The sequence below is a fragment of the Pristiophorus japonicus genome, chromosome 11 (assembly GCF_044704955.1).
Source record: "Pristiophorus japonicus isolate sPriJap1 chromosome 11, sPriJap1.hap1, whole genome shotgun sequence".
NCBI lineage: Eukaryota > Metazoa > Chordata > Chondrichthyes > Pristiophoridae > Pristiophorus > Pristiophorus japonicus.
The window spans coordinates 58446126-58568021 of NC_091987.1; the positions used below are offsets into that span (position 1 = coordinate 58446126).

Consider the following 121896-nt stretch of genomic DNA (forward strand, 5'->3'; position numbering starts at 1 on the left):
AAAATAATGAAAGGGATAGACAAGATAGAGGCAGAGAGGTTGTTTCCACTGGTCGGGGGGACTAGAACTAGGGGCACAGCCTCAAAATACGGGGGAGCCAATTTAAAACCGAGTTGAGAAGGAATTTCTTCTCCCAGAGGGTTGTGAATCTGTGGAATTCTCTGCCCAAGGAAGCAGTTGAGGCTAGCTCATTGAATGTATTCAAATCACAGATAGATATAGATTTTTAACCAATAAGGGAATTAAGGGTTATGGGGAGCAGGCGGGTAAGTGGAGCTGAGTCCACAGCCAGATCAGCCATGATCTTGTTGAATGGTGGAGCAGGCTCGAGGGGCTAGATGGCCTACTCCTGTTCCTAATTCTTATGTTCTTATGTTCTTATTATGAGGGGGCTTTACAAAGTGGATGCAGAGAGGATGTTTCCACTGATGGGGGAGACTAGAACTAGAGGGCATGATCTTAGAATAAGGGGCCACCCATTTAAAACAGAGAGGAGGAGAAATTTCTTCTCAGAGGGTTGGAATTCGCTGCCTCAGAGAGCTGTGGAAGCTGGGACATTGAATAAATTTAAGACAGGAATGGACAGTTTCTTAAACGATAAGGGAATAAGGGCGGGGAAGTGGAGCTGAGTCCATGATCAGATCAGTCATGATCTTATTGAATGGCGGAGCAGGCTCGAGGGGCCATATGGCCTGCTCCTGTTCCTATTTCTTATGTTCTTGTGTTCTTATGTAAACCTGAATACAACCTCAGTTATATTCTGTGCAGTATTGAGCTACACATTATAGAAAGGATATTGCGGGTTGAGAGAGAGTACAACACAAATTCCCTGGATACTGCCTGATATGAGAAAGTAAAAATACAAAGAAAAACATCAGAAATTGGATCTCTTTTAATTAAGACAACACAGATTACGGGGCAATGTGATAAAAGTGTTTAAAATTATGAAAGGGTGGGACAGGGTAGATAGAAGCAGACTGTTTCCAGTAGCTGAGATGTCAAGAACAAGGGGCCATAGATAAAAGATTAAATGTAAGATGATTTAGAACAGAGGGTAGGAGAATATCTTTAGACAGTGAGTTGTAAGGCTATGGAATTCACTTCCAGGATTAGTGTTGAGTCAGAAAGTATGTCGACATTCAAGATTAGATTGGAAAGGTCGATGAATTAGCAATGGGTTGAAGGGACATAGTAACAGAGTGGGCATAAGTCATCAGAACTATTTGCTTACATAGAGGGTAAACCCCAACATGGACTGGTTGGGCCAAATGGTCTGTTTCCATGTTGCAACATATGTATTTCTATGTATTTCATATGATTTAGTTCAAAACGTGCTGAATACAAACAAATCTTAATTGCTTTCATCCATATCTGTCCATATCAAAATTGGGAGTCACATATTTTGTTTTTAGAGGGTGTGTGGCCTTCTAATTTTTCCCACATCATCCTTCGCTCTCAGATCATGGATCATCAGCAGCAAAAAGACAAATGGGCTCTCCACCTTAGCTTCTGCCATTGTCACTACCAAATCGGCCACAAGGAGACTCCTTGGATCTGCTCAGTGTCACCTCCCACTGCACAAAATCACATTGAGATCAGTTTTGAAAGGGAAGGGGTCAGTGGTTGAAGAGAACTATTTACAATACAGGGACTGTAATACAGCTCACCCCAGTCTCCTACATTATTATAATATGCTGTGCACTTCACAATATAACAAGACATCACAATGGAGCACCCAGCGAAAGGAAGCAACAAACAACAGGCCAGAGATGACATAAAGGAGACAGACTGCAATTGCAGCTGTTGAATGTCCTTTGCTAGCTGCTGAAGCCATTTAACAGTATTTCATTGTCAACCCATTTTCCTGATTACCTCTTCTATCCATTGAATTAATAATCTTCCTTACATTTGTGTTTCCCAGACAAATCATTACAAAAGTAGGGTTACATAAGGGTGACCTCATTTGGAGCACTGTGTCCAGTTTTGGTGCATCCTTCTCAAGAAATGACTGTAGAAATCATCCAGAGAAGGACAAGAGGGATGATACCCGTTCTGATATCATTGAGCTGCAAAGGTACTTGATGCCTCACTGGATAGATACAGAATTAGAGAAGCTCTGATCCAGATATTTAAGATTATTAACGGTATGGACATTGTGGGAGGAGATAATGGCCCTAGAAAGCCGATGGCCCCCCAGAATCATGTGCAGGGGACGGGACATGCACTACATGCGCCTGTTGAAAGTAATGTGATATTCATGCTTACTGCCTGATCATTTGAATGATGTAGGCATGCAGGCAGCTCTACCCACACTAATCATTGGCTGCATGCCTGTAGGGTGGGCCAGATATTGGGCAGCTATGACACCACTTAAAGGCAGCCAGCACATCTTAAAGGGGTGGTGCATTCTTGCTGCAGAAAACAAGGAAACATTTCTGATTGAAGAAATGGCGGCAGGATCCCATCTGAGCTGACCCCCATTCGGACGGAATTTCTCATCGGCACCTCTGCCTTGCAACTTGAGCCGTCTTTTGGAAATCCTTCCGTGCCTTTTCACTCTGCTCGCAGGGGTTCCTCCAACAACTGCTCCTGCACAATCTTCACTTCTTCGCCCTCATCTCCCATCTGGACATGCTCTTGTTATGTATGTAACTATTGTAACTGTGTAAGACTTGCCACCAGAGGGTGCAACTGTTGGAGGCCCAAGGGTCACCTGCACACCTCATGCAAGGGAGTATAAAAGGTTGTCTGCCATGCTGCTTAGGCACACTGGAGTTGTTTTAAAGAGACTAAGGTCACATCAGTTTTAGCTCACAGTACTCAGTCTTGTGGAGTTCTTCCATACTTAACAATTGGCGACGAGTAACAGATAATGAACTTTCACGCGGTCATGGCTGCCTTTTGGTATTTTAGAGAGATTTGTAGAAGGTGATGATTGGGAAGCCTTCGTTGAGCATCTCGACCAGTACTTCGTGGCCAACGAGCTGGATGGGGACGATAAAGTGATCAAGCGCAGGGCGATTCTCCTCACCATGTGTGGGTCCACAATATACGGCCTCATCAAGAATCTGTTAGCACTGGAGAAACCAGCGGAGAAAACATATACAGAGTTGCGTACGCTGGTTCCGAACCATCTCAAGCCGAAGGAGAGCGTCTTAATGGCCAGGTATCGCTTCTACACACACCACCGCTCTGAGGGCCAGGATGTGGCGAGTTATGTCGCCGACCTGAGACGCCCTGCAGGAACTTGCAAATTTGCTGGATTTTTGGGGGAAATACTGCGTGACTTTTTTGAGCTTGGCATCGGCCACAAGGTCATTCTTCGCAAGCTGCTGTCCGCCGAATCCCTAGATCTGAGCAAGGCCATCACGATAGCCCCGGCATTCACATCCACGAGCGATAACACCAGACAGATATCTTCCCAGCATCGAAGCTCACCGGCAAGTACTATGCATAAAATAACATCGCTAGCAGGCAGAACTGCATATGGCAGGGCCTACACATCTGCAGCTACAAGATCTTGGATGACTCAGAGTCCGCCATCGGGCGTGAATGCAAATCCATTAGCACTGTTGGCGCTGCGGGGTAATCATCAAGCCCATCAATGTCGATTCAAGCACCACATGTGCAAAGGCTGCGAAACAATGGGGCACCTCCAATGAATGTGCAGACATGCTGTGACTCACCACTTGGCAGAGTCGGCAGAGAATGCTCGATCCGGCGCGGATCAAGCAGAACAAACAAGACAGGCAAACTCAACCCGAGGAAGAAGTGTATGGGGTACACACCTTCACCACCAAGAGCCCTCCTATCATGCTGAAAGTCAAATTGAACGGAATTCCGGTATCAATGGAGTTGGACACGGGGGCAAGTCAGTCAATTATGAGCCAGAAGGCTTTTGAGAAACTGTGGGGCAACAAGGCACAAAGGCCCAAATTGAGCCCGTTTCAGACAAAGCTGCGCACTTACACCAAAGAGCTCATACCAGTCATTGGCAGCGCGGCAGTTAAGGTATCGTATGATGGAGCTGTGCATGATTTATCACTGTGGATTGTATCAGGTGATGGCCCAACGCTATTCGGCAGAAACTGGCTGGGAAAGATTTGATGGAACTGGGATGACATCAAAGCACTATCTTCAGTGGATGATGCCTTGTGCCCCCAAGTGCTGAGCAAGTTTCCAGTGCTATTTGAACCAGGCATCAGCAACTTCACAGACGCCAAGGTGCAGATCCATCTAGTCCCCGATGCAAGGCCCGTTCATCACAAGGCTTGAGCGGTTCCATATATGATGATGGAGAAAGTCGAGATTGAATTGGACAGACTTCAACGAGAGGGAATCATATCGTCAGTCGAGTTCAACGAGTGGGCCAGTCCGATTGTTCCGGTGTTGAAAAGCGATGGCATGGTCAGAATCTGCGGAGACTACAATGTAACGATCAACTGAGTCTCGTTACAAGACCAGTACCCGCTACCCAAGGCAGATGACCTGTTCACAACGTTAGTTGGGTGAAGTCGTTCACCAAGTTGGACCTAACTTCTGCCTACATGACACAGGAGCTGGCTGAATCTTCGAAAAGATTGAAGTGCATCAACACGCACAAAGGACTGTTTATATACCACAGGTGCCCTTTTGGGATTCGCTCAGCTGCTGCCTTCTTCAAGAGGAACATGGAGAGTCTGCTGAAATTGGTTCCACGCACCGTTGTGTTTCAAGACAACATCCTGATCACCGGTCGTGACACCACCGAACACCTGCAGAACCTGGAAGAGGTTCTAAGTCGACTAGACAGAGTGGGACTCAGGCTGAAATGCTCCAAATATGTTTTCCTGGTGCCAGAGGTTGAACTGTTGGGGAGAAAGATTGGGGCAGACGGTATCAGACCCACGGACTCAAAGACAGAAGCCATCAAGAATGCACCCAGACCACAGAACGTGATGGAGCTGCGTTCGTTCCTAGGACTCCTCAACTATTTTGGTAACTTACTAGCCGGGTTAAGCACTTTGCTGGAACCGTTGCACATGTTGCTACGTAAGGGTGATGACTGGGTTTGGGTTAAATCTCAAGAGACAGCCTATGAGAAGGCCAGAAACCTACTTTGTTCTAATAAGTTATTTGTACTGTAAGGCCCGTGTAAACGATTAGTGCTAGCTTGTGATGCATCTTCGTATGGGGTCGGCTGTGCGTTACAGCAAACCAATGTATCGGGCAAATTTCAACCAGTTGCATTCACATCTAGAAGTCTGTCTAAGGCTGAAAGAGCCTACAGTATGGTCGACAAAGAGCGTTAGCATGTGTATATGGGGTTAAGAAAATACACCAATACCCAGTTGGACTTCGGTTTGTTATGTATGTAACCCTTGGCAACCTGTATCATACCACCACCAGAGGGCCTACCTGTTGGAGTCCCAAGGGATCCCAGCATCCCTTGGGAGCACTGCATATAAGCAGGCCTCCCATGCTGTACCAACACTCTGGAGTTTAAATAAAGGAGCAGGACATTGCGAATTTGATGGATTCCTTGAGCAAATGCTAAGAGACATTTTTGTGCTTGGCATTGGCCATGAGGTTATCCTTCCCAAACTATTGACTGTTGAAACACCGAATCTGAGCAAAGCCATAACAATAGCCAAGGCATTTATGTCCACCAGCGATAACACCAAACAAATTTTGCAGCATAAAGAGGTTTCGGCCAGTACTGTGCACAAAGTAACATTGTTTTCAAGCAGGAATGCATATGGCAGAACGTACACACCGGCAGCTGCACGACCTCAGATGACCCAGAGTCCGCCATCAATCGTTAATACGTGGCAGTATAAAAGGCCAGCTAGTTCAGCTGCAGCACGGGCAGAAGGTAAACAAAGAAGTAGAAAGAAATCGAAAGGTGACATCACAGCCAAGGGGGTAAGTGATTGGCTGGTGATTGGTGAGTAGTTTTTCTTTTCTTTCCTTTATCAGTAGATAACCTTTAGCATTGTTGTTGCCAAATTAAGTTAATCTAGGAGTTAAGTCATGGCAGGAGAGCTCTGACATGTGTTATGCTCCTCCTGTGCTATGTGGGAACTCAGGGACGCTTCCAGTGTCCCTGACGACTACATGTGCAGGAAGTGCATCCGCCTGCAGCACCTGACAGACCGCATTGCGGCACTGAAGCTGCGGGTGGATTTACTCTGGAGCATCCGCGATGCTGAGGATATCGTGAATAGCACGTTTAGTGAGTTGGCCACGCCGCAGGTAAAGGGTACACAGCCAGATAAGGGATGGGTGACCAACAGGAAGAGCAGTGGAAGGAAGGTAGTGCAGAGGTCCCCTGCGGTCATCCCCCTGCAAAACAGATACACCACTTTGGGTACTGTTGAGGGGGATGACTCATCAGGGGAGAGCAGCAGCAGCCAAGTTAATGGCACCGTGGGTGGCTCTGCTGCACAGGAGGGCAGGAAAAAGAGTGGGAGAGCAATAGTGGTAGGGGATTCTATTGTAAGGGGAATAGATAGACGTTCCTGCGGCCGCAATTGAGACTCCAGAATGGTATGTTGCCTCACTGGTGCAAGGGTCAAGGATGTCTCAGAGCGGGTGCAGGACATTTTGAAGGGGGAGGGTGAACAGCCAGTTGTCGTGGTGCATATAGGTACCAACGATATTATGGGTACAAAAACGGGATGAGTTCCTACAAGCTGAATTTAGGGAGCTAGGAGTTAAATTAAAAAGTAGGACCTCAAAGGTAGTAATCTCAGGATTGCTACCAGTGCCATGTGCTAGTCGGAGTAGGAATCGCAGGATAGCTCAGATGAATATGTGGTTTGAGGAGTGGTGCAGAAGGGAGGGATTCAAATTCCTGGGGCATTGGAACCGGTTCTGGGGGAGGTGGGACCAGTACAAACCAGACGGTCTGCACCTGGGAAGGACCGGAACCAATATCCTAGGGGGAGTGTTTGCTAGTGCTGTTGGGGAGGGGTTAAACTAATATGGCAGGGGGATGGGAACCTTTGCAGAGGGAAGTAAAATAGTGGCAGAAGCGAAAGATAGAAAGAAGAAAAGTAAAAGTGGACAGCAGAGAAACCCAAGGCAAAAATCAAAAAGGACCACATTGCAGCAAAATTCTAAAAGGGCAAAGTGTGTTAAAAAGACAAGCCTGAAGGCTCTGTGCCTCAATGCGAGGAGTATTCGTAATAAGGTGGACAAATTAACTGCACAGGCAGCAATTAATGAATATGATATAATTGGCATCACTGAGACATGGCTCCAGGGTGAACAAGGCTGGGAACTCAACATCCAGGGGTATTCAACATTCAGGAAGGATAGACAGAAAGGAAAAGGAGGTGGGGTAGCGTTGCTGATTAAAAAGGAAATTAACGCAATAGTAAGGAAGGACATTAGCTTGGTTGATGTGGAATCTGTATAAAAGGTTGTCTGCCATGCTGCTTAGGCACTCTGGAGTTGTATTAAAGAGACTAAGGTTACATCAGTTTTAGCTCACAATACTCAGTCTTGTGGAGTTCTTCCATACTTAGCAGCTCTGGTATTTCGTCTTGCCGTACAGCTGGGGCTTGGGGAGTCCCTGTTCGAGAGCTAGCCACACATCATGGATCTGGTGTGGAGAGCATTGCTTGGAGTGGTCGTGTGCAACGGGCTTTTAACTAAATTAACGGACCCCCTGGCCGCCTGCAACTATTTTGTTGAAAACTATAAATCAAGTGCCCCCTTATTAAAGGGGCACTAAAACTGACAAATTAAACAAATTAAACTTTTAACATTAAAGGATCAAATTAAAATTTAGTTGCCAGTGATGATGCACTCCAGTCCCTCCGGCGCCCACCTCTCGCGGAAGGCTGCGAACGTACTGGTGGACACCGTGTGCTTCATCTCCAGGGATACCCTGGCTCGAACGTAACCGTGGAAAAGAGGCAGGCAGTCAGGCTGAATGACTCCCTCGACTGCCCACTGCCTGGACCAGTTAATGGCCACCTTGGCCATGCCCAGGAGCAGGCCCACGAATTCCCCACCAGGCCAAGTCCCCAACAAATAAAGGGAGGACTCCCACATAGTGAGCACTCCATTAGGGACCCCCGCCTCCTCTGGATGTCAAGATGGTGCGCCATGGCGTGTTCGGACGGCAGACGATGATGGCAATGTGGAGAGTGTGCAGGAGCAGCCCGTACAGCAATCCCCTCCATGCAGAACTGAAAGGCACGGAGGGGATTTCCCGGAGGAGGCTCAAATTGTGAGGCGCCGGCACCCAAGGGAGGTTTCAGGGCTTGGCGCCGATGAGGAATTCAGTCCGGAGGAGGGTCAGTTCGAACGGCATCGTCTCACGCGCTTGAGCCTCCTCGACGCACCTAGTGGAGTCAGGGCCCAGTGCTGTTTTTAGCGACTCGATGGCATTGGCCGCGCGCCGGATGGCCCAAGATAGGCACCGTGCCAGCTCTTCTGGCGCCATGCAGTAGGTCCCTGACCCTGGTCACTTCGCCAAACACAGCCCTCTCGTCTGCCTGCCACCAGAACCGCACTCGTGGAGGTACGGATTCCTGAGCAACGACTCCCGAAGGACAGCCGCCACTCCAGATGGAGGAGAACTGTGCTTGGTGGTGACTTTGTTCCAAACCCTGATGAATTCCTGGTAAAGGACAGGCAGCCCCCGCATAGTGGTCAGGACACCTCCCTGGTTTACAAACAGGAGCTGCTTGTCTTAATTGAGGCTGTACTGCTGGCGGAAGAAATACGTCGCCAGCGCACACCATTTGGGAGGATGCTCGACATACAGTTATCTCTGCAGGGTCTGAAGACAGAAAGTTGCAGCCTGGGTGCTCACGAACACCAACGCCTGACCGCCCTCCCTAAACGGGAGACTCAGAACCGCAGCAGAGACCCAATGTTTCCTGTTGCTCCAGTAGAAGTCGATGAGTTTCTTCTGTATCTTGGTGACAAACACAGAGGGAGGAGTCAAAATGACCAACCGGTATCGCAGCATTGCGGCCACCAGCTGGTTTATGACTAGCGCTCGACCCCTGTAGGACAGTACTCGGAGCAGTCCTGTCCAGCACCCTAGATGATCGGTGACTTTGGCCTCCAGCTCTTGCCAGTTCACCGGCCTGGCTTCATTGGTAGGGCTAAGACAGACACCCAGATAGAGGAGATGGGTCGTGCTCCAGGCAAAAGGTCTGAACTCCTCTGGCAGGGAGTCCAACCGCCACTGACCCACCAGGTGTCTGCAACATTTCTCCCAGTTGATCCTGGCAGAGGATGCGGCCGAGTAAATCTTCTGACACTCACGAATCCTCCGCAGGTCAAGAGGATCCGTGACCATGAGGAGCACATCATCGTCGTAAGCTGAGAGGACGACCTCCATGCCCGGCCCTTGCAGAGCCAGTCCCATCAACCTCTTTCACAAGAGATGCAGGTAAAACTCCACGCATATGGCATATAACTGGCCGGACATGGGGCATCCCTGGCGCACCCCTCTCCCAAAGTGAAGGGACGCTGTCAAAGATCCGTTAACCTTAATCAGACACTCAGCGGCGGCATACAGAAGTCGGATCCGGACGACTAAAGCGCACAGAGCCCCAAAAAGATACTCATGATCCACCCTGTCGAACGCCTTCTCCTCATCGAGGGAAAGGAAGGCGACCGACAGACCAGCCTTCTGGGAATGGTGTACCAGGTCCCGGACCAGATGGATGTTATCGTGGATTATCCGGTCCGGGACCGTGTAGGATTGGTCAGGGTGAATCATGTGGTACAGCACAGCACCAAGGCAAGCAGACATGGCCCTGGCAAAACTTTTGTAATCCATGCTGAGGAGGGAGACCGGGCGCCAGTTCTTAAGTCGGCGGAGATCGCCCTTCTTAGGCAGCAGGACGATGACTGCCCTGCGCCAAGAGAGGGGCATCTCCCCGGTCGCCAGACTTTCCCACAGAACCCACACGTAGTCATCCCCCAGGATGTCCCAGGATGTCCTGTGAAACTCCACAGTCAGCCCATCCAGCCCCGGGGACTTTCCCCTCGGGAGTTGGTTGAGGGTATCAGTCAGCTCCGTCAAGACTGGCGGAGTGTCCAGATTTTTGGCGCCCTCTGGGCCAACTTTCAGAAAATCCTCTCACAAAATTCTGCGTGCTTCCTCGCTGGACAGATCTGGAGAGAACAGAGCCCCGTAGTATGATCGGGCTCTGTTACTGCTGCCCTCCGGATCTGAGACCAGAGCTCCATCGTCGGCCAGCAGAGTCAACAGCTGCTGACGGACTTTCCGTCTTTTTTCCAGCTAGAAGGGGGAACCACGGTCCAGGTCCCGGAGGTACCGGATGCGCGAGCTCACGAACACACCTAAGGACCTGACCAGCTGCAGGTCCTTCAGCGCGGCCTTCTTCGCTTCGTACACCATCCGCAGGGCCAGGTCCTTGACGACTTGACAGAGACGGAACTCCAGGTCGAGCACCTCCTTCTCCGGGTGACCCACCCTGGTCCCCCGCCTCTTGGTCAACTCCTTCGCATACTCTTGACGGAAGAGATAGACGTCAGCCTTGCCCACGCCCCACTGTAACCTCAAGGAGGGGAAGCCCCCCCACCTCCTTCTCCAGTCGGCGCAGAACCGACGATACGAATCCCAGAACTGCTCGTCCTCCAGCAACAGGTTGTTAAAGTGCCAGTACGTGGACCCCACCCGCGGTGGAGTGAAGCAAGCTCCGCCCACATCAGGAAATGGTCCGAGCACAGCACTGGCCGCATGGAGGCCATCAGAATTCAGGAGACGTACGCCCATGAAACATACAGGCGGTCGATTTTGGACCATCCGCTTCCAGGCCTCACCCAAGTGAAGGCGCTGGAGTCGGATGGAGATTTCGCCAGACATCCACCAAGTCGAAGAACCCGAACAGGTCCCTCAACTTCTCCATCGCCACCATGCTCTGCAAGGCACCGGAGCAGTCCCTCGTCTCGAGTGTGCAGTTAAAATCCCCCCCGAGGACAATGCAGTCGCCTAAAAGAGTGGACACTTCTTCGAAGAAGTGCACTTGCTGCGCACCCGGATGAGGGGCGTACACATTTACTAAATGGAGCGGTATGCTCCCCAGGCGAACAGTGACATGGAGCAAGTGGCCTGGCAAAGGCACCTTGACCCCCAAGATCCCATAATCCCTTGGGAGCACAGGTATTTAAGGAGGCTTCACAGGTTGGAGAGACACTCTGGAGACCTGCAATAAAAGACTACGGTCACACTTTACTTTAAGCTCACAATGTTCAGTCTGACTCCTTCTCCATAAACTACAACTGGCGATGAGATACAGATAGCGAACCCAAAGATGCAGAGAACAGTGGAAACTTTACTTTGAGCTCACAGTGTTCAGTCTGACTCTTTCTCCATAAACTACAACTGGTGACGAGATACAGATAGCGAACCCAAAGATGCAGAGAACAGTGGGCATCCTGGAGAAATTTTTGGAGGGAGATGATTGGAAAACTTTTGTGGAGCGACTCGACCAATACTTCACGGCCAACGAGTTAGATGGGGAAGAGAGTGCTGCCAAACGAAGGGCGATCCTCCTCACCGTCTGTGGGGCACCGACATATGGCCTCATGAAGAATCTGCTCACTCCAGCGAAACCCACGGAGAAATCGTACGACGATTTGTGCACATTGGTCCGAGAGCATTTGAACCCGAAGGAAAGTGTTCTGATGGCGCAGTACCGGTTCTACACCTACAAAAAGTCTGAAGGCCAGGAAGTGGCGAGTTATGTCGCCGAGCTGAGACGCCTTGCAGAACATTGCGAATTTGAAGGACATTTGGAGCAGATGCTCAGAGACTTTTTCGTACTTGGCATTGGCCACGAAACCATACTTCGCAAACTTTTGACTGTAGAGACCCCAACTTTGAGTAAGGCCATAGCGATAACCCAGGCATTCATTGCCACCAGTGGCAATACTAAGCAAATCTCTCAGCACACAAGTGCTGCTATAAGTACTGTGAACAAAGTGATATTGTTTTCGAATCGTAACCTACAGGGCAGGTCACACATACCTGCAGCTACATGTCCGCAGATGTCTCAGAGTCCACCATCAAGGGTGATGAATGCAAGGCCATTAACACCTTGCTGGCGCTGCAGGGGTGATCATCGTTTCCATTCATGCCGATTCAAAGGATTTGTTTGCAAGGGCTGTGGAACAATGGGACACCTCCAACGAGTGTGCAGGCAAGCTGCTAAGCCTGTTAAACCTGCAAACCACTACGTTGCAGAGGAGAACAGATCCACGGAGGATCACTACGAACCAGAGCCTCAGATACAGAGGTACATGGGGTGCACACATTCACCACGAATTGTCCCCCAATAATGCTGAATGTTGAACTAAATGAACTCCCGGTGTCAATGGAGCTGGACACAGGCGCGAGCCAGTCCATCATGGGCAAAAAGACTTTCGAAAGGTTCTGGTGCAACAAGGCCTCAAGGCCAGTCTTAACTCCAGTTCGCACGAGACTAAGAACTTACACTAAGGAACTGATTCCTGTAATCGGCAGTGCTACCGTAAAGGTCTCCTACGATGGAGCAGTGCACAAACTACTACTCTGGGTGATACTGGGCGATGGTCCCACGCTGCTCGGCAGGAGCTGGCTGGGAAAGATACGCTGGAACTGGGACGACGTCCAAGCGCTATCGCCCGCTGACGACACTTTGTGTGCCCAGGTCTTAAACAAATTTCCTTCGCTGTTTGAACCAGGCATCGGGAAATTCCAAGGAGCAAAAGTGCAGATCCACCTAATTCCGGGGGCCCGATCCATCTATCACAAGGCGAGAGCAGTACCTTACATGATGAGAGAAAGGGTAGAGATTGAGCTAGACTGGCTGCAACGAGAGGGCATCATTTCACCGATTGAGTTCAGCGAGTGGGCCAGTCCTATTGTCCTAGTACTCAAGGGAGATGGCACTGTCAGAATCTGTGGCGATTACAAAGTAACTATCAATCGTTTCTCCCTGCAGGACCAATAGCCGCTACCAAAAGCTGACAACCTCTTTGCAACGCTGGCAGGAGGAAAGACGTTCACAAAGCTGGATCTGACTTCAGCCTACATGACGCAGGAACTGGAGGAATCATCGAAGGCCCTCACCTGCATTAGGATGGAGAATGAAACAGTTAATTCAGAGACCATGGTCCAGAACTTAAAGAAGGGTAACTTTGAAGGTATGAGGCATGAATTGGCTAAGATAGATTGGCTAATGATACTTAAGGGGTTGACTGTGGATGGGCAATGGCAGACATTTAGAGACCGCATGGATGAATTACAACAATTGTACATTCCTGTCTGGCGTAAAAATAAAAAAGGGAAGGTGGCTCAACCGTGGCTATCTAGAGAAATCAGGGATAGTATTAAAGCCAAGGAAATGGCATACAAATTGGCCAGAAATAGCAGCGAACCTGGGGACTGGGAGAAATTTAGAACTCAGCAGAGGAGGACAAAGGGTTTGATTAGGGCAGGGAAAATGGAGTACGAGAAGAAGCTTGCAGGGAACATTAAGGCGGATTGCAAAAGTTTCTATAGGTATGTAAAGAGAAAAAGGTTAGTAAAGACAAACGTAGGTCCCCTGCAGTCAGAATCAGGGAAGTCATAACGGGGAACAAAGAAATGGCAGATCAATTGAACAAGTACTTTGGTTCAGTATTCACTAAGGAGGACACAAACAACCTTCCGGATATAAGATTGGTCAGAGGGTCTATTAAGGAGGAAGAACTGAGGGAAATCTTTATTAGTCGGGAAATTGTGTTGGGGAAATTGATGGGATTGAAGACCGATAAATCCCCAGGGCCTGATGGACTGCATCCCAGAGTACTTAAGGAGGTGGCCTTGGAAATAGCGGATGCATTGACAGTCATTTTCCAACATTCCATTAACTCTGGATCAGTTCCTATCGAGTGGAGGGTAGCCAATGTAACCCCACTTTTTAAAAAAGGAGGGAGAGAGAAAGCAGGGAATTATAGACCGGTCAGCCTGACCTCAGTAGTGGGTAAAATGATGGAATCAATTATTAAGGATGTCATAGCAGCGCATTTGGAAAATGGTGACATGATAGGTCCAAGTCAGCATGGATTTGTGAAAGGGAGATCATGCTTGACAAATCTTCTGGAATTTTTTGAGGATGTTTCCAATAAAGTGGACAAAGGAGTACCAGTTGATGTGGTATATTTGGACTTTCAGAAGGCTTTCGACAAGGTCCCACACAGGAGATTAATGTGCAAAGTTAAAGCACATGGGATTGGGGGTAGTGTGCTGACGTGGATTGAGAACTGGTTGTCAGACAGGAAGCAAAGAGTAGGAGTAAATGGGTACTTTTCGGAATGGCAGGCAGTGACTAGTGGGGTACCGCAGGGTTCTGTGCTGGGGCCCCAGCTGTTTACATTGTACATTAATGATTTAGACGAGGGGATTAAATGTAGTATCTCCAAATTTGCGGATGACACTAAGTTGGGTGGCAGTGTGAGCTGCGAGGAGGATGCTATGAGGCTACAGAGTGACTTGGATAGGTTAGGTGAGTGGGCAAGTGCGTGGCAGATGAAGTATAATGTGGATAAATGTGAGGTTATCCATTTTGGTGGTAAAAACAGAGAGACAGACTATTATCTGAATGGTGACAGATTAGGAAAAGGGAAGGTGCAACGAGACCTGGGTGTCATGGTACATCAGTCATTGAAGGTTAGCATGCAGGTACAGCAGGCGGTTAAGAAAGCAAATGGCATGTTGGCCTTCATAGCGAGGGGATTTGAGTACAGGGGCAGGGAGGTGTTGCTACAGTTGTACAGGGCCTTGGTGAGGCCACACCTGGAGTATTGTGTACAGTTTTGGTCTCCTAACTTGAGGAAGGACATACTTGCTATTGAGGGAGTGCAGCGAAGATTCACCAGACTGATTCCCGGGATGGTGGGAGTGACCTATCAAGAAAGACTGGATCAACTGGGCTTGTATTCACTGGAGTTCAGAAGAGTGAGAGGGGACCTCATAGAAACGTTTAAAATTCTGACGGGTTTGGACAGGTTGGATGCAGGAAGAATGTTCCCAATGTTGGGGAAGTCCAGAACCAGGGGTCACAGTCTAAGAATAAGGGGTAAGCCATTTAGGACCGAGATAAGGAGAAACTTCTTCACCCAGAGAGTGGTGAACCTGTGGAATTCTCTACCACAGGAAGTAGTTGAGGCCAATTCACTAAATATATTCAAAAGGGAGTTAGATGAAGTCCTTACTACTCGGGGGATCAAGGGTTATAGCGAGAAAGCAGGAAGGGGGTACTGAAGTTTCATGTTCAGCCATGAACTCATTGCAGGCTAGAAGGGCTGAATGGCCTGCTCCTGCACCTATTTTCTATGTTTCTATGTTTCTCACACGAACAGAGGTCTTTTTGTTTATAACAGGTGCCCGTTTGGAATCCAATCAGCGGCGGCGATATTCCAAAGAAACATGGAAAGTTTACTGAAGTCGGTCCCGTACACCATGGTCTTCCAGGACGACATCTTGGTCACAGGTCGGAACACAGCCGAGCATCTGCTAAACCTGGAGGAGGTTCTTAGTCGACTCAACTGCGTGGGGCTCAGGTTAAAATGCTTGAACTGCGTTTTCCTGGCGCCTGAAGTAGAGTTCCTGGGAAGGAGGATTGCGGCGGACGGCCTCAGGCCCACCAATGCGAAGACAGAGGCAATCGAGAACGCACCAAAGCCACAGAACGTAACGGAGCTGCGGTCATTTCTGGGACTCTTGAACTACTTTGGTAATTTCTTACCGGGTCTCAGCACACTGTTAGAACCACTACATGTCTTACTACGAAAAGGGGGCGAATGAGTTTGGGGCAAAAGCCAAGAAAATGTCTTTGTAAAAGCGAGAAAATTGTTATGCTCAAACAATTTGCTTGTGTTGTACGATCCATGTAAGCGTTTGGTACTAGCATGTGATGCGTAGTCATATGGCGTCGGGTGTGTAATGATTTCGGGATACTCCAACCGGTTGCTTATGCATCCAGGAGTCTGTCTAAGGCCGAGAGGGCCTACAGCATGATTGAAAAAGAAGTGTTAGCGTATGTCTGTGGGGTAAAGAAAATGCATCAATACCTGTTTGGGCTAAAATTCGAATTGGAAACTGTCCATAAGCCACAGATATCCCTGTTTCCCGAGAGTAAAGGTGAAGCAATGCAAAATTCACAAGACTGCCCCCCCCCCACGCCCCCCCGCCCCGTGTTTGGGCTCATTTGAAAGGAAATTTAATTTGGGACTATCTACCGAAAAGTTTGGAACTCTAAAGTGCTTGTGGAAGAAACTACGAACTTTAATAGAATTATGAACTTTTAAAAGACAAATTCAAGCCTGTGGGCGGACTTAGGGAACAAAAGAAGCCCATTTGATTATTGGAACTGTCTGGGTATGAGGACTGAGTTAACCTGTCTGGAAGAATGAGTATTTGAAAATACTTCTCCACAATAGACAGTACCATCACAAAATCACCCAGAGGTAGCTCTCCATCAACATGGGTCTGGACAAACCATTTCAGCATATACATCACAAAGAGGCCCAATCCAGCCTGTATGCGAAAAACAGTTTTCGAACATCAACCCACCCAAGACATATCAACTTTAACGAGCCCGACAAAACATTACAAAGAAGAACCAAGCCCGCCAAAATTATACAAAAGATTTTGAAGAGATTTGGTGGCAAGATTAGAACACTGAAATCATATAACTGCCCCTGTTTTCAACAGAGGTTAGAGGGGAGAGAGGTGGTGGCTATTACCTGATCAAGACAAGGAGAGAAACCAACGCGACAGTTGTAAACTAACTTCTCCAGCCTCGAAGTCTTGAAGTCCTGAAGGAAGGAAGAACATCACCATCTACCATTAACTATCAAAAGGATTGGTAAGCATAAATCCCTGCCGCCCTGGAGTTTAACCTAGCTAGAATTAGGTATTTGGAGGTGGGAGGTATAATTTTACTGCAACCCCCTTTGAAAGTGTAGTGTATGGTACTTTATTAGAGTGATTATAAGTTTGACCTTGTACCTTTCCTTGTACTGTCCTTTATTAGAGTGATTGTAAGTTTGGCCGTGTATCTTCTGACTCGAGAATAAGCATGTATTGCCTTGACTGTAATAAAACCAAAGTTCTTTGCATGATAACCAGTGTCCTCTGCACTTTTGTTACACCCCCCCAAATAAATCCAGAGTACAGAACCTAAGGGAGTGGGAGTGATTCGAAACTGCTCAAGCTGGTCAGAAGGGAACCTGACCCCCCCCCCATAGAGACACCCCACCCCCCCCCGGCTTACAAAGTGATAAATACCAACGCATCGGCTCGCATCCAGAGATGGGCGCTCACATTGTCCACATACAACTACACCATCTGCCACAGGCCAGGCACAGAAAAGTACGCCGATGCTCACAGCAGGCTGCCATTGCCCACCATGGGGGTGGAAATGGCGCAGCCCGCAGATCTAGCCATGGTTATGGAAGCATTTGAGAGTGCGCAATCACCTGTCACTGCCCGGCAGCTCAAAACCTGGACAAGCCAGCATCCCTTATTATAAGAACATAAGAACATAAGAATTAAGAACAGGAGTAGGCCATCTAGCCCCTCGAGCCTGCTCCACCATTCAACAAGATCATGGCTGATCTGGCCGTGGACTCAGCTCCACTTACCCGCCCACTCCCCGTAACCCTTAATTCCCTTATTGGTTAAAAATCTATCCATCTGTGATTTGAATACATTCAATGAGCTAGCCTCAACTGCTTCCTTAGGCAGAGAATTCCACAGATTCACAACCCTCTGGGAGAAGAAATTCCTTCTCAACTCGGTTTTAAATTGGCTCCCCCGTATTTTGAGGCTGTGCCCCCTAGTTCTAGTCTCCCCGACCAGTGGAAACAACCTCTCTGCCTCTATCTTGTCTATCTCTTTCATTATTTTAAATGTTTTTATAAGATCACCCCTCATCCTTCTGAACTCCAACGAGTAAAGACCCAGTCTACTCAATCTATCATCATAAGGTAACCCTCTCATCTCCGGAATCAGCCTCGTGAATCGTCTCTGTACCCCCTCCAAAGCTAGTATATCCATCCTTAAGTAAGGTGACCAAAACTGCACACAGTACTCCAGGTGCGGCCTCACCAATGCCCTATACAGTTGCAGCAGGACCTCTCAAGTCAAAAGCTGCGTGCTTCACGGGAGCTGGTCCAGTGTCCCAGTGGAAATGCAGGAAGCGATAAAGCCGTTCCAGCGGCGTAAAGATGAAATGTCTATACAGGCAGACTGCCTTCTGTGGGGCAATTGAGTCGTGGTCCCCAAGAAGGGCAGAGAAACCTTCATCAATGACCTCCACAGTACCCACCCAGGCATCGTAATGATGAAAGCAATAGCCAGATCCCACGTGTGGTGGGCAGGTATCGATGCGAACTTAGAGTCCTGCGTTCACAGATGTAATACATGCTCGCAGTTAAGCAATGTACCCAGGGAGACACCGCTACGTTTATGGTCTTGTCCCTCCAAACCGTGGTCTAGGGTACACGTCCACTATGCAGGCCCGTTCTTGGGTAAAATGTTCCTTTGTGGTTGTAGACGCGTACACCAAGTGGATTGAATGTGAGATAATGTCGGCTAGCACGTCCGCTGCCACCACTGAAAGTCTGCGGACATGTTTGCCACACACTGCTTACCTGATGTCCTGGTGAGTGACAACGGGCCATGTTTTACCAGTGCTGAGTTCAAAGAATTCATGACCTGCAACGGGATCAAACATGTCACATCTGCCCCGTTTAAACCAGCGTCCAATGGTCAGGCAGAGAGAGCAGTGCAAACAATTAAGCAAGGCTTGAAGAGGGTAACTGAAGGCTCACTGCAGACTCGTCTATCCCGAGTCCTGCTTAGCTACCGCATGAGACCCCACTATCTCACTGGGATCCCACCTGCTGAACTGCTCATGAAAAGAGCACTTAAGACAAGGCCCTCGTTAGTTCACCCTGATCTACATGAATAGGTAGAGAGCAGGCAGCTTCAACAAAGTGCATACCATGATAGCGCAAATGTGTCACGCGAGATTGAAATCAATGATCCCGTATTTGTTTTAAATTATGGACAAGGTCCCAAGTGGCTTCCCGGCACTGTCGTGGCCAAAGAGGGGAGCAAGGTGTTTCGGGTCAAACTTTCAAATGGACTCATTCACCGGAAGCACTGGGACCAAATCAAACTCAGATTCACAGACTATCCTGAGCAACCCACCTTGGACCCTACCTTTTTTGATCCCCCAATATACATACCAGTGGCAACCGGCACCACGGTTGACCACGAAGCAGAACCCATCATCCACAGCAGCCCTGCAGGGCCCAACACACCAGGCAGCCCAGCAAAGCCAACTGCACAGTAGCCCAGTAAGGGCCCAACAAATGATTCAACAACACCAGTTTTCACACCGAGACGATCAACCAGGGCAAGAAGGGCCCCAGATCAACTCACATTGTAAATAGTTACACTATTGACTTTGGGGGGTGGAGTGTTGTTATATATGTATACTTGCATTTACTCTGTACAGACACCAGAGGGCTCATCCCCTGGAGTCCCAAGGGATCCCATAATCCCTTGGGAGCACAGGTATATAAAGAGGCTTCACAGGTTGGAGACCTGCAATAAAAGACTACGATCACACTTTACTTTGAGCTCACAGTGTTCAGTCTGACTCCTTCTCCAAACACTACAACCCCAACCTCTGTCGTTGAACTGCAGTACGCAGATGATGCCTGCATCTGCGCACATTCTGAGGCTGAACTCTAGGATATAGTCGATGTATTCACTGAGGCATATGAATGCATGGGCCTTACGCTAAACATCCGTAAGACAAAGGTGTTCCACCAGCCTGTCCTCGCCGCACGGCACTGCCCCCCTGTCATCAAGATTCACGGTGTTACGTTTAGAATAACTCCACTAGACTGTGTACTGTAAGCTCAAACTGTTGTGACCTTGGTCTCTTTATTGTAACTCCAGAGTGAGGAGGCAGCATGGTAGTCTGCCTTTTATACCTGCTTACCCAGGGTGTGCAGATGACCCTTGGGTTTCCCACAGGTGCGCCCCTGGTGGCAAGTCTAAAACATTGGTAATGTTTACATATATAACATCATTCCCCCCCCCACCCCCCAAAGTCTTATGTACAGGTTATTTACAAGTTGAGGCAATCCGGGGCTCTGCGTTGCCGGGTTGATCGCTTGAGTTGAAGTCCTGGCATGGGTGAGTTGGTCGGATCATTGCTGCACTGCAGCGCGGCTGGTCTGGTCGGACTGTCGGGCATGGTGGATTCAACCTCGTGGTTGACCGCGAGATCGATTGCTGGTTGGGTGTGTGTGGGTGGATCATTGATGGTAATGTCCTCTTCAAACTGTTCTTGGTTGTCAGTGAACCACAGTTTTGTCTGATCCAAGTGCTTTCTACACGTTTGTCCATTCAAATGTTTGACAACAAACACTCTATTCCCCTCCTTGGCTAACACAGTGCCAGCAACCCATTTGGGACCATGACCATAATTAAGAATAAACAGAAGGTCATTAACTGCAAAGTCACGTGATACAGCCGCACGATCGTGATACATATTATGCCGGGTTTCAACATGATCATTGAGATCCGGGTGGACTAAGGAGAGCCCGGTTTTGAGTGCTCTCTTCATTAGAAATTCTGCAAGGGGAATCCCAGTAAGCGAGTGGGGTCACATGCGGTAGCTGAGCAGAATCCGAGATAACTGGGTCTGCAAGGAACCTTCCGTCACGCGTTTCAAGCTCTGCTTGGTGGTTTGGACTGCCCGTTCCGCTTGACCATTGGATGCGGACTTAAATGGCGCAGACCTGACATGCTTGCTTGCATTGCGGGTCATGAACTCATTGAATTCCGAACTGGTGAAGCAAGGTCCATTGTCACTAACAAGAACGTCGTGCAAACCATGGGTGGCGAACATGGCCCGGAGGCTTTCAATGATGGCAGTAGACATACATGATGACATTGCTATACATTCAATCCATTTGGAGTAAGCGTCCACTGCTACTAGGAACATCTTTCCTCGAAAGGGGCCAGCGAAATCTACATGAACCCTTGACCACGGTTTTGAGGGCCATGACTACAGAATCAGTGGGGCCTCCCTTGGTGCATTGCTCAACTGTGAGCAAGTGTTACATCGGTGTACGCATGACTCGAATTCCGAGTCAATGCCGGGCCACCAAACGTGTGACCTGGCGATAGCCTTCATCATGACTATGCCTGGGTAGGTACTGTGAAGGTCGCGCATAAAAGTTTCCCTGCCTTTTTTTGGCAAAATTACATGATTCCCCCATAGGAGGCAGTCCGAATGGATGGACATTTCATCCTTGCGTCGGTGGAACGGCTTAATTTCGTCTTGCATTTCCCCTGGAACCGCCGGCCAGCTCCCATTGAGGACGCAGCTATTTACTAGTGATAGCACCGGGTCCTGGCTAGTCCAGGTCCTGATCTGGCGAGCCGTGACGGGTGACCCCTCACTCTCAAAAGCATCCATTACAAGGAGCAAGTCTGCGGGTTGCGCCATTTCCACCCTGGTGGTGGGCAATGGTAGCCGACTGAGGGCATCCGCCCAGTTCTCAGTGCCTGGTCTGTGGCGGATTACATAATCATACGCAGATAACATTAGTGCCCATTTTTGGATGCAGGACGAAGCGTTGGTGTTAATAGCTTTGCTTTCTGAGAACAATGAAATGAGTGGGCTTGTGGTCGGTTTCGAGCTCGAACCGGAGCCCAAAGGTATTGGTGCATTTTCTTAACCCTGTATACGTATGCTAATGCTTCTTCTCAACTATACTGTTGGCTCTTTCAGCCTTAGATAAGCTTCTGGACACACATGCAACCGGTTGCACTTTGCCTGACCCATTGACTTGCTGTAACACACAACCGACCCCATACGAAGACGCATCACAAGCTAGTACTAAACGTTTACATGGGTCATACAATACAAGTAACTTGTTCGAACATAGCAGGTTTCTGGCCTTGTTAAAGGCTGTCTCTTGAGATTTACCACAAACCCAGTCATCACCCTTGCATAGCAATAAAAGCACTGGTTCCAGCAAAGTGCTCAATCCTGGTAGAAAGTTATCAAAGTAGTTGAGGAGTCCCAGGAATGAATGCAGCTCCGTCACATTCTGTGGTCTGGGTACATTCTTGATGGCCTCCATCTTGGAGTCCATGGGTCTGATGCCATCCGCCGCAATCTTTCTCCCCAGAAATTCGACCTCTGGCGCCAGGAAAACACACTTGGAGCGTTTCAGCCTGAGCCCCATTCTGTCCAGTCGCTTGAGAGCCTCTTCCAGGTTGTGCAAGTGTTCGGTGGTGTTGCGGCCAGTGATCAGGATTTTGTCTTGGAACACCACGGTGCACGGAACCAATTTCAGCAGACTCTCCATGTTCCTCTGGAAGATGGCTGCAGCCGAGCGAATCCCAAAGGGGTATCTGTGGTTATATGTGTGCAGATGCACGTCAATTTTTTCAAAGATTCAGCCAGCTCCTGTCTCACATAAGCAGAGGATAGATCCAGTTTGGTGAATGACTTCCCCCCTGCTAGTGTTGCAAGCAGGTCATCTGCTTTGGGTAGTGGGTACTGGTCCTGTAACGAGACTCGGTTGATCGTTACCTTGTAGTCCCCGCAGATTGTTCTTCAACACCGGCACAATTGGCCTGGCCCACTTGTTGAATTCGACTGGCGATATGATCCCTTCTCATTGAAGTCTGTCGAGCTCAATCTCGACTTTCTCTCGCATCATGTATGGAACCGCTCGGGCCTTGTGATGACCGGGTCATGCATCAGGGACTAGATGGATCTGCACTTTGGCACCTGTGAAGTTGCCGATGCCTGGCTCGAATAATGACGGGAATTTGTTGAGCACTTGGGCGCACAAGGCATCATCCTCCGAAGACTGTGCTTTGATGTCGTCCCAGATCCATCGGATCTTTCCTAGCCAGCCTCTGCCGAACAGCGTTGGGCCATCACCTGGTACAATCCATAGTGGTAAATCATGCACAGTTCCATCGTACGATACCTTCACTGTCGCACTGCCAATGACTGGTATGAGCTCTTCAGTGTGAGTGCACAGCTTGGTGTGGATCAGGCTTAGTTTTGGGCTTTGTGCCTTGTTGCCCCACAGTTTCTCAAAAGCTTTCTGGCACATAATTGACTGACTCGTCCCCGTGTCCAATTCCATAGAAACTGGAATGACGTTTAATTTGACTTTTAACATTATCGGAGGGCTTTTGGTGGTGAAGGTGTGTACCCCATACACTTCCTCTTCAGCCTCAGGTTGAGTTGCCTCTCTTACTCGTTCAGCGTGATCCGCGCCGGATCGGTCATCTTCTGCCGACTCTGCCACGTGGTGAGTCGCAGCACGTCTGCACATTCGCTGGAGGTGACCCATTGTTCCACAGTCCTTGCACACGTAGTGCTTGAATCAACATTGATGGGGTCGATGATTATCCCCATGGTGCTAATGGATTCGCATTCATGCCCCACGGCGGACTCTGAGTCATCCTAGGTCTGGTCTCTGCGGGCGTGTGGGCCCTGCCATGTACAGTTCTGCCTGCTGAAGGCATTATTTTATGCACAGTACTTGCCGATGAGTTCCGATGCTGCATCGATATTTGTTTAGTGTTATTGTTCGTGGACATAAACGCCTGGGCTATTGTGATGGCCTTGCTCAGATCTAGGAATTCGGCATACAGCAGTTTGCGAAGAATGACCTCGTGGCCGATTCCAAGCACAAAAAAGTCCTGCAGCACTTGCCCCAAAAATCCAGCAACTACGCACGGTCCCGCAAGGTGTCTTAGGTTGGCGACATAGCTCGCCACGTCCTGGCCCTCGGAGTGGCGGTGCGTATAAAAGCAATACCTGGCCATTAAGATGCTCTCCTTCGGCTTGAGGTGTTCCCGAACCAGCATGCACAGCTCTTCATATGTCTTCTCCATTGGTTTCGTCGGTGCTAGCAGATTTCTGACGAGGCCATATATCGTGGACCCACAAACGGTGAGGAGAATCGCCCTGCGCTTGACCGCGGTTTCTTTCTTTTCCACTTGATGGCCATAAAGTATTGGTCAAGACGCTCAACGAAGTCTTCCCAATCAACACCCTCAACAAATCTCTCAAGAATACCAATGGCAGCCAAACTGCATGAAAGTTCATGATCTGTTACTAATCGCCAATTGTTATGTTTAGAATAACTCCACAAAACTGTGTATCTTAGGCTCAAACTGTTGTGACCTTGGTCTCTTCATTGTAACTCCAGAGTGAGGAGGCAGCATGGTAGTCTACCTTTTATACCTGCTTACCCAGGGTGTGCAGGTGACCCTTGGGTCTCACACAGGTGCGCCCCCTGGTGGCAAGTCTTACACATTGGTAATGTTAACATACATAACATACGGCACTGCCCTCGACAATGTGGGCCACTTCCCATATCTCGGGAGTCTCTTGTCAACAAAGGCAGCCATTGATGCGAAGATTCAACATCGTCTCCAGTGCGCCAGTGCAGTCTTCAGCCACCTGAGGAAAAGAGTGTTTGAAGACCAGGCCCTCAAATCTACCACTAAACTCATGGTCTACAGGGCTGTAGTAATACCTGCCCTCCTCTATAGATCAGAGGCAAAGACGATGTACAGAAGACACATCAAGTCGCTGGAGATATATCACCAACGATGTCTCCGCAAGATCCTGCAAATCCCCTGGGAGGACAGACGCACCAACATCAGTGTCCTCGTCCAGGCCAACATCCCCAGCATTGAAGCACTAACCACACTCGATCAGTTTCGCTGGGCAGGCCACTTAGTTTGCATGCCAGACATGAGACACCCTAAGCAATTGCTCTACGCGGAGCTCTTTAATGGCAAACGAGCCAAAGGTGGGCAGTGGAAACATTACAAGGACGCCCTCAAAGCCTCCCTGGTGAAGTGCGACATCACCACTGACACCTGGGAGACCCTGGCCGAGGACCGTCCGAGGTGGTGAAAGTGCATCCGGGAGGGCGTTGAGCTCCTCAAATCTCAACACTGCGAGCATGAAGAGATCAGGCGCAGGCAGCGGAAGGAGCGTGTGGTAAATCAATGCCACCCCCCCCTTCCCCCGACGAATGTCTGTCCCACCTGTGACAGGGTCTGTGGCTCTCATGTTGGACTGTTCAGCCACCAAAGAACTCACTTTAGGAGTGGAAGCAAGTCTTCCTCGATTCCAAGGGACTGCCTATGATGATGATGATGATGATGATGAGTTATCTTAGCATAGTGCAACCTCTAACTAACTGACCTCCACTCCTTCAGCAACCCAATGAGGAACGTTTTGAGCCAGCGCAGCTCACGACTGTCTTTTTGACAGCGGCGCGGACGGACCTGATGAGCAACGCCGACTCGGACTATTTGTCGAGGGCCAGCTGGACTTTATTGCAGCGACCCTGGCATTCCACCATCCATTCCCAGAGTTCCCTGACAGGGATGAGGGGGGACTCGGTGATGGGCACGAGGAGATCCACCGCCTCACTTGCGATGGACTCTAAATCTTCTCCCGCGCCCACCATCGAGCCCCCGTCCTCCTCTGGGGGGGTCGCCGCTAACGGCCTTCCGTCGACCGCACAGGGTGCGGTGAACGGCCCGGCCGCACCATCCAGCTCTAGCTCTGTCACGATCCCACCCCCAGGATCGACGGCAGAGGAATCCCCCCTGGGCTCGTCCTGGGGTGCCAGATCAGGAAGTGGCAGCGGATGGCACGGAGAAACTGGGGAGAAAAACCTTTCCGGTTCCTCCAACCTACCCGGCATCAACGTCAGGGATGTAGATAGGGGGTCCTCACCCTCCCCGCCACCACCCTCCGACCCAGCGGGCGGGGGTACCTGGGAAAGTTTTTCTGCCAGGTTGAGCATTTCCCAGGCTGCCTGCAACTTTTGCGGCCTGGATGAGTCCGTGTTCCATGTTTATATGGAGTGTGAGAGATTCCAACCCCTCTTCCACTTCTTGAAGGGGCTGCTCCTCAGCTTGAACAATGACAAATGTAAAAAATGCAAATTATTTTTAAATTGCAACATTGATTTATCTATTGCTCCTCTAGGTTAGTAGAAAGTTAGTAGAAAGAACGACTAATTAGCATTTAAGCATTTTTAATTGGATTCAAGCACCATAATCTGATACTTTAATGACACATAATATTGTCTAATATAAAAACAAAAAATGTTGGAAATCTCAGCAGGTCAGGCAGCCTCTGTGGCGAATCTCATTGAGTCTCATTGCCGAGAACATGCAGAAATCAAGCGCAGGCAGCGGAAAGAGCGTACGGCAAACCAGTCCCACCCACCCTTTCCCTCAACGACTACCTGTCCCACCTGTGACAGGGACTATGGCTCTCGTATTAGACTGTTCAGCCACCTAAGGACTCATTTTAAGAGTGGAAGCAAGTCTTCCTCGTTTCCGAGGGACTGCCTATGATGATGAAGATGAGAGGAAGCAGAGTTAATGTTTCAGGTCGATGAACCTTTGTCAGATTCAAAACGTTAACCCTGCTTCCTCTCCACAGATGCTGCCTGACCTGCTGAAATTTCCAGCATTTTTTGTTTTTATTCCAGATTCCAGCATCCGCAGTATTTTGCTTTTGTATAATATTGTCTATGATGCATGATACCTGTACATTGGAGTTAAATGTGCAGGATCGTTTTAATATTCAGTTGGTGTAGTACTACTGTATTCTCACAAAAGAAAGAACTGGGATGGGGAGCATTGCTATCACTGAGTATGGAATTAATAGATTGTACACACTGCAGTTTAGACAGCTGGACAGCTCAAGGTTTTTAAAGGATTTCTCTCCTGTACTTTTGGTAAATATATATGTTTTTTGGTAAAGGGGAGAAATGATCACAGTTAAAATTCTCCAATTTTGTCTATAAGGAAAAATGTTATATTTGTATTTCCAGCTTCCCCCTCCCGAGCCTGTTAACAAACTTTGTAATGAATGAGTACAGCAGAAATCAAGTCATTAGGGGTTAGAACTACAGCCGTTTAAGTTTCAAAATAGTAAAATGACAAATAATAAAGGTTGGAGGAATAAGGTTCTTTTTAAAAAAGAACTTCCCCAGAGAATGGAATTTTTGTTGGATTATGTTTCGTAATTATTTCAGCAAATGGGTATGTTAAATCAGTGGTTATTTGAGCCAATCACCATAGGAACAATTGCATCATTCCACGATGCTATCTCTGTTGTGTCCTTACACAGTACAGCAAATCAACACGAGGCACACACTGGAGACAAGGTCACTCTGTGACCTGTACCTTTATTCACAGGACCAAGGAGTGATGACCCTGCATTGGACCTCCCTTTATATACCTGGATGACCAGGTGAGGAGTGTCTCCCACAAGTTCACCCCCTGTGGTCAAGGTGTGCACCTCCCCCCAACGTCTTTGGGTCAAAGATTGAGTCTTTCAGGCGGTCGACGCTCTCTCGTGGAGCGCCGCAGTTGGGGCTCTGGTTGTTGAGCCTTGGCATGCGTCTGTGTCACCTGTGGTGACTCCGGCTTGTTCGGGCTGGCGGCAGGGACTGTGCATGCTGCTGACGGTTCTTGTTGCTCGTTCACTGGCGGTGGTGTGGACAGCATCTCATGATTTTCCTCAGGTTCCTCAGTGTCCATGCTGAAACTTATTTTTTACTTGGTCTAGATGCTTGCAGCATATCTGCCCATTGTTGAGTCTGAGCACTATGACCCTATTCCCCTCTTTACCAATTATAGTACCCTCGAGCCACTTGGTCCCCACAGCGTGATTAAGAACAAATACAGGGTCATCGATTTCTATCCATCTCCCCTTTGAGTTACGGTCGTGGCACTCATTTTGGGACTGGCGGTTGCCCTCAACAATGTCTGACAAGACTGGGTGAATGAGGGACAGCCAAGTTTTTTGTGTACGTTTCATGAGTAGTTCCGCTGGCGGGACTCCCATGAGCGGGTGCGGTCGGGACCTGTAGGCCAGCAGGAGGCGCGATAGACGGTATTGAAGGGAGGGTCCTTGAATCCGGAGCATGCCTTGCTTTATGATTTGGACCACACGTTCTGCCTGGCCATTGGAAGCCGGCTTGAACGGTGCTGTCCTGATATGTTTGATGCCATTACCCGACATGAACTCCCGGAATTCATAGCTAGTGAAACACAGGCCGTTGTCGCTAACTAGGATGTCCGGCAAGCCGTGGGTCGCAAAGACCGCACGCAAACTTTCCACTGTGGTGGATGTCGTGCACGAATTCAATATGATACACTCGATCCATTTCGAGTACGCATCAACAACAATGAGAAACATTTTTCCCATGAACGGGCCCACATAGTCTACGTAAATACGTGATCATGGCTTGGTGGACCAGGGCCACGGGCTGAGTGGGGCCTCCCTGGGGGCATTGTCCAGCTGGGCACATGTCGTGCACCTGCGAACACAGTGTTCCAGGTCTGCATCAATTCCCGGCCACCATACTTGTGACCGGGCAATGGCCTTCATAAGCACGATGCCTGGGTGCTCGCTGTGGAGTTCCCTGATGAATGCTTCCCTACCCCTCTGAGGCATGACTACCCGGCTGTCCCATAGTAGGCAGTCGGCTTGGATGGAGAGTTCATCCATCCATCTGTGAAACGGTCTGACCTCTTCAGGGCATGCTCCGTATGCGGGCACCCAATCCCCAGTCAGGACACATTTCTTAATCAGAGATAGGAGGGGATCTCCGTTTGTCCAGGTTTTGATCTGGTGGGCTGTGATGGGGAAGCCTGCGCTGTCAAAGGCATCGACAGCCATGACCATCTCCGCGCTTTGCTCCACTGCCCCCTCAGTGGTGGCCAGTGGAAGCCTGCTGAGCGCGTCAGCGCAATTTTCAGTGCCTGGCCGCTGCCGTATGGTGTAGTCATACGCAGCCAGCGTGAGAGCCCATCGCTGTATGCGAGCTGACGCAATGGCATTGACAGCTTTGCTGTCTGACAACAGGGATGTTAACGGCTTGTGGTCCAATTCTAACTCGAACCTTCTGCCAAACAGGTACTGGTGCATCTTTTTCACCCCATAGACACATGCGAGTGCTTCCTTTTCAACCATCCCATATCCCCGTTCTGCTTGGGAGAGCGACCTGGAGGCATAAGCCACAGGTTGGAGTTGGCCCTCATCATTACTCTGCTGCAACACGCACTCAACTCCATAGGATGATGCATCGCATATCAAAACCAATTTCTTACAGGGGTTGTACAGGGTCAATAACTTATTCGAACAAAGCAGGTTCCGCGCCCAATTGAAAGCCCGTTACTGACAGTCCCCCCAAAACCAATCGCAACCTTAACGCAGGAGCACGTGTAGCAGCTCCAGCAATGTACTTAAGTTCAGTAGAAAGTTCCCGAAATAGTTCAATAGTCCCAGAAATGAACGCAACTCTGATGTGTTGCCGGGCCTGGGCGCGCGACGGATCGCCTCCGTTTTGGATTCGGTAGGCCAGATCCCGTCTGCGGCAACCCTCCTGCCCAAAAACTCAACCTCTATGGCCAAAACCACACACTTGGACTTCTTTAGTCGCAGGCCTACCCGGTCCAGTCAGCGTAGCACCTCCTCCAAGTTGTGGAGGTGTTCCTCGGTGTCTCAACCCATGATAAGGATGCCGTCCTGAAATACGATTGTTCTGGGGAAGGATTTGAGCAGGCTTTCCATGTTCCTCTGAAAGATGGCGGCTGCTGAACGAATGCCAAAAGGACACCTATTGTAGACAAACAGCTCCTTGTGCGTGATGATGGTGGTCAGTAGCTTGGATTCTTCGGCCAGTTCCTGAGTCATGTAGGCCGAAGTGAGGTTCAACTTGGTGAACAGCTTGCCGCCTGCCAGTGTGGCAAAAAAATTATCCGCTCTCGAAAGCGGGTATTGGTCCTGAAGGGACACTCGGTTGATGGTGGCCTTGTAGTCACCACAGATCCTCACCGAGCCATCCGTTTATAGAACTGCGACAATGGGGCTTGCCTAGTTGCTGAATTCAACGGGCGAAATTATGCCCTCTCTTAGCAACCTGTCCAACTCACTCTAAATTTTCTCCCGCATTACATACGGCACAGCTCTGGCTTTGTGATGTACTAGTGTGGCATCCGGGGTGATACGTATCCTTACTTTGGTGCCGTTGAAAGTCCTGACGCCAGGTTGAAATAATGACTTGAACTTTAGTAGGACCTGTGAGCATGAACTTCGCTCCACAGATAAAATGGCGTGCACATCCCCCCATTTCCAGTTCATCTCGGTTAGCCAGCTCCTCCCCAAAAGCACGGGACCATTTCCCGGGACAATCCAGAGTGGCAGCCGGTTCTGAGATCCATTATGTGTGACCATCAACATTGCACTGCCTAGCACTGGGATGATCTCTTTGGTGTACGTCCGTAATTGCATGTCAATGCGTTCCAGTTTGGGACTGCTAGCTCTGAGTGGCCACAGTTTCTCGAATTGTTGGACACTCATAAGTGACTGGCTGGCTCCTGTGTCCAGCTCCATGTGTACCGGGATGCCGTTTAACAGTACTCTCATCATCATAGGTGGCATTTTGTGTATGAGCTGTGGATGTTTGCCACCTGGACCCGCTGAACTTCAGCATCCATTGCTGTGTCCCAGGCATATCCCTGCCTTGCAGACCCCTCGTGGTTCATCCACTTCGTAAACCAGCCTCGCTGCGGGCTTCCTGCACATCCTGGCTAAATGTCCGCTCAAGTTACAATTTCTGCAGATGAATTGTTGAAACCAGCAGGTCTTCGCAGCATGTTTGCCCCCACACCTCCAGCATGAGCTGAGATTGTTATGAACAAAAGAGCTGTTACCAGGCATTCCTCTCTGATTGTCTCTTTGATTATTCTTGAGCACTCTGTTTGTGGGTGTCAATGGTTCCATCCCAGGACGTATTGTCCCTTGTGATGGTGTAAATGTCCGTTCAAGCTGCCATTGTCTCTGTTGTGGGCCCACCCTAGAGTCTGTTACTGCCTGGTTGATGTCGAATTGCCCTTGCCTGCCTGCGGGGTTCTGAGTCGCGTTTACCATGTTAACTCCCTGCTCCATCGCCACGTTGGGAGCAGAGTTGCGCGCGTATATGATCTTGGTTTCCTCCTTCCCCGCCATGAAGGTTTGAGCCATCAATGCCGCTGCTTCCAAGATCAAGTCCTTGGTCTCAATTAGCTTCCTAAAATTCCTGGCATGACCAATGCCCTCAATGAAAAAAATCCCGTAACATCTCCCCTCGGCAGGCATCTGTGAACTTACAGAGGCTGGCCAAGCGCCGAAGGTCTGCAACGAAGTCTGGTATGCTCTGCCCTTCCCAACGTCGGTGCGTATAGAATCGGTATCGGGCCATGTGTATACTACTCGCCGGTTTGAGGTGGTTTGCTAAGCTCCTCGAAGGTCTTGTCCGCCGGCTTCTCGGGTGTGAGCAGGTCTTTCATCAGCGCGTATGTCTTAGGTCCACAGCTGGTCAGTAGATGCGCCCTTCGCTTGTCAGCCGCTGCCGCTCCCAGCCAGTTCTTCATGACAAAGCTCTGCTGGAGCCTCTCAACGAAATCGTCCCAGTCCTCACCAACACAGTACCGTTCCTCCGTGCTACCGGTGGCCATTCTCTTGAGTCGTTGATTCCCATTTCTCGTCGCCAAATGTTGTGTCCTTGCACACTACAGCAAATCAACACGAGGCACATTCTGCAGACAAGGTCACTCTGTGACCTGTACCTTTATTCACAGGACCAAGAAGTGATGACCCTGCGTGGGACCTCCCTTTATATACCTGGATGACCAGGTGAGTAGTGTCTCCCACAAGTTCACTCCCTGTGGTCAAGGTGTGCATTTCTCAGGTGTATACAGTGTACAGTGTTGTTACATAAAGGTTACAGTTATGTGAGGTTACAAACATGACAATCTCCATTCCAGCTCTTCACTCCCCTTTCTACTGGACCTCTCTCCTTACCCCTTTTGTGAAATTTTGGAGAAATTTCTTCACTCAGAGGATTGTGAATCTTTGGAATTCTCTACCCAGAAGGTTGTGTAGGTTCAGTCGAGTATATCAGCAAAGCAATTGATGGAAACCAAAATACACTCAGCACTATTTTGATTTAATAAAAAGCAAAACATTGCAGATGTTGGAAACGCAGTCAGCATCTGTGGAGAGAACAGAGACGAAATGATTTCAGCTAGATCATCCTTCAGCGGATGAAGGGCTAACTTGTCTATTCTGACCACATAAGTTTATTGACCTGTTGAGCGTTTCCAGCATCCACTATTTTGGTCGAGTGATATTATGCAAACAGCACGTGAATATTTACATACATAACCACCACTAACAACATGCATGTCTATAGCGCCTTGAAGATAAAAGATAGTCCCAGGGCGCTTCACGGAAATGTAGTGAGCCCAGGTAACTTTACACTACTTTTGCAGCTGTTTACCCAGAGGCACAAATACGTCATCGACGCCTGGCTGGCGCTTTCATTGCATCAGCTTTTGGACCAGTTGAGCAATAAAACTCAGCTCGGAGGGGACAATATCACTCAACACTTGCGGCAGGCGCTGTTTGGTGCAGATCAGGACACGATCCGAACCAAAAATGATGATCTTCACTTTCAGGAACCTTCTGGGGCGCTCGGTTTCACTGAGCAACAAGTGCCCGGTGCGTTCATTCCGGTGAGTTTTATTGATATCCTTATGTGGAGAGAATTAACCCAAGAACATGAGGTGGTGGGGGTGGTATCGTGGCTGAACTCGCTCCTTAATCTCTTACTGCACCCCTATAATTTAGGTCTTTTTATCTGTAATAAACAGAATTTTGCCCAGCTTATTTTGAGGCTGAGATTTTTAATATCGCGATGATTGTAACACAATCTGCACCATAGACATTGGATCCGAGCTGCAGGATTTCACCAGTGTGCGAGAGGTCAGCAACACGACAGTCTTTGGGTTTTTAAAGGGAATCTGTACGGCGCAGAACAACAGCCAGGCAGTTACAAGTCTCTATCCTTGTTTCATAATAAGAGTCCTAGCTTTCAAATTAAACCTTAAAATATAATTACACTGTAAGCGAATATTTATTAAAGGGCCACAGTCTGTTTAAAAAGCGTATGAGAAATCTTATTTATTTGCCAATAAAACCACAGCTTTGAAATGTTATGGTGTGCCTTATGGGTGCCAAGAAAATGACCATTCTTTACTTTCCCACAGCGAGGATAGTTTGTGAAATTGGTCTTCGGCGAAGTACGATGATAACGAATTGGCAACCAGTTTTATACTGTCTCTGATTTTCTTTTCCATTTTTGCCTGTCTCCTGCTTGCCGAAGACCAATTTAATCCTTGTATCTTTTAAACCTCCCACCCCGCCGCTGCGTGGGTTACATACCGATTTGAAATTTGCTCTGTCTGCTGGCTTTGATAAAACCAGCAGAAACTATCAGAAACTCTAGTGCCTAGTTTATGACCCAGAAATTCCAGCCTCCCGAGTCTGTGCGGAGTGTGTACGGACCCAGGAAGGCATCGCAAAAGCCGGTTTTCAGCGCACAATGCACATGCACTGAAAACCGGCTTTTCCGATCTGTCAAGCTGGAGCTTGACCGATCCAACGTATCTCCACGTCCAGGACACTTGCAAGGGCAAGATTGCGGTATTTACCCATATCTTGCCCAGTGGATGTCCTGAAAACTCTTGCGCCTGATAAAAGCAGGAGTAGCGAGGTTGGGGACAGCATCAAACAAGAAATAAGGGATGTGTGCAATAAAGGTACAGCAGTTACCATGGGCAACTTTAATCTACATATTGATTGGACTAACCAAACTGGTACCAATGCGGTGGAGGAGGATTTCCTGGAGTGGATTAGGGATGGTTTTCTAGACCAATATGTCGAGGAACCAACTAGAGAGCTGGCCATCCTAGACTGGGTGATGTGCAATGAGAGGGGACTAATTAGCAATCTTGTTGTGCGAGGCCCCTTGGGGAAGAGTGACCATAATATGGTAGAATTCTTTATTAAGATGGAGAGTGACACAGTTAATTCGGAAACGAGGGTCCTGAACTTAAGGAAAGGTAACTTCGACGGTATGAGGTGTGAATTGGCTAGAATAGACTGGCAACGGATACTTAAAGGATTGACAGTGGATAAGCAATGGCAAACATTTAAAGATCACATGGATGAACTTCAGCAATTGTACATCCCTGGCTGGAGTAAAAATAAAACGGGGAAGGTAGCTCAAGCCTGGCTAACAAGGGAAATAAAGGATAGTGTTAAAACCAGGGAAGAGGCATATAAATTGGCTAGAAAAAGTAACAAACCCGAGGACTGGGAATTATTTAGAATTCAACAGAGGAGGACTAAGGGTTTAATTAAGAGGGGGAAAATAGAGTACGAGAGGAAGCTTGCAGGGAACATAAAAACTGACTGCAAAAGCTTCCATAAATATGTGAGGAGAAAAAGATTAGTGAAGACAAACGTAGGTCCCTTGCAGTCGAATTCAGGTGAATTTATAATGGGGAACAAAGAAATGGCAGACCAATTGAACAAATACATCGGTTCTGTCTTCACGAAGGAAGACACATATAACCTTCCGAATGTACTAGGGGACAGTGGGTCTAGTGAGAAGGAGGAACTGAAGGATATCCTTATTAGGCTGGAAATTGTGTTAGGGAAATTGATGGGATTGAAGGCTGATAAATCCCCGGGACCTGATAGTCTGCATCCCAGAGTACTTAAGGAAGTGGTCCTAGAAATAGTGGATGCATTGGTGATCATTTTCCAACAGTCTATCGACTCTGGATCAGTTCCTATGGACTGGAGGGTAGCTAATGTAACACCACTTTTTAAAAAAGGAGGGAGAGAGAAAATGGGCAATTATAGACCGGTTAGCCTGACATCAGTAGTGGGGGTAATGTTGGAATCAATCATTAAGGATGAAATAGCAGCGCATTTGTAAAGCAGTGACAGGATCGGTCCAAGTCAGCATGGATTTATGAAAGGGCAATCATGCTTGACAAATCTTCTGGAATTTTTTGAGAATGTAACTAGCAGAGTGGACAAGGGAGAACCAGTGGATGTGGTGTATTTGGACTTTCATAAGGCTTTTGACAAGGTCCCGCACAAGAGATTGGTGTGCAAAATCAAAGCACATAGTATTGGGGGTAATGAACTGACGTGGATAGAGAACTGGTTGGCAGACAGGAAGCAGAGAGTCGGGATAAACGGGTGCTTTTCAGAATGGCAGGCAGTGACTAGTGGAGTGCCGCAGGGCTCAGTGCTGGGACCCCAGCTCTTTACAATATACATTAACGATTTGGATGAAGGAATTGAGTGTAATATATCTCCAAGTTTGCAGATGACACGAAACTGGGGGGTGGTGTGAGCTGTGAGGGGGATGCTAAGAGGCTGTAGGGTGACTTGGACAGATTAGGTGAGTGGGCAAATGCATGGCAGATGCAGTATAATGTGGATAAATGTGAGGTTATCCATTTTGGGGGCAAAAGCACGAAGGCAGAATATTATCTGAATGGCGGCAGATTAGGAAAAGGGGAGGTGCAACGAGACCTGGATGCATGGTTCATCAGTCATTGAAGGTTGGCATGCAGGTACAGCAGGCGGTGAAGAAGGCAAATGGTATGTTGGTCTTCATAGCTAGGGGATTTGAGTATAGGAGCAGCGAGTTCTTACTGCAGTTGTACAGGGCCTTAATGAGGCCTCACCTGGAATATTGTGTTAGTTTTGGTCTCGTAATCTGAGGAAGGACATTCTTGCTATTGAGGGAGTGCAGCGAAGGTTCACCAGACTAGTTCCAGGGATGGCTAGACTGTCATATGAGGAGAGACTGGATCAACTGGGCCTTTATTCACTGGAGTTTAGAAAGATGAGAGGGGATCTCATAGAAACGTATAAGATTCTGACGGGACTGGACAGTTTAGATGCGGGAAGAATGTTCTCGATGTTGGGGAAGTCCAGAACCAGGGGACATAGTCTTAGGATAAGGGGTAGGCCATTTAGGACTGAGATGAGGAGAAACTTCTTCACTCAGAGAGTTGTTAACCTGTGGAATTCCCTGCCGCAGAGAGTTGTTGATGCCAATTCATTGGATATATTCAAGAGGGAGTTAGATATGGCCCTTACGGCTAAGGGGATCAAGGGGTATGGAGAGAAAGCAGGAAAGGGCTACTGAGGGAATGATCAGCCATGAATGATGGTGCAGGCTAGAAAGGCCGAATGGCCTACTCCTACACCTATTTTCTATGTTTCTATAGCCTATTTTTACAAGCATAAGAGTTTTAAAATTCACAAAAACAAAATAAAATTAAAAAACACATTTTATTGTTTAAAAACCCTCCCCAGTACAGTAAGTGTATTTTAAACCTTAATTTAAAAAACTTTTTTAAAAATCAGAAAAATATATTTTTTTATAATACATAAATAACTAACTTAAATTAATAAAAATATGTGGTGTATTTTTTCTATTTTTTTATTAGAATTTTGTGTGTTTTGGGGAGGTTTCTCAAGTTCCCATTATTATGAATGAGAACATACTTTACCTTGATTGGCTGCCCAGAGCCATGTGACTGCAGCTCCAGCGCTGTGCACGTCCCGACATGCACGCGCTCTGATGCGCAGTCAGTGGAGGCCTCAGGACTGGGAACTCGCATGGGTGCAGCAGCTTCAGGTAAGTGCGCTTCTTTTTAAACTTTTTTACCCAATCGCCCGCAGGAAGCAGCCGACCAGGATTTCTGGGCCTATTTGTCTGGAATCTGGCTAACCAGCGTAAAAGACCGAGGAATTTTAAGCACAAGTTACATTGATCGTAAATCGAGATTCCGTGATCTTTAACACTAGTTTAAGATACATTATGCTGGAAGCCAGCCCCGCCCATAAAATTGGCCAACCCCCCTCCTCTCCCCCCCTTCCCCCACCCCCCCACCCCCCAATAAAAATACTGAGCATGACGAATTTCCACTGATTGTGCCCATTGTGAGTTCTCGGTGCTGTCACTGAAATGGGAAGAATTCAGTTTTTCAGCCCTCCCCTTGATATCAAAACATTTAAAAGTGACCTTCCATGTTATCTTTATGTTGCTAAAACTGACAGCAAAATCCGAGATTTTCACTGGTCTATGAGTGATGCAGAGAGGTGGCACACAGACCTTACTCTACCATGACACAAACTAAATAAGTGCTGAGTGTAGAAGGGCCTTAAAAGTCCCCTGATGGCATCATGGGTTTGATTCTTGGTTTGAACTGATCTCAGCCAGGGCAACAGTTGGGGCAATACAAACGGCACCAGCATCCTTGAACTAAGGAAGAGGGAGGAAAAGACTGATATTGTGTTCCTTTTCCTGATCGTACTTCCTGTAGGGGGTTGCTGGATGGCAATGTAGCAACTAATAGCGGTGCTGCCCTCCACAGTTGAATAGCCTGTTATCTATTTAAGCTCAAATGAAAAGTGGACCTGGTTGAGATATTGGCGAGCTGCCACCACCTGTGAAATCATACACCAGCAAAAGATAGGAGGTGGGTGGGGTGGATTGACCCATCCACCTCCACGGAGGTGTGTGGGGGGCCTGACCCATCCACCTCCATGGCACGAACCTGGTATTGCAGTACTTCCAGGAACGGTGCAGTGGCTCTCGGCCTTTTGGCTAAGAGCATTGGCGCAGAGTGATCCTTGATGTGTGCAAGGTGACCTCTGGCGTTTGTGATTTGACAAAGAATTGGAAAGATTGGCTACGAATTTAAAAAAAAAGATAGCTCCTTCGGGCGGGGAGAATGGGGATGGAGAACACTCTGTTAATGCAGCAGATTGGCCAGCTTAATGCTGTATGTAAATAGCACCCTGGCTGCCAATTCAATTTTTTTTTCAATGGCATTAAAATCAATGTGAGCAAAGTACCTGGTGTGCTCTAACTAAAGTGTAGAGGAAGAGGCTTGAAAGTGTCTTTATAGTTTAAACAATCACTAGCAGATAAGTTTTTGAATTAAAAAAAAAATAAATAGGATGGAATTTTTAGGCACATCAGAATCAAGTTGTATTGTTCCCCAAATATTGATTGTTCCTCCCCTCTTAAAGGGAGATCATTCAGCCAAGGAAAGATCTATCGTGTCCATATTGCATTTACATCTTAAACCTTGAAGAGTTTAATCTTTAAACTGAACTTGTCATTACCAATCAGCTGGGTAAATCATATTGCCGGCATTTATAGGCCTTCGTTTCATACTGTACGTCTTTATTCTGGTTCTGCCTGGTGCCCATAGTAATGACTTGTGGAAATATAATTGTTGGGAAAGAAATTGAGACAAATAGGAAAACACACTGGTCAATTGGATTCTAAAGACAGAAATCTTTTGGCTAGTGTTAGCCTGCCTTTTTTTCTCTCTACAGATCCACGTCACCTGCTGTCTCTAACAGTATTTTCTGTTTCTGTAATGAAATGTGGTCTGTTTTTAGATGAATTTGCAACAATAACTGTTTGCTGCTCCCATTATGGCACAAAATAAATACAGGCATATTTTACTAAATTCAGGGTTATATTTTAAGGTAACAGAATTCTTTGGGTTCTGATTGCAGATGTGGACAGGCTGTGCTAGGTGCTGGTGCTCTAAAAGGGCGGCACCTGTTGACTCTCAAGGATTTTAATGGTGAAGAAATAAAGCAACTATTGTGGACAGCTGCTGATCTGAAAATGAGAATAAAACAGAAAGGAGAGGTAAATGGCAGGATAATATCACTGATACTACAAATTCCTTTGTTGTATAGATTCACAAAGGTCTCCTGTTCTTTTGAGTGGTTTCCTCTCGGTTTTTATTTCTAATGTTGCCATTCAGGTATACATCCTACTCCAGCCAGGCTATGGTACAAAGTTGAGCCCGGCTGGTGCTGTTCCACGATTGGTCAGCCATCTATCCTTAATTTGGGTTTTAATCTACTCCTTACTAGGAAGAGCACCATGCATCATTTCATCCATCTTCTTGGTCTGGTCAAGAACTATAAGTTCAAGTGAGAGAAAGCCCACCAGTTCGAATTGTGACTTGATTTGGGCGCCTTGCGCATGATACCTTGAGCTCTCGGAAAAGCTGCCCTCATAAATGAAATCACTTTCTCCTGCCCACTCCAATATAATTCAACGCAGAGGTCAAAACTCCAAAATATTAACTGAATCTGAAGTGAAGCAATTTAGATTGAACTGTATATGGATTCTTCCAACTTTGGGCACCACTAGTATCTGTTCCAGGTGAGTTACATTGGATTACATAGGATATATGGCACAGAAACAGGCCATTTGGCCCAACCAGTTCATGCCGGCGATTATGCTCCATTGGAGCCTCCTCCCATCTTTCCGCATCTAAATCTATCAGCATAACCTTCTATTCCCTTCTCCCTCATATGCTTGTCTAGCCTCCCCTTAAATGCATCTATACTATTCGCTTCAACCACTCCCTGTGGTAGCAAGTTCCACATTCTCACCACAAGTTTCTTGTGAATTCCCCTGAATTCTGAGTTCAGTGACCGACACTGTGACAGACAACCCCTGAAGCTCGTATAAAGCTGATTTGAAGTTTGAGTTGGGATTCCTCTCTTGCTCTTCACCATTTCTCTAGGAACTTTGAGGTGCCTGAGTCCAGCAAAATACAATGTATTCTAGTATGGAGATATTATAGGAGTTGTAAAGCTTCTAATATTTTGCTTTTGTTCCCCTTTGCGGGTTATAACAGATACTCCCTTTGCTTCAAGGGAAATCCATTGCCATGATATTTGAAAAAAGAAGCACCAGAACAAGAATATCTACAGAAACAGGTGAGAGATCTCCAAAAAAATAAAAGGTGGTGACCTTTTCTAGAGGGACTGTATGCATATTTTACAGTAGATCTTTCTAGTTGCACAATGGTAATTTATTTTTTCAAATTAAGAAATACTTCGGTGAAGGTCCATAATGCAGGACATCAACAGTGAGGAGAAAGAGTACCTCCCTAAATACAATGATTCAAGTAAAATTAACAACTTTGTGAAATGGAAGTTTGTGACTGAATAATAAAACTCAAAATAAAATAAATCTTGCGGTTGAGTGATATTTATTTCCAAGTACTAAGAGAGTGAAAGTCTGAGATTTGTGAAACACATGTTATTAGGAAGTCAATGAACACTGAATGAAACAGGCTAACATGGTGCCCTTTTTAAAAAGGATGACAAAACAGACCCAAACACTTGAGACCCATTGTCCGGTGTTCCTCACAAAAGGCTACTATTTAAGCTTAAAGCATGATAGACTCGGAGTAAAACCTGGCAATGAATCAGACATTTGTTGAATGAAGAGTAGCAGTGGGTTCTTGGTTAGAGGAGTTACATCAAAGTTGGGGCAACTGCAGAGTTGGGGGCCCAGAAGGACCGCTACTATTTTTAGATAATACCAAACTAGATAGGGCAGTTGAATCTGAGAAGACCGCTCAGGAACTACAAAATATGTAAGTGGACAAATTAATAGCAGGTTAACCATAATTCCAGATGTGTATAAATTATTCTACATAGGGAAAGATGGGTGGTATGAATACTTCAACAATTGTATTGATCCATGAATTATCGCAAAATATGAAGTTACTATAGATTATGATTTTAGTAGACTGCCCTCTTCTTCTGTCCTGAGGGTGTTGACAACTTGCTGAGGTATGGTTCTTTTGGGTGGCAGCTGCCCTCTGTTCCCAAGTAACTATTATTCATATGTGCCCCTTGTTAGCAGGCTATACAACTGTGATGATCGCTTGACATTCAGACAGGCACATTTTACAGCAGAATAATTTTCAGAAGCAAGAAATATGGCAGAATTTTTTTCCTCTCCCTAACCCTAGGGCCTCAAGGCTAACAGTAACATTGGTACCGCTGCCCGACCTGAAAGCCACTAACTCAACATAGACCAGGGATTGAACCTGGGAACTTTTTGATTTGTTTGGCTCAGATAAAAACAGTCAGAATTCAGGCAATATTTTGGTAATCTCTAAATTTATTTTAGCAACACAGTGTAGTGCAAATAAAATGTTCTGTTCATTTCCACCTGCAGTCATTCCACGCATGAATTCACAAAAATTTACAGTCTGCCATTTAGCTCACCATCATTCAGGGGCATGAAGGGACTGTAGAAAGTACATAAATGTTTTACTTGAGATACTCTTTTGCTCCTATTTCTACTAAAATGCTAACCACCCAACTTCCCTTTCTGGCCCTCATGCTAGTTGATCTTGTTAACAGTTCCCTCTTCTGATACTGCCTGCACCCCCGCCCCCACCCACCCCATCCCCTCCCCTTCAAGTATCTGTCATTACCCCCTTCCTCAAACCTCCTGATCTATAACCTCCCTTTACGCTCAAGTCCTTGAACATGTTGCCTCCCAAATTCTTTCCTGTAATTCGATGTTTGAACCTCTTCAATCCGGTTTCCGCCTATGCCACAGCACTGAAATGGCCCTTATCAAAGCCACAAATGACATCCTATGTGACATGGTAAACTATCCCTCCTCATCCTTCTCTACCTGTCCGCAGTCTTTGACATGGTTGACCACACCATCCTCCAATGCTTCTCCTCCGTAGTCCAGCTGGGTGGCACTGTTCATGCTTGGATCCATTCTGATCTGTATAGTCGTATCCAGAGGATCACCTTCAGTGCCTTCTCTTGCTGCTCCTGCACCATTACCTCTGGAGTCCCCCAAGGATCTATCCTTGGCCCCCTCCGATTTCTCATCTACATGCTGTCCCTCAGCAACGTTATCTGAAAACACGTCCGTATCCGCACATACACTGGCAACACCCACCTCTCTCAACCCCTCCACTGTTTCTGATTTGTCACGCTGTTTAGTCGACATCCAGTACTGGATGAGCAGAAATTTCCAACAATTAAATATTGGGGAAGGCCAAAGCCATTGGCGCTGATATTTGCGGGTGAGTGCCATAGCATGGGGGAAATCCTGTGAGGCCAGGGACGCGGAGACCTGCCAATAATGGCAGGAGATCTCATTATAACTTTTTTTTCCCGTTTCCGGCCCGGTAGACGACCAAATTGACAGGCTAGCCAGCTGCCCTTGGGAATGGTCCTTGGCAATCAGGGTCACTGGGCAGGCTGCAGATTGAAGCTGGAGCAGGGGAGGTCGTCTTTGCAGCATTGGCTAGAGAGAAATGTTCCCACAGTATGGGAAAGGCCCCCTGCAGGCTGCTAACCGACTTCTCCATTGTAAATACTCTGCATGCGTGGAAATTTGAAGAGATCGCTCACTAAAAGAAACAGGTCACGCAGAACAAAGCACAATTTACAAGGAACATTGCTCGAGAGGGGCTGTGATTGGCAGAAGGGAGGCCGAAGGCTTCCTTGAGGGGAGCAACTCGGGAGCAGCAAAGCAGCATTACAGATGGCTTATGGCCGAGGTCCAACAAAAAACCCTGGACCTAAAGAATAGATGGTGGGTGGAGAAAACACAGGAGATTCAGCAGCTGGCCGATAGCCATGATGTGCGACGATTCTTCACCACAGTCAAGGCTACCTACGGCCCAAGTACCCAAGGCCCCACCCCCACTGCTGGCCAAGAACGGGGAGACACTCCTCAAGGATACCGAGGCAGTCAGGACTCGCTGGAAGGAGCACTTAGAAGATCTCCTTAACCGAGACTCTGCCTTTGACTCGAGTGTCCTCAACTCTATCCCGCAGCATGCTACCCGCCACCATCTCGGCAGAACCCCAGCCCTGCACGAGGTAGATAGGGCCATCCGCCAGCTCAAGAACAACAAGGTAACGGGTGCAGGTGGACTCCCCGCTGAGGCACTAAAGTATGGCGGAGAGGCACTATTGGCACGAATGCATGACCTCATCTCTCTCACCTGGAAGGAGGAGAGCATGCCGGGAGATCTCAGAGATGCAATAATCGTGATCATCTTTTAAAAAAGGGACAAGTCCGACTGCGGCAACTACAGAGGAATCTCCCTGTTATCAGCCACTGGGAATGTCATCGCTACAATCCTTCTCAACCGTCTTCTCCCTGTGGCTGAGGAGCTCCTCCGGAGTCACAGTGCAGATTTCGTCCTCTATGGGATACTATGGACATGACTTTTACAGCACACCAGGTGCAAGAAAAATGCAGGGAACAGCACCAACCCTTGTACATGGCCGCCTTTGACCTTACAAAGGCCTTTGACACTGTCAACCATGAGGGACTATGGAGCATCCTCCTCCGTTTCGACTGCCCCCAAAAGTTCATCACCATCCTCTGCCTGCTCCACAATGACATGCAGGCCGTGATCCTTACCAACTGATCCATCACAGACCCAATCCACGTCCGGACCGGGGTCAAGCAGGGCTGTGTTATCGCCCCAAACCTCTTCTCAATCTTCCTCGCTGCCATGCTCCACCTCACAGTCAACAAACTCCCCGCTGGAATGGAACTAAACTACAGAACCAGTGGGAAGCTGTTCAACCTTCGCTGTCTCCAGGCCAGATCCAAGACCGTCCCAACCTCTGTTGTTGAACTACAGTACGCGGACGTACTTGTATCTGTGCATATTCGAGACTGAACTCCAAGTCCTAGTCAGTGTCTTCACTGAGGCGTATGAAAGCATAGGCCTTACACTAAACATCCATAAGACAAAGGTTCTCCACCAACCTGACCCCGCCACACAGCACTGCCCCCCCCCCCCCCCAGTCATCAAGATGCCCGGCCCTGGACAACGTGGACCACTTTCCATACCTCGGGACCCTATTATCAGCAATGGCAGAAATTGACGCCGAGATTCAACACTGCCTCCAGTGCGACAGCTCAGCTTTTGGCCACCTGAGGAAAAGAGTGTTCGAAGATCAGGCCCTCAAATCTGCCACCAAGCTCATGGTCTATAGGGCTGTAGTCATACCCGCCCTCCTGTATGGCTCAAACGTGGACCATATACAGTAGACACCTCAAATCGCTGGAAAAATACCACCAACGATGTCTCCGCAAGATCCTGCAAATCCCCTAGGAGGACAGACACACCAATGTTAGCTTCCTCGATCAGGCCAACATCCCCAGCATCGAAGCACTGACCACACTCGACCAGCTCCATTGGGCGGGTCACATTGTCCGCATGCCTGACACGAGACTCCCAAGACAAGCGCTCTACTCGGAACTCCTACACGTCAAGCAAGCCCAAGGTGGGCAGAGGAAATGTTTCAAGGACACCCTCAAAGCCTCCTTGATAAAAATGCAACATCCTCACCGACACCTGGAAATCCCTGGCCAAAGACCGCCCTAAGTGGAGGAAGTGTATCCGGGAGGGCGTTGAGCACCTCCAAGTCTCATCGCCGAGAGCATGCAGGAACCAAGCACAGGCAGCGGAACAAGCATGCGGCAAACCAGTCCCACCCACCCTTTCCTTCAACGACTGTCTGTCCCACCTGTGACAGAGACTGTAATTTCCGTTTTGGACTGTTCAGTCACCTAAGAACTCACTTTTAGAGTGGAAACAAGTCGATTTCGAGGGACTGCCTATTGATGATGATGATGAGGGGTCTGGGGGAAGCACAGCTGCTCCTCCTGGCCCACAAGTAGTGCTATAAAAAGGACTTTCCTTCTAGAGCTAGCACAATATTGAGGGCATTGTCTTCAGTCCCTGCCACAAACTCCATTCCCTAGCCACTGATTCCATCTCCCTCCCTGGCCACTGCCTGAGACTGAACTAACTTGTTGACATTAGCATCCTACATGACCCCGAGCTGAATTTCCAACTCTATATCCTCTCCATCACCAAGACCGCCTATTTCCACCTCTGTGACATCGCTCATCCCCACCACTGCCTCAGTGCATCTGCTGCTGAAGCCCTCACTCATGCTTTTGTTACCTCCAGACTCTACTATTCCAATGCTCCACTGGCCAGCCTCCCATCTTCCACTCTCCGTAAACTTCAATTCATCCAAAACCCTGCTGCCCGCACCAAGTCCTGTTCACCCATCACCCCTGTGCTCGCTGACCGACATTGGCTCCCTGTCCAGTAGCACCTCAAATTTAAAATTCTCATCCTTGTACTCCAATTCCTCGATGGCCTTGTCCCTCCATATCTCTGCAATTTGCTCCAGCCCTGCAACCCTCTGAGAACTCTGCGTTCCCCCAATTCTGGCTTCTTCTGCATCATTGATTTCTTTCACCCTACCACTAGCAGCTGTGCCTTCAGCTGCCTAGGCCCTAAGCTCTGGAATTCCACCTCTCCACCTCGCTCTCCTCCTTTTAAGACACACCTCAAAACCTACCTCTTTGACCAGGAATGGTAGCATAGTAATTAAGTTACTGGACCAGTGATCCAGAGGCCTGGACTAATGATCCGGAGACGTGAGTTCAAATTCCACCACGGCAGCTGGAGAATTTAAATTATTTTTAAAAATTAAAATAATAAAAAGTAACTATCAGTAATGGTGACCATGAAACTCCTATTTTGTAAAATCCTATTTGGTTCACTAATGTCCTTTTAGGGAAGGAAATCTGCTATCTTTACCCAGTCTGGCCTATGTGTGACTCCAGACCCACAGCAATATAGTTGACTCTTAACTGCTTTCTGAATTGGCCCAGCAAGCCACACAATTGTAACAAACTGTTATGAAAAGCATCACACGGACTGCAGCGGCTCAAGAAGGCAGCTAACCACAACCTTCTCGAGGGCAATTCGGGATGGGCAATAAATACTGGCCTTGCCAGCGACGCCCACTTCCCATGAATTAATTTTTTTTTAAAAGCTTCATCACCTGTCCTAATAACTTCTGTGAAACGCCTTGAGACATTCTATTATGTTAAATGGGCTATATAAATTGTTGTAGTTTAAGTATATTACAACAGAATTGTTGGACTAACCCTCTATTACCACTCTGCTACTCCACAATGCTAAAGATTTCGAAACTACCTACACATACTGGGAGAACCATCTGACTAGGATGTAACGTACCCAAAAGATTTTTAGAAGCAAATGTTTTGTTTTCAGTTTTCTCCCCACCTCTCCTGAAGGTGATGATTAAATCTTGTGCTCGGCTACGATTTCCATGGAGCTTTTTGGTATCTCTCCAAAAGTGGTCACCTTTATGTGTGAACCTACAGAGTGCTGGTAGCTCCTCATCTAAAGGGGACATCATCGCTGAACCCAATCCTGTCCTTGCCTTGCAGCAGTGAAATTCCTCTTTTATTGAAAAGTAAGAGATTATTTGTTTTTCCTCTAAATTAATGACTCATTAATAACATCACATTCTCAAAAATATTGGGCCCGATTTTGCTGTAAAAGTAATGGTGAGGCTAATGGCGCTCATTGTTGTTTGTACATAAGTGGTACAGCAACTTTAGACGAGGAGCTGATGCAGGGTTTAAATGTGCATCCAAAAGTTGCTGTCTGAGTTGCTATTTGCTTTGGGAAAACGGCACCTGGCTGTCTCTCTCCATTGGCATGCATTGAATGTCCTGAAGTTGCTGTCATTTTATGGTAGATACGAACTAAACTCGTCACAGAAAGTTAAATCTTCTCATTAGAAGTACGCATGCTTTTAACTACGTGATGATTGTTAATTATTGCCATTCAACCTCTCTGCCACTGAAAATTAATTCTTACCAGTGTGGAGTCTCAATCCTTCAGGCTTTAATTGTTGGAAATTTTTAAAATCTCATTAATTTTTAACTTTTCTGTTATCTTTCTCTCCCTCTCTTGTTCCAATTTTTCTTTCCCTCTCTTTATTTCTCTTTCTGTATCTGATATGACATTGTATTCACCCATTCAAATTTCCATCTCTGTCCTGCTGCTGTTTATTTCTCAATCCATCAGTCTGATTGGTTAAGGAGATACACAGTTGCTTGTCCTGTTCACTCGGGTTCCAGATGCCCTGTTCCCCTCGCTGTGATGTTATCACCTCGCACTTTCAGAAACTTAGTACGCAAAACTGTTTTGAGCTTAAAAAGTGCTGGGACAAGTGTACCTAATGGGAGATGTCATGCTAGAGCAAAATCTGGCCCATTATGTTTTAAAGATAAAATTGTCGATCATTATTTGCAGAGGTAAACCAAGTATTCTCCCATTTTTGTTTGGATGCCCAACTGATCTTTGGGCAGCAATTACACACATGCACCATACAGAGGAGTCACCGTATACCATCAGGCGTGGGATGCCCGGGAGGTTGTTTGCCTTCATAACCCAAAAGTGAGACCAACTGTAATCTCCAAATGTTGTTCTGCTCAGAGCAGCTAATTCAGTGCAAACCAGTTATCAACCCTACAATTCTGAGTAATGAATGAGGTAATTCCCAGGGGGAAAAACACCCAAGAGCACTGAAAGGTCACCATGGCTGAAAAATAAGCAGAAAATAACTTGTATTCATCTGAAATTTAATGCCTTAGAAATGATCAGTGAAAAACATCTGTCCATGGATAAAATTTACCCTTACTTTTTGTTTTACTGGAATCCTCTTAATAATTATTCATACCTTTCCCCGCCCTTACAAAGCCTCCAAAGTATGTGGTTTTATTATTTTCTTGTTCTACAAGTAGCTCAGCTGACACTTAAAAAAGAAAATGGTGTTACTGCATCAGCACAACAAAACTGCATATTTCTGGAATCTACTGATCTTTTAGTTGTGCTAACTCTGATGGGCCGTTTTTTTTGTTGCAAACTTTAAAAGCACTAACACATACATGCAGTTCCTGAATGAAAGAACTTCCATATCAAGACAGTCCTCCAATATGTAATTATCTGGTTACTGATTAATAACATTTTAAAAGCAGCTCCAAAACCCAAAGGAAAGCTTGCAACATTATTTGTCTATTTCACAAAGGTAACTGACTCTCTGGACAAACCATTAAATCAATTACTTTCATATCATGTAGTGAGTCCACAATAGAATGACAATTTGCAGCACAGTAAATGTAAAGACAATGGGCTAGAACCTCCACTTTTGAGCTTATCGCCCAAAAATGGGCGGTATTTCCGGCACGGGCGGTAAAAAAGGGTTTTTAGATCGCCGGCTTCTCGCCCATTCTCAAAATACCTAGTTTACATTTTTGAAAATAGGCATTACTGTGAGCGATATCAAATGGGCGGTAGCGTTAAATTTTTTTGACCTTCTGCCGTAAAGTGTGGCCGTCCTTAGCAACGGCATGGCAACGCTCGATTCCCGTGATTCTGGAGGTCAAGGGTCATCATGACATGCGCAGAAGAGGAGACAGAGAGAGAGAGAGGGAGCTCAGAGGGACTGAAGGCGTGGCTGGGTGTGGTGTGGCTGATTTGGGAGGAAGGAGGGGGACTTTAGAGCTTCACAGCAAGTAGACAAACAAAAAGTAGCTGTTAACAGTCACATATTTGACCGAATTTGCCCTATAATGGAGGGAGAGGAGGAGGCATCACAGCACACTGTGGAGACTGACGCTGTAGAGAGCAGTGAAGTGGGAGAGGAGCACACTGGAGGCCACAAAAGAGCCAGGCGGTTCTCGGACAAGGCAAATGCCTCCCTCCTGCAGGAGATCGAGTTACACTGGGATGATTTGACATGGGGAGGGCATGGGAAGCCCACCCCAAAGGCCTACCAGAGGATATGGACCGAGATAGCAGAGGTGGTCTCGTCAGCGACCAACGAGGTGCGTGAGGGCAACCAATGCCGCCAACGATGGAACGACCTTGTGGGATCCGCAAGAGTAAGTATTACATTGATTTACATGTACTTATGTATTTATATAATTTGATTTGTAACAGTCATGAGTGACTATCAGCAGATGTGAAGTCTTGCACTTCTACTGGGAATGTTTTACTCAAAGCCTGCAGTCACGGTGTACGTCTTTAGGTAAAGAATGATAATCATAAACGACAGATGTAATCATGATTATTATGTGTTGTATCAGTGTGTGTGACAGTACCTAGCAATGATATCACGCAATGATCTCATGCCATGTCGTCCTGTCACCTTTTACAGAAGAAGCTATCGACGATGAGGTCCATGCAGAGGTGAACGGGTGGGGGGCCACTAGTCCCCAGCGACATCAGAGATGGAGGAGCGGGTGTGAGCACTCCTGGGGAAGCAGCCCACGTATAGCCATGGACACATCTGCAGACCCTGAAGTGATGCCACGTGAGTAAAGCTTACGCCATTGCGTGGTATAAAGTCAATAGATGCCACATCCACTCATATCCGACAAATCATATATGATAAATTATTTCTAAAAATGTCGTAGAAATAATGCTGGCCTAATGAAAATCATTGCAACGCACAATGTGTTGATGGTCATGAAATATGATATCTGCGATGATTTTGAGAGCAGTGGTGCTTTTGTCGTGTATATGCTGTGTATAGTGCTGGACTCATCTTGTCACCCTAGCATCCCCTTCTCTTCTAACAACCTCATTTGTGTCTTGCAGCTCAGCCAGCAGCGCTGCCTCAGGCAAGGCCACAGAGGCCAGAAGGTGGGGGCGTGGGGTAGGAGTCGCACGTCAATCCGCTGGGTCTGTTCTCGACGGATGAGAGCACGGACTTCGAAGAACCTGCATCATCATGCTCCAGAACCCATTCCACCCCAAGGCCATCTATTGGTCCTCCGGTCATTCCCGCCGCCTCTGGAGGTGCCGGCCCCAAGCACCTCTCCACAGGGCACCCCATTTGTCCCCAGGATGGCGGCAACCCCATGGAGGTCTCGTGGACATGGCAGGTCTGTTCCACGAGCGTGACATGACAGCGGAGAGATGGTACAGTTGTCCAGGAGGACTGTAGACATTGGTGACCAGCTCATCGAAGCTTTGGGGGCATATCCCGACACCTGGCCACCATGACCGAGTACATTCCGCACATGGCGGAGTCCCTGGATGCGATATCCAGGAACACTGCTGCCACAGCCCTCCCAATGGTCCCAGAGCGCAGCACTGCACCCCGAGGTTACGCACCACCGCTGCGAATGACAGATGAGAGCAAGGACCAAGATCCTACTTCTGCATCAGAGAATGTTGCCCCCTCAGCACCCTCCGCTCCTGTACCTGTGCAACCAACGCATCTGCCTTCATCCCCCCCCCTCCCCCCCCAATGAGGCACCGCCTGAGGAGTTCCTCGGCGAAGCACCGTGGAGCGAGGAGGGGAAGGGGTAGAGTTGGAGAGAAGGGGAGGGGGTAAGGAAAGTGAGGTGCATGTGCGCAGGTGATGGCTGTGTTATATCTCTATCTGGGTGTATGCAATTTGTTGCAATATATGGGGGCTGGGGACCACGCTCCTGCTTTGCCTTTGTATTCTGTGTTGCTGGACATGTTAAACATGTGATTGAGGTCAATGGTGGAAAAAGCGGGGTGTGGGCGGGAGTTGGATGATATTGGCTGTGATACTTATGATTTCAGGCCAATGTTGGTATTAAACTTTTGTTATTGAACGTAACCTTGTTGCACATTGTCTCAGATAGCTGGACCATTACACACTGGTGACTCCTTACCATGAAATGGTTAAATATAACTTAACATAAATCAACATAAACTTTAACTGGCACCAAGGTTATGGGCACCATTGATGTCTGAGCTGCATACACACAGCAGTGTGTCAGTGTTGTCACTCACATCAGCGTTCTCTCAGTCAAATCTTTCCGATATCAGTTCCTCACGTAAGTGTGGGATTTAACAAATGCCAGCCACACCGCTGGCATTCGTTCCAGTTAGTTCCTCAATTTGTGGGTGGTTTTTTGAGCGAGCGATATTGTGGGCGATATGTGTGCGAGGTAGTTAAATTGAAGATGGGTGATCTCCATGACTGCTAGTTTGGGTAAATATGCTCTTTGCAACAAAAAACAGTCGCTGGGCATTAATATTGAATCTCGGCGTTAATTCCATTCGGAAAGTAATGCTGGCTGATATTATGGGCGATTCGCCCATCATGCTGATTCCACCCAAACAAAATGGGCAGGCGGTGACATTTTTTCTCGGCATTAAGCCCATTGGGAAAATAACGCTCGGCAATAAGTCTCCTAAAAAAAGCCCGTCAATTTCCATTTTGTGTCAGAATGGGTGATATCTGGGCATTATACGTCATTTCAGCAGTAAAATGGGCATTAAGCAAGCAAAAAAAGTGGAGTTTCTAGCCCATAGACAATTAAAAAGTTGCAGTAAAACTACCAAAGTGTGTTTTTTAGATTAATTGAAGTACAGATATTTTAAAATGTATCCCATAGAAGTTTATGGTACAGAAGGAAGCCATTCAACCCATTGTGTCCATGCCAGCTGAAAAAGAACTAGCCAGCCTAATTCCCCTTTCCAGTTCTTGGTCTGTAGCCCTGTAGGTTATGGCACAAAGTGTACAGCCAAGTACTTTTTTAAATGTGATGAGGGTTTCTGCCTCTACCACCCATTCAGGCAGTGAAGTTCCAGACTGGCACCACCCTCTAGGTGAAAATAAATTCTCCTCAACTCCCCTCTAACCCTTTTAACAGTTACTTTACTCTCTAGGCCTCTCATAATTTTATATACCCCAATTTAATCTCCCCTCTGCCTCCTCTGTTCCAAAGATAACAATTCCAGTCTATCCAATGTTTCCTGATAGCTAAAATTCTCCAGACCTGGCAACATTCTCGTAAATCTCTTCTGTACCCTCTCTAGTGCAATCACACCTTTCCTATAATGTAGTGACCAGAACTGTACACAGTACTCTAGCTGTATATTTTACACAGTTCCAGCTACCCTTGTATTTGATACCTCGGCTAAAGTATCCCGTATGCCTTCTTAACCACCTTAACGGCCCTGCAACCATCAGGGATCTGAGGACATGCACTCCAAGGTCCCTCTGTTCCTCTACACTTCTAAGTAGCCTACCATTTATCATGTATTCCCGTGCCTAGTTAGCCCTTCCCAAATGCATTCCCTCACACTTCGCCTAGATTGAATTACATTTGCCACTTTTCTGCCCAGCTGACCAGTGCATTGATATCTTCCTGCAATCTACAGCTTTCTTCCTCATTATCAACCATACGCCCAACTTTTGTATTATCAACAAACTTCTTTAGCATGGCCCCCACATTGAAATCTAAATCAGTAAACATACAACACAAAAAGCAAGGGACCCAGTACTGAGCCCTGCGAAACTCCACTGGAAACTGCCTTCCGTTCAAAAAATACCCGTCAACCACTACCCTTTACTTCCTGCTACTGAGCCAATTTTGGATCCAACTTGCCACTGTCCCTAGGATTCCATGGGCTTTTACTTTTCTAACCAGTCAGCCATGTTGGACTTGTCAAAAGCCTTGCTCAAATCCATGGAGACGACATCATATACTCTACCCTCATTGACCCTCCTTAAAAATTCAGTCAGGTTAGTCAGACACGACCTTCCCTTAACCAATCTATGCTGACTGTCCATGAATATTCCGTACCTTTCTAAATGACGATTAATTTTTTCCAATAATTTGGTCACCACCGAGGTTAGGCTGACTGGCCTGTAAATACTCAATCTATCCCTTTCTCCCTTTTTAAACAAAGTTAGCAGTCCGCTGACACCATGCCTGTAGCCAGAGAGGATTTGAAAATGATGGTCAGACCCACCGCTCTTTCCTCCCTTGCTTCTCTTAATGGCCCGGGATGCATTTCATCCGCCCCTACCGATTATCTACTTTCAAAGATGCTAAACCCCTTAATATTTCCTCCCTCTATGTTTATCTCATCTAATATTACATACTCCAGGACCACTGTCCTGGCAAATCGAAAAACTAGGGCTGTAGATAGGGTTTTAAACTAAATAATGAGGGGGGAGGTTGGGGGGCGGGGGGGGGAGGTCGGGGGGGGGGGGGAGGTCGGGGGGGGGGGAGCGATGGGGAAGTGAGTGGAAATTCAAAAAGTCAAAGAGAAAGGAGTATTGCAATAGTGCAGGGTAGCGATAGGGGTAATGATAACCAGAGTGTGACAGGAAGGGACAGTGTGTATAAACATCAGAGTGCATCAGAAAGTGAGGTCACAGTAGGGAAAATGGTAAAAAGACAAAATTAAAAGCTCTTTAACTGAATGCACACAGAATTTGTAACAAGATCGATGAGTTGACGGCACAAATAGAAATAAATGGGTATGATCTGATAGCATTACAGAGACATGGTTGCAAGCTGGTCAAGGCTAGGAACTGAATATTCAGGGATATTTAACATTTCAGAAGGATAGGCAGAAAAGAAAAGGAGGTGGGGTAGCTCTGTTAATAAAGGATGAGATCAGTGCAATAGTGAGAAATGATATTGGCTCAGAAAAGCAAGATGTAGAAATAATAACGGAAAGAAGTCCCTGGTGGTAGCACTGGTGGTAGTAGTCTATAGGCCCCTGAACAGTAGCTGTACTGTAGGACAGAGTATAAATCAACAAATAATGGAGGTTTGTAAGAAAATAACCGTAGGCGATTTTAATCTTCATATAGATTGGACAAATCAATTGGTAAAGGTTGCTTTGAGGAAGAGTTCATAGAGTGTATTCGGGATGGTTTCTTAGAACAATACATTGTGGAACCAGCCACAGAACAGGCTATTTTAGATCTGGTCATGTGTAATGAGATAGGATTAATTAATGATCTCATAGTAAAGGATCCTCTAGGAAAGAGTGATCATAGCATGTTAGACTTTCAAATTCAGTTTGAGGGTGAGAAACTTGAATCTCAAACAAGTGTCCTGAAAAATAAAGGCAATTACAAAGGTGTGAAGACCGAGTTGGCTAAAGTGGACTGGGAAAATAGATTAAAGGTTAAGATGGTAGATAGCAGTGGCAGACATTTAAGGAGATATTCATAACTCTCAGCAAAGATATATTCCAGTGAGAAAGAAGGACACTAAAAGAAGGATGAACCATCCATGGCTAACTAAAGAAGGTATCAAATTGAAAACAAAGGCATACAATGTTAAGATTAGTGGTAGGCCAGAGGATTGGGACATTTTTAGAAACCAGCAAAGGATGAGACTGGAGAATTAATAATGGGAAATAAGGAAAGGGCAGAGACATTGAACAAATATTTTGTATCAGTCTTCACAGTAGAAGAAACTAAAAGCATCCCAATAATAGATAATCAATTTATGATTGAGGAGGGGGGATCTTAAAACAATCACGATCACTAGAGAAAAAGTACTAGGCAAACTAATGGGACTATAGAAACATAGAAACATAGAAAATAGGTGCAGGAGTAGGCCCTTCTAGCCTGCACCGCCATTCAATGAGTTCATGGCTGAACATTCAACTTCAGTACCCCATTCCTGCTTTCTCGCCATACCCCTTGATCCCCCTAGTAGTAAGGACCTCATCTAACTCCTTTTTGAATATATTTAGTGAATTGGCCTCAACAACTTTCTGTGGTAGAGAATTCCACAGGTTCACCACTCTCTGGGTGAAGAAGTTCCTCCGCATCTCGGTCCTAAATGGCTTACCCCTTATCCTTAGACTGTGACCTCTGGTTCTGGACTTCCCCAACATTGGGAACATTCTTCCTGCATCTAACCTGTCTAACCCCGTCAGAATTTTAAATGTTTCTATGAGGTCCCCTCTCATTCTTCTGAACTCCAGTGAATACAAGCCCAGTTGATCCAGTCTTTCTTGATAGGTCAGTCCCGCCATCCCGGGAATCAGTCTGGTGAACCTTCGCTGCACTCCCTCAATAGCAAGAATGTCCTTCCTCAGGTTAGGAGACCAAAACTGTACACAATACTCCAGGTGTGGCCTCACCAATGCCCTGTACAACTGTAGCAACACCTCCCTGCCCCTGTACTCAAATCCCCTTGCTATGAAGGCCAACATGCCATTTGCTTTCTTAACCGCCTGCTGCACCTGCATGCCAACCTTCAATGACTGATGTACCACGACACCCAGGTCTCTTTGCACCTCCCCTTTTCCTAATCTGTCACCATTCAGATAATAGTCTGTCTCTCTGTTTTTACCACCAAAGTGGATAACCTCACATTTATCCACATTATACTTCATCTGCCATGCATTTGCCCACTCACCTAACCTATCCAAGTCACTCTGCAGCCTCACAGCATCCTCCTCGCAGCTCACACTGCCACCCAACTTAGTGTCATCCGCAAATTTGGAGATACTACATTTAATCCCCTCATCTAAATCATTAATGTACAGTGTAAACAGCTGGGGCCCCAGCACAGAACCTTGCGGTACCCCACTAGTCACTGCCTGCCATTCTGAAAAGTACCCATTTACTCCTACTCTTTGCTTCCTGTCTGACAACCAGTTCTCAATCCATGTCAGCACACTACCCCCAATCCCATGTGCTCTAACTTTGCACATCAATCTCTTGTGTGGGACCTTGTCAAACGCCTTCTGAAAGTCCAAATATACCACATCAACTGGTTCTCCCTTGTCCACTCTACTGGAAACATCCTCAAAAAATTCCAGAAGATTTGTCAAGCATGATTTCCCTTTCACAAATCCATGCTGACTTGGACCTATCATGTCACCTCTTTCCAAATGCACTGCTATGACATCCTTAATATAGGTGGACAAGTCCCCTGGACCTATTGGCCTGCATCCTAGGGTCTTAAAAGAAGTGGCTGCAGAGATAGTGGATGCATTGGTTGTAATTTACCAAACTTCCCTGGATTCTGGAGAGGTCGCAGCGGATTGGAAAACCGCAAATGCAACACCCCTATTTAATAAAGGAAGAGGAGAGAAAGCAGGAAATTATAGACCAGTTACGAAAATGTTGGCATCCATTATTAAGGAAGTAGTAGCAGGACATTTAGAAAATCATAATACAGTCAAGCAGAGTCAGCATGGTTTTATGAAAGGGAAATCATGTTTGACAAATTTGCTGGAGTTCTTTGAGGATGTAATGAGCAGGGTGGATAAAGGGGAACCAGTAGATGTAGTGTATTTGGATTTCCAGAAGAATTCGATAAGGTGCCACATAAAAGGTTACTGCACAAGACAATAGCTCATGGAGTTAGGGATAATATATTAGCTTGGATAGAGGATAGACTAATTAACAGAAAACAGAGAGTCAGGATAAATGGGTAATTTTTCAGGTTGGCAAACTGTAACTAGCGGGGTGGCACAGGGATTGATGCTGAGGCCTCAACAATTTACAATCTATATTAATGACTTGGATGAAGGGACCGAGTGTAATGTAGCCAAATTTGCTGATGATACAAAGATAGGTGGGAAAGCAAGTTGTGAAGAGGATACAAAAAATCTGCAAAGGGATATAGACAGGCTAAGTGAGTGGGCAAAAATTTGGTAAATGGAGTATAATGTGGGAAAATGTGAGGTGATCCACTTTTTGTTAGGAAAAATAAAAAAGCACATTATTATTTAAATGGAGAGAGATACAAAATGCTGCGGTACAGAGGGATCTGGGGGTGCTTATACATGAAACACAAAAAGTTAGTATGCTGGTACAGCAAGTAATAAGAACATAAGAACAGAAGAAATAGGAGCAGGAGTAGGCCATTTGGCCCCTCAAGCCTGCTCCACCATTTAATAAGATCATAGTTCCCTCCCCACTCCCCATAATCCTTTACTCCCTTGTCGTTTAAATATCTGTCTATCTCCACCTTAAATATATTCATTGAACCAGCATCCATTGCTCTCTGGGGCAGAGACTTCCATAGATCTACAACACTCTGAGAGAAGAAATTCCTCCTCATCTCAGTTTTAAATGGGTGGCCCTTTCTTCTGAGACTATGCCCACTAGTTTTAGTTTCCCCTATGAGTGGAAATATCCTCTCTACATCCACCTTGTCGAGCCCCCTCATTATCTTATATGTTTCGCTAAGATCACCTCTCATTCTTCTGAACTGCAATGTGTATAGGCCCAACCTTCTCAACCTATCTTCATAAGTCAAACCCCTCATCTCCGTGAATCTTCTCCTGAAGAGTCTCCAATGCAAGTATATCCTTCCTTAAATACGGAGACCAAAACTGTACGCAGTACTCTAGGTGTGACCTCACCAATAGCCTGTACAGTTGTAGCAGGACTTCCCTGCTTTTATACTCTATCCCCCTTGAAATAAAGGCCAACATTCCATTTGCGTTACTGATTACTTGATGGATCTGCATACTAATTTTTTGTGTTTCATGCACAACGAACCCCAGGTCCCTGTGTACTGCAGCACTTTGCAATTTTTCTCCATTTAAATTATAATTTGCTTTTCTATTTTTTTTGCCAAAGTGGATGACCTCACATTTTCCCAATTATATTCCATCTGCCAAATTTTTGCCCATTCACTTAACCTATCTATATCTCTCTGCAGATTTTTTGCAGAATTAGGAAGGCAATGGAATGTTAGCCTTTATTGTAAGGGGGATAGAGTATAAAAGTAGGGAAGTCCTGCTACAACTGTGAGACTACACCTGGAGTTCTGTGTGCAGTTTTGGTCTCCTTATTTAAGGAGGGATGTGTTATATATGTAACCCTTGGCAACCTGTATCACACAACCATCAGAAGGCCTACCTGTTGGAGTCCCAAGGGATCTCAGCATCCCTTGGGAGCACGGTATATAAGCAAGCTTCCCACGCTGTATTAGCAATCTGGAGTTTAATTAAAGGGGCTAAGGTCACACTTACTCATTGCATACAGTACTCAGTTATACCATTTTATTATGAGTGTAACAGGATGTATTTGCATTGGAGACAGTTCAGGGAAGGTTCACTAAATAGATTCCTGAGATGAAGGGGTTGTCTTATAATGAAAGGTTGATCAGGTTGGGCCTATACTCCTTGGAGTTTAGAAGAATGAGAGGTGATCTTATTGAAACGTATAAGATTAAGAAGGGGCTTGACTAGGTAAATGCAGGGAGGGTGTTTCCCATCGAGGGGAAATCTAGAACTAGGGGACATAGTTTCAACATAATGGGTCGCCCATTTAAAATGGAGATCAAGAGGAATTTCTTCTCTCAGAGAGTCGTGAATCTTTGGAATTCTCTACCCCCAGAGAGCTGTGGAGGCTGGGCTGTTGAATATCTGAATCGTCCCTCTCTTTTGTTAAGACAGACACAAAGTATTCATTAAGAACCATACCCACATATTACCCCTCAACACAAAGGTTATACCATTTTGGTCTCGAATAGGCCCTATTCTTTTCTTAGTTATCCTCTTGTTCTTTATGTATTTATAAAACATCTTTGGGTTTTATTTCATTTTACTTGCCAATATTTTTTCATGCCCTCTCTTTGCTTTCCTAATTTCCTTTTTTAATTTCACCCCTGCACTTTCTATACTCCTCTGGGCTTTCTGAAGTATTGAGCTCCCGATGTCTGACAAAAGCTTCCTTTTTATTGCTTATACTACCCTCAAAGCTCCTTGACATCCAGAGGGCTATAGGTTGGGAGTCCCACCCTTTTTCTTGTGGGAACATTTTTGCTCTGAACCTCCATGAATGCCTCCCACTGCTCTGAAACTGCTTTTTACCTTCAGGTAGATGTTTCCAGTCCACTTTTGCCAGATCACATCTCAGCATAGTAAAAGTGGACTTTCCTCAATTGAGAACTTTTATTCCTGGTCCATCTTTTGTCTTTTCCATAACTACCCTAAATCTAACTGAATTATGATCACTACAACCAAAATGCTCTCCCATTAATACCCTTTCCACCTGCCCAGCTTCGTTCCCTAAAACAAAAGTCCAGAACTGCCTCCTCTTGTTGGCCTTGCTATACTAGCTAAAAAAGCGCCCTCTATACCTTTTACACTGATGATATCCCAGTTAATATTAGGATAGTTGAAATCCCCTACTATTGCTGCCCTATTGTTTTTGCACATCTCAGAAATTTGCCTCCATATTTTCTCTTCTATCTCCCATCCATCGTCCAAAATTCTTCCGTCTAGTGTGTGTCCGATAGTGTTATAACTCTAAAGTTGCAAGTCTGCCCGTAGGCATCCATAGCAAATAAAAGGAAAAAGTCAAGCTTACAAGGAAAAGGGAGAAATTGCATTCATATAGAGCCTTTCATACCCTCTGAACATTTTAACATTTCTTGAATTATTTTTGAGGAATAGTCATTGTTGTTATGTAGCAGGGTGGCAGACAATTTGTATACAACAACGTCCCTCAAACCGTAATAAGATAATGGCCCTGAAATCCCGGCCTTGCCGGGTCCGTACGGAATATGTCCGGACCCGGCAAGGCATGCACTGAAAACCAGCTTTTCCGATCTGTCAAGATATCTCTTGACAGATCTTCCGCATCCCCACAGGAAGGACGTTCGCGCGGGCGATATTGGGCTATTTGCCCAGCGAATGTCCTTCAAACTCTTGCGACTGGTAAAAGCAGGCGCATAGCTTACTTTTACCAGTGTAAGAATTTTAAAACGTTAAATTTTATTTTTATAATGCACATTTTTATGTTTAAAAACCCTGTCCGCTAAGGTAAGTTTATTTTAAACCCTATTAAAATAGTTTTTTTTAAATCCCCAAAATATATATTTTTTCGATAAAATGTAATTAACTTTAATTTTAAATAAGTGAAGTGTTTTTTTAATTTATTATGTTGTATTTGGGTGTTTTAGGGTTATTTTCGCATTGATTATGGACTCTGGATCAGTTCCTATAGACTGGAGGGTAGCTAATGTAACCCTACTTTTTAAAAAAGGAGGGAGAGAGAAAATGGGTAATTATAGACTGGTTAGCCTATCATCAGTAGTGGGGCAAATGTTGGAATCAATTATTAAAAATGCAATAGCAGCGCATTTGGAAAGCAGTGACAGGATCAGTCTAAGTCAGCATGGATTTATGAAAGAGAAATCATGCTTGACAAATCTTCTAGAGTATTTTGAGGATGTAACTAGTAGAGTGGACAAGGGAGAACCAGTGGATGTGGTGTATTTGGACGTTCAATAGGCTTTTGACAAGGTCCCACACAAGAGATTGGTGTGCAAAATTAAGGCACATGGTATTGGGGGTAATGTATTGACGTGGATAGAGAACTGGTTGGCAGACAGGAAGCAGAGAGTCGGGATAAACGGGTCCTTTTCAGAATGGCAGGCAGTGACTAGTGGGGTGCCGCAGGGTTCAGTGCTGGGACCCCAGCTATTTACAATATACATCAATGATTTAGATAAATGAATTGAGTATAATATCTCCAAGTTTACAGATGACACTAAGCTGGGTGGCGGTGTGAGCTGTGAGGAAGATGCTAAGAGGCTGCAGGGTGATTTGGACAGGTTAGGGGAGTGGGCAAATGCATGGCAGATGCAGTATAATGTGGATAAATGTGAGGTTATCCACTTTGGTGGAAAAAACAGGAAGGCAGAATATTATCTGAATGGCATCAGATTAGGATGCAATGCAATGAGACCTGCGTGTCATGGTACATCAGTCATTGAAAGTTGGCATGCCGGTACAACAGGCAGTGAAGAAGGCAAATGGCATGTTGGCCTTCATAGCTAGGGGATTTGAGTAAAGGGACAGGGAGGTCTTACTGCAGTTGTACAGGGCCTTGGTGAGGCCTCACCTGGAATATTGTGTAGTTTTGGTCTCCTAATCTGAGGAAGGACGTTCTTGATATTGAGGGAGTGCAGCGAAGGTTCACCAGACTGATTCCTGGGTAGGCAGGACTGACATATGAGGAGAGATTGGATCGACTGGGTCTGTATTCACTGGAGTTTAGAAGGATGAGAGGGGATCTCATCGAAACATATAAAATTTTGACGGGATTGGACAGGTTAGAGGCAGGAAGAATGTTCCCGATACTGGGGAATTCCAAAACCAGGGGTCACAGTCTAAGGATAAGGGGTAAGCCATTTAGGACTGAGATGAGGAGAAACTTCTTCACTCAGAGAGTTGTTAACCTGTGGAATTCTCTACCACAGAAAATTGTTGAGGCCAGTTCATTAGATATATTCAAGAGGGAGTTATATATGGCCCTTATGGCTAAAGGGATCAAGGGGTATGGAGAGAAAGCCGGAAAGGGGTACTGAGGTGAATGATCCGCCTTGATCTTATTGAATGGTGGTGCAGGCTCGAAGGGCCGAATGGCCTACTCCTGCACCTATTTTCTATGTTTCTATGATAGTAATGGGAACTCGTAAAATAGGAGTTCCCATTACTCGCAATGAGAATACTGTACCGTGATTGGTTGTCCAGTCCCACGTGACTCCAGCTTCTCCGTCCGTATACCAAGACGTGGACGCACTGCGAAGCACGGGAAAGAAAGGCCTCTGACCAGAACCCAAGGTGCCTCCAGGACTACCAGGTACTTTCGCAATTTTCAGGTCGGAGGCATTACCCCCAATAAAAACGAAAATGCTGGGAATACTCAACAGGTCAGGCAGAATCTTTGGAGAAAGAAACAGAGATAATGTCAACCTGAAACATTAACTCTGTTTCTCTCTCCACAGATGCTGCCTGACCTGCTGAGTATTCCCAGCATTTTCTGCTTTTATTATTTCCAGCATCGGCAGTATTTTGCTTTAGTAATCAGATAATGACCATTTAAGCTTTATTTTATTCGTTCTTGGGATGTAGGCGCAAGGTCAGCATTATTGCACATCCCTAATTGCTCTCGACAAGGTGGTAGTGAGCCGCCTTCTTGACCCGCTGCAGTCCGCATGGTGAAGGTACTCCCACAGTGCTGTAAGGGAGGGAGTTCCAGGATTTTGATCCAGTGACGATGAAGGAACGGCCATATATTTCCAAGTCGGGATGGTGAGTGACTTAGACGGGAACTTGGAGATGCCGGTGTTTGCATGCGCCCACTGCTCTTGTCCTTTTAGGTGGTAGAGATCGCAGGTTTAGGAGATGCTGTCGATTGAAGGGTAAATGTTGACGAGGACATCGGAACACTCCTGCCCAACTTCAAATAGTGACAAGGTATCTTTTATGTGCATCTGAACAAGCAGATGGGGCCCAGGTTTAATGTCTTTCCAAAATATGGCACCTGAGACAAAGTAGCACCCCCTCAGTACTACACTAAAGTGGCAGTCTACATTATACACTCAAATCCTGGAATGGGACTTGAACCCTCGATCTTCTGCCCAGCTGGCACTACAATTTTTTTGGAGGGATACACTGTGTAGGAAGGTAAAACATAGATGAAGAAAGTGAGATACTGTGTGAGAGGCATACAGAATTAGGACACGGAAAGACTTGCGGAATGGAGAGAGTGAGAAACAGAACAAAAACTTGTCGAAATGAGAACATATCTAGGGAAAAAGAGAAACTCTGGCCCCAAGTTTCGGCCCGGGCCGAAAACGGCGCACCTCCGAGCTGGACGCCTATTCTTCACGCCTAAAAGTGCGCTCGAAAAAACTTCGATATTCTCCGGCTCCTCGAAGCTCGATCTAAGCTTGGCGCGATGCGTTCTTCACAGCGGGGGGTGGAGCCAAACACTTGCGCCGATTCTGTAAGTAGTGGGGAGCCAACGTGGTGCCGGCAACCCTGCGCGTGCGCCTTGGAACGTGCATGCACGCGCAGTGTCAAACAAACATTGGCACTCGGCCATTTTTAAAAGGACTCGGCTGCCGTCGAGCCACTGACGGCGCCCCTTAAGCGTGGCCGAATGGCCTCAACCCCCTTGAAAAGCTGCGTGCGTCCGGTGTTGATCCTTCTGCTGCCGGCCAGCCACTGACGCTGCTCCTATCCCATGGCCGAATGGCCTCAGCCCCCTTGAAAAGCTGCGTGCGTCCGGTGTTGATCCTTCGGCTGCCGGCCAGCCACTAAGAGAATGAAGGCCTGCCTGCAGCACAGCAGCTCAGCTCGAAGGCTGCTTGCTGCCGCTGTTGGGGCTGCTGTCGAGACACTGACGCCACACCCCTGCCTGTCTCCAACATGAAAGGCCTGCCTGAAGCACAGCAGCTCGAAGGCTGCTGCTGTTTCACACAGGTAGGAACATGGTTTATTTAATCTTTTCTTTGCTTATAAATTTTTATTCAGGTTGGATTTATTTGTATAATATTTGTATAAGTATAACTAAGGATTGATTGTAGAATTTAATGACTTCCCTTCCCCCCCCCACCTCGTTCCCTACGCCTGATTTGTAACCTACGCCTGATTTTCTAAAGTGTAGACAAGGTTTTTCGAGCGTACAAAAATCTTCACTTACTCCATTCTAAGTTGGTTTGGAGTAAGTTTTCACTGCCGAAACTTTGAAAACAGGCGTAAGTGGTAGGACACGACTCCTTTTGAAAAAAAAAATTCTGTTCCAAAGTGAAACTGTTCTAACTGACTAGAACTGGAGCAAACTAAATGCCGAGAATTTGAATTTCTAAGATACTCCGTTCTACACCAGTTGCTCCAAAAAATCAGGAGCAACTGAGGCCGAAACTTGGGCCCTAAGAGTGGAAAGAAAGAGGGAAAGACAGAAAGTATTGGAGAGTGGGAGAAAAGTCCGCCATTACAGTACAAACGGCCCTGAAATTGCAGTCTGAGGCTTCCTGCTGGCGGATGCCTCCGACCACAAAAGTATTTACAAATGTACCTGGTGGTTCCGAAGGAGCGAAGCCTTCTGCTGTGAGGCCTTGCTGTGCAGCCCAGCACAGAGGCCCACGAATTCCAGGAGCGTATGGGCATCCTGGGATCATGTGGACCAGACCAACCAATCACAATGTAGTATTTTTATTGATAGTAATGGGAGCTCCAAGCTCAATGAGAATACCCCTAAAAACAAATAAAACATAAACCTAAATTAAAAAAACACTTCACTTTTTAAAAATTAATAGAAATTGCATTAAATTAAATGTTTGAAAAAAAAATTTTAATTTAAAAAAAATGTTTTAATAGTGTTTAAAAGCTAATATAAAAATAAATAATAAAATGTATTTTTTCTTTCTATTAAAATTCTTACGCTGGTTTTTACCAGGCATACAAATTTGAAGGACATTCGCTGGGCAAGAGATGGGCAAATAGCCCAACTTTATGCCCGCGAAGGCCCTTCTCCTGGGGATGCGTGTGATCTGCCTGTCAAAGTTTGGCAGATCGCAAGTGCCAGATCCAGGCGCATGCGCTTTGCGCGCCGAAACCCAGAACTTGCGTGGCCTCTTCAGGCACATACGCAACCAGAGAGGCCGGAATTTCAGGGCCAACATTTTTTTTCTTTTTTTCACAAGTGAGCAATGTCATAGGAGATCAACTCCATTATACGTGTGATCAATTCACAAAATATATCCAAAAAGGAGTTAGATGAAGTCCTTACTACTAGGGGATCAAGGGGTATGGCGAGAAAGCAGGAATGGGGTACTGAAGTTGCATGTTCAGCCATGAACTCATTGAATGGTGGTGCAGGCTAGAAGGGCCGAATGGCCTACTCCTGCACCTATTTTCTATGTTTCTATATTTCTATACAGGTTGAACCTCCCTTATCCGGAACCACCCCTCGTCCGGAACCATTCCCGGCCACCGGGTGGCGCATGCACAGAACAAATTGAAGTCCTTCCTCGCTGCCGACTCCCACAATCGCTGGCCTCACCCCGCGATCCACTGCCGCCAACGCCCCCCCCCCCCCCCCCCCCCAGCCATGATCTCCCTGCCGCACTCCCAGCCCCAAGCCAACTTCCCCGATATCCCCTTGTTCAGTACCTGTACCTTCCAATTTAATATGACCACCTCTTGTCCGGAAAAATTCCTAATCCGGAATAGGCCAGGTCCCAAGGGTTCTGGATAAAGGAGTTCAACCTGTACAACCAGACAGTTTGCTTTAAGAAGCCAAATGTACCACTTGGTATAAATCTTCCGCCTTATTGCCATGGCACATGTGCAAGTTGAAGATAATTTAAATCCCCAGAGAGTGCAAATTACAAAGTTCAACAACCAAGCCAATTACCATTGCATACACAGATTATAATCTAGTAAAAAAAAAAGACTTGGATTTATCTTGTGTCTTTCACGACCACCGGACGTCTCAAAGCGCTTTACAGCCAATGAAGTACTTTTGGAGTGTAGTCACTGTTGTAATGTGGGAAGTGCAGCAGCAAATTGCGCACAGCAAGCTCCCACAAACAGCAATGTGATAATGACCAGATAATCTGTTTTTTGATTGAGAGATAAATATTGGCCAGGACACCAGGGATAACTCCCCTGTTCTTCTTTGAAATAGTGCCATGGGATCTTTTACATCCACTGCAGATGGGGCCTCGGTTTAACGTCTCATCCAAAAGACGACACCTCCAATAGTGCAACACTCCCTCAGCACTGCACTGGAGTGTGTTCTTCGATTTTTTTTGTGCTCAAGTCCCTGGAGTGGGATTTGAACACACAACCTTCTGACTCGGAAGGGAGAGTGCTATTCTCTGAGCCATTAATTATTATTAATTCAAATGATCTATTAATTTGATATGAAATTGTGAAAACAGCACGATCATTGAAAATTAATTGCTTAACTTGAACCTCTTAAGGTGAATCACTGGTTAATTCAAACTTCCACCCGACATGGATCAGAACCAGTGAAAGCTGCTGCTGAATCTGTTCAACCAGGTCAGAGCAGTTAATCATCCTGGACCATCAGCCTGTGCCTTGCTGTAAAATGTGAATAAATTCACTGAAGAATTTGTCATCAACTTGTTCTTGTACTGTCGATAAACCAAGCTTACACAAGAGAGACAAACCATGTTCCTACAGAAAGCATAGATAACAGGATATGTTGTAAATTTCATGAAATTTTATCTTGTTATAATCCTGAAGACATCTTCATATAGCAATTTCTAAGTTCCTGTGATCAATTTAACTGAAGAACGGCATCACAAGGCAGAAAAGTTGTCTTGGTGGTTGATGTGTGCCACCATTTGTGCCAATGTCTAAAAGCAGAATCCATTATCAACTGGAGAGCAACGAAATGTTTCTGGATTTTTAACTTTTTAATCTGGGAGGAATTTGGGGTAATTTATATCAAGATGTTATTTAAATTAAATCTGGCACTCGCAAGATTACAGTATTCAGTTTACATAACCAGGGACCTTACTGTTATGAACTCCAGACAATGCTATTACTCGATCGTGGACTGTATTCTGGATTGTAAAGGGCACTGCATTCACGCTCCTTAAAACCTACCTCTTCAACCATGCTTTTGGTCATCTGCTTTAATTTTTTTTTATGTGGCTCGGTGTCAAATTTATCTGTTTTGGCTTAACACTGCTGTGAAGCGCCTTGGGCTGGTTCACTATGTTAAAGGCGCTATATAAATAAATGTTGTTGTTAATTCGATCTATTGAATAATTAGCAAAAAAGGACTTCAACTTAACCAGAGTAAGCTGTTTTTATGGACACAATCAAAAATAATTTTTGAAATGGGTAAAAGTGGCATACTATATGATGCAATAGCATCAAACAAGGAAAGGAATCCATTCCACTGCATTGTAGTAAGCGGAGTCCTCTCTTCTATTTGTATTCAATTACAGAATCATTATCAGTATAAAGGAAAACTAGCGATTAAAAGTTAATGAGTATAGCTTAAGCTGATTATGAAAAGTTAAGGAAAACTATATTTTGTTAAATCCAGTAAATGGCTTTACTGGGCATATTTTTTTGACTGCTAATAAGAGCCTTGCTTATCTTTAAAATCCTGGTTAAAATAAAATTAGCAATCAAAGTGCAGCTTTACTGTTGGTGGAAGCAAGTACTATTTTAACCTACTTCAAAGAGATGAGAACAAAAATTACAAATTATTTGTGGTGCTGCAAAATTCTTAGCTTCTAACACCAAATTAAAAATCTTTTGTCCGCCTTGCACAGAAATTGGTGGGAAAGGCTTGTGAGGTACAGTACCATAAAGTTATGGGAGTAGTAGGAAATTTGCATCACTCCTGTTATGTCGGGGATGTGTTTGGTGATGGGGCACTGTGCAGCAAAGAAAACACTTAAATTGGGGAAAAAAAATGAAAATTCTGTCGGAAACATTTTTAAAAACCAACTTGACACATGAGATCTGAAGCTATTTCATCTGCGAGCTCATTCTCTAGAGGTGGCCTTTGAAGTGAACTCCGCTGCCAATGTGTCAATTAGCACAGATGCAGAAACCTGTTTAGAATGGGCACTGAGACTGTACCAGCAATTATAGTAAATGGAATGGACAGTAGGAGATGCTGATGGAATTAATGTACTGAAAAAGATTGTTGCACTTTTAATAAGTGGTGATCCGACAAACCTGCTGAGCTCTCCAATATAACAGTAAAGTGCAAATAATGAGGACTTAATTTATTTTTGTACAAGTAAAAATGTACAAGTAAAAATGTGGTACTGCTGGTCATAATGCTGCGGTTTGTTTGTTTTTTTTGGGGGTGGAATGGAATGTTGGTTATTTATTGACTTCAATAGAAAAACATTTTTAAATCAGGGAGAGATGTAAAACGAGCAGCCGATTGTCTATCACCCATTTTATGCTATCCCACAGTCAAAATTACCCCCTATAGTTTTGCACCATATTGAAAAAGCATGCAACAATTTATGTTCCATCGTGAATCTAGCAGCACAGGAATTATTTGATACTAATTACTAAACCAGAGAAAACAACAGAGGTCAATGGCGAGTAAAATTGGGCGGGGTATAAAACTGGCCATTCGATTCAATCCTGTCAGTTCCCTGCTGGGAATTGTTAGTTTAAGATAACTCCTATAGTGAACATAGTTACTAACCAAACAGCAGATCATCTGTGGACTTGTGAAGTAGAAGCTCTAACAATGGCCCAAAAATTGCAGACCACGGTCCAGAGTACGCCGCGGACCTGTGAAAAGAATATGCACCTACCTGATAGCTCTCCTTTCAGCTCTCTGATGCTGCATCCTCGAGGGCAGCGTAATGGGCCAAGGACCCCAGGGCGCAGCCTGTGCGGAAGCGTACCTGGGATCATGTGGTCCTCGTCCTCCAATTAGGAAACAGAATTACATTTCAAAAGGGAATCCCGTAATCAGATTTAACTACAATTATTTTAGAGGATTGGAATTTAATTCCTAATTAGATTCATCGCACCAACTTCAGCTCGTCTTAAATCTGTTTGTAAAAATGTAAGTTTGCTAATAGATATCGACATAATTAAAACCCCAGTCATTGCAGAAACAAGAACATCTCATTTGATACAACTAAACAATCCGACTTCCAATATGAGAATGGTTAAAACATGCCTGAGGTATTCCCTTACACTGATGCAAACAGGTCCTCATCTGTGTACATCAACCGTTAAATTTTCGATCGCCGTTGATGGACAAATAGCTCAACTCTGTGCCAGCAATTGATTATTCTTTGGCCGTGCAGATGATCTGTCAACCGATCGCAAGTTCGGGATTTAGCGCAAGAGCATTCGTAAATCCCGAACTTGCGGGCCATTTCAGAGAACACTGTCATACCCATCACAAATTCTGGTCCATTCTTTCAGGATATGATGGGAGGGGGGAGTTCTAACCCACCCCACTCAGCGGGAACATTCAGTCTGACCACCCCGTTTTCACTGGAATCTTGCTGGTCGCCATTTTACATGGAAACATAGAAAATAGGTGCAGAAGTAGGCCATTCGAGCCTGCACCACCATTCAATAAGATCATGGCTGATTATTCATCTCAGTACACCTTTCCTGCTTTCTCTCCATACCCCTTGATCCCTTTAGCCGTAAGGGCCATATCTAACTTCCTCTTGAATATATCCAATGAACTGGAATCAACAACTCCCTGCGCTAGAGAATTTCACAGGTTAACAACTCTCTGAGTGAAGAAGTTTCTCCTCATCTCGGTCCTAAATGGCTTACCCCTTATCCTTAGACTGTGTCCCCTGGTTCTGGACTTCCCCAACATCAGGAACATTCTTCCTGCATCTAACCCTGTCCAGTCCCATCAGAATGTTATATGTTTCTATGAGATCCCCTCTCATCCTTCTAAACTCCAGTGAATACAGGCCCAGTCGATCCAGTCTCTCCTCATATGTCAGTCCTGCCATCCCGGGAATCAGTCTGGTGAGCCTTCGCTGCACTCCCTCAATAGCAAGAATGTCCTTCCTCAGATTAGGAGACCAAAACTGAACACAATATTCCAGGTGAGGCCTCACCAAGGCCCTGTACAACTGCAGTAAGACCTCCCTGCTCTTATACTCAAATCCCCTTTCTATGAAGGCCAACATACCATTTGCCTTCTTCACCACCTGCTGTACCTGCATGCCACCTTTCAATGACTGATGTACCATGACACCCAGGTCTCGTTGAACTTCCTCTTTTCCTAATCTGATGCCATTCAGATAATATTCTGCCTTCGTGTTTTTGCCACCAAAGTGGATAACCTCACATTTATCCACATTATACTGTACCTGCCATGCATTTGCCTACTCAGCTGTCCAAGTCACCCTGCAGCCTCTTAGCATCCTCCTCACAGCTCACACCGCCATCCAGCTTTGTGTCATCTGCAAACTTGGAGATATTACACTCAATTCCTTCATCCAAATCATTGATATATATTGTAAACAGCTGGGGTCCCAGCACTGAGCCCTGCGGCACCCCACTAGTCACTGCCTGACATTCTGAAAAGGACCCGTTTATGCCGACTCTCTGCTTCCTGTCTGCCAACCAGTTCTCCATCCACGTCCGTACATTACACCCAATACCATGTGCTTTAATTTTGCACACCAATCTCTTGTGTGGGACCTTGTCAAAAGCCTTTTGAAAGTACAAATACACCACATCCACTGGTTCTCCCTTGTCCACTCTACTAGTTACATCCTCGAAAAATTCTAGAAGATTTGTCAAGCATGATTTCCGTTTCATAAATCCATGCTGACTTGGACCGATCCTGTCACTGCTTTCCAAATGTGCTGCTATTTCATCTTTAATAATTGATTCCAGAATTTCCCACACTACTGATGTCAGGCTAACCGGTCTATAATTACCCGTTTTCTCCTTTTTTAAAAAGTGGTGTTACATTAGCTACCTTCCAGTCCATAGGAACTGATCCAGAGTCGATAAGATTGTTGGAAAATGATCACCAGTGCATCCACTATTTGTAGGGCCACTTCCTTAAGTACTCTGGGATGCAGACTATCAGACCCTGGGAGTTTATCGGCCTTCAATCCCATCAATTTCCCCAACACAATTTCCCGCCTAATAAGGATTTCCTTCAGCTCCTCCTTCTCACTAGACCCTCGGTCCCCTAGTATTTCCGGAAGGTTATTTGTGTCTTCCTTCGTGAAGACAGAACCAGAGTATTTGTTCAACTGGTCTGCCATTTCTTTGTTCCCCATTATAAATTCACCTGAATCTGACTGCAAAGGACCTACGTTTGTCTTCACTAATCTTTTTCTCTTCACATGTCTATAGAAGCTTTTGCAGTCAGTTTTTATATGTTCCCAGCAAGCTTTCCCTCATACTCTAACTGCTCACTACAGTTAGGTGGCTGAGACACCTGCTAGCAACAGATGAGAGCCTCATAAATTTATGGAAATCGAGGTCTCGTTCCGTCACGGGAACCTGATTAAATTAACGTGGGCCTCCTGAGTGGGAAAGCTGCCATGGCTTTTCTGCCAGGTGAAGGCTGTCTGGAGGATGACGAGGTCCTCCAATGTAAGTGGGAAATGTTTCCTTTGTGGAACGAGATGCTCCTCTGAGCCCCACAAGGAAAGTTGTGGCCTCCCCTGCTCCTTTCCCTTCTGCAAGGCATTAGGTAAGGACAGTTTAACCCAAGAGGAGAGAGAAGTTATGTAACAAATGTTTCGTCTTGCCTGAAGGGCAGGTAGTGGACTGTGGAGCTTGAGAGGGCAGTCAGTAAGCAAACTGTGGAGTGCGGGGTGGGGGAAGAGGTTATATAACTTTTTGTGGATGATTGACTGTGGTATTTTGGAATTGCTCAGTTACGACTTGAAAACCCTGTCATGTGCAGCTGCAAAGCCAGGAGTGAGCTTCATGCTTAAAATGGCTGCACCAGCACCACAACATGATGGGAAATATCAAAAATTTCCATTAAGGGGATTTGTAGGGTTATTTTGGATGTATGGGTACTTTACATTCAGTCACTGAAGTTACATATAATTGCTGTACTGTGCATTTTGCATGAGTTGTAGCTTTCAAACACGAGGGAGGTATCAGCTTATTCAGTCAGGCATGTACACAATTGCATTGCTTTCTTTTAGTGCAAAACACCATGTCATGTAAGCCTTCTCTTCCCTGTGTTAGGAATGCTAAATGTGGTTAGCACATTCGATTGTAGGCATGTACCTCTTCCTCCATTACACCTGTTAAGACTGTCCTCGCATACTGCTAGAGTTCCTATTTCACATGCACAGATGGTCTGCAGTGCCGGAGGCAAATATTTTAATGCAGTAACACACTGACCAGGGAGCATACATGATCCCTTCATGTGGCAGAATTGCTCTGAGATTCGAGTTTGTGATTGATTTTGATGAGGGAGGCAGACAGACTCCCAGCTGACAGAGTATCCATTCAATTGTCACTCACTGGCGCCTGTATGTTGTCCAACTCCCAAAGCAAGACTAAAGTTTTCAATTTAGAAATGCACAGGCATATAAACTAAATCATCATGTATAAAAACAGAGACTGGGAGCTCAAACTGAGGAAGTGAGTTCACTAGCCATATCAAACTAGGTGCTGTAATCTTTAAATAACATCATTGGTGGAAGAATATATATTTCACTGAATAATCAACCTTGACCATGAACTGTAAATTATTTTCACAAAGTTCTTCATGAAAAATTTGTTATTTCACTGTCAATCAAAAAATTCAAACTCTTCGAGAATTTACAGCTTCTGTTTGCGGTTAAAACAATGCCTCTTATTTCATATACTTTCAATCAAAGCTGAAGGACTCAGCTGAGACACCAAAAAGCTGCCTATTTTAAAAATGCTTCTGTAGATAATGGCTAAGGTAATTAATAGCAATGCAACTCGAGGAACTGCATCTGAATGAAGATAAACAACTCCAAATCCAGTATTACAAATGTTGACTTCCATTGTGAACAACAATCATTCAGAGAATAGTTTCCATTAATAGTTTTTCAAGCTGTCTATCCTATTACGGACCAAATCTCATGGTCATCTCAGACTAAATAAATTAACGTCACGTGGAAGAGACTTCACTTTCTTCATGCAAATAGGACAAACTGTAATAAAATGGGTGTCACAAATTAGCACTTTCACCTCAAACTTGGCTTTAATGTAATTAAAGGGGCAGTGACAGGAGAAAATGTCAACTCTCAAATCAGAAATGCCAGCTTATGGACACTGATCAGTATCAAAACAACAGCAAAAAATGTAAATGAACAGCAGTTCTTCCTAAAAGTTATTTTCAAGATAATGGGAGTAATTTTAATCTAACCTGTCCAGTGGGAAACTTACTTAATCGGGCCAAGCTGAGGATTTACAGCCCATTTGATTTTAATATTGATTTACTTCAATGGAGAGTAAAATCATGTGGTGTGTAAAACCGAAGTTGGCCTGATGCTGTAGGGTGGGTTGGGTTTACAATGATCTCCACTCTCTAAATCCTCAATTAGCCTTTTTGACTTGCTATACACCCTGTAATCACCTCCGTTCACCTTCTGCATACTTTGTTTTTACCCAGTCCATGTTATTCTTGTTATTCAGCTTCCTATTTTTGTCAAACCTTTACAGCAAATTTCACCCGTTCCATTGTACGTTTTTCAGTGATAGCTTTAATACAGATGAAACACCTAAAACATGCTTTGTTCATTACTGACAGGGAGGGAATTGAATAAATGCATTATTCAAAGGGCAACACTGCTTTTGACCTTGGAGCTACCTCATATTAATGTCTGCTCGCACTGCCTGCAGTGCTACTAACAATCCTTAGACACCTAATAGAAAATCGTACAAATAATGCTCAGCAAAAAGCTATGTAAGTTTTGGAGAATTCAGTAAAGATCTTGTGCACAAACTTTAAAATGCATTGTTTGCGTGTCGGTTCACTATTAGTTTTATATATAGCCACTGAATTCCTTCTGTTTTTCTCCTGAAGGATTTGCATTGCTTGGAGGGCACCCATGCTTCCTTACAACACAAGATATTCATCTCGGGGTAAATGAAAGTCGTAAAGACACAGCAAGGTTAGTGGCAACGTAAAAATTGAAAGAGAAGGAGTAAAGTCAATATGATGTTGACTGTGTTACAATAATTGAAATTAAAGAAAAGTCTGCCTCCAGTACTAAAGTCAAATTGCAAGGGAGCAGCTGGAATGTGATGTTCTCCAGAATTTATGGTCTTTAATAAAATAATCTAATAGAATTACCAACAAGTGAAAAATATGTAAGTATCAAGAGACTGAACTATGTGTCAGCTTACCTCTCCGTACCACATTGAATCCATGTTGATGTCCGTTAAATATGAAGCAGTAATTTTCTTCTCCAGTTGGCAATATATTAATAAAAAATAAATGGTAGCAGTTCAATCATGTATAGAAAGATTACTGAATGTAGTATGTGTTATAAATTACTTATCACTTCGACACTTTATCCTCATGCAGGATCAGCAGCTTAATCATACTTTGCCACAAGCTTCTGGGAACATTACCTAAAAATTACCTTTTGCCAAATAAACAGTCCAGATACTCCAAATTAAGTTCCTATCAAACTATCAGCATTTACTGGACAAATGCAGTCCCTCTAATAAAGAATACATACCCAGTACAATAAATGCAGTTTTTTTAAGGCACAAAATAAAGAAGCATTTCCATCTAGTACTTTGAAAAATATATAAATGTTCCTTTTTTTTGTTTTCATGTATATTGTAGGATAAAGTTGCTTCTCTCTCTCACCCCCCGCCCACTAATTATATCCCTCCTCTTTCATTCATCTGGCCTGAATCCTCTGGCAGAGAGGACAGACGCCTACTTTAAAGCTTGTTACCAATGTTCCCTGTCGTTGGCCACCAGATGGTGCCAGGCACCACCCAGGGTGACTCCCTTTTGATTTTCTTTCGCCATGCAGGGAGATAGCGTAACCTCTACTTAGGGGCCTTCTCTTTTAATGCAGCTAAGTTCGAGTAGAGCAAGATTTGAACCATCTTTGTTCCCTCTTCGTGGCACTGGTAGTCGACACACTAATGATCAGCAACAGCCAAACAATGCAGATTTTCATAAATACACCTATCCTTAAATAAGAGTTTATGCGAGTTACAGCTTTTGTATTATTAATAATATGGAGATTGTGTTCATATTGTAAGCTCAAAATTAAGAAATTGAGCAATCTGTTTTTTTTTTTAATCTGTTGGTTGTATCCAAGCTCCTAAAATTAGCATTCGTTTCACTGTCATATTTGAAAGGAATTTTTTGAATTGAACTTTCTGTTGGATTGGAGTTGATCAGATTTAGAATCGACTGCAACTTCGAGCCAACTTATTTCTAATGTAATGGTTCATTAGTAACTAGTCTTTCAATAGGGAATAAGAATTGTAAAGTGAGCATGGCATTTTATAGTAGTCCACTTTTACTCAGCAGTATAATCCTCTGGCTGGTACTCCACGTGATTGCACTTCATTTTATTTATCACCATAATTTTTCCATTGTTTTCCCTTCCTGTGCTGCACTCTGAGTAGTCAGGATGGACCATTTGTGCCCTGACTGTGAAATAAGCAAAAAGCAATCAACAGGGATGCTAGTGCAACAGAACTTAATTACACACTGTACTATCCAGTTGCTTAATCCTCTGTTTACTGTATGAACAGAAACTCCATACAATTAGGAAGGGGGAGGGGGAGAAGGGGATAAAGGGGAGAAGGGGAAGAAAGAAGATGGGGGGAGAAGGAGATTGGGGGGGAGAAGGAGATTGGAGGGGTGGGGAAAGAGATTGGGGGGGGGGGAAGGAGATTGGGGGGGGGTGGGGGGGAAGGAGAAGGGGGAGGGAGGCTGAACGGGCCGGGCCCGAGACTTCGGGCAGGGCCCGTCCCCAGCACCAGATTTACAGGTAGGTGGCGTTGGGTCGGGTCAGGGAGGTGGTGGGAGGGAGGTTGGTTCGGTTCGGGTCGGGGAGAGAGAGGGAGGTCAGGTCGGGGAGAGGGAGGTCAGGTCGGGGGGAGGGAGGTCAGGTTGGGTCCGGTCCGGGGCGGGGGGGGGGGGTAGCGGGTTTCGGATCCGGTCCGGGGGCGGAGCGGGTGTCGGGTCCGGTCCGGGGGGAGCGGGTGTCGGGTCCGGTCCGGGGACGGGGGGGGAGCGGGTGTCGGGTCCAGTCCGGAGGCGGGAAGCGGGAGTCGAGTCGGGTCGGGAGGAAGCAGGAACTGGCCGTGGGAGGAGCCTTATTTACGCAGCCCCAGTGAGGCCATTCGGCCAGGGCTAGGGGCTGCGTGCTTCGGGCCCCTCACACACAGTTTCGGGCGCCTGGAGCTACTGCACTTGCGTGCCCACTGTAGCGCGCATGTGCAGAGGTCCCGGCACTGTTTTCAGCGCAGGGACCTGGCTCCGCCCCCTACAGCTCCTGCTGTGTGCGCCGAGGGCCAGAGGACCTGCAGGAAAGTGGAGAATACGGAGGATTTTTTTAGGCGCACTTTGTGGCGCGAAAAACGGGCGTCCAGGTCGGGACTGCGCCGTTCTAGGCGCGGCTCGAAACTTGGGCTCATAGTGAGGTAAGGTGAGCTAATCCTAATTTATGGTATTGTGTATAGTGTCACAAATCTACAGCACCTCACCAAACATTTCCAGCCATTAAGACCACAATGTAAAAAAAGTCAGGACAATACCATCATCTGTTAAATCTTCTTTATTTTCCTGCCTATGCAATTGAAAACATTTGGTTAAATAATGGTTTTGCATTACTGTAAAAACTCAAAAATATCCCACAGTCCAATGCTGAAGCCAGAGTATAAATGCACTGAATGCAAGCTGGTGGGTGTGCTGTTGCTCAGCAACCTCCATTGCAGTGTTGTTTAGCCTGCTGAATCTAATAAGGTTCTCTTGAGGGAACAGCTAGGACTGAGCCACCTAATATTGCTTTCTACTTGCTGTACCAACAATATCCTCTCATTTATGTTATGCTGATTTCAATGGAACAGATGCAGCATTTTAATTCATTGTTGATGCTGAAATTGCACTACTAATCTTTCTAGTCTGTGCCGCAATAACCCACTGAAAGAAAAGCGAGCCTAAAGTAGCTATTTCGTATTCTTTTTCTTGGGCCCTTGTGGCAATAAATATAAATGGGCCAATTTTCCTGGACAAGCACTGCCCCTGGGGCACTGTAAGCACAGCATTCCGGAAGTGTGCTGCACTGTGGGCCCGAAACAGCGCAACCATTTGCCTTTGGCCGTCGTTACTGTGGAAAGGGCAGACATTAGGAGCAGCTGGAGCCACACTATTGGTTCAGAGCCTTTTTAGGAGAGGAAGTCTGAGCACTGCCTGAGCCTTAAAGGCAGTGGCAATATTAAAAGGCAAGTAAAATGACGGCCCATTGGTGGGCCAAAAGCACTTTGATCTTTGCACATAATGAGGGAGGATTGTTTTATGAGGACAGCTACTGATAAAAGTGGAAAGTAGTTTATGTGTGACAGAAGCCTTAATTTGCATGTTTGATTTAAAGATCCCATCCCCAGTAAAAGTGTTCATGCTGCTGTTCCATAGCTGGAATATCAGCAGCAGTTGAGGTATCCCCTGCAGTCTGCGTGGTCGGGGGTTGGTCAGTGGGTGGCACTGTGGTGTTGAGCATTAATTGGAGGAAATGCAAGTGTGCTTATGAGCAATAATGGTAGAGGAAAACGAGGAGGTTGTTGGTTTGACTGTTTATTCAAGATGCCGTGAAACCGGAATGGAGGGGGGACGGAATTCCAATTCTTTGATTTGGGAAACGGTTACTAGTCCCTGTGGGGAGGCCCAGGCGGATGACCTTAGCAGCTGGATTTTGGTTGTTTCCCCTCTTCTGCCTCCAAATAAGCCATATTGCAAAAGATGAGATCCACAGTACTCAACATGTGGGTAGAAATTAGTTTGGGTTCCGACATGGCGGTGCACGAATAGCGCACACTCGAGCCCAACGATCCATGGCCGATCGAAATTGCCTCGAGCCTCATTTTTATATTCCGAGCGAGCTGCTGGCACCTTTTTGTGTCTCCCACAGTCAGCTTTCCCTTCAGGAGGGTTGAATTTTGAGCCTCATCTCTCTAGCGGCGGCCTCTGGTAAGTCCCAGGAGAGGAGGGGAAGGTCAGCAGGAGAGGTGATCGAGAGTTGCAGCCGTTAGGAGTGCCATGGAGCCAAGGAGCACTCCTGCTCCACATACTTTTTTTGGTGGTGCCCGCTTACTAGACCGCATCCACCCCCCAGCCCCCCCATATCCCTTAGCCTGCTTTAGGTGGCTGCCCCGGTCTGAGGTCAATAAGGCATTGGATGTTTTTCAAGCGTTCTTGGGGTGCAGGACGTAGCACTGCAAAACTAGTCATTTTTGTCTCCGTTTTCCACCTGCAAAACGGCACAACGATGATCAATTTCTACTCACGGTATCATTCAGTAAGAGAAAAAGACCAACAGCATTCTGCAACGAGCACTGAAGCAACTAAACCATTTTATTTTAAGCAGAAAATAAAAGCCTTTCTTGACTATACCAACCTGTCCCCTTTAAAAGACAGTTCACACCTAAGGTGGCAGCTCCAGAAGTTGTAGCACCAGGTTTTTCTGGGAGTTCCCCTGAACTACACCCAGCACGATTACAGATCTGTGTCCAGATGCATCTGACATTCATTTGTATTTAATTTACATTGCTGTATTCTCAATAGGTGCAGCCACCTGAGAAGCCAGATAGGAAAACTTGGGGGCACTGCTATTTCAGTGCAGAATGAGAGGCGCTAAAGGACTAATGCCCAATTTCCCTGTGCACCATCCCAGTTTTTCAGATGCAATTTGAGCACTAAACTCAGGAAAATCTGCACTAATGTCCTTTTAACCTAACTACTTTGTTTTTCTTTGAAATGGTTCCTTAAAATGTTGCAGCAATTATGTGTAAGGTATTAACAGAGTGCGTTGTGACCTATCATTTTTACCTAGGTTATTTCTTAAGTGATCTAATTTTTTCTTTAATCCAGGTTTTAGAATGTCTGGTTCTCTTGGCGTGGTTTGTAAACACACTGCTTGGCATGTACTCAGCCTTACAGACCGGGAAGACACCAGGTTTAAACCTCGGGCTGTGCCGAGTTAACTGATCTCACTAAGGTGCCAGTTGAGGTGGTGTGACAGTTGGTCACACTGCCCTAGATTGGGGAGGGGAAAGATGAGCCAGGATTCCAGCTCCTGATTACTGTCGAGTGACCCCTGCTGAGAAGTGCACATGTGTGGATGTTGGAGAAGGCCAGAACTAACTTGGCTATGATGCTCACTGGCCAAGTATTCTGCTTAACAGTGTCTTGATTCAGACATAAAGAATGGCCTTATGGGAGAGGTACTGAAGGCTGCAGGCCCCAAGGGAACCGTATGTCAGCAAGAGCACTATGTTCAGGTGGAGAGAACAGTGAGAAAACTGGGAGAAGAGAAGTTATAAAGATGAGCATATTTTGGAATCTTCAGTGATATTTTTAACCTGTTTTCTTGTTTTGCAAAGTTGCTTTCTTTTCATTTCAGTAATCGATGTAATTAGTTAAATTGACCTGAGAGCAATGCATATAATATAGTCAGGTTGGCTTTGTTTGTGCAATTGATTTTATACTGGCAGATGATTGGTCAAGAAACACCTGAGCATTTCTACAAGTCCCTTGTAAATCATTACTTGCCAAGGTCACCAGTGTCAAAAAGAACATATTTCAGACTAGACTATCTTAGTACAGAAGCTGCTTTGCTGCTTTTTTACTATGAAATTGTGAGTTGGATATCACAGTGCATTTAAATATCTGTTCACATCTGTGATCTGGATTCCAATTAAGTCAAACAGATGGGCTAAAATGCTCTCTCATTTGATCTGGTAAGCGATCCCAAGAGAAACGAGATTAACTGGCTCTGAATGTGAATTCAAAAGTTGTCAGACATATAACTGATGCATTCAAAAAGAAAAAAATGTTAACTTTTCATTTCATTCTTGCTGATTTTGGTTTCTAAATTTTAGATTGTTTGCTAACATTTGGGTCTGCTTGATTCATGTTCCAGGGTGTTGTCTGGGATGACTGACCTGATCCTGGCCCGGGTTTACAAACACTCTGATCTTGAGCAGCTAGCAGAAGATGGCACAATCCCTGTGATCAATGGGCTGTCAGAGCTATACCATCCTATCCAGATCCTGGCTGATTACCTTACTATTCAGGTATCTCCAAAGAATTTCAGATGGTTGAATTTAACAATTTCACAGGGAGAAAAAATTGCTTAGTAATCTAGCATTTCATTCATAATTATAGTTTGACTTGTATGATGAGTGGTCGTACCACAGAGTTCTATTCAGTACAGATTAATGACCTTGGTTATTTTGGCAGCTTTTTTTTTCCCATTTCCTGCTTTGTCATTAACTTCCCCTTTCCTTACTACCTGTTTCACTCTTCCTTCTTCACTGCTATTCACTTCCACTTTCAATGTTATCTACGCCCTCAAGAGGGAGGAGAACATCAGCAATCCATCCTGATTAATCTTGCTGGTAAGTGTTGAAATTGGAGGACAGTATTAAATTCAGCTGTGATGCCCCCCACAGATGAGATGCCTGCAGAGACTTGAGCACTGAATTTCTGATTAGGCGTAAACCTGGCTGGAAGTGAGATGGTGTGCAAATTGCCTATGTTTGACCCATATTTCACTGACTCCGCCCCACTGCATCATTCCCAGGTGATGTTAATTTTAACATAATGGTGAGTTCCAATTATGGAAAATGTTTGGTCCTAGGAACTCTCTCCTCAGTGGGAAGGAAACTGATTTGCTGCAGAATTTGAAGTGCTGGAGTAGCTTATTTCTTTCAGAAATTCAGAAGTTAACAATTTCCTGTAAATGCAATATTTGGAAGGAGTGCAGGAGGCCAGAGAGTGGAAAGTTTCTCTGGTGGGGCCTTAGAGAATCTCCTGGGGGATGTGAAGCAGAGGAGAGCTCTCATCGGCAGTGAGCGATGAAGGCCCCCCCAAGAAGGACAGCCCAGAAGGAGCTGGTTACTAGTATGAATGCCACCTCAACCATACTATGCAGCTGGAACAGTATCAAAAGTGGAAAAAAAAGTTCAGTAATTTTATCAGGTCAGCCAAGATAGAAGAACCCACAATGACTCTTCATTAACCAGTGTATTAAGTATGTATGGCACTTACGATTACAACCTTCCCCATACTTTCAAAATACTTTCAACCTTACCACAAATGCTATGACACCATAGAGTACTCTTTAGACACCCTGCCTTCAGTCAGAAATGTTCCTTCAATCGATCTGACATGCATTTAGCCCAAAAGAGTGTGCTGTGTGCTAATACTGGGTATTACAGCATGTCATAGAAACATAGAAACATAGAAAATAGGTGCAGGTGTAGGCCATTCGACCCTCCGAGCCTGCACCACCATTCAATAAGATCATGGCTGATCATTCACTCAGTACCCCTTTCCTGCTTTCTCTCCATACCCCTTGATCCCTTTAGTCATAAGGGCCATATCTAAGTCCCTCTTGATTATATCCAATGAACTGGCATCAACAACTCTCTGCGGTAGGGAATTCCACAGGTTAACAACTCTCTGAGTGAAGAAGTTTCTCCTCATCTCAGTCCTAAATGGCTTACCCCTTATCCTTAGACTATGTCCCCTGGCTCTGGACTTCCCCAACATCGGGAACACTCTTCCTGCATCTAACCTGTCCAGTCCCGTCAGAATTTTATGTGTTTCTATGAGATCTCCTCTCATCCTTCTAAACTCCAGTGAATACAGGCCCAGTCGATCCAGTCTCTCCTCATATGTCAGTCCTGCCATCCCGGGAATCAGTCTGGTGAACCTTCACTGCACTCCCTCAATAGCAAGAAGGTCCTTCCTCAGATTAGGAGACCAAAACTGAACACAATATTCCAGGTGAGGCCTCACTAAAGCCCTGTACAACTGCAGCAAGCCCTCCCTGTTCCTACCCTCAAATCCCCTAGCTATGAAGGCCAACATACCATTTGCCTTCTTCACCGCCTGCTGTACCTGCATGCCAGCTTTCAATGACTGATGTACCATGACACCCAGGTCTCGTTAAACCTCCCCTTTTCCTAATCTGATGCCATTCAGATAATATTCTGCCTTCCTGTTTTTGCCACCAAAGTGGATAACCTCACATTTATCCACATTATATTGCATCTGCCACTCGTTTGCCCACTCACCTAACCTGTCCAAGTCACCTTGCAGCCTTTTAGCGTCCTCCTCATAGCTCATACCGCCACCCAGCTTAGTGTCATCTGCAAACTTGGAGATATTACACTCAATTCCCTCATCCAAATCATTAATGTATATTGTAAAGAGCTGGGGTCCCAGCACTGAGCCCTGTGGCACCCCACTAGTCTCTGCCTGCCATTCTGAAAAGGACCCGTTTATCCCGACTCTCTGCTTCCTGTCTGCCAACCAGTTCTCTATCCACGTCAGTACATTACACCCAATACCATGTGCTTTAATTTTGCACACCAATCTCTGGTGTGGGACCTTGTCAAAAGCCTTTTGAAAGCCCAAATATACCACATCCACCAGTTCTCCCTTGTCCACTCTACCAGTTACATCCTCAAAAAATTCTAGAAGATTTGTCAAGCAGGATTTCCCTTTCATAAATCCATGCTGACTTGGACCGATCCCGTCATTGCTTTCCAAATGTGCTGCTATTTCATCTTTAATAATTGATTCCAACATTTTCCCCACTACTGATGTCAGGCTAATCGGTCTATAATTACCCGTTTTCTCTCTCCCTCCCTTCTTAAAAAGTGGTGTTACATTAGCTACCCTCCAGTCCATAGGAACCGATCTAGATTCGATAGACTGTTGGAAAATGATCACCAATGCATCCACTATTTCAAGGGCTCCTTCCTTAAGTACTCTGGGATGCAGACTATCAGGCCCCGGGGATTTATTGGCCTTCAATCCCATCAATTTCCCTAACACAATTTCCCGCCTAATAAGGATTTCCTTCAGTTCCTCCTTCTCACTAGACCCTCAGCCCCTTAGTATTTCAGGAAGGTTATTTGTGTCTTCCTTTCATGAAGACAGAACCAAAGTATGTGTTTAACTGGTCCGCCATTTTTTTGTGCCCCATTATAAATTCACCTGAATCTGTCATCTTAATAATAGGAATTTCACTTTTACTTGCAGGAGAAGACAGTTCAAAACAACCATTTGAGATCCACTTGCAGAAGGAAGATCCCCTAACTAATCCCATATGAGAAATAAACCCTCAAAATCCCTTGAAGGGAGGTGAGAAGGTCCTCGAGGTGGGGATATAAGAGGATTTGCCATCGGCTCATAAGCATGTGCTGCTCTTCCTTCTTATCCTACTCTTTAATTCATTTACTGCCAGCAAAATAGGGAAGCCGTTTATACTATCAAAGTGTAAGTGAATGATGTTCATCACGACACTATTGTAACTTGTCTTCCCCTTCTAATCTCCAGCTGTGCCACAGAAAGACGATCTAGGGTCCCACTGTATTCAACCATGCCAACATTTCACACCATACATCGTCACTCACTCTGTGTCTCCCAAACGCCAGCACAGAAAAATCTTTGCGATGGATTTAGAGGGTAATCTGAAGGAGACAGCACACGATGAGAAACACCGCCTGTGTGAGAAGGTGGTGATAGCAGAGGAGGAGGGAGAACATTTTTTCCACGGGGCAGCTTGTATCCCACTTCAACTGCTGAGCCTGGGGATCTGGACCTCCACAGAGCCTGTTTTTAAAAGATGCTTTCTGTGCATCAACATTTGTGCAAGCATTGGGGTCTATGCTAAGCAGAATGCGGCAGATGATGGCTTGCGTAGTGGAGACCACTAACTACATGTATATAATGGTTTTCCAACACCGTGATCTATTAGCCAAGGCGCTAAGGACAGTCTAAGCTTCTCTCCAATGCTTAGACTGGTGCCAGAAAGCATGGAGGACCAGTAGCGAATTCCTGCAGCAGCTGCTTCTCTGGACTCCACTGGCAGGAGGCGAGACCTGTTTCAATCCCAGAGGGCTCCCATGCATACATAGCAACCAATGATTTCATGTAACCTTGCCCTTATGGTAGGACCAGCTGTAGCACAAGGCTAGAGTTAAGAGTACATGCATTACACATTTGCCAAAAGGATGCATTGTGGAAGCAAACATTAGTCACTCACGCACACCTGGATTGATGTTAAAAATGTAGTTGCGGTGAAGTGTATACAAAGAATGTTGCAAAGATTTGTGAACATGTTCCTTCAGGTGATGTTTGGGAGGTGCCTGCAACATTTAAGGCATTGTAGATGAAGGCACATTTGTGGAATGTGGGGGAAGATATAGACAGACTGTTAATGTTTGCAAATGAATAGGTGTCCTGTATTAGGCTTGCTGAATGATCTCTGAGCTGGCATCAGGTGGTGCTCTACAAGGTTTTCCTTGTCCTCAACATTGGTCCCTTGTACTTGGGTGCCTTCATTCTCCATGATGCCTCTTTGCAAGGTGAAGCTGTCCAGCTTACACTACACTGCACCAATCCTCAAAACCTTACCTAGGCTGTATTTCAAATGCTCCCATCTATTCAGGCACTGAAGTGCTGCCTCAACATGCCAATGAAATGCTCAACAATTACTCTGGTGGATTCAAGCACCTTATTATACCCATGCTCAGTTGGTATCCCAGGATACAAAGCCCTGGTTCGACCACACCTGGAGTACTGTGTTCAATTATGAGCATCACACCTTAGTGAGGATATATTGGCCTTGGAGGGAATGCAGCATAGATTTACAAGAATGATACATGGGCCCCAAGTTTCCGCATGATTTGCTCCTGATTTTTAGGAGCAACTGGTGGAGAACGGAGTATCTTAGAAATCGCAATTCTCCACATTTAAGTTTTCTGCAGTTCTACTCAGTTAGAACAGTTTCACTTTTGAACAGAATTTTTTTTTCAAAAGGGGGCGTGTCCGGCCACTGACGCCTGATTTGAAAGTTTCCACAGTGAAAACGTACTCCAAACTAACTTAGAATGGAGCAAGTGAAGATTTTTGTGGGCCTGAAAAAACCTTGTCTACACATTAAAAAATCAGGCGCAGGTTACAAATTAGGAGTCCGGAACGAGGTGGGGGGGGGGGGGGGGGGAAGGGAAGTCATTACATTCTATAATAAATCCTTAGTTATACTTATACAAATATTATACAAATAATTCCAACCTGAATAAAAATTTATAAGCAAAGAAAAGATTAAATAAACCATGTTCCTACCTGTGTGAAAATGCTTCAGGCAGGGAGAAGGCTGCAGGAAGCCTCACAAGTTGAGGCAGCCGTTCCCGACGGCAGGGGGGGGGGGGGGGAGGAGGCAGTTAGGGCCCGACCGACCGCAGCGGGGGGCAGGCAGAGAGGAGGCTGCAGGAAGCCTCAGAAGTTGAGGCAGCCGTTCCCGACGGCAGGGGGGAGGGGGTGGACCCCTGCCGTCGGTCAGGCCCGTCGGGAAACGGCTGCCTCAACTTCTGAGGCTTCCTGCAGCCTCCTCCCTGCTGCAAGAAGCCTCAGTGCTGATCATGGAAGGGCAATGTGCTTTTATTAAAAAATGATAAAAAATGAACAGCTGCAAAGAACTACAAAAATGGCCGAATGCCAATGTTTCCTTCACACTGCGCGTGCGCGAACGCTCCAACGCGCACGCGCAGGGTTGCCGGCACGAAAAAAACTCATTTAAATGGTACCCGCCCCCTCCTACTTACAAAATCGGCGCGAGTGGTAGGCTCCGCCCCCTGGGCGCCGCGCCAAGCTGACATCGAGCTGCAAAGCGCTCGAGAATAGCGCGTTTTTTTTCAGGCGCCGTTTTCGGCGCGAAAAACGGGCGCCCAGCTCGGAGGGGCGCCTGTTTTGCCGCGTGTGGAAACTTGGGGCCATGATTGACTCCAAGAGTTAAATTATGAGGTGAGATTACACAAACTAGGGTTGTATTCCCTGGAATTTAGAAGATTGAGGGGTGAAAGATATTAAGGGGAACTGATGGAGTGAAACTATTTCCGCTGGTTGAGGAATCTAGGACTAGCCATAGCCTAAAAATTAGAGCTGGGGATTCAGAGTGAAATTAGGAAACACTTCTACACACAAAGGGTGGTAGAATTTTGGAACTCTCTTCTGCAAACGGCAGTTGATGCTGGGTTAATTGTTCATTTTAATCTGCGATTGATAGATTTCTGTTAACCAAACGTATTAAGGGATTATGAGGCAAAGGCGGATATGTGGAATTAGGTCACAGATCAACCATGATCTCATTGAATGGCAGAACAGGCTCAAGGGGCTAATTGACCTACCACATTGGTGTCATGAGCTGTATCTCTGCCTGGAGTCAGACTGCCTGGAGCATCCTGACTTAAAACCAGAAAATGCTGGAAATACTCAGCGGGTCAGGCAGCATCTGTGGAGAGAGAAACAGAGTTAACGTTTCAGGTTGATGACCTGACTTGTCTTTGTGGATTAAATATTGATGGGACAGTGGTCTGTTTCAAAAATGAATGAATTGTGACAGCTGCTTGGAAAGTGAGCATTGACTTTCATAATCAGTTACTGAACATGGGAAGAGGAATTTTGTTATAACTCATGCAGGTGGCACTATGGAATGGAACAGCAATACAGCCTCTAACCGCCAGATCTTTTAGGAATCTTCCCACTCTATAAAATTACAAACCCTCTTATGCTCCTGTCACTTGTCCATGGGGAAGGAGAAGAAACTGCTTGCTTGAGCAAGCAAAGCATTGATCACTTGCTTTACATATCTACAGATTGGTTTAGATTGCTGATGCCCCAGTGGAAACCTGAAATGCTCCCGAAGCATAAAACTTTAAGCCGTTGGTCGTCCTCACTTCCACTAACTGTGTTATGTCTGCAGTGGAGTTAGGCTGTAGCATGCAATATAAATCTCTCCATGATATCCCATGTAAACCACAGCCTCAGCAAGCACTGCTCTTCTAATCAATGGAGTTGTGTGTGCATTGCTTTAGATTTTGGTTTGGGAGCACAATGCAGAACATCTCTCTGTTGGCCCTCTTTCTCCTTCAAAAAGCACAAATAAAGGAGGAGTCCCATCGGGAAACCCATTTTAGCACACTTGAGAGCTGTTAGAGGGACAAAGGCATCGACACAATAATTGCCAAAAAGGCTTCTGAAAACCTGGTGCTAACAGAAGAAAACTGATGGATAAATGGCCTGAAAATCATTCACTGAATCTTTTTACTGGGCCCTTTAAATTAACTTGTGTATACAGATCAGTTCCTGGTGACCCGAGACATTATTTATAATGATGGGTTGATTCATCGGATTAGTTTGTGCACATATGTGAGGAAATCACATGCATGTCAAAATGATAGCACTGCAGCTTCATTTAAGTAGCACCCCCAAATCGACTTTGCTCTGTACTCAATCTTTGCTCTTAGTTCTGACGAAAGGTCATCGACCTGAAATGTTAACGTCATGTTTCTCTCTCCACAGATGCCGCCTTATCTGCTGAATGTTTTCAGCATCTTTTTTTATTCCTCGCTCCTAGGTAGTCGTTGGCTTGCCCATTTTAGATGCTGCAGCCATTGAAGTGCTGCAGCAGCAGGAGATTTACTTCCTCCTCCCCTCCCCCCATCCTATGAGGCAAGCTCCCAATAGAGATTTCAAATAGTGCCGGGAGCCGGCCCTCAATATTAAAATTAAGCTGATCCGGGAAAATGTGACCGGGTTTGCCCCAGCAGGTCAAAGTGTAGTCCCGACCTATTTCCTGTGGGAACCTCACCACTGAGGACAATTTAGCCTTCATCATATGCAGTCCCTCGGAATCGAGGAAGACTTGCTTCCACTCTCAAAGTGAGTTCTCTGGTGGCTGAACAGTCCAATACGAGAACCACAGACCCTGTTACAGGTGGGACAGACATTCATCGAGGGAAGGAGCCGGTGGGGCTGGTTTGCCGCGCGTTCCTTCCCCTGCCTGCGCTTGACCTCTTCACGCTCTTTGCGTTGAGACTCGAAGAGCTCAACGCCCTCCCAGATGCACTTTCTCCACCTCGGGCGGTCTTCGGCCAGGGTCTCCCAGGTGTAGGCGGTGATATTGCACTTTATCAGGGAGGCTTTGAGGGTGTCCTTGTGATGCTTCCACTGCCCACCTTTGGCTCGTTTACCATGAAGGAACTCCACATAAAGCATTTGCTTAGGGAGTCTCATATCTGGCATGTGAACTATGTGGCCTGCCCAGCAAAGCTGATCAAGTGTGGTCAGTGCTTCAATGCTGGGGATGTTAGCCTGGGCGAGGACACTGATGTTGGTGTGCCTGTCCTCCCAGGGGATTTGCAGGATCTTGCGGAGACATCGTTGGTGATATATCTCCAGCGACTTGAGGTGCCTTCTATACATCGTCCATGTCTTAGATCCATACAGGAGGGTGGGTATTACTACAGCCCTGTAGACCATGAGCTTGGTGGTAGATTTGAGGGCCAGGTCTTCAAACACTCTTTTCCTCAGACGGCCAAAGGCTGCACTGACGCACTGGAGGCGATGTTGAATCTCCGCATCAATGTCTGCCTTTGTTGATAAGAGGCTCCTGAGATATGGGAAATGGTCCACGTTGTCGAGGGCCGCGTCGTGAATCTTGATGATTGGAGGGCAGTGCTGTGCGGCGAGGACAGGCTGGTGGAGGATCTTTGTCTTACTGATATTAAGCTTAAGGCCCATGCTTTCATATGCCTCAGTGAATACATTGACTATATCTTGGAGTTCAGCCTCAGAATGTGCACAGACACAGGCATCATCCACGTACTGCAGCTCAACGACAGAGGTTGGGGTGATCTTGGACCTGGCCTGGAGGCGGCATAGGTTAAACAGCTTCCCACTGGTTCTGTAGTTTACTTCCACTCCAGCGGGGAGCTTGTTGATTGTGAGGCGGAGCATGGCAGCGAGGAAGATTGAGAAGAGGGTTGGAGCTGTTTGACCCCGGTCCGGACGTGGATTGTGTCTCTAAAGGATCCATTGGTAAGGATCACAGCCTGCATGTCGTCGTGAAGCAGGCGAAGGAAGTTGACAAACTTTTGGGGGCATCCAAAACGGAGGAGAACACTCCATAGACCCTCACGGTTGACAGTGTCAAAGGCCTTTGTAAGATCGAAGAAGGCCATGTATAAGGGCTGGCGCTGCTCCCTGCAATTTCCTGCAGCTGTCGCGCTGCAAAGATCATGTCCGTTGTGCCCCGTAGGGGACGAAATCCGCATTGTGATTCCTGGAGGAGCTCCTCTGCCACAGGGAGAAGACGATTGAGGAGAACTCTAGCAACAACCTTCCCAGTGGCTGATAGCAGGGAGATGCCCCTGTCGTTGCCGCAGTCGGACTTGTCCCCTTTTTAAAAAAAAAATGGTCACAATCACTGCATCTCTGAGATCTCCCGGCATGCTCTCCTCCCTTCAGATAAGAGAGATGAGGTCATGTATCCGCGCCAACAGCGCCTCTCCGCCATACTTTAGCGCCTCAGCAGGAATTCCATCCACACCCGTAGCCTTGTTATTCTTGAGCTGTTTTATGGCTTTGCCTACCTCGTGCAGCGTTGGAGTTTCACTGAGTTGGTGGCGGGTCGCACGCTGCAGGATGGAGTCGAGAACACTCAAGTCAAAGGCAGAGTCTCGATTGAGGAGATCTTCAAAGTGCTCCTTCCAGCGGGCCCTGACAGCCTCGGTGTCCTTGACGAGTGTTTCCCCGTTCTTGGCCAGGAGTGGGGTGGGGCCTTGAGAGTTTGGACCGTAAGTGGCCTTGACTGCAATGAAGAATCCTCGCATATCATGGCTGTCGGCCAGTTGCTGCATCTCCTGTGCTTTCTCCATCCACCACCTGTTCTTTAGGTCCCGGGTTTTTTGTTGGACCTGAGCCTTGAGCCGACTACATTGTTGTTTAGCAGCTCCCGAGTTGGGTTGTTGCTTGAGGCTCAGAAATGCTTTGCGCTTGCGATCTATATGCTTATTTCTGTGGTAAAAGCTTCAAGTCTAAAAGGCTGTTCAGAAAGTACAGATTTTTCTGGATCTTTTAACATTTATCTTGTGCATGTGCTTTGTAGGAACATTTTGGCTCACTGAATGGTCTGACTGTGACTTGGATAGGAGATGGAAACAATATGCTACACTCTTTCATGATGAGCGCTCCTAAATTTGGAATGCATCTTCGTGCTGCTACACCTAAGGTAAGCTCTCTGGTATAAGAGGTACTTTCACAAGACTGATGACCATTAATTAGTCCATTATTATAAATATACACTGGCTAAAAGGTAATCATTTGTACATTCTTGGGATTGTATGTTACTGTATTAACTCCCGAAGGTACATTAGGAGAACATATGACCTCTTGAAAAAAAGTGGCTGCTACAGGGAAGGAACGATGGAGTAAACACGCTCCAAACATCACCCCAAATTTCACAAAAGATACAACCAACCCCAATAAGTGCACACATAAATATATGCAAGTGTGTACAAACATGTTATTAAGCTTGCAGACCAAAGTGACACATTGACTGATCAATAATCACACCCAAACCTATTGTAGCTACTTTTATTTGCTAACAAAATGGCGGTGACGCGCATGAGGGTAGAAATTCACCTCCGCCGGAAACGGGTTGCACCTATCGTTTTTCCTGTGTTTTCATCGCCGTGGTGGATGCGGTGGCCTCTTGCACGAAATTCAGTTCTTTTGTCTTTTTTTTTTCGAGCGGAGCGGAAATCGGTCATAATGGGGGCGGAAGTGGAGGCGGGCCGGACTCTCTGCTGCTGTCAGTCATCAGTGTAATGCTGATGACATCATCACACTGGCGCGTCCCCACATCTCTCCCCTTCACTTAAAGGGGAGAGCCACAGTGAGCTCTGATTATTTTAGTTAGGTCCACTGGGTTACCAGGGAGGATTTCGGCTGAGCCAGCAGCCTGGCACCCAAGAGGGGGCATAATTGTCGGCCCAACACATCAGTCAGGCGACAAAAGTAAGATGGCGGCCATGGCAGTAGGTCCTCCCCTTTAATGGCAGCCACACCACCATTTTGCAAGTAATCCAAAAACACTGCACCGTCAGAAAAAGCTGCTGGTGGCACCGAGCGGCAGGAGCAAAATTTTCTTGCCGTAATTTCTCGATCGGGGGTGGGGGGGGGGGGGGGGGAAACATTGGCAGTGCGCACTCTGGTGATGCATTTAGGACTGATCGGCAGGAGTGGAGCGGTGGGGGGGAGGAGCGGGTCACCGCCAGGCTTACCACAGGAGTGGAATTTTCAAAATGGTGGCCGTTCCACGAAAAATCAGCAGCCAATGCACGCCACAGCATGGCCGCTGATTTCCGGCAGTAACAGGCCTTAAGGGAAGAGGCCTTTTTGGCCCCATAGAGTACATTTCACACCACCATTTTGCACACACTGCAAACACAGTGCACCGAGGCCTCGAGATTTTGTTTGGTGAATTTTACTTGCGGGGCGGGAGATATGCGGTGCGCGCTTTGATGACTCATTTAGGAGGGTTCGGCAGCAGTGGGGCGGAAGTGGGGACCCCCGGAAAAACCACCGAGGAGAATTTCGTGAGCGGCAACAATTCGACAAAAAATCACCGCTTTGCGGCAGCAACAGGCTTTATCGGGAGGCTGAATTTCGGCCCCACGGTTTTGAACCATGGGCTTCATGAGAAGATCGTAACAGTCTGTTTGCACTTTGTACCATTGTTTACTCATGTCTACCTTTTTGCTAACCTTATCAAAGAAAGGACAATATGATGCAATATGTCCTTTGCGAACTCACTGCAATCGCCATTTCTTTTTCTCTTCAATATTTGGCAACATGATCAGCTGCTGGCCTCAGAGTAGCAAATTTTTAAAAAATTTGACGACCTAGAATAGTCATTTCTAACTTCGTAGATAAGGCATCGCCCCCACCTTGACTCCGCTGAAGAAGCTGTGGTTCTACTTAAATAAAATTTGTAATAAACCAACTTAGTATGTGCTTCAGATTTTGCATGTCCTGTCATGGGGATTTTCCTTGACAGGATGGTTTTATTTGCATTTCCATTCAGTGCAAGTTAGTCTCCAAGGTTAATCTGCAGTTCAAATATAGCCAGATGCATTAAGGTAAATGTTCCCCTTGACTGGTGCTCAGGTTACCGACTGGTGCACTAGGTCTGCTCAACAGTCCAGATAAAGGCTCGGACCATTTGGAGGGCTGGACCTCATTACCTTAAGGTCAGCGGATCTGTGGGCACAAATACAGTGCCCCTGGGCAACCTGCTGAGACTGACTGCTGCAATATTACAGGCCTGAAAAATGTATTGGGGGGGATCGGATCACTTATCAAGAGGACGGGGAATCTGGTGTGGTAGTGGCCCAGGTTTTTATGGAGAAGCAATTCTACTCCTGACCATAGAAAAATAGATTAAAACTCACTTTCTGGGAAATGGAGTAAGCTCTATTCGTATGGGTCAATGTAGCCATTATGCATCAATGCACCTGTTTTACTTGCCCTCATGTAAGTTTGTGGAACAGTAACAAAAAGCCAGAGAGTGAGCAGTTCTACTTCACTCATCATCACAGGCAGTCCCTCTGAATCGAGGAAGACTTGCTTCCACTCCTGAAGTGAGTTCTTTGGTGGCTGAACAGTCGAATAGAGAGCGACAGACTGTCACAGGTGGGACAGATAGTCGTTGAGGGAAAGGGAGGGTGGGACTGGTTTGCCGCACGCTCTTTCCGCTGCCTGCGCTTGATTTCTGCATGCTCTCAGCATTGAGATTCGAGGTGCTCAGCACCCTCCCGGATGCACTTCTTCCACTTAGGGCGGTCTTAGGCCAGGGCCTCCCAGGTGTCAGTGAGGATGTGCTGTACACCTGACCTATCCACAGTCTATTCGAGTGCTACCATGTAATGCTCTATTCACCGCCTGCACTAGGAATTGACCACGTTTACCAAGGCAGACAAATTTAAGTGTCTGGCAACCATGAGACAAACTCTCAATCTACTGATTCGGATTATATAGTTTGAGCTGCCAGTCTTCTACAACCCCATTAACCAAAGTCTACTGTCAGCACATCTGCCGAATGGATTGTGAGTGTTTGAGAAATTCTACGCAGAGATCTACAGAGATCTATTTAATGCCTTGTGAAAACTTGTACTATCACCAGCCTACAGCACCAACTGAAAAGATCTATAAAGTTATTTTTTCTCAATAGGGCTTTGAACCTGATGCTGATGTCACCAAGTTTGCTAAGTCATTGTCTGAAAAGGTAATTTATTCTGTTTTATTCTCATTGTAAGGATTTCAGGTGTTGGTGATCTTTCCATTTTGTCGATGAAGTTGCAAGTTCCTAAGAGCTTTTCCTTTTTAAATTATGATTGAAATTAGTGTGGAACCGAGTTATTTTTCACCAATGATCCTCTGGAAGCAGCAAGTGGAGCCAATGTTCTGGTCACAGACACATGGATCAGCATGGGACAAGAAGAGGAGAAAGCAGAGAGGCTGAAAGCATTCCATGGTTATCAAATCACCATGAAGGTAGGACGTGTGAAATCTGAAAAATATAAAAGGAACAAAGCATGGATAGCCATTTTCTCTTCATCAGATCATTTAATATCCAGTAATTGTAATTATTCCTTTGATGCTGCTTCTCTGCCTCAGGTTACTCCTGCTCCCTACACCTTACCTCAGTGCATGCATCCCAGCACTTTACCTCTCTGCTAAATGGTTTTCCAATTCCTAAATCAACTAGAATTTATTCACCAAGGTCTTGAACATTAGTCACTCCAAGTTGGTGTTATCCAGTATTGAATTTTTCCACTGCTATAGCAGACAGAATTTTCACAGATTTCCAAATAGTACTGTTAACCGCAGCACAGTTTGCAATACAATAGTTTTTGTTTTGTTCAGTTTTTAAAATGGTCTTGTATTAAAGTCAACTTTCTAAATGCAGATTTAACGGGCGATTTTATTGTATTAATGATTGATATTGCTTATCGATTCATGTACAGATCTTCCGGTGTTGATTAGCATGCTTTAGAAGGTGAGTCTATCTTAACCCTTTCAATGCATCAATAATCATCATAGGCAGTCCCTCGGAATCGAGGAAGACTTGCTTCCACTCTTAACATGAGTTCTTAGGTGGCTGTACAGTCCAATACGAGAACCACAGTCTCTGTCACAGGTGGGATAAATAGTCGTTGAGGGAAGGGGTGGGTGAGACTGGTTTGCCGCACGCTCTCTCCACTGCCTGCGTTTGATTTCTGCATGCGCTCGGTGATGAGACTCGAGGAGCTCAGCGCCCTCCCGAATGCACTTCCTCCACTTAGGGCAGTCTTTGACCCGGGACTCTCAGGTGTCACTGGGGATGTCGCACTTTATCAGGGAGGCTTTGAGGGTGTCCTTGTAACGTTTCCTCTGCCCACTTTTGGCTTGTTTGCCGTGAAGGAGTTCCGAGTAGAGTGCTTGCTTTGGGAGTCTCGTGTCTGGCATGCGAACGATGTGGCCTGCCCAACGGAGCTGATCAAGTGTGGTCAGTGCTTCAATGCTGGGGATGTTGACCTGGATGAGGACGCTAACGTTGGTACGTCTGTCCTCCTAGGTGATTTGTAGGATCTTGCGGAGACATCGTTGGTGGTATTTCTCCAGTGACTTGAGGTGTCTGCTGTACATGGTCTATGTTTCAGAGCTATACAGGAGGGCTGATATTACTACAGCCCTGTAGACCATGAGCTTGGTGACAGTTTTGAGGGCCTGGTCTTCAAATACTCTTTTCCTCAGGCGGCCGAAGACTGCACTGGCGTACTGGAGGCGGTGTTGAATCTCGTCGTCAATGCCTGCTCTTATTGATAGGAGGCGCCCGAAATAAGGGAAGTGGTCCACATTGTCCAAAGCCACGCCATGGATCTTGATGACTGGGGGGTAGTGGTGTGCGCGAGGACAGGCTGGTGGATGACCTTTGTCTTACTGATGTTTAGCGTAAGGCCCATGCATTCGTACGCCTCAGTAATTGCGTCGACTATGTCCTGGAGTTCAGCCTCTATGTGCACAGACGCAGGCGTCTGGAGCTCGACGACAGAGGTTGGGGTGGTCTTGGATCTGGCCTGGAGACGGCGAAGGTTGAACAGATTCCCACTGGTTCTGTAGTTTAGTTTCTCTCCAGGAAGCTTGTTGACTGTGAGGTGGAGCATGCAGCAAGGAAGATTGAGAAGAGGGTTGGTGCGATGACGCAGCCCTGTTTGACCCCGGTCCGGACGTGGATTGGGTCTGTATCGGATCCATTGGGAAGGATCACGGCTTGCATGTCGTTGTGGAGCAGGCGGAGGATGGTGACGAACTTTTGGGGGGCATCCGAAACGGAGGAGGGCGCTCCATAGACCTTCGCGGTTGACAGTGTCAAAGGCCTTTGTAAGGTCGAAGAAGGCCATGTATAAGGGCTGGCGCCGTTTCCTGCATTTTTCCTGCAGTTGTCGCGCTGCAAAGATCATGTCCATTGTGCCCCGAAGGGGACGAAATTCACACTGCGACTCTGGGAGGAGCTCCTCGGCCACGGGAAGAAGTCGGTTGAGGAGGACTTTAGCGATGACTTTCCCAGTGGCTGATAGCAGGGAGTTTCCTCTGTAGTTGCCGCAGTTGGACTTGTCCCCTTTTTTAAAGATGGTTGCGATCACTGCATCTCTAAGAGCTTCTGGCATGCTCTCCTCCCTCCAGATGAGAGAGATGAGGTCATGTATTTGCGCCAGCAGTGCCTCTCCGACATAGGTGGGTGATGTGTAATGAGAAAGGACTAATTAGCAATCTTGTTGTGCAAGGCCTCATGGGGAAGAGTGACCATAATATGGTAGAATTCTTTATAAGATGGAGAGTGACACAGTTAATTCAGAAACTAGGGTCCTGAATTTAAGGAAAGGTAACTTCGACGGTATGAGGTGTCAATTGGCTAGAATAGACTGGCAAAGGATACTTAAAAGGTTGACGGTGGATAAATAATGGCAAACATTTAAAAATCACATGGATGAACTTCAGCAATTGTACATCCCTGTCTGGAGTAAAAATAAAACGGGGAAGGTAGCTCAACCATTGCTAACAAGGGAAATTAAGGATAGTGTTAAAGCCAAGGAAGAGGCATATAAATTGGCTAGAAAAAGCAACAATCCTTAGGACTGGGAGAAATTTAGAATTCAACAGAGGAGGACAAAGGATTTAATTAAGAGGGGGGAAATAGAGAGGAAGCTTGCAGGGAATATAAAAACTGACTGCAAAAGCTTCTATAGATATGTGAAGAGAAAAAGATTAGTGAAGACAAACGTAGGTCCCTTGCAGTCAGATTCAGGTGAATTTATAATGGGGAACAAAGAAATGGCAGACCAATTGAACAAATACTTTGGTTCTGTCTTCACGAAGGAAGACACAAATAACCTTCCGAATGTACTAGGAGCCAGTGGGTCTAGTGAGAAGGAGGAACTGAAGGATATCCTTATTAAGCAGGAAATTGTGTTAGGGAAATTGATGGGATTGAAGGCCGATAAATCCCCAGGGCTTGATAGTCTGCATCACAGAGTATTTAAGGAAGTGGCCCTAGAAATAGTGGATGCATTGGTGATCATTTTCCAACAGTCTATCGACTCTGGATCAGTTCCTATGGACTGGAGGGTAGCTAATGTAACACCACTTTTTAAAAAAGGAGGGAGAGAGAAACCGGGTAATTATAGACTGGTTAGCCTGATATCAATAGTGGGGAAAATGTTGGAATCAATCATTAAGATGAAATAGCAGCGCATTTGGAAAGCAGTGACAGGATCGGACCAAGTCAGCATGGATTTATGAAAGGGAAATCATGCTTGACGAATCTTCGGGAATCTTTGAGGATGTAACTAGCAGAGTGGACAAAGGAGAACCAGTGGATGTGGTGTACTTGGACTTTCAAAAGGCTTTTGACAGGGTCCCGCACAAGAGATTGGTGTGCAAAATCAAAGCGCATGGTATTGGGGGTAATGTACTGACGTGGATAGAGAACTGGTTGGCAGACAGGCAGCAGAGAGTCGGGATAAACGGGTCCTTTTTCAGAATGGCAGGCAGTGACTAGTGGAGTGCCGCAGGGCTCAGTGCTGGGACCCCAGCTCTTTTGAATATACATTAACAATTTAGATGAACGAGTTGAGTGTAATATCTCCAAGTTTGTAGATGACACTAAACTGGGTGGCGGTGTGAGCTGTGAGGAGGACGCTAAGAGACTGCAGGATGACTTGGACAGGTTAGGTGAGTGGGCAAATGCATGGCAGATGCAGTATAATGTGGATAAATGTGAGGTTATCCACTTGGGGGCAAAAACACGAAGGCAGAATATTATCTGAATGGCGCCAGATTAGGAAAAGGGGAGGTGCAACGAAACCTGGGTGTCATGGTACATCAGTCACTTAAAGTGGGCATGCAGGTTCAGCAGGCGGTGAAGAAGGCAAGTGGTATGTTGGCCTTCATAGCTAGGGGATTTGAGTATTGGAGCAGGGAGGTCCTACTGCAGTTGTACAGGGCCTTAGTGAGGCCTCACCTGGAATATTGTGTTCAGTTTTGGTCTCCTAATCTGAGGAAGGACGTTCTTGCTATTGAAGGAGTGCAGCAAAGGTTCACCTGACTGATTCCAGGAATGGCTGGACTGTCATATGAGGAGAGACTGGATCAACTGGGCCTTTATTCACTGGAGGTTAGAAGGATGAGAGGGGATCTCATAGAAACGTATAGGATTCTGACGGGACTGGACAGATTAGATGCAGGAAGAATGTTCCCGATGTTGGGGAAGTCCAGAACCAGGGGACATAGTCTTAGGATAAGGGGTAGGCCATTTAGGACTGAGATGAGGAGAAACTTCTTCACTCAGAGTTGTTAACCTATGGAATTCCCTGCCACAGAGAGTTGTTGATGCCAGTTCATTGGATATATTCACGAGGGAGTTAGATATGGCCCTTACGGCTAAGGGGATCAAGGGGTATGGAGAGAAAGCAGGAAAGGGGTACTGAGGGAATGATCAGCCATGATCTTATTGAATGGCAGTGCAGGCTCGAAGGGCCGAATGGCCTACTCCTGCACCTATTTTTCTATGTTTCTATGTTTCTATACTTCAGTGCCTCAGCAGGGATTCCATCAGCTCCCGTAGCTTTGCTTTTTAGCTGTCTTATGGCCTTTTTTTACCTCATGCAGTGTTGGGGGTCTCACTGAGGTGGTGGCGGGTAGCATGCTGCGGAATGGAGTCAAGAACACTCGAGACAAAGGCAGAGTCTTGATTGAGGAGATCTTCAAAGTGCTGATGTGAGGCCTTGGGTGTTTTGTCCATAGGTGGCCTTGATTGCGATGAAGAATCCTCGCACATCTTGGCTGTTGGCCAGCTGCTGTATCTCCTGTGCTTTTTCCATCCACCACCTGTTTTTTAGGTCCCGGGTTTTTTGTGGACCTCAGCCTTGAGCCATCTGTAATGCTGCTTTGCTGCTCCCGAGTTGGGTTGTTATTATTTAAGGCTCAGAAATGCCCTGGGCTTGCGATCTATTAGCTCTTGAATCTCCTGATCATTCTCATCAAATCAGTCCTGGTGTTTCCTGGTTGAGTGACCGAGCGTCTCTTTGCAGGCATTGGTTATGGAGGCCTGGAGGGCAGACCAAGCGCTGTGGGCATTCTGTGTCTCAGGGTCATCAAGGCATGCCAGGTTAGCTGTGAGGCACTGGCTGTATAGGACTCTCTTAGCTGGGTCCTTAAGTGCCTCGGCATTGACTTTTTTGCGGCACTGCTTCTGTTGCCCCCTTCGCTTTAAGGCTATGTTAATGTCAATGATGGATCGGATTAGGTGGTGGTCTGTCCAGCAGTCGTCAGCTCCTGAGATGGCACGGGTGATGCGCACTTCCTTGCGATCCCTGATTCGAACAGTGACATAGTCGAGCAGGTGCCAGTGTTTGGAGCGAGGGTGGTGCCACGATGCCTTGTATTTGTCCCTCTGGTGGAACAGGGTGTTGGTGATGACAAGTTCGTGCTCTAGACATTTTGTCAGGAGCATGGTACCGCTGGAATTGGCTTTTCCTCCCCATCTCTGCCAATCATGCCTCCCAGAGGTCTGTGTCCTTGCCGACCCTGGTGTTGAAATCACCGAGGAGGATCAGCTTGTTGCCCGCGGGGACGCAGGACAGGAATTTTTTGAGGTTGGAATAAAAGCCCTCTTTGGCTTCATCTGTTGCATCGAGTGTTGGTGTGTACGCACTGATGACTGTGGTGCACTGGTTCCGGGATAGGGTGAGTCGACGAGTCATGAGGTGTTTGTTAGCCCCGCAGGGAGAGTCTTTGAGGCGGTCGACCAGCTCGTTTTTGATAGCGAAGCTGACTCTGTGGAGGCGGCATTCTTCCTCTGGTTTCCCTACCCAGAAGAAGGTGTAACCTCCACCTTGTTCCTTGAGCTGGCCTTCCATTGCCCGCTGGGTCTCGCTTAGGACGGCGATGTCGATGTCAAAACGTCTAAGTTCCTGGGCAACTATGGCGGTGCGGCGTTCCGGTCTGACGCTGTTGGGGGTTGTCAATGAGGATCCTGACATTCCAGGCCCTGAACTTCATGTTAGGGGAGTGGAAGATGTCTGTGCCTGAGTTCTTTTAACGTGGGGTGGTCATTGCACACCGGCTACCACACGGGCTTAGCTGAGCAAGGTCTTGGTCCGATGGCAAGGGGGTCCAGGACGACTGGAGACCAGGCATTGCTGTATGGGCCTGGTTACCTATGGCAAGATGTTGTATTAATAAGTTACCAGGATGACATCCTGTTGCTAATTTATTTTTTTTGAATTTGAAAATTTACATTACTGTCCCACAATATTGGCTGCTTCATATTTGTTGAATTCCACATTGAGGTTTAGGGGTTATTCTCTGTACAGTTATTTGTTGATTAAATCCATCGGGTCTGATTTTGCATTAAGAATAACAGTGAGGCTAACAGCGCTCACCGTTATTATCGAGTAAATCGGACAGCAACGTCTGGAGTCCACACATGCGCAGTTAAATGCAGAAATCAGGAAGTTGCTGTCTGATTTGCCCTGCTCCTCCACAAGCTGCGCTCCACCAGTACCTCTCCGATAGACTTGGCATTCAAATCCATGTAAAGATGTGAAGTTGTGGTACTTACCCATTAAACACGACAGAAAAAGTTAGGGCTGGCGCAATCAAGTGTAAGTGAATTTTAAATGGCATAAGTCTTAATTACTGCCAAACTTCTCTGGCACTGAAAATTAAATTTTACAAGTGTGGAGTCTCATTCCTTCAGAATTTAATTATTGTTCGGAGATTTTAAAAAAAATTAAGTTTAAAAACTTAATTTTTTTTTTACAGTTTCTTTCTGTTTCTTCTCTCTCTCTCTCTCTCTCTCATTCTCATCTGTCTTTCCTTTCGCTCACTTTATTTCGCTTTCTGTACATGATTTTACAATGTATTAAAATTTATACTTCTTGGTTTAGACCCTGTTGGGGGGCGGGGGGGGGAAATTTTACCTAAAAAAAAATGAATGGACTGGATTTTCATGAGGAAGGTGGGTTGGGGGCATCGATGCGGACGGAAAACCCGGGAGAATGGCAGAGCCTGATTTGCATCTGAGGCCTCTGTATCCCTCCCGCAGCCAGCCAAGATGGAGAGGTTGGCTGGCTCCGGGCAGGCAGACCTGGGATCTAGGTCTCATCGAGGAGGGAGGGAGGGATCGGGTGGGGGCCGGTGCCGGCCTCCAGCGGATCGTGGGTGTGGAGTGGAAGAGGGAAGATCGGGGCCTCCGGAGGATCGTGGGGTTGCGGGGAGGTGGGGGGAGACAGGGTGGGGGGAGGCGGGGTGAAAAGGGAAGATCGGGGCCACCGGAGGATCGTGATCGGCCTCGGGATCATCAGTGGGGGGGCTCCAGGAAGGCACTCGTGGGGGTGTCTGCGGTCACTGGAGGTGGTTTAGGCAAGGAATCTGGATCTAAAAGGTAGGTATAAAGACACGCCTCGTGGATGCAGCAGTCCCCGTTGTGTAGTAACTGCCAGGTTTTACCAAGTGTGTAAAACCCATCCACATGCAGTTTAAAAACAAAATGGTGGTTAAAGAGGCTTCCAGCTTCATGAAAATACTTAAATTGACTTCCCACTTGCTGGCAGCAAGTAGGCTGCCTTCCCATCCCACTTCTGTCCCGCCACTGTTAAAACCGGAAGTGGGTTCAGGTCGGGATTCCGATTTTTAACAATTTACCTACCCCACATTCCAAACCCACAGGTTTTGTCAGGTAACAATCCCCCCAGCATGTTTGGGTGAATAAAAGGGAATGAACAGACCCCCATTCTGGAAGTCGGCTTGAACCCACCAACTTCCGCTTTTAACTGCAGCGCTTTCGGCTGCATGCAAGAAACTCCCATGGGAGAGGTGGGTTGGCAATTGAGATTTGTTGAGAGGCAATTGGGAGCTGGTGTAACTGCAGATTTGAGCTTTAACTCTGAGTTCTCGGGCTTCCTGGAACTCGCCAGTGAAAGCAAGGTAGGGGACAGCACGAATTGAGGGGCCTGACCAGATGACAGGCAAACAATCCTCTTAAGTCCTCACCTCACATCTGCTTCCTTGCCGAAGTGAAAGACTTTCGGAGAGTATGTTTCACTACTTTGCAGCTGATTTCAACTACTTTGAAGGCCATTTCTGCTACCTTGGATTTTTGTGAGTCTGATCTAGACTTTCTGTTACGCTCATAATAAAGTGATACAACTGAGTACTGTATGCAATAGGTAAGTCTGACCTTGGCTCCTTGAATTAAACTCGAGTGTCGGTACAGCATGGGAGGCCTGCTTATATACTGTGCTCCCAAGGGATGCTGGGATCCCATGGGACTCCAACAGGTAGGCCCTCTGGTGGTGGTATGATACAGGTGGCCAAGGGTTACATACATAACATCACTCCCTCCCAAAGTCAATAGTACACTTATTTACAGGGTGAGACGATCTGGGGCATTTTGCTCCCTTGTCGATCGTCTTGGTGCAAATGCAGATGTAGGTGAGTTGGTTGGTTCTTCGCTGAGCTGCTGGGCAGCAGACCTTGCTGGGCTGCTGGGAATGGTGAGTTCAGCTTTGTGGTCAACCGTGATGTCGGTTGTTACTTGTGTGTGTGTTGGAGGATCAAAGTTGGTGGTGTCCTCTTCGGGTTGCTCGTGGCTGTTTGTGAATCGCAATTTGGTTTGGTCCAAATGCTTTCTGCACGTTAGTCCATTGGCCAGTTTGACCTGAAACACCCTACTCCCTTCTTTGGCTATGACTGTGCCAGCAAGCCATTTGGGACCATGTCCATAGTTGAGTACAAATACAGGGTCATTGACTTCAATATCACGTGACAAGTTTGCGCGATCATGGTACATGCTTTGTTGATGCCGCCTGCCCTCGACGTGATCATGGAGATCAGGGTGGACAAGAGAGAGCCCTGTTTTGAGCGCCTTTTTCATGAGCAGCTCGGCTGCGGGAACCCCGGTGAGCGAGTGGGGTCTGGTGCGGTAGCTGAGCAGGACTCGGGACAGGCGGGTCTGCAGGTAGCCTTCCGACACACATTTCAAGCATTGCTTGATGGTTTGTGTTATGTATGAATAAAGAGTCTGACCAGATACTGTGAGCTCAAAGTAAAGCGTGACCTTAGTCTGGAGAGTGCCTCTCCAGCCTGTGAGGCCTCCTTAAGTACAGATGCTCCCAAGGGATTGTGGGATCCCTTGGGACTCCAGGGGATGAGCCCTCTGGTGGTTCCACAAGTTATTTACAGGTTTACATATGTAACAACGCCCCCCCCCCTCTCCAATGTCAATAGTGTAACTATTTACAAGGTCAGTCGATCTGGGGCCTTTCTTTCCCTGGTTGATCGTCTCAGTGCAAATGCTGGTTTTAGTGAGTCACTGGGCTGCTGTGCAGCTGGCCTTGCTGGGCTGTCGAGTGTGGTGAGTCCTGCTGGGCAGCTGCAGGTGATGGGGTATGCTTTGTGGTCAACCGCTGTGTCGGTTGCCACTGGAGTGTGTGTTGGGAGGTCAAAAAAGTAGGGTCTAATGTGGGTTGCTCAGGATAGTCCATGACTTTGAGTTTGATTTGGTCCAAGTGTTTCCTGTGGATGAGTCCATTTGAAAGTTTGACCCGAAACACCCTACTCCCTTCTTTGGCCATAACAGTGCCAGGAAGCCACTTGGGACCTTATCCATAGTTCAACACAAATACAGGATCATTGATTTCAATTTCGCGTGACACATTTGCGCTATCATGATATGTACTTTGTTGAAGCCACCTGCTTGCTACCTGTTCGTGTAGATCAGGGTGGACTAACGAGAACCTTGTCTTAAGTACCCTTTTCATAGCAGTTCAGCAGGTGGAATCCCAGTGAGCGAGTGGAGTCTCGTGCGGTAACTAAGCAGGACTCGGGATAGGCGAGTCTGCAGTGAGCCTTCAGTTACCCTCTTCAAGCTCTGCTTGATTGTTTGCACTGTTCTCTCTGTCTGACCATTGGATGCTGGTTTGAATGGGGCAGATGTAACATGTTTGATCCCAATGCGGGTCATGAACTCTTTGAACTCAGCACTGGTGAAATACGATCCGTTGTCACTTACAAGGACATCACGCAGGCCGTGCGTGGCAAACATGGCCTGCAGGCTTTCAGTGGTGGCAGCGGACGTGCTTGCCGACATTATCTCACATTCAATCCATTTGGAGTATGCATCTACAACCACTAGGAACATTTTACCCAAGAATGGGCCTGCATAGTCGACGTGGACACTAGACCACGGTTTGGAGGGCCAAGACCATAAACTTAGTGGCGCCTCCCTGGGTGCGTTGCTTAACTGTGAACATGTATTACATTTGTGCACGCAGGACTCTTAAGTCCGCATGCACAAATACCGGGCCACCACATGTGGGATCTGGCTATCACTTTCATCATTACAATGCCTGGGTGAGTACTGTGGAGATCACTAATGAAAGTGCCCCTGCCCTTTTTGGTACCACTACCCGATTACCCCACAGAAGGCAATCTGCCTGTGTAGACATTTCATCTTTGCGCCTCTGGAATGGCTTTATCTCTTCCTGTATTTCTAATGGGACACTAGACCAGCTCCCGTGAAGCACACAGTTTTTTTTACTAAGGACAGTTGGGGGTCCTGGCTCGTCCAGGTTATAATCTGTCGGGCGGTAAAGGGTGATTGCTCACTCTCAAATGCTTCCATTACCATGACTAAATCTGCGGGCTATGCCATTTCCACCCCCGTGGTGGGCAATGGCAGCCTACTGAGAGCATCGGCACAGTTTTCTGTGCCTGGCCTATGGCGGATGGCGTAGTTGTATGTGGACAACGTGAGCGCCCATCTCTGGATGCAGTCCGATGCATTCTTAATTTATCCCCTTACTTTCAGAAAAGAGGGATATCAGTGGTTTATGGTCGGTTTCCAATTCACATTTGAGCCCAAACAGATATTGATGCATTTTCTTTATCCCATAAACACACGGTAATGCTTCTTTTTCAATCATGCTGTCGGCCCTCTCAGCCTTAGACAGATTTCTGGACGCATAAGCAACCGGTTGCAATTTCCCAGATTCATTAGCTTGGTGCAATACACACCCGGCACCGTATGACGATGCATCACATGCTAGTACCAAAAGCTTACATGGATCATACAACACAAGCAATTTGTTTGAGCATAACAGTTTTCTAACTTTTACAAAGGCATTTTCTTGGCTTTTGCCCCATACCCATTCATCTCCTTTATGCAGTAAGGCATGCAGTAGTTCTAACAGTGTGCTGAGACCCGGTAAGAAGTTACCAAAGTAGTTTAGGAGTCCTCGAAACGACTGTAACTCCGTCACGTTCTGTGGCCTCGATGCGTTCTTGATTGCCTCCGTCTTCGAATCGGTGGGCCTGATGCCGTCCGCCGTGATTCTTCTCCCCAGGAACTCCACTTCAGGTGCCAGGAAAATGCACTTCGAGTGTTTTAACCTGAGCCCCATGCGGTTGAGCCGACTAAGAACCTCCTCCAGGTTCTGCAGATGCTCGACTGTGTCCCGACCTGTAACCAAGATATCGTCCTGGAAGACCACTGTGCACGGAACCGACTTCAGTAAGCTTTCCATGTTTCTCTGGAATATCGCCGCGGCTGATCGAATCCCAAACGGGCATCTGTTGTAAATGAAGAGGCCTTTGTGCGGGTTGATGCAGGTGAGGCCCTTCAATGATTCCTCCAGCTCCTGCATCATGTAGGCCGAGGTCAAGTCGAGCTTCGTGAATATCTTTCCTCCTGCCAGTGTCGCAAAAAGGTCGTCTGCCTTTAGTAGTGGATATTGATCCTGCAGGGAGAAACGATTGATAGTTACTTTGTAATCACCACAGATTCTGACGGTGCCATCTCCCTTGAGGACTGGCCCACTCATTGAATTCGATCGGTGAAATGACGCCCTCTCGTTGCAGCCTGTCCAGCTCAATCTCAACCCTCTCTCATCATGTACAGTACTGCTCTCGCCTTGTGATGGATGGGTCGCACCCCCGCAATTAGATGGATCTGCACTTTTGCTCCTTGGAATTTCCTGATGCCTGGTTCGAACAGCGAGGGGAACTTGCTTAAGACCTGGGCACACGAAGTGTCGTCAACGGATGAGAGCGCTCGGACGTCGTCCCAGTTCCAGCGTATCTTCCCCAGCCAGCCCCTGCCGAGCAGCATGGGACCATCACCCGGTACCACCCAGAGTGGTAGCTTGTGCACTGCTCCATCATAGGAGACCTTTATGGTAGCACTGCCGATTATAGGAATCAGTTCCTTTGTGTGAGTTCTCAGTTTAGTGCGAATGGGAGTCAGGACTGGCCTTGAGGCCTTGCTGCACCACAATTTATTGAAAGTCTTTTTGCTCATAATGGACTGGCTCGCGCCCGTGTCCAGCTCCATTGACACCGGGAGTCCATTTAGTTCAACCTTCAGCATTATCGGGGGACATTTTGTGGTAAATATGTGCACCCCATATACCTCTGCCTCCTCGGTCTGAGGCTCTGGTTCATCGTGATCCGCCGTGGATCTGTCCTCCTCTGCAACATGGTGGTTTGCAGGATTAGCAGGGTTTGCAGCTCACCTGCACATACATTGGAGATTTCCCATTGTTCCATAGCCCTTGCAAACGTATCCTTTGAAGCGGCATGAATGGAAATGATGATCACCCCTGCAGCGCCAACAAGGTGTTAATGGCCTTGCGTTCATCACCCTTGATGATGGACTCTGAGACATCTGCGGACGTGCAGCTTCAGGCATGTGAGGCCTACCCTGTACATTGCGTTTTGAAAGCAACATTACTTTGTTCACAGTACTAGTAGCAGCACTCGTGTGCTGAGAGATTTGCTTGGTATTGTCACTGGTGGCGATGAACACCTGGGCTATTGCTATGGCTTTAATCAAGGTTGGGGTCCCTACAGTCAAAAGTTTCCGAAATATCACTTCATGGCCAATGCCAAGTACAAAGAAGTCCCTGAGCATGTGCTCCAAATGTCCTTCAAATTCGCAATGTCCTGCAAGGCGTCTTAGCTCGGCGACATAGCTCTCCACTTCCTGGCCTTCAGACCTTTTGTACGTGTAGAACCGGTACCTCACCATCAGAACGTTTTCCTTTGGGTTCAGATGCTCCCAGACCAGTGTGCACAAATCATAGTACGATTTCTCTGTGGGTTTCGCTGGAGCAAGCAGATTTTTCATGAGGCCATATGTTGGTGCCCCGCAAATGATGAGGAGAATAGCCCTTCGTTTGGCAGCCTTCACTTCTCCTTCCAGCTCGTTGGCCATGAAGTATTGGTCAAGTCGCTCCATGAAGGTTTCCCAATCATCTCCCTCTGAAAATTTCTCCAGGATGCCCACTGTTCTCTGCATCGTTGGGTTCGTCATCTGTATCTCGTCGCCAGTTGTTGGGTATGAATAAAGAGTTTGACCAGATACTGGGAGCTCAAAGTAAAGTGTGACCGTAGTCTTTTATTACAGGTCTCCAGAGTGCCTCTCCAGCCTGTGAGGCCTCCTTAAGTACAGGTGCTCCCAAGGGATTGTGGGATTCCTTGGGACTCCAGGGGATGAGCCCTTTGGTGGTTACACAAGGTATTTACAGGTTTACATGTATAACCGTTTGGACTGCCTGTTCTGCCTGGCCGTTGGATGCGGGCTTGAATGGGCAGATGTGACTTGCTTGAATGGGCAGATGTGACTTACTTGATCCCATTGCGGGTCATGAATTTCTTGAATTCAGCACTGGTGAAACACGACCCATTGTTGCTGACAAGGACATCAGGCAGACCGTGTGTGGCAAACATGGCTCGTAGGCTTTCGATAGTGGCAGTGGATGTGCTTACAGACATTATTACACATTCAATCCATTTTGTATAAGCATCCACAACAACCAAGAACATTTTGCCTCGGTGCCTTTCTGGGTGCATTGCTCAGTTGCGAGCAAGTGTTGCATTGGCGCACGCATGACCCGGGTCACCACACATGGGATCTGGCTCTAGCTTTCATCATTATTATGCCTAGGTGGGTACTGTGTAGGTCGCGTATGAACGTTTCCCTGCCTTTCTTAGGCAAAACCACGCAATTACCCCACAAAAGACAGTCCGCCTGTATGCACATTTCGTCTTTGCGCTGCTGGAACGGCTTGATCTCTTCATGCATCTCCGTTGGGACGCTGGACCAGCTCCCATGGAGGTCACAGTTTTTTACCAGGGACAATAAAGGATCCTGGCTGGTCCAGGTCCTGATCTGGCAGGCTGTAACGAATGCATTTTCGAATGCATCCATCACCAAGAGCAAGTCTGCAAGCTGTGCCATTTCCACCCCGTTGGTGGGCAATGGTAGCCGACTGAGAGCATCAGCGCAGTTCTCTGTGCCTGGTCTGTGGCGGATTACATAGTTGTATGCAGACAGCGTGAGCGCCCATCTTTGGATGCGGGCAGAGGCATTGGTGTTAATCCCTTTGCTCTCTGAGAATAGCGATATGAGCGGCTTATGGTCAGTTTCTCGCTCAAACTTGAGACCAAACAGGTACTAGTGCATTTTTTTCACCCTGTAAACGCACGCCAGAGCTTCTTTTTCAATCATGCTGTAAGCCTTTTCGGCCTTGGACAAACTTCTGGACGTATAGGCGACCGGTTGCAATGTTCCCGATTCGTTAGCCTGTTGTAACACACACCCGACCTCGTTTGACGACGCATCGCAAGCTAGCCCTAATCGTTTACATGGGTTAGACAGAACAAGCAGTTTGTTGGAACATAACAGATTTCTGGCTTTTTCAAAAGCATCCTCTTGTGATTTCCCCCATACCCAGTTTCCCTTGCGCAGTAGCACATGTAGGGGTTCTAGCAAGGTGCTTAACCCGGGTAGGAAATTACCAAAATAGTTAAGGAGCCCAGGAATGACCGCAGCTCCGTCATGTTCAGTGGTCTCGGCGCAATCTTGATGGCCTCCGACGGTGGGTCTCATGCCGTCTGCCGCGATTCTTCTTCTTAAGAACTCGACCTCTTGCGCCAGGAAAACACACTTCGAGCATTTCAACCTGAGTCCCACACGATCTAGCCGACTTAGAACCTCTTCTAGGTTCTGCAAGTGTTCGATGGTGTCCCGACCTGTGACCAGCATGTTGTCTTGGAAGACCACGGTGCACGGAACCGACTTTAGCAGGCTCTCCATGTTCCGCTGGAAAATTGCCATGGCCAAACGAATCCCAAATGGGCACTATTGTAGATGAACAGACCTTTGTGCGTGTTGATGCAGCTGAGGCCTTTCGAAGATTCCTCCAGCTCCTGCGTCATGTAGGCCGAGGTCAGGTCCAACTTGGTGAACGTCTTTCCTCCAGCCAGGGTCGCAAGTAGGTCATCTGTCTTGGGTAGCGGGTACTGGTCCTGTAGCGAAAAACGGTTAATCGTTACTTTTTAGTCCCCACAAATTATGACCGTGTCGTCACCTTTGAGAACCGGAACAATCGGACTGGCCCACTCGTTGAACTCCACCGGCGCGATGATGCCTTCTCGCTGCAGCCTGTACAGCTCAATTTCCACTTTCTCTCGCATCATATATGGCACTGTCCGTGCCTTGTGGTGTGGATGGGCCGTGTACCGGGAACCAAGTGGATCTGCACCTTCGCCCGCGAGAAACTTCCAATGCATGGCTCAAACAACGACAGGAACCTGGTCAGAACCTGGGCACATGAAGCGTCATCAACGGACAAAAGCATTCGGATGTCGTCCCAGTTCCAGCAGATTTTTCCCAGCCAGCTTCTGCCGAACAGTGTGGGGCCCTCTCCTGGCACAATCCATAGTGGGAGTTTGTGCACTGCTCCATCATAGGAGACTTTTACTTCTGTGCTGCCAATAACCGGGATCAGCATATTGGTATAAGTTCTTAGCTTGGTGTGAATGGGGCTCAGCTTGGGCCCATGTGCCTTGTTGCACCACAGCCTGTCGAAGGCCTATTTGCTCATGATAGACTAACTCGCACCCGTGTCCAGTTCCATGGATACTGGAATTCTGTTCAGTTCAACTTTTAACATGATCAGTGGACATTTCGTGGTGAAGGTGTGTGCCCCGTATACTTCTGCCTCCTCAGTTCGAATCTCTAGTTCAGCCTGATCCACCATGGATCGATCTTCCTCTGCAACGTGGTGGTTTGCAGGGTTTGCAGCTCATCTGCACATTCGCTGGAGGTGCCCCATTGTTCCACAGCCTTTGCACGCATAGTGTTTGAAGCGGCATTGATGGGCTCGATGATCACCTCCACAGCGCCAACATTAACTGCCTCGCATTAACGCTTGATGGTGGGCTCTGGGTCATCTGAGGTCGTGCAGCTGCCGGCGTGTATGTTCTGCCATTTGCATTCCTGCCTGACGATGTTACTTTGTGTACAGGACTAGCCAAAACTTCTTTATGCTGCAAAATTTGTTTAGTGTTATCGCTGGTGGACATAAATGCCTGGGCTATTGTTATGGCTTTTCTCACATTCGGTGTTTCAACAGTCAATAGTTTGTGAAGGATAACCTCATGGCCAATGCCAAGCACAAAAAAGTCTCTTAGCATTTGCTCAAAGAATCCATCGAATTCACAATGTCCTGCAAGGCGCCTTAGTTCAGCGACATAGCTCACCACTTCCTGGCCTTCAGACCGTTGACACATGTAGAACTGATACCTCGCCATCAAAACGCTTTCCTTCAGATTTAGATTCAAGGGTCCCGGACCAGTGTACAATTCTTCACAGGATTTGGCTGTTGGTTTCACCGGAGCTAGAAGATTCTTCATGAGGCCATAGGTTGTTGCCCCACAGACAGTAAGGAGATCGCCCTTCATTTGGCAGCCTTCTCATCCCCTTCCAGCTCGTTGGCCACGAAGTATTGGTCGAGTCTCTCCACGAAGGCCTCCCAATCGTCCCCTTCTGAGAACTTCTCCAGGATACCAACAGTTCTTTGCATTTTCACGTGGTTGTTCGTTATCGCATCGCCAATTGTTATGCTCATAATAAAGTGATAGAACTGAGTACTGTATGCAATGAGTAAGTGTGACCTTAGCTCCTTTAATTAAACTCCAGAGTTTCGGTACAGCATGGGAGGCTTGCTTATGTTCCATGCTCCCAAGGGATGCTGGGATCCCTTGGGACTCCAACAAGTAGGCCCTCTGATGGTGGTATGATACAGGTTGACAAGGGTTACATACATAACACTTTCCATCTGTCAAGCATCAGTTCAGCATGGGTGCCGCTTATGCCGCTTTACCTTGGCCCTCAGATGAGGACCAAGGTGAGCATCAGCTCCAGCAGCAGGAGAAGCACCAGCAGCAGCAACCTTCTCGTCACCGCCCTTCCGCTCCACAGAAGAGACGAGATGAGCACAAGGGTGCAGCTCGCAGGAGGCAATACCCCTAACACAGGTTATATAGGCAGAGGCATGTCAGAAGACCAGTGGCTCAGCGTATTGCGTCAGGTGATCACAAACATTTGCGGCCTCCGGGATGAAGACCTCTGTTTTGCCAGTGGCTGTCAAAGTCACCACAGCCCTCCATTTCTTTACCTCTGGCTCCTTTCAGGGATCTGCTAGAGATACCTGCAGAATCTCGCAATCTGCTGCTCACAAATGCATCACTCGGATGACAGCTATCATGTTTGCCAGAGCCGGCAATTATGTGCAATTTGCCACCGATGAAGCCAGTCAGAATGAACGGGCGCTCGGCTTTGCCACTCTGGCTGGCTTCCCACAGATCCAGGGAGTCATCGATTGCACACATGTGGCAATCAAGGCACCCCCAGAACACACTGGAGTCTTCATCAACCACTAAGGGCTTCCACTTCATCAATGTTCGGCTTGTATGCAACCACAAATAGATCATCATGCAGGTGTGTGCAAGATTCCCAGGCAGCTGCCATGATGCTTTCATCCTGCTTCCACCCTCCCAGACCGCTTTGGACCTCAAAGCAGAGTTAGCAGCTGACTCCTTGGAGAACAGGCTGAAGACGTGGTTGATGACACCGGCTAGGAGCCCAAACAATGAGGCCCTGGAGAGATGCAATCAAACCCACGTGACCACGAGAACTGTCATTGAGCAAGCAATCAGAATGCTAAAGATGCGCTTTAGGTGGCTAGACAGAAAGGAATGGGTGCATGTGCAAGGTAAGTATGTATTGGGAGTCATCTGCTGGAGTTGGCTTGGGTTGAGAATCTCCCTGCGGGCCCTTACAGACACAGCATCAGCTTTATGGAGGCATCATTTAAGCGAGGTGCGGCCTTGCCACATTGGGACTCCATTAATGCAGTTTCTTCCTCTGTTCTCCCAACTGGACAACCCTTCAACTTTCATCTTTGCAGGGTCCCTTTAAATAGACCCATGCGTGTTGTCATCTCGCCCACTTGCGTTAATTGGTCGGGGAAACCCGGAAGTCAGATGCTAATGCCTTGGCTTTGTTAAATGGCCACTGACAGGCGTGCTGCTGAAACTTCCAGGCTCCCCATGTGCAACAGGGCTCCCCGTTGTCAGCGCGCCAGGCAGGGAAAATTCCGGCCTGCATGTCTTGTGATGATTCTTCAATCTAATTGGTTGAAGAGCCACACAGTTGCTTTTCCTACTCCTACACATCCCAGACTCCTGTAGAGGGTGCCACACTGGATCAGACACCCGACAGCAGCAAGTTATCACTCAAAAGCCTTACAATGACAAAGCCTTTCCTTTCACACTGACCCACATTGCTGGAGGTAACGTTATATCTCCCCATTATTCCAACTCACTAAGGCACTTCCAAAGTTGTGGACACAATTGGTCATGTGGTGAAAATAAATAATTTTATACGTGACATAAGAGTAACGGCACCTTAACAGAAACACACAAGTGCTTACTCTTGCACATCTACTTGTGTGTCACCTTTCCCTTGCGTGTGCTTCTACGAGGTGCAACCCCTATGACTTCAGCAGAGGTAAAGACAGCTTCCTCACTTCCCTGCTGTGACTGCAGAGACATTTTTGGTGGACGTCCTCTAGGTTTTGGAGCCTCAGATTGTCCCGCCCAAGTCTGTGCCTCCTGCAACTGTGCAGGGGCAGACTCAGCCATCGCTGTCTGTGGAGGCATCTGGGGCTTGACTGAGGGGGTGGCAACAGGGGAGAAGTGTGATCGCTTTGAGAGGAGCCCACACATCCATATCCCCTCTCACCGTCATCCCTCTCACGGGCCACCAACACTTCCCTGCTAGCAAGGAGCTGGAGAACACCTTGCTGCTCATCAGTGGGGTCATGAGGACCCAAGTCTACATTAACACTCCTCTTCGACAGAAGGTCTATGAGCCTTTGCCATCTTCACCATAGATACCATGTGCTCATGTGAGTGGCACATTAGCTGCTCCATGCAGGTGGCCATTCTTTTCATGGAAGAGCCTACCATCGCCACCACCTGCGTCACAGTGGTGTTCATGTTGGAGATGGACTCCTCCATTCTCTGAACATTTGCAGACGTCGTGGTCGCAAAACCTGTCCGAGCCTCCTGTACTTCCCCCATCTCCACGATCGTCCTCTTTCTCGATGGTCCCTGAGGCTCAGTGTCTGAGCAGAGCTGGGAGCGTCCTGCGTCCTCTGGCGAGGAGTCTCCACTGCTGTCCCTGTCTCCACCATTTGCTCTTCCTCACTTGTGACTTGTGACACACCAGGTGACAACACTGCTCTATCTCGCGTAGGACCCACCAGTTATGTCTGGCGACGGTGTGCCCTCAGATGCAGGAGGCTCCTCTGAGGAGTCGTCTTCCTCTTCCTACTGGACAGTGGGAGGGGGGGGAGGTGCTCTTGATGGACCTGTGGGAGAGTAAAGAGATGATTTAGAAATGTCATATCAAGAATGGGTAATTATGCACATGATGAACATTCACTGACTGCTAACATCAAATGAGTGACTGCTATATGCTATGTGTCTGTATGAGATATAATTCTGTCACCAGGTTGCTGAGAGCTGCCCCTCTCTCCATCTCCCACCACCATCAGCTCTGCAACTCCTGACCTCACTGCTGGACTTAATGTGGCCAGTGATGAAGGCCACCTCCAGTTCTCGCCCTCTCCCTCTTATTGTGGGCTATCCTTCCCCTCCTTGTTAGAGAAGAAGAAGAGAAGTTTGAGTGAGAGTGGTGGAATGTGTGGGTTACATCTATAGAGGATGTATTGAGGGACTGTGGTGCCAATACCAAAGGGTGTGGTATCACTCGGTATGATTGCATTAGGATGAGGGTGAGTGTGAGGGGCGATTAGTCAGATGGGGATATGATAATGTAGATAGAGAAAGGGATAGATGGACATACAAGGTATGTTGGTGTAGTAATGATGTGCAGGAGTAGGCATGGGAAGGCAGGGTGATAGGGATGTGATGAGGATTAAGTTAAGTGTGGCTTTGCACTCACCTTTCCTGATTTAATCAAATTATTGAAACGCTTCCGGCATTGAAGCCAGGTCCTCCTCACAACATCCCTGCTATTCACCTCCTCTGCCAACTCCAGCCAAGCTCCTTTGGTCTGCTGGAGAGGTCTTTTGCGCCCATCAGAAGGGAAGAGGATCTCTCTGTGTGCAAGCATATGGAGAGAATCATCTGAGAAACCTGTGTGCAGCCCTCTGCCTCTGTGCAGTCATGTGTTGAAGGCTTAGCAAGACCCAAATGATAAAATATAACGTCTGCACACTCCGAGATGAATCTTCAAATATAATGTAGTCAAGGCTCCTTTAAATATCCTGAGTCATCAATGACGACATCAGACCCGCACCATTTAATAGGGCCGGGTAATGCATAGGCCTGCTTTAATAGGCCTCATTAAGGGAAAGACGTTCTGAGGAGTGGTGTGAAATTGGGAACCAGATCCCGACCTGCCATGCCGACCGCCTGCACCCAACCTGACCAGGTAAAGAAAATTCCGGCCAGAGAGTCCAGATACTCGGAGATAAAAATGTTCAGACAGAGACCGAGAGAGGAAAAGAGAGAGAAGTCAGACACAGACAGAGGGAAAGAGAAATGGATGTTAAGATACACAGGATGAGAGAGAAGTTCAGACCAAGGGAAAGTGAGATACAAGTTCAGGCACTGTTGGGAGAGAAATGCTCAGATGTATAAGGAGAACGGGAAGCACAGGCTCATAGGGCAAGAGAAGGACAGACACAAAGGAACCTAAAAAGAAAATGGCGGAGAGGGTACGATTTAGACACACAGACCCACAGATAGCGAGAGAGGGAGAGAAAGAGACGAGGACTGAGGAGAACCATAGACATATAGGGATATAGATTGGTTTTGCTCATGGATGGACTTGTCAAATGATTGAGCTGCCTATTAAGGTGTGCTTACAAAAGATTAAAATAAAATCATTTTGCAGCCTAAGCTTCAGGATTTTTATCTTTTGTACCATGATGGGCACGCCGAGCTGATATCTTACATCAATAGCTTTCAGACTGCAGAACACTGTCCACCTTTTTAAAAAGTACGCTCCTTTTCAGGTTTATTTCAGTGATGGGGAAACGGGGAAAATTGGCTGAATTAAAGCCAGGATGCATCTACATTGCTTCACTGTCGCTAGCCTACATTGGATGTATCATTTGTTTAGATTTATTTTTGCACCAACTTCTTTGCATGAAGTTGTTGGCATAAAAAATACAGAATTTTGTAGCGCATTTTGGTTTTTTCTCGCCATTTATTTTTGTGCTTTCTTCCTTGCCTTAGATTATACACCCAAATTCACCTTGTCCCTAGGCTCCTCCAATAATTTTCAACCAATCATTAGGGGTGCATAATCACCGATGAATCAATTCAATTCTGAATCTTTTACATCTCTTGGCAAAAGTGCACCTCCAGGGACACACTCTACTAATTGTGTCTGCTCCTAAAACCGGACACTGTCCAGGAGCAGCATCTACATGGCAAGTGGAAATGCCCACTGCATTAAACATCTGGACCACTAGGTGGCAGCAGGAGCCATCAGTAGGATCTGCCAATATGCAAGTCACTACTGCAACACAGAAGTAAAATCATTTCAGCGTAAATACCATTCAACATTGACATACAGCACTAGCTGGAGAGGCATTTTTTTATTTGTGTGTCGTTTCCATGGTAAAATACACTATCTACATAGGAGTTTACTTTCTACTAGCATTGCATTTATATATTTTGGACAATATCATGCCATTAATCAACAGAAAGGGTTACTGCTCCTGAACGTGACCATTGACAAAGAATTATGCAAGTCCCAATATCCCAGGGAGAGCTCACCTTACAAACATATTGATCGATTCAAAAGATGCCTAACTACTGAGGGGAAAACAGAATGCAAGGTTGGTTTCCTAGGAGACATGGGATACCTGCTTCAAACATAGCTCATGACGCCTCTGCAGTACTCACAGACTTCACAGGAAAGGGTTTACATCAGGGCACATTTATGAGGCAGAAATATAATAGAACAGGCCATTGACCTGCTAACGAAACATTTTAAATTTTTGGCTTATTCTGATCGTACCTTGCAGAATGCCCTGGATCAAGCTGGCAAAACATGTATAAATGCAGCACAACTTTGCGATTGAAAAAGACATACACATGCTTGCCAATGGGAAGAGCAACAAGCCAGACATCAACAGAAGCAGGTTAAAGGGTGGAAGGTGAGGGTGGCCCCCTCTCCCCTGTCAGTATCCAAAGTCACAAAGATGTGGTGGGCAATCACCTATGACTTTTCCCCTTGAAGGCTGCACATAGCCATTTTTGCAAAGAGAAACACCAAATTCAGATGTTCTAAATGTATTTGAAGTAAGGTTGCCTGGTTGTTTTTAAATATTTTTTTCTTACACAAGACAATTACATTTTGAGATAAATGACTACAATATTGATAATACTATTGAGCATTTGATTTTATTTATGTATGAGTGCTTGTTTGCAATATATTTAAGGGTACATGTTGCTGGCAGGGCCTTGAACTAGGCAGTTTGGAAAATCAGCTGCTCATCCTTGCTTGCCCAATTCCTAAGGTGCCTGATTTTATGACCAGTAATTTGGACAATTTCAAGCATACCAAGCTCCCAGCATGCGTGGGTCTCCTTTATATATTTCAATTAGCAATTGGGGGTATGGGGATCTGGTGTCAAATTGTAACAAGTTGGGCAAGGCTCTGGCCACAGCTCAAGCCTCATTCATTAAATACTGGGCGCACGAGAGTGTTTGGCAATTTACCCGCTTACAGGCCTCTTAAAAGGAGAAGGTAAGTGCTTTTATATTTTGAAGTTAGTATGTACTCTTGGCTACATTTTACTCATTGTATTAGTTGGTTTTACATTGAGGACCTCCATTTTCTTTCATTAATCTTACATATTCGTAGCTTTCACATGGCAACTTACAAAGAGGTAAGGAAGAATATTGCTCTGGGGTTCCAAACATACTGCTAAATTAAAATCGGGAAAAAGAGTTTGTGAGGTGCCCACAACCAAATAGCATACTCATACTAACTCTCTAGGTTTACACATGAAGGATGACCATTTGGTAACGGAAAACTAGCAGTGCCTGTGGAACCATACCCCATTATGAGTCATCAGTTTCAGGAAGAGATGGGAAGAAAATAGGTGGCAAGTGTACTTAGTATTTTTTAAATTGGGTATTTAAATGCTTGAGGATCAGAGCATTGTGGGTACCAATACTTAAGTGCAGTCCCCACCACTTATAGTAAGTATGGTGGTGTTCATGTAATTTGCCCGCAATAAGCAGTGGACGGCAAAACTGTTACTGGTTATTACAACAACATTCTGGTAGATGGAGGGAGGCACTCCGTGCAGTGTATATTTTGGAAAACAAGGAGGCTAGAAAAGAAAATTGGTGCCTTGCAAGAGAGTTAAAAAGTATATCTTGTAACATCTCTTTCAAGAACGGTCTGGTGACTGTGCTCTCCAAGGCAGTGTCTGGGGATAGCAAGGCTTTGATCCAGCAAAGGGCTCAAGTGCTGTCATAAGCAGTAGGATGTCATCCAAAAGCTTTTATTGGATTTGTGGTATATTATTTGGTATATTATGCAATATGGCAATTCTGATCCGCTGCTACCCAGAATAGCTTAAGATGTTAGAAGCAGAACCTTTGTAATTGACATAATGGAGTTCAGTTAGCGCCATTTGCCTGATATTGGCAGCTACCTGTGGTAAGTATTGTCGGTTTAAGTGGCTTGGACCGCAATTGAGTATGTTTTTGTAGATAAAAATCAACACTGGACTCTGCCTTAAAATTGTATGGGTGTATTCAATAACTGCTGATGCCTTTTATCTGTTTCATAGACTGGAAAGTCAGCGGCACCTAACTGGACATTCTTGCATTGTTTGCCACGAAAACCAGAAGAAGTTGACGATGAAGTATTTTACTCCCCAAGATCACTGGTCTTCCAAGAAGCTGAAAATAGGAAATGGACAATCATGGTAAGAGCACTGAGAATGTTGGATGTGACAAGTTTGTAAAAGCTGCAGCTACAATAAGAACAATAGGGTGCAGAGCGAACAATAAACCTTCTTGAAATATTTATAGCCCACATTAAAAACATAAAATAAAATTCATTATTTACTTCATGTTGCTGGCTAACATAATTAGTTAAAACAGTGTTGTTTGTGATTTTTTTTAAATGAGGCTTTTAAAGATTTGTTGCTACAGTCCACCTGCCTATAAGTCTATGTGTAAATATCATATGATAATAACTCATATATTAGTCCTAATACTTAACTTGCACAACCTGTTTTTGAGTTAGAATCCACGGTTTATTTAATGGGCCATTTATATTGCAGTTTCTGGATTAACTCAATATGGCTTTCACAAGATGTGTACCTTAACTTGAAGTCATCAATTTGAGAGTGATTCAAAATTTAGCAAGTAGTTTGAAACCACCTCTAAGAATTAGTTTTGCACTTCCTGGGCTTCGTAAAACCATATAATACTATTGTTTTAAACTTTATTTTTAATTTTTGAAAATATCCCAAGTTATTTGTTGGGCCTCCTTTACATTTCTAAAATGAGGAAAACACACAACAGTTGGCTCTTTTAATAACATTAAACATTTCAGCAACATTCCAACACTAGTGAGCAGACGTTTGTTTGTGCAGGTAAGTACACATGAAAAGGTCACAAGTACTGGCCAGTACGAAGCTGACTGTATAATTCAGCATTATGGGCTCATGGCACTAAAGCAGGTACAAGGGTCAAACTAAGATTTTCTGTAGAAAGAGAGCTTAAGAGAATTATGATTGCAGAAGTCACAACAGAATTTCAATTTAGTAATCTTTATTGACTACCATTTTTGCACCACAGAGCTCAGACTCTACTTGATTCAGCAGCATCAAGCATAATTTAGAGTACCACATTAATATTGCAATTGAAATTCAAATGTTCTATTACACTATTGTAACATTAAACAAGAAAAGCAGTACACATGTTCCCTGCCCCCTCACTGAACTCAACATAAAACTTTGCCAGTTTTTGTGAAGCTGAAAACTCCAGAGCTATTAGTACAAGGTAAAATCCAAGTTCAAACTCCGTTAAGTTTTAACTTAAGTTTTTCATAAGTAAGCCTTCTGATTTTAGTGTTAAACCTGTTAATTACACCCAGAAGATTAATTCCAAAATTAAGGTTAAACCTGCTGAAACCTGGCACCATTAATGTTGGTGCACTGAAGTGTTTTTGTGGTACATACAGCTGCTTTCTGGCCCAGGGGACAGATCATCTACTCTCTGTACCAACAAACATTATTGACGTTTAATGTACCTTCAGTCACCTGTGTCACATACAACACCTCAGCAAAGTTCCATGAGAGAGGAGATTTTGATGTTGGAGCAAATGATAGAAACATAGAAACATAGAAAATAGGTGCAGGAGTAGGCCATTCGGCCCTTCGAGCCTGCACCACCATTCAATAAGATCATGGCTGATCATTCCCTCAGTACCCCTTTCCTGCTTTCTCTCCATACCCCTTGATCTCTTTAGCCGTAAGAGCCAAATCTAACTCCCTCTTGAATATATCCAATGAACTGGCATCAACAACTCTCTGCAGCAGGGAATTCCACAGGTTAACAACTCTCTGAGTGAAGAAGTTTCTCCTCATCTCAGTCCTAAATGGCCTACCCCTTATCCTAAGACTATGCATCACATTGCAGGTCGATAAGCTCGAGTTGGAAGCCATGTGAAATGTTGTCAACATCAAATGTGAATGGCGAGAATACAGGTCATTTTCTACCATTCTAAAATCCTGGAATCGGCTAGAAAATTCAGCATGCAAGTAGAGCAGTGACGACGTGTACTTTTTCAGCTTTTCATCCCAAACAGTAATCTGTTGTCTTTTAGCAGTACACTTTGTGAAAACCGTTAAAGTTTTAGACCTAGAAATTGGCCCCCTTAACACCTCCAGTTATTACCTCCGAAAGCGATAACTGGGTGCTAACCATTTGCCGATTGGGCATGGCAAGATGAACAATTCCCACTAAATTCGGCGGAGGTCTGCAGCGGCGGTAAGACTTTGCGGCCTGATCTCCTTCGCTTGGAGATCGTGACGTCATCGTTGGGCGTAGCTCCCCGGACCCAGTTCCAGCCCCTGCAGCATCGCTGGGCGAAAACACCGGCAGCTGCAGGAGGCGTTGATCGGGAGGCCGGGTGCATCGGGGGCGAAACCTAAAGGCGAGGTGGCCGAGGTAAGTGAATACATTTCTACAATGGTATCTGTCAATTTTTTTCAATCCTCTTCGGCCACGATCGATCAGCCTGGCACTCTGCTGCAGTGTATTGGGCTGATCGAGCCGGATCATGGCTGCCGTCAGGGACCAGGTAAGTGGTCCCAATGCAGAGCCTGCGGCGATGGCCCTTCCCTTTAAGGGAGGGAATGAGCCTCCGAACATGGCAGCTCTGCCCCACCTGCGTCATGTTGCGCTCCAGGAAGGAAGCAAATGCTTGATTTAGCGCTCCACTTCCTTCCTGGAGCGCAAATCACAAATTTTTTTAAAGTTGAAAATCATTAGTGCCTAGCGCTAATTTTTTCAACTTTTAAAAGTTAGCGCCCAAATGGGGCGCTCCCAAATTTCTCCCCCTCAGTATTTCAAGTGTCTTCTTTTGTTCCTTCCAAATTAATTTTGCACGTATTTGTTGCAGCTAATTTCACTGTTTTTTTTTATTACCAAATTGAGAAAAAACTAAAACCTCAATCAAAATCATAAGCAACTTGCAATTACCGGAATTGTGCTCATAAATCGGGTTTCTTTTAGAATTTAATGGAGTATTATAATGGTAATGTCATGAAAAAGCTACTGAGTTTCACTGAGGAGTTATCTCTTTTGTGTCTGTTGTGCACTGAAACTACTCAGAAATCCACACCTGTAGAATCTCTGTTTGCCCAATTTATAGTGCACACTCGCCACACTTTCCCCATATGAACACATCCCACTTACCAAAATCCAGAGCTTGGGCATATATAAGCGAAGCCAAGGCGTATGAACCCCCAAATTTGTGTAGGGGTACTTTAGAAGTTTAACCAGCTGAAATTGCACCAGTAGAACACTGGTTAGCACCTTGCTGGTTTGTCCAACTAGGAACGTATAGTTATACAGCTGACGAGTCTGGATTTGCGCCTTCCCTAGTTGCTCAGCAGGTACAAGGAGCTCCTCGTGTGGCAAGATGAGCAGCACAATTCACCATAAAATGAGTGGTTGTATTATCACCATCCTCTGAGCAAAAAATTGTACCAATTCATATTTGAAAAGTTCTCAGCTATGATTATGTAATTTAACCTTGCAATTAATGTTCATAAAACCTTTTGAAGATTCATGTAATAATTAGCTGTGCAGGATTAATTACAAACTTTATGGAAATACTCAGATTTCCATTCTGTTTATTTAGTTACTTTATGGACAGAATGTTTAATACCAATTCAAAGTATAGGATTTAATCATTTGTCTTCATTTGACAGCTTTTTTTCCTTCCTGACTTAATTTTCTTTGCTGCAAGAGGGAGACCAGGGTGGCTTGAGCTGTCCTGTGTAACTTCAGTGATCCCTCATGATCACCTAAACAGGAGCTGTGTCTGCATTGGTGAGAAGCTGTCTCTATTTTGTTCCATTCTCCCTCCATGGTCTCGCCCCTCCCTCTCCATGGACTCACCCCTACAACCTTCCGAGAACTCTGTGTTCCTCCAGATCTGGCCTTTTGTATATCCCTGATTTATTTCACCTCACCATTGCCAGCCATACCTTCAGCTATCTCGGCCCTTGGTTGTGGTATTTCCTCCCTAAACCTTTCTGCCTCTCTACCTCTCTCTCCTCCTTTTAAGATGCTCCTCAAACCCTTGACTAAGCTTTTGGTCACCTGTCCGAATATCTCAAGTGGCGCAGCATCAAATGTTGTCTGGTAACACTCCTCTGAAGCACCATGTGACGTTTTAATATGTTATAGTTGCTATAGTTTTATTACATTCTAGGCGCGATATATATGCAAATTGTTGTTGTTGAAATGGATTGTACTCCAAGCAGTGCCGAAGTGAGAACTGGTAAATCTCGCTTCCAAAGGAGGCAAACCAGTTTAACTGGGATGGAGCTCCTGAATTAATCTGTCACGAGGCAGGCGCTCTATCAGGCCACTAAATACAATATTTTATTGGGTAAGGACAGAGATTTAAATATGTCCACGCTGAACAATCTCTGGGTTAAATATGTTGTTTGTATACTGTCCCCTATGTATCAGCCATTAGAGATAAAGTAAAAGTCATTAATTGAACCTGTTTAGATTTTGTGTAATATGTTTCTCCATGACAGTCCCTTTTCAGAGCCTTTGTCATCTTCCAGTGGACTTAACCATTGACTAACAGCAGGGATTCTTTGCAGTGTGAAACTGATCGCTCTACTTTTTGCAATATTGAATAGGATACTCCATTACAATGAGACATTCTATCTGCTGTTCTACCTGCAGAAGGTAGCTTACCTTGAATGCCTAACGGATAACATTCAATTAGAGGCCTTCTGAACAGGAGTCAGCATTGTACCACTGAAGAATTATTATCACTGTTTAAATATGAACTGTCTCTAATTTGTGTTTTTATTTTAAAAGGCTACAATGGTGAGCTTGTTAACAGATTATTCTCCATTGAGCAGCAAGCCAAAATTCTGAATCTTGTCGAACAACCCGACATCCACAATGCAAGAATAATCATGGAAGGATAATGTGAGAAAAATCAAGCAACTTTGTAACTGTACAATTCTTTGATACACAATTAAATTACACCATTTCACTACACTGATGGCAATGTGACTTATTACTAGTAATCGAAGAGAGACTGACCATTTACAAGAGGTAATTTCATCTAGAAATGTAAATATGATGTATGAGCATCTCATCCAGTCATTAATGGGCCGAGATTTCCCCAGGATTTGCTCCGGTTTTTTTGGAGCAACTTGATTTTTCTGGAGTATCTTTTTAGTTGCAATTCTGGCCATTTAATTTGCGCCAGTAAGTGAATTAGTTAGGTTCTTTTTTAGTTTTTTTTTCAAAAGAG

The 121896-nt window shown here is 46.2% G+C and overlaps 1 protein-coding gene across 2 annotated transcripts; it reads left to right on the forward strand.

The window, feature by feature from the left end:
- The first annotated feature begins 32471 nt into the window (after positions 1 to 32471).
- On the forward strand, positions 32472 to 121637 carry otc (ornithine transcarbamylase). 2 transcript variants are annotated; one of them, XM_070892921.1, is made up of 10 exons: positions 32476 to 32674; positions 38571 to 38709; positions 39716 to 39797; positions 72828 to 72915; positions 78919 to 79072; positions 88963 to 89085; positions 92089 to 92142; positions 92262 to 92411; positions 116660 to 116797; positions 121452 to 121637. In XM_070892921.1, the coding sequence occupies exons 1-10, from the start codon at positions 32598 to 32600 to the stop codon at positions 121509 to 121511; spliced, it is 1065 nt and encodes a 354-aa protein (XP_070749022.1). In that variant the 5' UTR covers positions 32476 to 32597; the 3' UTR covers positions 121512 to 121637. The 2 variants fall into 2 exon arrangements, with proteins under 2 accessions (XP_070749023.1, XP_070749022.1); XM_070892922.1 differs by lacking the exon at positions 92089 to 92142 and having other exon boundaries at positions 32472 to 32674.
- The last annotated feature ends 259 nt before the right edge of the window (positions 121638 to 121896 follow it).

Coding starts and splice junctions, on each gene's coding strand:
- otc (XM_070892921.1), top strand. CDS start 32,598: ATGATGATCTTCACTTTCAGGAACCTTCTGGGGCGCTCGGTTTCACTG. Junction 32,675..38,570: donor TGCCCGGTGCGTTCATTCCG/GTGAGTTTTATT, acceptor TTCTGATTGCAG/ATGTGGACAGGCTGTGCTAG. Junction 38,710..39,715: donor GAATAAAACAGAAAGGAGAG/GTAAATGGCAGG, acceptor GGGTTATAACAG/ATACTCCCTTTGCTTCAAGG.